The 144,179-nt window shown below is 43.2% G+C and overlaps 3 protein-coding genes across 4 annotated transcripts; 1 reads left to right on the top strand and 2 right to left on the bottom strand.

Annotated features, from left to right (window-relative positions):
* Nucleotides 1–27,935: 27,935 nt before the first annotated feature.
* Nucleotides 27,936–30,427, bottom strand: OTUD1 (OTU deubiquitinase 1). The gene has a single exon (XM_061587397.1). The coding sequence runs from the start codon at nucleotides 30,067–30,069 to the stop codon at nucleotides 28,990–28,992; it is 1,080 nt and encodes a 359-aa protein (XP_061443381.1). The 5' UTR covers nucleotides 30,070–30,427; the 3' UTR covers nucleotides 27,936–28,989.
* A 19,395-nt stretch (nucleotides 30,428–49,822) lies between these two features.
* C10H10orf67 (chromosome 10 C10orf67 homolog) lies at nucleotides 49,823–119,284 on the top strand. Of its 2 annotated transcripts, XM_061586557.1 has the most exons (17): nucleotides 49,940–49,998; nucleotides 54,887–55,063; nucleotides 58,683–58,803; nucleotides 60,369–60,512; nucleotides 64,553–64,627; nucleotides 67,417–67,572; nucleotides 80,316–80,457; nucleotides 81,790–81,848; nucleotides 83,228–83,299; nucleotides 89,024–89,086; nucleotides 97,161–97,304; nucleotides 98,626–98,705; nucleotides 98,813–98,878; nucleotides 99,698–99,782; nucleotides 100,992–101,075; nucleotides 102,432–102,531; nucleotides 118,780–119,284. In XM_061586557.1, the coding sequence occupies exons 4-17, from the start codon at nucleotides 60,378–60,380 to the stop codon at nucleotides 118,845–118,847; spliced, it is 1,329 nt and encodes a 442-aa protein (XP_061442541.1). In that variant the 5' UTR covers nucleotides 49,940–49,998; nucleotides 54,887–55,063; nucleotides 58,683–58,803; nucleotides 60,369–60,377; the 3' UTR covers nucleotides 118,848–119,284. The 2 variants fall into 2 exon arrangements, with proteins under 2 accessions (XP_061442540.1, XP_061442541.1); XM_061586556.1 differs by lacking the exon at nucleotides 54,887–55,063 and having other exon boundaries at nucleotides 49,823–49,998.
* An 18,784-nt stretch (nucleotides 119,285–138,068) lies between these two features.
* PTF1A (pancreas associated transcription factor 1a) lies at nucleotides 138,069–140,459 on the bottom strand. Its single transcript, XM_061586697.1, has 2 exons — nucleotides 139,714–140,459; nucleotides 138,069–138,428 (listed from the first exon to the last, which is right to left on the bottom strand). The coding sequence occupies exons 1-2, from the start codon at nucleotides 140,381–140,383 to the stop codon at nucleotides 138,226–138,228; spliced, it is 873 nt and encodes a 290-aa protein (XP_061442681.1). The 5' UTR covers nucleotides 140,384–140,459; the 3' UTR covers nucleotides 138,069–138,225.
* Between the last annotated feature and the right edge of the window lie 3,720 nt (nucleotides 140,460–144,179).

Here is a 144,179-nt window from a genome sequence, read left to right as displayed (position 1 = left end):
CTAATAGGGTCCAGTAACAGTCCTCAGAAAAATGTACTGTAGTAAGGAAGCCAAGCCATAAATCACATGGTCTTCGATGTCTGTATACTGATGCACAGAGCATTGGAAACAAGCAGGACGAACTTGAACTCTTAACACAGGAGGGTAATTACGACTTGATAGGTATAACTGAAACTTGGTGGAATGACTCCCATGGCTGGAATACAGCAACTGAAGGATATAACTTGTTCAAAAAGAACAGAAGGAATAAAAAGGGAGGTGGAGTCGCGCTATATGTTAAAAATATATATTCCTGCACAGAAATACAGGAAGATGAGCTTGGTAGCTCCACCAAGAGTATCTGGATTAAAATTAATAGGGCAAATAATAAAGGGAATGTGGTGCTTAGAGTCTACTACCGACCACCCAATCAAAGAGAAGATGAGAATGTAACTTTTGAAAAGCAAATTGCCAATGTTTCGAGGAGGCATGATGTAGTAGTAATGGGGGATTTCAACTATCCCAATATCTGTTGGGAGACAAATTCTGTCAAACACGACCCCTCCAAGAAATTTCTGACTTGTGTTGCAGATAACTTTCTCATACAGAAAGTGGAAGAAGCAACCAGAGGATCAGCTATCCTGGATTTGATTCTAACCAATAGAGATTATTTGGTGGATGAAATGGCGGTTACAGGAACTCTGGGGGAAAGTGACCACACCATACTTGAATTCTTGATTTTAACAGAAGCAAAAGCTGAGAGTAGCCATATATGCATCCTGGACTTCAGAAAAGCTGATTTTAATAAACTCAGAATGATTGTAAGCAGTGGCGTACCAAGCATGAAGCGATGGGAGCGTTCCGACCCGGATGCAGGCAATAAGGGGGTGCATTAGTGAGTAAATCTGATGCAGGAAAGCCAGCCCATTCACATAACCCAAACGGCCAGGATGCAGAGAGGTAGATGTATTTAAGCATCTGGGTCTTCCACCAGCCAACTAGGCGGCACTTGAATGGACTCCGGTATGTGCACAGGTTCAACTTCTGGGACAGGAAGGGGCCTTCTTGGCTCGGCGTCCACCCTCCATTTAAGAGGGACAGTGCGAGAGAGCTCTGAGGCTAGCTTACTGGCTCAGTTACTAAAGCCAGCTGCATTATCTGGACGGGCATGCAGGGGTTGGAATTAATACCAAGCCAGCCGCCGCTTCTTAATCTTGCCAGTCGCTACTTCCAATTTCACAAAACTTATAACAGCCTCAAGAGAAGATTGATCGGGGCGCCAGGTGGAAACTGATTTCCCAATCCGCCGCTGTTTAAACGGGTGACTGGGTTTCTCTAGCACTCACTTTGCATGAGGCTTTAAATGTCACCTTTTGGTGGGACTTTGAGGCAGCAGCCAACGTATATCTTACAGGTCGGGCACGCTTAATCAAGGCACATGCTAGTTTGCAAGGCAAATTAGAGACGCAGAGGATCTGCTTTTTGCCTCCCAAGCCTTTCTAATGCTGAGTTTCCATTGCAGTGTGAGATGGAAAGAGCATGAAGGCTGAACTCTTTTCCACATTTACTGCAGGATAAGTCCCTTTGAACGCAGTAGGACTCACCTCTGAGTAGGCATGCATAGGATTTGCAGAGGGGCTTACTTCCAGGTACATCCGCATATGATTGCAACCCAAATGCTTTTGCCTGCTTCCCTTAGGCATCTGGTTGGCTACTGTTAGAACAGGATGCTGGACTAGATGGGTCACTGGCTATTAGGTTCTTATAAATGGAAAGCAGCATACACAGTCACACACTAATGCACTCCTGCATCTGGATGAGCATTGCAGCATAGTGGAATGTCTGTCTCTGCCACTTTTATGTTGATAAATGGATTTTAATAAAGTACTGCACACGTGGTGCAGTGGAAAGGAAGGTCTCCTGACAATCCCATTTTCCTGTTAATATGAGCACAAGACTTTAAGAAGAACTGCGATTTAGTTCCCCCATCTAAATGTCACAAAAGTCACCCTGCAAATTACAGATTAAGGCTGCAATCCACATAAATACCTACCTGTGTGAAAGCCCCCTTGAACTCTGCTTTTGAGCTAGCATGCATAGAACTGCTCTGTAAGGCACAGCTGACAAATTTCTTTCTTTTTTTCATGAATCTATACCCTGTTTTTACCAAAACAACAACAACAAACTGTCCCAAGCTTACAAAATCAATTAATAGTGCTTGCCCTGAGGATTAGTCTAAAAAGACAGGACACAAACGGAAAAAGGGATGAGGAGGGAAGAGGAAAACAAGCAAATTCCAGCAGCATATCTGGATCACATGGGACCCCAACTAAACCGGCATTGTTGTTTCCATAAGAATAGCCAGACAGATGCTTCCAGGACGCCTGTAACTAGAGCACCAAGAAAGAGCCTTCTCCTTTTGTTTGCCTCCAGGTCCTGTGATCCAGCAGGGCTCTTATTAAGTTGGTATTGTAACATTAAGACTTTTCCTAACTATTTGTATATCTGCTGCTTCATGTGAAAGAAACTTTTCAGAATTAAAATTAATAAAAAGTGTTCTTCAATCAACGATGAGCGAAGATAGATTGACAAATCTGGCTATACTGTCTATTGAACATGAATATGAAAAGAAGATCAGTTTTGACAAAGTCATTGACAAATTTGCAGAAGTTAAGGCTCAAAAACAGAAACTGATGTTATTATTCATTACTGCAACAGACCAATATGTAGGTATAAGTTTTCCCCCCTTTTTTTCAAAAAATACATTAATGTAATTAAAAAGTATTAATCCATTACTTTTCTCCTTTTTTGTACTGTAATATTTATTTTTATTTTGTAATTTTTTTACTGGCATGATTATATACTGTATACAAAGTTCAATAAAAGAACATTTTCACTGTCTGCATTTCTTTTCTGGCCATTATTATTATTTGTTTCATTTCGTGATTATTACTGAAAATATTTTTGTCGTATAGAGGGGGGGTATTAAAAAATGATCCACTCCGGGTGTCAAATACGCTAGGTACGCCTCTGATTGTAAGTACGGTTCCGTGGCAAGTGACCCTAATGAGAAAAGGAGTCCGAGATGGGTGGGAGTTTCTAAAAAAGGAAATTCTAAAAGTGCAATGGCAAGCAATTCCAACAAGGAAAAAGGGGGGTGGGAAACAGCAGAAGAAGCCAATGTGGCTTCACAAAAAGCTTAGAGATGATCTGAAAACAAAAAAGGACACATACAGGAAGTGGAAAGAAGGCCAGGCCACAAAAGAAGGGTACAGGCAGGTATCACAGAATTTCAGGGATGGTGTCAGGAAGGCTAAAGCTGAGAATGAGCTGAGGTTAGCGAGGGATGCTAAAAGCAACAAAAAAGCTTTCTTCAGGTACATCCATAGTAAAAGACAGAGAAAAGAAATGGTGGCACAGCTACTCAATGAGAATGGCAAAATGATTACAGATGACAAAGAAATGGCAGAAGTGCTCAGTTCCTACTTTGGCTCAGTCTTCTCCCAAAAAAGGGTCTATGAACCTCGCAGGAAACATGAAGTGGAAGAGGCAGGATTGGGGCTTGAGACTGATAGATAAACAGTCAAGGAATACCTAATCACCTTGAACGTGTTCAAATCAGCAGGGCCCGATAAACTGCATTCTAGGGTATTGAAGGAACTGGCTGAAGAACGCTCAGAACCGCTCTCTATTATCTTTGCGAAATCATGGACGACTGGTGAAGTGCCGGATGACTGGAGAAGAGCTAATGTTGTCCCTATCTTCAAAAAGGGCAAAAAGGAGGAAGGGGAACTACAGACCAGTCAGCCTAACATCAATCCCTGGAAAAACTCTGGAGCAGATTATAAAGCAGTTAATCTGTAAGCACCTTGAAAACAATGCAGTGATTACTAGGAGCCAACACGGATTTATGAAGAACAAATCCTGCTAACTAATCTTATCTCATTTTTTGATTGGGTAACCTCCCTTGACTGTGGGAATGCTACGGACATATCTCGACATCAGCAAAGCTTTTGACAAAGTGCCCCATGATATTCTGATTAGCAAGCTAGCTAAATGTGGGCTGGATCCACAGTTGGCTCCAGAATCGTACTCAAAGAGTGCTTATCAATGGTTCCTTCTCAAACTGGGAGGAAGTAATGAGTGGGGTACCACAGGGCTCGGTCCTGGGCCCAGTGCTCTTCAACATTTTTATTAACGACTTGGATGAGGAGGTACAGAGCATGCCTATCAAATTTGCAGATGATACAAAATTTGGGGGCACAGCTAATACCATGGAAGACAGAAACAAAATTCAAAGGGAGCTTGCTAGACTGGATCATTGGGCTGAAAACAACAGAATGAAATTCAACAGGGATAAATGCAAAGTTCTACACTTAGGAAAAAGAAACCAAATGCGGAGGTATAAGATGGGGGATACTAGGCTCAGCAATACGACATGTGAGAAGGATCTTGGAATTGTTGTTGATCACAAGCTGAATATGAGCCAACAGTATGATGTGGCTGCAAAAAAGGTAAATGCTATATTAGGCTGCATTAACAGTAGTATAGTTTCCAACTTGCATGAAGTATTAGTTCCCCTCTATTCAGCACTGGTTAGGCCTCATCTTCAGTACTGTATCCAGTTCTGGTCTCTGCACTTCAAGAAGAATGCAGACAAACTGGAACAGGTTCAGAAGAGGGCAACAAGGATGATCAGGAGACTGGAAACAAAGCCCTGTGAGGAGACTGAAAGAACTGGGCATGTTTAGCCTGGAGAAGAGAAGACTGAGGGGAGATATGATAGCACTCTTCAAGTACATAAAAGGTTGCCACACAGAGAAGGGCCAGGATCTCTTCTTGATCGCCCCAGAGTGCAGGACACGGAATAATGGGCTGAAGTTACAGGAAGACAGATTTTGACTGAACATCAGGAAAAACTTCCTGTTAGAGCCATATGACAATTACCTAGAGAGGTAATGGGCTGTCTGAGACTGGAGGCATTCAAGAGGCAGCTGGACAGCCATCTGTTTATTTATTTATTTATTTAAAATATTTCTATCCCGCCCTTCTACCCTATAATAGGGCACTCAGGGCGGCTTGGGAATGCTTTGATTTTGGATTCCTGCATTGAGCAGGGGGTTGGACTTGATGGCCTTATAGGCCCCTTCCAACTCTATGGATCTATATGGCCATGGAATCAGATGGAATGACAAGAATGTCAAACCAGCACACTTTACAATGCTGGGCCCTTAGCCTCCCTATTGCTAGTCAACCTAGGAAGTAATTTTTCATAAAGAGGAAGTTCATATAAGATTTGAAGGATTATTGGACTTATTAGAAATTAGAAAGGACTTATTAGAAATGCTAATAATTAGATGGTATATAAATGCCTTAAATAAAAAAAAATATTATTTATTTATTTATTTTATATGTTTGCTACCCTGGGCTCCTGCTGGGAGAAAGGGTAGGATATAAATCAAATAATAAATAAATAAATAAATAATAAGGAGAAGACCAAAAAAAATTCTAGATATGTTTGTGCTTCCACATACATCACATGTCTGAATGTAGAATGACATAATGAACACCTGTTCCAACATCTGTGTTCAGGGAAACAGGTGACGTGTATTGCAAAAAACAAGTCTGCTCAAACACATGCTTAGAACTGAAGTATCAGCAAGAGTTGTGGATACTTCAGAAGTAAATGCCAGATCGGTACATAATAAAACCTCCCTCGTCCATGATTTGATTGTGGATGAGGCGGCCGATCTGGCATGTATAACCAAGACCTGGGTGGGTGAGCAGGGAGGAGTTAGTCTTTCCCAGCTCTGCCCACCGGGGTACTTGGTTCAGCATCATGGTAGATCTGAGGGTCGGGGAGGTGGGGTCGCTGTGGTCTATAAGAGTTCCATCTCACTCATCAAGCACCATGTCCATGTAGTTACTGGCCTGGAGTGTTTGCACCTTGTGTTGGGTCAGAGGGACAGACTGGGAATCCTGTTGGTGTACCGCCCACCTTGCTGCCCAACGGCTTCCCTAACTGAGCTGACAGAAGTGGTCTCGGAGGTATTGCTGAGATCCCCCAGACTACTGGTACTGGGGGATGTCAACATCCATGCCGAGGCTACTTTATCCGGGGTGGCTCAGGACTTCATGGCGTCCATGACAACCATGGGGCTGTCCCAATATGTTAGTGGCCCAACACATGTGTCGGGGCATACTCTAGATCTTATTTTTGCTACTGGACATGGAAATGGTGATCTGGATGTGGAGAGTTTTACATCTCTCCCTTTGTCATGGATAGATCACCGCTTGCTGAAATTTAGACTTACAGCGGCTTTTCCCCTCTGCAAGGGTGGGGGACCTATTAAATTGGTCCGCCCCCAGAGACTAATGAATCCTGAAGGTTTTCAAAGGTCTCTGGGGGATTTTCCGGCTGATAAGACTGGCGCTCCTGTTGAAGCCCTGGTCGAACTGTGGAATGTGGAGATGACCCGGGCTGTTGACACGATCGCTCCTGCGCGCCCTCTCCTGTGTAGAGCTCATACAGCTCCATGGTATACTCCAGAGCTGAGAGCGATGAAACAAGATAGGAGGCGGCTCGAGCAGAGGTGGAGGCGAACTCCCGACGGATGCAATTATGCACTGGTAAGTGCCTCTACTAAGCTGTACTTAGGAGCGGCGAGGGTGGTGAAAAAACAATATTTTGCTGCCACTATTAAGTCATCTCTTTGCCGCCCAACGGAGCTTTTTAGTGTTGTCCGAGGTTTACTTCATTCTGGCCCTCAGGACATGGTAGGGTCATCGGTGGCCCGCTGCAATGAGTTTGCTGGACACTTCCAGAATAAGATCTTATGCATCAGCCGGGACTTAGACTCCCAGTTTATAGCAGTTGATCCTAATGAGGTGTCCGGAGCACAGTCTTGTCATGTTTTATTGGATGAGTTTCAGTTGGTTCAGCTCGAGGATGTGGACAAGGTGCTTGGACAGGTGCGTGCAACCACTTCGGTACTAGATCCTTGCCCCTCTTGGCTAATAAAAACCAGCAGGGATGGAACAGCTGGCTGGGCCAGGGAAGTGATAAACGCCTCTTTACGAGAGGGAGTGGTCCCTGGCTGTCTGAAAGAGGCGGCAGTGAGACCACTTCTGAAAAAACCTTCCTTGGACCCAGAAAATTTCAACAGCTACAGACCAGTAGCGAATGTTCCATTCCTGGGCAAGATCTTGGAACGAGTGGTTGTTGGCCAGCTCCAGGCACTATTGGATGAAACCGATTATCTAGATCCATTTCAATCGGGTTTTAGGCCCGGTTTCGGCACCGAGACAGCCTTGGTCGCCCTGTATGATGACCTATGTCAGGAGAGGGATGGAGGGAGTGTAACTCTGTTGATTCCTGGTGGAGCGCCTCTCCCAATATGAAACTACCCGTACACTGCGCTCAACATCTAAGGCCCTCCTCTGAGTTCCATCTCATCGAGAAGCTCGGAGGGTGGTGACTAGAAATAGGGCCTTTTCAGTTGTGGCTCCCGAACTATGGAATGGTCTCTCTGATGAGGTGCGCCTGGCTGCTATCTTTTCGGCGCCAGGTGAAACCTTTTTATACTCCCAGGCATTTTAAAGTGTATTTTACAGTATTTTAGCATTATTTTGTATTTTTGACGTTGTTTGGTTCTTGTATTGTTTGTCTGTTTTGGGTTTTTGATTCATTGTACTTATTGTATTTATATATTGTACTTGTTTTTATTTTATGTACACCGCCCAGAGAGCCTTCGGGCTTAGGGCGGTATATAAATAAAATAAAATAAAATAAAATTCTCCTTGATCTCTCAGCGGCTTTTGATACCATCGACCATGGTATCCTTCTGGAGAGGGTCGCGGAGTTGGGAGTTGGAGGTACTGCTTGGCAGTGGTTCCGCTCCTACTTGGCGGGTTGTCTCCAGAAGGTAGGGGAACATTGCTCGACACCGTGGGCTCTCCAATGTGGAGTCCCGCAGGGGTCAGTTCTGTCTCCCATGCTTTTTAACATCTACATGAAGCCGTTGGGTGCGGTCATCAGGAGATTTGGAGTGCGTTGCCATCAGTACGCTGATGACACGCAGCTCTACTTCTCCTTTTCATCTTCTTCAGGTGACGCTGTCAATGTGCTGAACCGTTGCCTGGCCGCGATAATGGACTGGATGAGAGCTAACAAACTGCGGCTCAATCCAGACAAGACTGAGATGCTGTTGGTGCGTGGTTTCTCTGATCAGATGGTGGATATACACCCTGTCCTGGACGGGGTTACACTCCCCCTAAAGGAACGGGTTCGTAGTCTGGGAGTCTTTCTAGATCCTTCCCTGTCACTTGAGGCTCAAGTAGCCTTGGTGGCACGGAATGCATTCTACCAACTTCGGTTGGTAGCCCAGTTACGTCCCTATCTGAGCAGGGAGGACCTCACATCAGTTGTACATGCTCTGGTAACCTCGCGATTGGATTACTGTAATGCGCTCTACGTAGGGCTGCCTTTGAAGACAGTTCGGAAGCTACAGCTCGTGCAAAACGCGGCGGCCAGATTGATAACGAGGACCAAGTGGTCTGAACACATAACACCTGTTCTGGCTCATTTGCACTGGCTACCAATACGCTTCCGGGCCAGATTCAAAGTGTTGGTTTTAACCTATAAAGCCTTATACGGCGCGGGACCACAATACCTGCTGGAACGCCTCTCCCGATATGAACCTGCCCGTACGCTGCGTTCTACATCGAAGGCCCTCCTCCGAGTTCCGACTCATAGAGAAGCTCGGAGGGTGGTAACAAGAACTAGGGCCTTCTCAGTGGTGGCTCCCGAACTGTGGAATAGTCTTCCCGATGAGGTGCACTTGGTGCCGACATTGCTATCTTTTCGGCGCCAAGTTAAAACCTTCCTCTTTTCTAAGGCATTTTAATCTAATTTAAGTTAGTTTTTAAAATTTGCTGTAATTGATTTTAGATTTTTCATTCTTTTATATTTGTTTTTGGTGTATTATATTATGGGATTTTATTGTATATATCTGTATTTTTTGTTGTACACCGCCCAGAGAGCTATGCTAGTGGGGCGGTATAAAAATTTAACAAATAAATAAATAAAATAAATAATAGTGACCAATGGTTGTGTTATATTACAGACTGCCATAAGAACATAAGAAGAGCTTGCTGGATCAGGCCAGTGGCCCATCTAGTCCAGCATCCTGTTCTCATAGTGGCCAACCAGATGACCATGGGAAGCCCACAAGCAGGATCTCGGTGCAAGAGCACTCTCCCTTCCTGCAGCTACCAACAACTGGTTTTCATACTGCCTTTGACCATGGTGGCAGAGCACAGCTATCATGGCTAGTAGCCGTTGATAGTCTTATCCTCCATTAATTTGTCTAATCCTCTTTTAAATCCACCCAAGTTGGTGGCCATCACTGCCTCCTGTGGGAGCAAATTCCATACTTTAACTATGCACTGCATGAACTCCACTAGTGTTCAAAGGGAGCAGTTGCTGGGGTGTGGGTGTGCAATTACGGAGTATGTACTCTGCAAGCTTGCGCATAGCAATGTCTACATAGTGTCTGATTGATTTTTTTCTTTTTAATTTTCTTTTGAATTATAACAGAAAAGAAAAGAGATAAAAACCATCACCAGCTGTCATTAACAATAAGGATATCCCATCAACCCTAACTTAAAAGTATAGATTAATATAAGCAGTCTATAGGTAAATAGTTATCAAAACAAGATGGATGATTATAAGCCATGCATTCAAATGTAAAAAAGGCAGTGAGACCTTCAGACCAGTGAGTAGCAGATGAGACTATTTGTCTTTCCAACCTTGCAATTTGCCTCTTTGCCACCATAAGGGTCACAAAATCCACTTTTGTTGTCCGTCTCTTAGTCGTCGTCCCCCCAACAGGATTTAATTAATAATTTAGGAGTGTGATTGGTATTTTTCCTACAGTATCAACTCTGCTTCAAGGAAAGAACAAGGTAAACCTGCATCAAGATACCTCTTTTAAACTTTCAAAACAGGTTCCGTTGCAGCAAAACAAGTTGTGTAAACAAACGTCGAAAACAAAAAGCAACTGATTAATGTAATAGGTTCACAACTTGAACAGTATGTTAAGGAAAAATGCATAGAAATATGCTTGTGCTAACTGGAGGTTTAGACTAACCAATTGAGGTCCTATGTGCTACTACTGTATTTCAACAGAGAGACCTGAAAACAACACATAAGGAAGCAAGACATTATTATGTTACAGCTAGTGATATATGCTGTTACTACGTGCATCATCACAAATGCATTGGGGTGATTTCAGATGACAGCGATGTGTTTGTTTGCTAGTATACTACAACTAAAAGTTTAATGACAGAGAAAGTAACAACGGAAGTGACAAGCCATGATTGAAGACAGGACAAAGTGTGGAAAAACACAAAGATACTGTGCAAAGTCTTTAAGCGGCCCATGATGTGTCTGGCTGTGGCATCATGGCACACTCTTCTGGTTTTGGGAAAGGAACTATGAATAAGAAGTTGAAAGAACAGTTCAAACTTTATTGTGTGGAAATGGATGGAGTAACTGCTAAGTTTAGTAGCTGCCATGGCCACATTCATGGTTGGTGAACCTTTTTCAGACTGAGGGCTGCATTCTCTTCTGCACAACCTTCCTAGGATCACGTGGCAATGGTGGGCAGAGCCAGAGGCAAAAGTGGGAGGAGCAACAAATGTAATTAACTTTATACAGTAGGCTAGTTTCTACACTAATTGGGTGTTAGAACAAATTAAACCAGAACTATCACTAGAAGCTAAAATGATGAAACTGAGGTTATCATACTTTGGACACAATGAGAAGACATGATTCACTAGAAAAGACCATAATGCTGGGAAAAACAGAAGGGAGTAGAAAAAGAGGAAGGCCAAACAAGAGATGGATTGATTCCATAAAGGAAGCCACAGACCTGAACTTACAAAATCTGAACAGGGTGGTTCGTGCCAGATGCTGTTGGAGGTCACTGATTCATAGGGTCGCCATAAGTCGCAGCTGACTTGGAGGCACATAACAACAACAACAAAGTTTCTACACACTTGCACATCTTTCTCTATCCTCCATCCAGGGAAGCAAGAAGCATTGAGTTCAAGCCAGCAAGACAAAAGCACTCAAGGAGGGGGCAAAGCGGGGCTGGTAAAGAGTGTGGCCTGGGAGAATCTCTGGGGTCCAATAGAGGACTGCATTTGTTCTCTGGGCCTCAGGTTTGTCACCCCTGGCCACATAAATGCAGACAAAACAGCAACAAGGGTTAAAATGCTGTCACTGAAAACTGCAGAGGCATATTCATGTGCATCGAAACTAGTTTCATTATCAGCAAAGACAAAATCATTCAGGGAAAACGTCAAACATGCCCACTTCCAAGCCATGATATGGTATTCAGCTGCAAACTGATCCACCATCAATCGATCCAACTCATTTTGGTTGGACATGTGATAGGAAAAAATGTTTAGTTCCAATTGGAATCCTACTAACTGTACATCTTGCTCCAAAAGAAAGAACTCATCAAGTGTAACTGCCATTCTGCTCAGCCTTAAGGTACCAACTGGTGTAGCTGTTCTGCAGCTAAAGTCTCCTGTACGTTTCTGTGCCACTGTTCAGGAAACCATGGGTTGAATCCATCTAAGTTCTAATCATATTAGACTTGTTGAAATAAATGGGCCTAAATTATAGGGCAGCCCTAACCATGTCTACTGAGGAGACCTATTGAGTGGGACTAAGATTGCAGCCTCAGTCATCTCCATTAATTTAAATAGGTTTACTCTGAATGTGACTAGTATAATCCCATGACATCTGATCTAATACACGTACACTTGTGTCACAGGTACATCTTGCCTGGTGAAGAGGAGGAAGATGACATGGTTTAGTTGCACTACTTTAATATGCACAAACTGAAATGATTTCCTTGATGTCCTACTTTTTACTGTGACGTCTTACCATTTATTGTTGACTGAACAGATTATAAAAAAATGCAACAACACTTGCAACATAAGCATTTTCAGCTTTCTCTGTTACCAAAACACCATGACCAAATATTTCAAATTGCCCAAAGGTTACAGAATGGCATAATCTGGTTTTGGCACCTGTATATAAAGGAAACATAAAAACATGCTTGGCCTGCTAAAATTCCAGGTTGAGCCCTTCAGCAGACAAACATGAATGGCGAGATACAAGTAAAAACAATGTGTGTGTTTTGTGCTCTAAACTCATTATCTGGAAAGGCCCGAAGGAATTTGCAGTTGGTGAGGTTCCCAAAACAAGCTGAAGCAGGTTTCTTGGAACTTTCAAAGCTTTTCACTGATGAGGAGGGATGGGAATTGAAAGGTTGCTTGTTCAGTTCTCCAAGTGAGCCAACAAGACGGCTTTGTTCATTACAAAATATGTTGCTGCTTTGACCTACTTCTAATCTAATTTATATCTGGCTCTGCAGTTGGGATTTCTCATTTATTTAAGATGGTGTTACAGTTCAATGCATAATGTGGCATTTGTCCTATGGAGAGACATTGCATTAATGTGTGGGTAAAAAAAAAAGCATTATAATTGCATTATCTCTTTCTTTCATATGAGAGTGATTTACACTAAAAGCCCCCTCTATAATTGTGGCTTACACAATTTTGGAGTCATCCCTCTGAACATGCACACACATCAACACCTGTTGTACTAGAAAAATGTCAGCTTGATGATCTGCATAGTGTTGCATGAAAACTGCAGTTATTGTACAGGATTCTCCATTCATTCCAAGGGTTGCAGGTGCCTAAGCAGATGAAGGAAGGTCTAGACAGTGGCTGCTTACCACAGTTGTGTCCTTCAATAACACATCCATCCCACTTTCAAGTAATGAAAGTGCTGGTGCAAAATATTTTGGTCCTGAGGTCAGGCCCTCCCTTAGCATGTGCGGGGCCCAGGGCAGAAGCATAGTTGGGGGCCCCCCACATTTGCTCTGCGTCACCATCTTGGTCTTGGCCGAGTCGCTGTAGGTGCGCAGGCACCAGTCCTGGAACTGCCGGCCCAGCTCGCTGTCCCCGGGGCGGCTACCGCTTGCTGACTGCAGCAGGAGCGGCGGTGGCAGCAGCAGCTTCGGCATGGCGGGCGGGCAGGCAGGCAGGTGAGCGAGCCCCCGTCCCGGGCAGAGAGAGAGAGCGAGAGAGAGCACTGCGCCCTGCCTGGCATGGTGAAGGCATGCAGGCAGGGAGGGAGGAGCCGGCTGGTGAGCAGATCGCCAAGTGCGGGGTGTGGTGCCCTTCCCTGGCTCTCCCTGTCAGGTTCCTACCTGCGCGTGGCTACTGCCTGTCACTAGGCACCACCAGGGACTCCACCAGTCCGGACTGTCCTTTTTTATTTCATCTCTCCCCGCTCTAGCACAGATCTCAACAGATCCCCCTGCTAGGCAACCACCAGTCACGTCCTAATACTAGTATTCCCAGAGACTCTGAATACTGGTATTGTTATTCTCTTCACCGCTGCCACCATTTGTTACAGTTCCCCTTCAGCCTTGGTCATTACCTTACCCTCCCTTCTGGTCTGTGAAACCCCAGCCAAGGATCAGGCCTTTGGTAAACCAAATTAAGTATTTATTAAAGATAACAAAGCTAACAAGATTAACAAGATTTCTTCTTAAGGCACATAAGCATATGGTTTTACTCAATACTAATCCAAACTCCACCCCCCTCCTTCTCCAATCTCTCCTGGCAAACAACTCTCTCAAACCCCACCAAGCAACCCACTCTTTCTCTTCTCCCCCCAGATTCCACTCTCACTCTTCCTTTTATACGTTCAGCCATTTTAAACACTCAGCCAATCATCTAGCATTCTACTGCCCATTCACTCCCCCTCCTCTTTCACTCCACTTACCATGTATCTTCTAAACAACCAACACTTACCATATATACATTAATATAGGAACATCACACGGGGGGCCCCCAAAGCACGGTGCCTGGTGCCTAGGAGCGGCTCTGCCTGAGGTAGTAAATTGAAGAAGTGCATCCTCCTGGTGGCAAAAATAGATTACGGCTACAATCCTAACACTTACTCAGGAGTAAGTCTCATTGAACTGGATGAGACCAACTTTGAATGAACTAGAATAGGACAAACCTGCATACAGACAAATCCCTGCTCTTTTAATGTTGCCCCCACGTTGTTGCCCAGGGCAGATGCCTCATTCTGCTTACTGATATGGCCAGCTGCAAGCATCAGTTTGTACAAAACAGCTTGTGTGTGGAAAAACTGGAAGCTGCTTCAGGAAAAAGCAATAGTTCATGTGAGTTTTCTGGTATCATAGATGTTGGTCTTTTCACACCAGGTTTCTACACAAACACCTCATCATTCAAAAGTGATCTGGTAAATCAGGACTGTTAAGACTTGCAAAATAGTGATAAATTATCCCAAAATGTATCCTTCAAAAGTTAGAAATGCTTATCTGTATTCTCTTTTACAGTGTTATTAGTATACTGTACTCCGAAAACAACCATTTTTGATGGGTGTGTAGTGGCTGCCAAGCTCTTAAAGCCACCTGTGAGAAAACAGCTTAGAACTTCAACCTTTCCTACAAGTGGTACAGCCATTTTTCCTTCTTATGCTAATGGTCTGGTTCATGTTACTTTAAATCATAGTTAAAGTCAACTGTGGTTCAAATACAGCATGCTGGTACATGGGGCAAAAATCATATACACTTTGCTTTTCTCCTGCTTCAAGCTAAGCCATGATTTGGCTTAGTGTTGTGCCTGGGTTTGTGGTCTCTCACTCTAAACAAGCCACAAACTGTAACCAAAGTCGTTCTTGGCTTATTGCTAATGGTTTGTTTGGAACAGCTGAAGTCCAGATGTTACTGCTAAGCCAAATGATGGTTTAGCTACCATCAGCATGGCAGGAGCAGGGGAAAAGTGGCCATGATTTTTGCCCTGTTTACCAACATGCTTTGCGTTTACTTTTAAACCATAGTTAAGCTTAACTGTAGCTTAAAGTGACATGCTAACGCTGCCATTGTATAAAGATTGCTTTGAACAAGGACTGTCATGCAATTAAAGAAATCTTTGGTGACTAACTGTATGATTTTTAATAAATTAAACTTGTATATAAATATTTCTGAAGAAAAAAGTATACATTGTTTTTAGATGTTGTACATATCATAAGCAGACAACCTCTTAGCAGACGTATTCCTTCTTTCATGAGAATGAAGAGACATAGGACAGTGGATGTACCTCTAAATCAAGTCAGGAACCTGCTGCTCTCTAAATGGTGTTAAACTACAACCCTCATTATCTCTGACCACTCGTCATGTTGGCTGAGACTGATGGAATCTAATAACATCCAGAGGGTCACAGGTTCTTTACTTCTGCTCCGATGATCAATTAAACATAGCATAGAACCAGAGCTTGGAAAAGTTACTTTTTTGAACTACAACTCCCATCAGCCCCAGCCAGCATGGCCACTGGATTGGGCTGATGGGAGTTGTAGTTCAAAAAAGTAACTTTTCCAAGCTCTGCATAGAACGCTTCAAACACTCTTTTCTTGCAGTTATATGTTGTCTTTCTTCCTATGCAAGCACTAAATAATATTATTGTGTGACAGTTATATTTCATTTTCACAAAATAATATTTTTTCTTAATTTATTATAGAAGAGGTTTTCAAAGAACATTGTCCTTGCCTTTTATGAACTGGAAGTCCACTTGATAGTCCTGTAGGGCCCAGGACCACCTCTGCAGCATAGTGTTATGGTTTTTCATAGTCTGCAACCATAACAAGGCCCGATGATCCGTAGTCACTGTGAATCTTTGTCCCCACACGTATGGGCGCAACTTGTTCAGTCCCCACACGACCGCTAGGCACTCCTTCTGGACCGACGAATAGTTTTTCTCCCTCGGCGTCAGCTTGCGACTCAGGTACGCCACTGGATGTCTGGTGCCTTCTCTCTCCTGTAGCAAGACGACTCCCAGCGCCAGGTCCGACGCATCTGTAGCCACGATGAATGGTTTCTCATAGTCTGGTGCTATTAATATGGGTCCTTGGCACAAGGCTTGCTTCAGTAGATCAAAAGCCTTCTGACATTCATCCGTCCATACCACACGCTCAGAACACTTCTTCTTTGTTAATTCATGCAAGGGGGTTGCTATTTCCCCAAAATTTCTCACAAACTTCCTATAAAATCCAGCCACACCCAGAAATGCCCTTACTTGTTTTTTGGTTAAGGGGATCGGCCACGCTTGTATTGCCTCCACCTTGCTCCATAAGGGGGTGATTTTCCCACTCCCCACCTTATGTCCTAAATAGATTACTTCCTTTAGTCCAAACTGGCATTTCTTAGCTTTTATTATGAGGCCTGCTTTTCTTAAGGCCTCCAATACTGTTGTCAGGTGTTGGACATGCTCAGGCACCGACTTGCTAAAAATGGCCACGTCATCGATATAGGCCACTGCAAAATCTGACATGCCTCGCAACACAGTATTGATTAGCCTCTGAAATGAACTTGGTGAGTTCCTTAGTCCCATGGGTAAGGTCACAAACTCATATAACCCATCTGGTGTACTGAAGGCAGTTTTGGCTCTGGATTGCTCGTCTAGTTCCATTTGCCAAAATGCTTTACAGAGATCTAGTGTAGAGATAATGGTTGCTGCCCCCAATAACTCTAACATTGCGTCTACCCTAGGCATAGAATACGCATCTGGGACAGTAATTTTATTGATTAGCCGATAATCAATGCAAAACCTGGTCGTTCCATCTTTTTTCGGAACCAGGACAATACTTGAGGCCCAGGGACTGATGGATTCCCTGATCACTCCTAATTCCAGCATATCTTCCACCTCCTTTTTGATCTCATTCAAAACTTTCCCATTCACACGGTACGGAACAGATCTGATTGGGGCATGATCTCCAGTATCAATGGAATGTATAACTATACTGGTTCGGCCAGGTTTGTTGCTAAAGAGATTCCTATAGGTTTTCAAAACTCTCAGAATCTCTTCTTTTACTTCCTCCTTCACCTCCTCTGACCATTCCACTTGATCTACCCCTCCTTTGTCTTTGCTTTCCTGTACCAAATCTGGAAGTTCAGGCCCACTTCCCTCAGGGAATAAGGTAACTTGCAACACCTGTGCATCCCTGGTATGGTAAGGCTTCAACATATTTACATGAACCACTTTGCTTTTGTTTAATTGATCTGTGGTGATTACATACGTCACTGTGTCAAGCCTTTCTCTGATGGTATATGGTCCTTCCTAGTTAGCCTGTAATTTGTCATGTTTCCTGGGTATGAACGCCATAACCATATCTCCCACATCATACACACGTTCCCTGGCTGTTCTGTCATACCAGTAACGTTGCTTCTCCTGTGCTTGACTCAAATTCTTTTCCACCACCTCCATCATTGATGTTAATTTATTGCGGAATTCCAATACAAAATCTACTACAGATGTTTTGTACTCTCCCAGGGTTCCTTCCCATGACTTTTTTAATAGTTCCAAAGGTCCCCTCACTTTTCTAGTGAACATGAGTTCAAAGGGTGAGAAGCCTGTTGACTCCTGAGGGACTTCTCTGTATGCAAATAAGAAGCATCCCAACCGTTCATCCCAGTCTTGTGGGTGATCTTGAACATAGCTTCTGATCATGCCCTTCAAGACGCCATTGAATCTCTCTGTTAACCCATTAGTGGCGAGATGGTAAGTAGTGGTCTTTAGATGTTTTAGACCACAACATTTCCACATACATTGCATCACTTCTCCCATGAATACACTGCCTTGATCCGTCAGCACTTCATGAGGGAAACCCAGCCTCATAAAGATTTTTAATAAAGCCTCTGCCACTACAGGGGCTTCTACAGATCTTAGTGCTTCTGCGTCTGGGTACCTGGTGGCAAAATCCACCACCACCAATAGATATTTCTTGCCATGCCTTGTGGGTTTGGAAAAAGGGCCCACCAAATCTATTCCCACTCTATAAAAGGGTTGTCCAATTATAGGAAGGGGCTTTAAGGGTGCCTTAGTCTTTACTCCACTTTTTCCCACCTTTTGGCATATTCCACAAGATAGACAATGTTGTTTTACATCTTTGGAGATGTTTGGCCAATAATAGTATGCCGCCAATCTCCTCTTGGTCTTTTTTATTCCCAGATGTCCTGCACATGGGACATCGTGGGCTACCTCTAGCAATCTGGTTCTGTATTTGCTAGGTACTATCAATTGCTTCACTGGTTCACATTCATCCTTTCTCTCAGCGGGCATCCACAGTCTATATAAAATCCCATTCTCACACACAACTTGATTCCTCAGTTTGTCAGTGAAAGGAATCTGTTGGGTCAGAGCTTGTTCCTTTATTTATTTATTTATTTATTATTTCAATTTATATACCGCTCTTAGCAGAATAGCTCTCAGGGCGGTGAACAAACAAGATAAAATACAATATATCATAATAAAAATCATAAAAACATATACAAACAAACAACAAAAACACTACAAAAACACAATACGACAAAAATTAAAAATACGGATTAAAAGATTAAAATGGTTAAGAAAATTAAAATGCCCGGGAGCATAAAAAGGTCTTTACCTGGCGCCGAAAAGATAAAAGTGTAGGCGCCAGGCGTACCTCTTCGGGGAGGCTGTTCCACAACTCAGGGGCCACCACAGAAAAGGCCCTAGATCTAGTAACCACCCTCTGGGCTTCCCGATGGGTTGGTACCCAGAGGAGGGCCTTAGATTCTGAACGAAGTGAACGGGTAGGTTCGTATCGAGAGAGGCGTTCCACAAGGTATTGAGGTCCCACGCCGTGTAAGGCTTTATAGGTAAGAACCAGCACCTTGAATCTCTCCCGGAAGCAAATAGGAAGCCAGTGCAGACGCGCCAAGACAGGTGTTATATGCGAAGACCGACTGGTCCTCGTCAGTAGTCTGGCAGCTGCGTTCTGCACCAGCTGAAGCTTCCGAATTGTCTTCAGGGGCAGCCCTACGTAGAGCGCATTACAGTAATCCAATCTTGAAGTTACCAGAGCGTGAACAACGGAGGCGAGGTCGTCCCTGTCCAGATAGGGGCGTAGTTGGGCTACCAGACGAAGATGGTAAAACGCATTCCGTGCCACCGAGGCCACTTGGGCCTCGAGAGACAGGGAAGAGTCGAGAAGAACCCCCAAACTACGTACCTGTTCCTTCAGGGGGAGTGTAACCCCATCCAGAACAGGGTTAACATCCACCATCTGAGCAGGGAAGGCATTCACCAACAATGTCTCGGTCTTGTCTGGATTGAGTCTCAGTTTATTAGCTCTCATCCAGTCCATTATCGCGGTCAGGCAACGGTTCAGCACATCAACAGACTCACCTGAAGAAGATGAAAAGGAGAAATAGAGCTGCGTGTCATCAGCATACTGATGGCAACGCACTCCAAAACTCCTGATGACTGCACCCAGCGGCTGCATGTAGATGTTGAAAAGCATGGGGGACAAAACCGACCCCTGAGGGACTCCGCAATGGAGAGTCCATGGTGTCGAGTGATGTTCCCCAACCACTACCTTCTGGTGACGATCCGCGAAGTAGGAGCGGAACCACTGCCAAGCAGTGCCCCCGACACCCAACTCCGCGAGTCTCCTCAGAAGGATACCATGGTCGATGGTATCAAACGCCGCTGAGAGATCAAGGAGAATCAACAGAGTCACACTCCCCCTGTCCCTCTCCCGACACAGGTCATCATACAGGGCGACCAAGGCTGTTTCGGTGCCAAAACCGGGCCTGAAACCGGATTGAAACGGATCTAGATAATCGGTTTCATCCAAGAGCGCCTGGAGTTGGCTGGCAACCACCCGCTCCAAAACCTTGCCCAGAAAAGGGACATTCGCCACCGGTCTATAGTTGTTTAAATTATCTGGGTCCAAGGAGGGTTTCTTTAAAAGAGGTCTCACTACTGCCTCCTTGAGGCTACCAGGGACCACTCCCTCCCTCAAGGAGGCATTAACCACCTCCTTGGCCCAACCGGTGGTTCCAGCCCTGCCAGCTTTCACTAGCCAAGATGGGCAAGGATCCAGAACAGACGTGGTCGCCCGAACCATTCCAAGCACCTTGTCCACTTCCTCGAGCTGCACCAACTGAAACTCATCCAATAAAGAAAGACAAGGCCGTGCTCCGGACACTTCAATGGATTCATCTGTCACAACATCAGAGTCAAGGTCCCTGCGGATACATGCAATCTTATCTTGAAAGTGTCCAGCAATTTCATTACAGCGGGTCTCAGATGTTTCCATAGTATTGTGGGGGCCAGAGTGTAAGAGCCCTCGCACGACTTTAAAAAGCTCCGCTGGGCGGCTTAAAGATGATCTAATAGAGGCAGCAAAATAGAGCTTCTTTGCTGGCCTTACCGCTTTTGTATACAACTTATTGGTGGCACTTACCAAAGCATGATTGTATCCACTGGGAGTTTTCCTCCATCTGCACTCCAGCCTCCTCCTCTCATGTTTCATCGCTCTCAGCTCCAGGGTATACCACGGAGCTGTATGAGCTCTACAGCGAAGGGGGCGCGCGGGAGCGATCGTGTCAATAGCCTGGGTCATTTCTGTATTCCACAGTGCGACCAGGGCCTCGACAGGAGCACCAGTCCTATCAGCCGGAAAATCTCCCAGAGCCCTCTGAAAACCTACAGGATCCATCCGGCTCCGGGAGCAGATCAGCTTAATAGATCCTCCACCTTTGCAGAGGGAAAGAGCCGCTGTAAGTCTAAATCTCAGCAAGCGGTGATCTGTCCATGACAATGGGGTAGATGAAAAACACCCCACCATCAGATCACCATCTCCATGTCCAGTGGCGAAGATCAAATCGAGAGTATGTCCCGACACATGTGTTGGGCCAGTAGAAAATTGAGACAGCCCCATTGTTGTCATGGAGGCAATGAAGCCCTGAGCTGCGCCAGATAAGACAGCCTCGGCATGGACGTTGAAATCCCCCAGTACCAAAAGTCTAGGGGACCTCAAAAGGACCTCCGAGACTATCTCTGTCAGCTCAGCTAAGGAAGCTGTTGGGCAGCAAGGTGGACGGTACACCAACAGTATTCCTAGTCTGTCTCCCTGGCCCAACACAAGGTGGAGACATTCCAAACCAGTCGCCGTCTGGACAGGGTGCTTGGTGAGAGGAAAAGAACTCCTATAGACCACAGCGACCCCCCCTCCCCGGCCCTCAGATCTACCACAGTGCTGAACCAAATACCCGGGTGGGCAAAGCTGGGAAAGAGCAACTCCTCCCTGATCAGCCACCCAGGTCTCGGTTATACATGCCAGGTCGGCACCCTCCTCCAGAATTAAATCATGGACAAGTAAGGTTTTATTATGTACCGACCTGGCATTCAAAAGCAGCACTTGGAGATCCGAGAGCTGGCTGATAGGACAACCAGCAATCCTGTGGATATGAGGAGAACCGGAACAAGGCACAGACACAATTTGTCTGGGACGAGTTCCCCTTACCTGGCCTGTTCTCCTCCTAACGCCATACCTCCCATTACCCGTCACTACGTTAATCGGGGCCCCCGAGAGCCCCCCCACAAAGGATGGAATCTTATCTCCCAGGCACATGTTAAAAATACACAAAACCACACAAACAAGCAAACATACCAATCATTCACCCCACATTAGCCCCCCCACACCCAAACAAACGTTAAAATGAGTTAATCCTCGTCAAGCAGCGATGGCAGTCTCAAGTCCCATCCAAAGGCAAGCCGCAGCAAGGACACCAGGACAGCAACACAGCCCCAAGCAGCAACAGAAGCGCCACACGCGAGCAAGAAAGCGGCGAGGTGGCAAAGATATACGCCGCAGTGATAGTGTCCTGAGCAACGGTACGGCCCTCAGCGATGATGAAGACACCCGCAACCAGCGGCGGCGATGGCAGCAACACAGTCCGCAACAACGAGGTCCACTGGCAGCAACGCGGCACCTTGGCGAAGATGACAACGCCCCGCGTGTAAGCAGGCAGGCAGCAGCAATGGCGGCAGCATGGACCACAGCAACGGAGTCTCCAGCAGCGATATCTCTTGAGGCCTGAATCTGTAATGGTTAGCCAGTATCAGCTGAAGCAGAAGAAGAGCAGGTTTTCCACAGAATCTCATTGATATAATCCAGCCAAGCAATGGCCGGAGTAAAGCAACGCAGCTGTCCTGTGTCGGTTCTCTTGTTGGGTGATATTAAGTTGGCTTCCTCTTCCACTCAAAGTTGCTGAGTCATAGATGATAAAATATAGGCTTACAGAAAAGTTTCTCACAAATATTTTCTCACAGATATTCACCGGCAATGTTTACTTCACAGGACAGGAATAGTCCAACAGTCTGCTTCAAACTTATATCTTTATGCAGCTCTTCCCTGAATTGCTCTGCTTCTTTCTTATCAGAGACCACTTGATACAGTTTGTCTCCTTCAGCAGGCCTGCTAGTGGTTGCTATGGTGACCTGAGGCTGGTTAACAGATTCCACCCTGTTTGTTTCAGCCCCCCTTAATATGGCTTCTTTTTCTCTGCCAATTTGCTGTCTGGTCACTACATAGATCTTTCCTTGGGCTCCCATTACATCTCTTCCCAGTATTACTGGTTCTTGTTGCTAGCATTAATGCCTAGTTTATATCGGCCCTCTCCGCCTCTCCAAGTCATTTCCACCAGGGCCACAGGCAAACTTTCTGGTTGACCCCTCACTCCTTGGATAGTCACAGTTTCCTGAGGTAATATTACCTCAGATTTTATTAAATCTGGCCTCAGTAATGTCTGAGCGGCACCAGTGTCAAGCAATGCCCAATAATTTGCCCCTTCTACACTCACTTCCTCTCTCAGACTTGAATCAAGGTCTGTTACTTCTGTCCAGTTTATCTGGCAGAACTGAACCTTTTTCGCTGTTTCTAAAGCCTTGGGCTCTGTTTTCACTGCCCTTGTCTGAGCAGAATTACTAATGGGGTTGGCAACCTCACATTGAAAACGTAGGTGCCCCGCTCTACCACATTTGTAGCATAATTTCTCCTCACTTTTAGGGTACACAGATCCACTCTGGGGTGTCCTGTGCCCTTCAGATTTTACTGGAGGACTCACTCTCTGTGGTACCACATCCCTTCTGCCAGCGTTATATGGTCTGGGTTTAAAATCTCTTGATGTTTCCCCCCCCCAGCCAGTTCTATTGGAGGCGAAGTGATCCGCCATCTCTGCGGCCTCCTGCACCGATGTAGGGGAACGGTCTTTGACCAGGAGCCTTATTTCTGGTGGTAACTGATGGTATAATTGATCCAATATCATGAGGTTTTTCACCTCCTCCACAGACTGAGCTTTTGCACTTGTCAGCCATTTCCCAAATATGTCCATCAGTTTTGCCCCCAGCAAAGACCGCCCTGTCTGTATCTGGCAGTTTCTGAAAAGCTTTCTAAAATAATCAGGCCCCAGTCTGAATCTTTTAAACACTGCTTCTTTGAATTCAGCATAGGTGACGGGCCTGTCTGAGGGGAAATATTGGTATACCTCAGCCAATTCCCCTTTAATCAGGTTTGATAAATACTGCATGTATTTATCTTCAGGTAGCCCCCACAACTGAGCTGCTTTTTCAAAGGTGCTGAGGTAAATTTGAGGATCTTGACCAGGCTCATAGACAGCAAAGTCCTTTGGAGTAATTTTTATTTTTGCTCCATCTCTGTCTTTCCTTGTCTCCTCAGAATGAAACTTCTCTCTTTCAAATTTTAACTTTTCTACTTGTAATTCAGCATCCAATGCTCGTTGCTTCTCCCTCTCCTCAAACCCCAATCTCATTCTCTCAATTTCCAACTCCCTCTGTTTTTCCTTCTCTGCATCTTCCATCCTCAATCTCCCAGCTTCCAACTCCCTCTGCTTGTCTTTCCCATCAGCTCCCATCCTCAATCTCTCAGCTTCCAACTCCCTCTGCTTGTCTTTTTCCTCAGCCTCCCATCTTAACTTCTCTCTCAAGTACTCTATATAAGCGGGATTGCTTAAATATCCTTCTGGGGTCTCTTCTCTGACAGGTTGTTTTTGCTGGGCAGTAGCAAATCCTATAAGTGCTACCCTCAATTCATCTACCCCTTTACTGTCGTGAGGTAAATTGAATGTTATGCACTTCTCCACCAGCTCCTCCCTTTTCATTTTTATGTATTCAGCCATGGTGTTTGAGTTCACTCACTCTTTGCCACACACTCTTTGCCAGTCACTCTCACAAGAAATCTTGTTTTGTTATTTCTGTTTGCCACACCACTGTTCTGGATTCTCTAGTATTCGTATCTGGATTCTCTGTTGTTCGTATCCCACCGCTACTGCCACCACGTGTGACGCCCTTCCCTGGCTCTCCCTGTCAGGTTCCTACCTGCGCGTGGCTACTGCCTGTCACTAGGCACCACCAGGGACTCCACCAGTCCGGACTGTCCTTTTTTATTTCATCTCTCCCCGCTCTAGCACAGATCTCAACAGATCCCCCTGCTAGGCAACCACCAGTCACGTCCTAATACTAGTATTCCCAGAGACTCTGAATACTGGTATTGTTATTCTCTTCACCGCTGCCACCATTTGTTACAGTTCCCCTTCAGCCTTGGTCATTACCTTACCCTCCCTTCTGGTCTGTGAAACCCCAGCCAAGGATCAGGCCTTTGGTAAACCAAATTAAGTATTTATTAAAGATAACAAAGCTAACAAGATTAACAAGATTTCTTCTTAAGGCACATAAGCATATGGTTTTACTCAATACTAATCCAAACTCCACCCCCCTCCTTCTCCAATCTCTCCTGGCAAACAACTCTCTCAAACCCCACCAAGCAACCCACTCTTTCTCTTCTCCCCCCAGATTCCACTCTCACTCTTCCTTTTATACGTTCAGCCATTTTAAACACTCAGCCAATCATCTAGCATTCTACTGCCCATTCACTCCCCCTCCTCTTTCACTCCACTTACCATGTATCTTCTAAACAACCAACACTTACCATATATACATTAATATAGGAACATCACACGGGGGGCCCCCAAAGCACGGTGCCTGGTGCCTAGGAGCGGCTCTGCCTGAGGTAGTAAATTGAAGAAGTGCATCCTCCTGGTGGCAAAAATAGATTACGGCTACAATCCTAACACTTACTCAGGAGTAAGTCTCATTGAACTGGATGAGACCAACTTTGAATGAACTAGAATAGGACAAACCTGCATACAGACAAATCCCTGCTCTTTTAATGTTGCCCCCACGTTGTTGCCCAGGGCAGATGCCTCATTCTGCTTACTGATATGGCCAGCTGCAAGCATCAGTTTGTACAAAACAGCTTGTGTGTGGAAAAACTGGAAGCTGCTTCAGGAAAAAGCAATAGTTCATGTGAGTTTTCTGGTATCATAGATGTTGGTCTTTTCACACCAGGTTTCTACACAAACACCTCATCATTCAAAAGTGATCTGGTAAATCAGGACTGTTAAGACTTGCAAAATAGTGATAAATTATCCCAAAATGTATCCTTCAAAAGTTAGAAATGCTTATCTGTATTCTCTTTTACAGTGTTATTAGTATACTGTACTCCGAAAACAACCATTTTTGATGGGTGTGTAGTGGCTGCCAAGCTCTTAAAGCCACCTGTGAGAAAACAGCTTAGAACTTCAACCTTTCCTACAAGTGGTACAGCCATTTTTCCTTCTTATGCTAATGGTCTGGTTCATGTTACTTTAAATCATAGTTAAAGTCAACTGTGGTTCAAATACAGCATGCTGGTACATGGGGCAAAAATCATATACACTTTGCTTTTCTCCTGCTTCAAGCTAAGCCATGATTTGGCTTAGTGTTGTGCCTGGGTTTGTGGTCTCTCACTCTAAACAAGCCACAAACTGTAACCAAAGTCGTTCTTGGCTTATTGCTAATGGTTTGTTTGGGACAGCTGAAGTCCAGATGTTACTGCTAAGCCAAATGATGGTTTAGCTACCATCAGCATGGCAGGAGCAGGGGAAAAGTGGCCATGATTTTTGCCCTGTTTACCAACATGCTTTGCGTTTACTTTTAAACCATAGTTAAGCTTAACTGTAGCTTAAAGTGACATGCTAACGCTGCCATTGTATAAAGATTGCTTTGAACAAGGACTGTCATGCAATTAAAGAAATCTTTGGTGACTAACTGTATGATTTTTAATAAATTAAACTTGTATATAAATATTTCTGAAGAAAAAAGTATACATTGTTTTTAGATGTTGTACATATCATAAGCAGACAACCTCTTAGCAGACGTATTCCTTCTTTCATGAGAATGAAGAGACATAGGACAGTGGATGTACCTCTAAATCAAGTCAGGAACCTGCTGCTCTCTAAATGGTGTTAAACTACAACCCTCATTATCTCTGACCACTCGTCATGTTGGCTGAGACTGATGGAATCTAATAACATCCAGAGGGTCACAGGTTCTTTACTTCTGCTCCGATGATCAATTAAACATAGCATAGAACCAGAGCTTGGAAAAGTTACTTTTTTGAACTACAACTCCCATCAGCCCCAGCCAGCATGGCCACTGGATTGGGCTGATGGGAGTTGTAGTTCAAAAAAGTAACTTTTCCAAGCTCTGCATAGAACGCTTCAAACACTCTTTTCTTGCAGTTATATGTTGTCTTTCTTCCTATGCAAGCACTAAATAATATTATTGTGTGACAGTTATATTTCATTTTCACAAAATAATATTTTTTCTTAATTTATTATAGAAGAGGTTTTCAAAGAATCTGGAAGTTTTAAGGAAGTAACATGATTAATATCTCCAATGAGCATCTGAAATTATTCAGGATAGCCAGAGTACTTATTCATACAACTTGCTAACTGATGGAATTCATTCCAAGATGTAATGGCAATGCCCTCTAGCAAGGGATAGTGTTACAGAAGGGTTACACAAATGCATGGAGGTTATAAATCAGCCTTGTAAATAAGCCCACAAAACTACTGGCTTGCTGAAAGGCTAGTTTTCCATGCTGCAAATAGAGGAGGGAGAAGCCACCTTCTTCTTGGTTAGCATGGAAACACAGGTTAGTCTCTTAATACTGTTCTATTCCTCCTCTGCACCCAGCATAAACATAGCAGGCAGCTGCAGCCAGGATAGAACTCTCTGTTACTGTGCCCCCCCCAAAGAATAGTAATTTTTTTTAAGGCTATTAACTTTTGTGGTCTTATATACAAGACTGATATATGATCAAGTATTACATGTCAATTAATACGCGAAAATGGGCTCCAGATCCAGATTTTTTAAACTGTAAAAATCATTATAATTGTTTATATGTAGTGCAAATGCAAAGGACGCAGTACAAGAATAGACAAACCTGAAATACAGCAAGGGATAACAGTGCAGACAGAGCCTCAATTAGCAACGCACAGAAATTTAGGAGCTAGCTCAGAGGCACCAGGAAATGGAAGCCTGAGAAGAAACTTCTCTTGGTGGCACATCCTGATTAGGGCTGCACTTAAGCAAAAGTTCACAAAAGGTCAGCCCACGATCCATATTCACTAGCCCTAGAATTTGTAAAGGCAGGAGTGTTTCTGAATTATAAAATCACTGCCACCTCCCAAGTTTTCTTATGTAGACATTATGTCTTCCAAGAAGGCTTGAGGCTGAGTTCACCATACAAATTAACCACTGATTCTGCCCCCTCTGTTTCTCTATCTGTCTCTCTCTCCCCACACACCCCTTTTTATCAAAGAAGCTAGTGGGAATTTAGAGCAGGATGGGGCTGCCCCACAAAAAAGAAGAAACCCAACTTGCTCATTCTTCACCCCTTCCTTCCCCCATCAGCTCCTTCCCCTAAGTAAGCCATGAGCTCACTTCTCAACCTGCCCGGAAGCAAGCTTAGTGGCAAGGGAGATATCATTTTTCACTAAGAGGAAAGGCCTTTCTTCTCCTCTTGTACTGCCCAGCCATCAAGCCCAATTTTAAAGGGTCACACATTTTCACTCCCCACCCAGTTATCAATTGTTGCTCACTCACATAAATCCAAGTGTAAGTCCAAGGAAAACTATATATTTATTCCAGAACAGCTAAGAATATTCCTATTATACAAATACAGTATAAATTCAAAAGTCACAAAATAAAAAAGTACAAACTCCATTACTTAATAAATATATCTAGCCTTTTCATTTTAATTGGAAATTAAAGAGGGTAGCAGTAACCTTGAAAACCTTGAAAGTCTGACCCAGGAAACCATACACACAAACTTGGTATAAATACATTTTTACATAATACCAGAGTAAGCCCATTATTAGCGATTAGAAAACATCTAAAGAATAGAATGTGATAAAATAAACCTGCTGGTGCAGTGCCAAAAGGCATGTATGTCCATAAAATGAACAAGACTATAAATCAAGGCCATTCTTAAGGAACAATTTTGCGTCTTAACATTCTAAACCAGATACTACTAAAATTAAAAAAGATGGCACCAGCCAGGCAATAAAATGAAAAGCCAGCTTACTCTAGTCAACAACTGAAAACAGAAAAGTCACAATTGCTCTCTGTACCATTCTTGAAAAAGCCATGTTCCAATTGTCTGAAGAAATCCTGTTCTGCAGAGTGGTCAATTCATCTTAGCAGCTGTCACTTCAAAGTTAACTGCATATTTTAGTTTCTTTTTAAAAGTGGCTGAAAGTTTTTTCCTTTCATCTAATAAAGAAGGGGGTGACAATCAGTGGATTTAAAACACTTCCATTCAACAGAACGAATGTATGTTTCAAATCACAGCATAAAACAAATGTTAGGCCATAAACCATATTAGCACCCCCGCCCCATAAACCTCTTACTAACTTATTTTTGGTGGTAAGAGACAGAGGTAACCCACAAAAAAAATATTGTGCCAAAAAGAAAGCCCTTATAGAAAAGAGTGTACTGGAAACAGAACATATACAAAGAATAGAATGGAAAATAACCAGAATCTGAAGGTATATACATGCACTCAATACAAATCTCAGTCTAGATTTGCTCCTCCTCAAGTTCTTGCTCAGTCCAGAGTGCAAGTGCTGGATGGAGAACAGTAAGGCACCATGACAGTGGGCAACCAATGCTGTACCCATCTCAGGAGCATGCATTCTGCTCAATGTACATTTTTGACAACGATGCCGCCATAGATCTGGCCAGTTCCTCATCTCTCTTGCGCTGCACCTGAGTCTGCCTACACCACTCTTCGTACTCCGGATTGGGGCACTGGCGATCCAGCACAGTGTCATAATGCCCGTTGCTAAGCCAGCTCAGCCAGATGCTGTGCCGACTAGGGTCCTCAGGCCCCAGGTAGTGGGTCATGGTGGAGACAGTGGGGCTCTCGGGCTTGCCACCAGTGGTGAGATGAATGTTGACGTCCAACATTTGTCCCATGGCCAGCAGCTCCGGATAGCCTGCCCAGGCACCGTCCTGGGCAGCGTTGATGAGGAACTCGCCCACGTCGCCCTCGATGATGGGGCTGAAATGGTCCAGGTGATCAGCAATGTAGTACACCGTCTGCTCGCGGAGCTCACCGTGCAGCCGCTGGTCTCCGCTGAAGGCCTTGCAGATGGCCCGGTACAAACAGTTGCCATCAGGAATGATATGGAAGCGAAAGCGGCCCTTGTGCCGCAGGTACTTGTCCTGCTTTTCCACCTCGGCCAGGTGCAGCGCCAGCTTCTCGCTGCGCTCTGTCGGCCGGGCCTGGCAGGGGCTTTCCTCCTCAGCAACTTCCAGCTCGGCCTCTGGGCGGCAACTGCCATGGTCTAAGGAGCCAGCGGCGGGGGCCTGGCAGGCAGACCGAGGCTCAACGGTGAGGCCTGGGTAAGTGCTGGCTGCAGCCGTCGCCGCCGCCTGCATGGCCTGGCAGTGCTCACTGAAGCGGAGGCCGTGGTTGCTGGGCTCCTGCTGAAAGCCAGGCTGGGCAGTCGCAACAGCGGCGCCTCCGCCGCTCTCTAGCAGCAGCCACTGATGGGCGTGCGGCGCCAAAGCTGGGCGCAGCTCCCCCACCATGCCGATCGAGCGTGGGACTAGCCGGATGGGCACGACTCTCTGCAATGGCATCCTGTGGATCATCTGCACGCCTGAGCCGTAGCATTGCGGCGGCGGGTGCTCCTGCTGCTTCCTTTGGGCAGGCCCTGTCGGGGGCAGCAGCTCCAGGCAAGAGAAGGCGGGCATGGCAGCGGCGGCTCTCGCTCCTACTACTGCACTCAAAGTCCCTCCTCCTGCACCACCACAATCTGCTGTGTTGCTCTTGACTCCCACCGGACTTTGTCCCGTGGGCTCGGGGAAGAGGAGACTTTGAAGACGGCGCCCGGCCCGCTTGCTGACGCTGTCGCGGCTGACACTGAGTAATGAGTGACGATGGTGAATCCTCGGCCCTTTATAGGCGTAGGTGGCGGTAACAGGAGCCGGAGGAAGGCAGCAGGGCCCGGCCAAGGAGCGACCACAGGGCACCGCCCCTCCTCACAGGCAGCCAGAAAGGGTTAGGCTTCTGAGTAAAAATAAACACGGGCATCACCCGGTTCCATCTTCACAGTCGTCCGCTCCAGCCGTCCCCTCCTCTGCAGTGTTGCCAACAATAATTTTTTTTGCCACTAGACCCAGACCCTGACCCCAAATCCACCAAAATCTGACACCGTGTTTGACAACATTCTTGCGTTATTGTGAAACACTGTTAGGAGGAATTGCTTAACAAAGTGGATAATGGAATTTCAAACCACTAGCAACCGTCAGTGAGGGGGGGAGGGGGGAAACTACTGCGGAGAAGGCAGCTCTCAACTTTAGATCTGAGAGAGGTTTGGAGGTTTTGCATTCCTTTTTTTTAGGTTTAAAAATGCTCTGTGTGTGTGTTTGGTTGGCTACTGTGAGAACTGCATGCTGGTCTAGATGAGCTTTTGGCCTGATCCAGCAGGCTCTTCCTGTGATGATTATAAGATGTACTGTTTATATAAAGGATACCTGTTGTGGAATCGCCTTATTAAATACAAACAGAGGTTCCTCATTGGTGAGGCAGGTGCACTCTGTACATGCTCATGCCATTTATTTCTGAGGCTTAGGGTTGCTAATCATCATGTCTCCTCTGTTCAAATCTGTGGGAGTCAGCTGTAGTTTGTGAGGAGGAGTTAGAGGTGTTTACCCTGCATCATATTTTGACTGGGTAGAATATTGCCTTCACATTTTCCTTCTCAGCAAGCCACTTGGCAAGAACTTCCTTGTCTTTATACCTTTAAAAAACAAACACACCAGAGGATTTGGAGACTTAACTTAAAAATTATCCTCTGTCACTGGCTCATTGTGTGGTGTTGGGTACATTACTCTAGTATCCTTTTAATCAAAGGGGTAGCCAACTAGCCATGGCTTACAGCAGAAATGAAGCAACAGTCAGGTATCCCTTTAAAAACTGCACATTAGAACATAAATGCAAACAATGAAAATACAAGACAATGTCTGAAAGTAGAACCCTTTTTTTTTTTTAAAGGCCAGATTTTGGCGAGGCAGTTTAATGAAATACAACATAGAGGGGAAAAAATGAAATTGAAGTATTTTTAAAAACCGCCAGATTCTAATCACAAAATGTCTGACATCGACTAGATGTGAAAACCTAACTGTTAGAGCGATAAGACAAGGGAACCAATGACCTAGGGAGGTGGTGGGCTGTCCAACACTGGAGGCATTCAAGAGGCAGCTAGACAGCAACATGCTGAGTATGCTTTTAAGCTGGATTTCTGCATTGAGCAAGTGGTTGGACTTGATGGCCTTATAGGCATAATTCCATGATTCTAGGCAGGAAAATTCACCACCAGACAAGCACCTAAAATCACTACATTTAGTGAGAAAATCACTAAATTGGCAACAGTGCCCCCTGTTCCTCACAGCAGCCCCCACTTCTCTTTTCCTTCCTCCCCTTTCTGTCAGGCCATGCCGGGGAGGGAATTCCTGCTGCACCATAGCTCTGGGTGGTTCCCTCCTCTCCTAGGCCCAGAGCCTCCTGGAAGGTACTGGACCGGGGGGGGGGGGGAGGCGGGCCTTGTTTATTTTCCTCCATTTACCACATTGGTGGGAAATGCACTGCCTTCGATTCCTGCGAACAGTATTTTCATGGTAAGTTGTATTCAGAGGTGGTTTACGATTGCCTTTCTCTGAGGCTGAGAGGCCATGACTGGCCCAAGGTCACCCAGTGAGCTTCATGGCTGTGTGGAGATTTGAACTCTGGTCTCCCAGGTCGTAGTCCAACATACTAACCACTACGCCACACTGGCCCCCTCACCACATTGGTAGACACACATTATTTAGGTGGAGAGGGAGGAGGTGTGGCTTGGTGCTGCATTCAATGGCTGTGCCATTGCCACCTGTCCCCTCTACCTCCCTGAGAGATGACTAAAAAAGGGGGGGTCTTACGCAAGCTGGCCTCTTTCACTCTCTGCTTGAGTCAGTAAGTCAATGACCTTACCCAGCAGTTGCGTGTGTACACATACTCAAATAAACATGGGGGGTGGCAGGGGAATCCAAATGCCACAAAAGCATAGAGACCCTTGGCAGGACTGACTGAAATTAATGGTGCTGTCAGGGCAGGTCTCTGGGGCAGAAGTCAGGGTTCCACTGGCTCCACAGAATATGCAGGAGGACCCTGCACCGAAAAATGCACAGTGACGTCACGTCTGCTTTCTGCAGAGATTGGCTGCACAACCGAGTGTCTTGTGGGGACCTCAAATGCATCTGATCCAGCTGTGTCTCCATGTGCCCCACACCTGACATCACATATGACATTGCGTATGGGGCAGATGGGAGTGTTTTGGGGGAAATGGCCTTGCAGGCCAAACTGGGACTGTGCCTGGCCAAATTTGGTCTGTGAGCCAGAGGTTCCCCACCCCTGATTTAGGGTTTTAAAGGCATGGTAAAAACATTTTAAATAAATGTTGAAACAATGCTGACTATATAAAGGTATTTAAAAAGCTGCCTAATATTATACTGTTGTTCAGTTTAACTCATATGGAGCAGCCAACATGGTGTCCTCCAGATGTTGTTGGACTACAGCTCCTGTTAGCTCCAGGGAGCATGGCGAATGTTCAAGGATGATGGGAGTTGTCGTCCAGAAACATTGGGAAGGCACCATGGGTTGACGAGCAATCTCTCTCTCTTAGGTAACCATGGGCAACATTTACTATTTATTTGTTATTTATTTAAATATTAATAACCCACACTTTTATTTAAAATATCACAAGGCGGTATGCAGATGAAAAGCACAGTATTGCAATAAAAACGCTAAAAACATCCAACACATGGTTGACAGAGAATCTCAGGTTTGAAAGGCCTGTCTGAATACTATAGTTTTTAAAGAAGACATCTAAAAATGAGCAGGGATGGTTCCTGCTGAACCTCTATTGGCAAGGAGTTCCACAGGGCAGGACCTGCCACTCTAAAGGCTCGGTCTCTCGTAAGGCCAGCTGAAGGATCACCAACAGTGCCCCGACAGAAGACCTCAGCAACTGAGGCAGAGCATAAGGAATCAAAGTACCTTAAGTACTTTGGGGACCCTGTTCCGGGCTTTGTGATTTAACACAAGAACCTTGAACCTGGACTGATTGCAAACTGGTAACCAGTGCAGTTCTCTCAGGAGCAGAGTGGCGTGTTGTCAGTAGCCTACTCCTGTGGGCAGCCTGGCCATTACATTCTGCACTTGCTGCATCTTCCGGAATAGATACAAGGGCAGCTCGATATATAGCGTGTTACTCAAAGCCCTTGGCTTAATTTCATGTGGGTGGTTGGGGAGCTCCAAAGGAGAGAAAGGAAACAAGAAGGGAGAAAATAAAGGGGGGAGCTGAGTGAAGTGATGGCAGGGGGATAGGGAGAAGCCCTCTGTAAGCAATCAGTTGTGATCTCTGGCAACAGTGAACTTTCAGCAGCACACTGACTAAGCAGCGAGAAAGAACGAGAGAGTCAGAGCAGGGGGAGTTAGAAAGAGGGGGTGGCTTTGGTTTCACCCACTTCTGCCTGAGGGAATGTGGCTCTCAACAGAAAAAAGTGTTCCCCACCCCTACTGTAAGGTGTTAGGCCTCAGACAAACGTTCCCCCCAACCCTGCCAGTAAAAGAAATATATAGAAAAGGGCACGTAGATACCTAACTCAGTCTGTACAGACATGAATTAATAGCCAGTGGTTCTTAAAACGTAAAAGATGGTACCCAGCATTATAATACTTAAACACAATAAACTGACAAAGCTTGCAACAGTCTGCATCTGTGTTAGAAATGTTTTTAAGCTTTTTAAAAGGATGTTTTAAAGATTTATTTTTAAAGATTTTATTTTTAAAGATTTGTTTAAGATGTTTTTAAAGATTTTTTTTGTAAGATGTTTTAAAGATGTTTTTAGTGTTTGCCACCCTGGGCTCCTTCTGGGAGGAAGGGCGGGATATAAATTTAATTTATAATAATGACCACAGGATGTGCTGGCAGACTGGCCACCAAACCATAGTTTTATCTGCCAGCTGTTCTTGATGAAGAACCACTACTTCACTGTCAACACTGGAATGATACTGATGTGACTATTTAAGTTTCCCTCTCTAATGATTCACAGTTGGTAACTGCATCTGTAGTGTTCATGCATCAAGTTACACACTGATATATTAATAGACATTTACCTAAAGCTCTCACAATTAGAAACAGGTGCTGTACAGAATGCAACGTGAAACTGTTGTGACATAAACTAGCTGACCAATTATTTTTTTATTCACAGAAAGATCTATTGTTGACACAACTATATTAATCCTGTTAACTGCTGAATTAAAACCAGATACTGACGTAAATTAATCTTTTTCAAGAGACAACTTTTTTTTTAATCAAGGGAGAGACTGAAGGTTTAAAAAGTATATATATTTAATAACACATATAATGTAAAATACATATAATACAATTATATATATTCAAACAGAAGGTTTTAAGATTACATGTACATTTTATTCTTTACAATTGTTTACCCCATGCCATGTCATCTTACATTGTCCCACAGGACAGATCAATCAGAACAATATATCAGAATTCTGAAATACAAACTCTGCTTTCCTCATCCATTTTTTACAGAACAATCCTATGCGTATTTATTCAGAAGCAAGTCCCACTGTGTTCAGTGGGTCTCCCGAGTAAGCATGCACAAGGTTGAACCATAAATCCCTGAATTATATGACAAGGTCTCCAATCATTGTACACCCACTGGAAAGTCAAATGTATGTGTCTATTAAGTCACTGGATTTAGAATTATAGATATGGGAGGTAATTCTATAACTATTTACAACAATTCCTGAAGTTGCTTTCATTCAAAAAGAAGTAGTTGAGTCTCCTATCATTATAAAGATTGTAAGACTGGATGTTCAGGTTGTTGCTGTTCTAGAACAAAGGAAAGCAGAAGGTAGATCCAGATACAAAGAAAAGCAGAAGGTAGATCTTTGGAGATTCGCAGTAAATCAGAAAGGATTTCTGACTTCCAGTAATTTTCCAATAGCAAGGAAAATTGAATGAAGAAAAAAAAACTCTGCCATGGTTAGCCTTGTGTTAATGGCTTAGCAGGACTACCCAATATGGCGTCTTCCAGGACTATAAATCCTATTATCCCTAGTCATTGGCCATTCTGGTTGGGGTTGATGGGAGTTGTAGTGCAACATCTGAAGGGCACCACATTGGCTACCCCTGTAGCCTTAGTGTTCCTCACTTGTAAAATCTGAGTTTTAATAGGTTGCCTTTGAACAGCTCTTTATGCAGCTCTTCCCAACATCACTGAGAGTTTTGTGTTAGAATCCCTGATCTCTAGTAACTCAGATGAAAGTTTGTATTTGTATATACAGTGTATTACGGCTCTAGGGGCACAGTAGGTAATTGATACTACTCTGCTCTTTGCCCACTATTTTGCACCTGGCTTTGAATTTTGGACCTCGATGGTTCTAACAACAACAAAAATATAGAGATTTTGCAAGTTTTCCCACCTCTGCCCTAGAGGAACCAAAGTTGCTCTCTAAACATTTGTTGCCATCTCAAACACTTTGCTTTGGCAAGGAGGTGGCAGCTTACAGTGTACAGCAGGAACGCGGCTTGCTCCCTCTTCCTGGTTTCACTCTCCCTGGTTACCTTCCTCTCAGACACCTCGGCCTTACAGCAGCCTGAGGAGAGAAAGAGAGAGAGGATGGTGCTGGAAAATGGGGAGGGAGTGTAGCTCAGTGGCAGGCAGAAAGTCCTAGCTTCAATCCTGGATTCTCCAGCATCTTCAGGGAGAGACTCTTGGCTGAAATCCTGGACAGCCAGTGCCACTCAGTGTAGAGAGTGCTGAGCAAGATGGACCAGGGTCTGATTCAGTATAAAGCAGCTTCCTATGCTGAAAGCAGGGGACTGAAGGGAGTGTCAGAGGCCTGTGGGCATTAACAGACCCGCATTCCCTGCTACTTGGTAGGTACAGCAGCCCTCCATATCCATCACACACCAGATGTAACAGGACAGAAATAGAAACACTGGAGCATGATAGAATGGAGAGCTGAATATAAATTATTACCTCATGGGGACACTGCTGAATGACGTTGCTGTAATTCACTCCACTGGAAGGTGTTATATAACTGGTTAATAGCAAATATTTTGTATGTCTCATATTTTTCCCCTTAAGTTACATCTTTAAGTACAAATTAAACGTACTTAACATCTTTCTTTATAGTTCAGATTCTTCTCATGTACTCATAAACATAAATAAAATATAAATATATAATTTACAATGTATTGAATAAATATTTTACACCTTTTGAATAATGTACTCTAGAATGTCCAAAATAAAAGTTTTCCAATGCTGTACACAATTACTTCTGTACAAAATTCTGTCTGCCTTCTTATATAATTTGGAAGCTTTGTCATAATGTCACCTGTTCATACAACTTTGATTCCCATTTATTTCTTACATTCTGTCAGCAAAAGAAAAAATAAAAGGGGGAAAGTTGAGCAAGCCAAACATAAACCAAGTCTCTCATGAGAGTATATGTCGATCTCTGTCTCTGCAGACCTTGGCTACAGCTTGTGGTTAGTGAAACCAAACCTTGACTTAGCTCAGAGCACTAGAGTAAAAAATACCTGAAAGAAACAAAATAGCTGTGACCTCCTCTCTGGGAGCCCAAATATTTGGGCAGGTCCCGTAAACTGTAGTTTGGATTACGATGACCACATTCACACCATACATTTATTCCACTATCATTCCACTTTAAGCAGTCATGGTTCCCCCCAAAGAATCCTGGGAAGTGTAATTTGTGACGGGTGCTGAGAGTTGTTAGGAGACTCCTCTTCACCTGACAGAGCTCCAGTGGCCAGAGTAGTTTAACTATCAGCCCCTCTTCCCAGAGAAGTCAGGTGATTATAGCTCTGTGAGGGAAATCGGACATCTCCTAACAACTCTCAGCACCCTTCACAAACTACCCTTTTGCTTTTTGTAGGGATTTTGGAAAGGCCTTTTTTAAAAAATGCTGCTAATTTGTGCACATTTACACTAGCTTCCTTTTCATTCTCCACCCCCTTAGTTGCCTATTCCAGTGGTAGCCAACATGGTGCCCTCCAGATGTTGCTGGACTGCGGCTCATGGGAGTTGAAGTCCAACAACATCTGGAGGGATCATAGTTGGCTACCCCTCCATGTAATAAATATTGCTGAATATGTTTGCACTTCAGCTATTCTATAAATAAGCACAACCAGAACCACCATGATATTAATTATTCTATGAAACATTTAAAAACATTTCTGTTTCAGTTTCAAAACAAAACAAATGAGGCTATCATGATCAGTTTACTCATACACCAGAATCCAATCCTATTGACAGACTTTTATCGAGTAAATTAATATGGCTCACAACAGATCAAGAAGAGCTTTCAGCAATGTGTAATAGTGGAGGCAGGTGAGTTGTGTGTGACATTGAGGTAATGATATCTGATGTGAGAATGGGGGTGTTGTAAATTCAGAAGAGTATGCCTATTTTCACTTGCGAAATACTGGAACGTACATCCTTGTAAGGTAGGTTGGGGTAAAGTCTAGAGGAGAGTTGAAACTGTTACTTGGTTGCTTCCTCCACTCAGGTAAAACTGTATAAAGGTAACAATTATAGAGTTGGACATGACATTGAAGGTAATCTAGTTAACCCCTCCTTGCTCAATGTGGGATCTGCAATGCAAAATGCAACTACCACATCCCTGACAGATGTCCATCTAATCTCTGCTTGAATAATTCCAGCAAAGCAGAGCCCACCACTTCCCAAGGTAGTCTGTTCCACTGTCAAATAACTCTCACCATTACAAAGGTACTCCTAATGTTTAGCTGAAAGTTGCTTCCTTGCAATTTGTAACCATTCATTCAAGTCTTGCTCTCTGCAGCAACAGAGAACAGGTCTGCTCCATCATCTGTGTGACAGCCCCTCCTCCCTTCAAATAACATAAGAGTCTTGTGAAACCTTTTAAATTAAAAGACCAACAGATTTGCTGCTGGATAAGTGCATAATGAAGTAGGCTCTAGTCCAAGAAATCCTTGCTACAAAAAATCTTTTAGCCTTTAGGACAGGGATGGTGAACACCTGGCCCTCCAGATGTAACTGTTGTAGTCCAGAAGGAATAGTTTTTTTCTCATCTACTAGAATAGTGTTCCCAAACCTTTTTTTCCCCATGGACCACTTGAAAATTGCTGAGGGTCTTGGTGGATCACTTAATTATTTTCCTTCCTGTTGTAGCAATTTAATTTCATAGAATTCAAATCAATACAATAAAATACAATCTAAGTAGTTAAAGAAGCAATAAAACACAATTAAAAATCAATGTAAATATTCAGTGTGATGAATGTGCCATCTCCCATCTTCAACCAAAAATCTACCACTATGCCACAAACCACATGACTGAAGCTCATGGAGAACTGGTGATCCACGGAGCAGTTTGGGAACCTCTGCCCTAGAATTAGATATTCTAGGGTGAATAATTTGGGTAATGTGATTTTGTTTCCTTGTGACACAATATTAATAGATTGATTAGAGAGAATTACAGTGTGTTAACAAAATATATGAATATTTCCCATGTAAAAAAATCTAAATTGTTTCCTTTCCTAGCATTATAGATGTTAACTTTGAGAAGGATAATTTCATTTAGTCATATACACTGCAACTAAGGGCATACTAGTTGTAATACATCAATAGGAATTTCAAAAGAAGATGAACTTTGGAGCTAAGGTCTTTGGTTGCTAAATTTATTTGAGCAAAGGTGGCTGGTACATCAAAGAAGATTATGTAATTTGTAATTCTTTTAAAAATAGCTAGTATTTGTAGCAAGAGGTGGGGGTGGAAAGTCACCAGTTTCTGTACAATCTTTTAAATTTGGGAAACATTAACACATTTGTCACATTTAAGGAATTCAAAGTAGTACTTGATATGACTTCACTGAAAACATATGGTGACACCATGTTCCCTCATGGATATCTAGTTGAATGATTCAGTGTAAAAGTAATCCTCAGCATTCTTCCATCTCCTAGCAACTGTCCTGAGTGAGCTGACTGACTTGGCATCTTTAGGAAAGGGATACTTTCAGAATGAGTGTCAATGACACCACAGTACACCAGAGGAACTGGAGGCAACATTGCCTTTCTTTTAAAGTGGCAGGCTTCATGGGCTTTTCTTATGCTCTAAATACTAATAGCATAACAAAACTGGAAGCGTACAAGAGTAATTTTTTTGGGGGGGTTGCACATCTTTGCACATTTTTTAAAAGTCCATGCATGGCCTCCCCAGGGGACAACATACATGCCTAAACTCACAAACGTACCTTGAATATGTCAGGAGTTGCAACTTACCTGTGCATCTTGATTCAGGGCTTCTGAAAGCAAACACTCCCTATGTTTCTGTCCCCATCTCTAATTGTTAGACAGTATAAGGGTTTATCTAATTAACAGCTTCCTTTGTAAAGGATGGGAGTACAAGAGCTGGTTCGGGTGGCCAGATGCAGAAGTGGGGTTTCAGCAGGTGTAGCTTGCCATGCAAGGTGCTGAACAATGCTGACCTAGATGTAGGCTCTGTTGACTTCCCTCACACACTCAAACTGAGTGTGGGGAAGGACAAAAGGTGAGTGACTGTAAAATGGAATTATCTGTTTTTGTAGAAACACAGTGCAATCATTACTGGGTAGATTGCAAAGCCTATCAAGCCTGTTCTTACAACTGTCTCTTGTGTGGAATCTGTGGATGCAAAATGGAAAGTCGGGGACTAATGTGAGTGGTGTATGTAGACTGTCAAGTGGACGAAATGCATCTGCACATCTTCAAAGCCACCATCTGGACATGTCAATTCAACATCTGAATGAATCTGCTGGATCAAACTGTTGCCAACTGATAGATGAATATTCTACAAAAGTTGCTTTTACAAAGCAACTTAAGGAAAAATGTGAAGCCACATTCTTTAAAAAGTATGATTCTGGAATTTGTTGAATTGTACATTTATTTATCCTTACAGTTTTACAGTTGTGATGACCTATAGTATGGACAAATAAAATGACTAACTCACAAAGGACCCTACTGGTGCTCATTGCAAAGGAGCAGTCATGAAGGGATGCAATGACTGCAAACAATGCAACTGAAATGCCACAATGATGGCTCATCAGACATTCTTTGAGATGCTACAGTTATGCTATGCATATATTTAGAATCAGAATTCTAATATGTGATGTAAGTGCATATTCAAAGGAGATTTGTATGTATGTCAGTAATGTGAAATACAGACTTTTACAAGAAGGCGAACCTTGGCTACATACACACCATACATTTAAAACACATTATTTCCCCCAAAGAATCATGAGAACTGTAGTTTACCCCTCACAATTCTACAGCTGACACCCTTAACAAACTACAGTTCCCAGAATTCTTTGGAGAAAATAATGTGATTCCAATGTATGGTGTGTACGCAGCCAATGATTTCTGAAGCACAAGAAAGTTAGGCTGCACTTTCAGTAACATTTAAGAGTAATAAAGAGAGGACAGGGATAGAAATGAGTTTAATTAATTATTTTTTAAAAAATCTTACCTTTCCTCAGTATGCCCATGGTAGCTAACAAAACAGGTAAAAAAGAGTCATAATTTTAAAACAATGTTATATCAGCAATAATAAATAAATAAAATAGCTTGCTTCCTCACTTCCTACCAGGAAGAACACACAGCTGCTATTACCAGTTACCCAGGGGATTGCAGAAACAAGGGGAGAGGACACTCTGGCCCCTTCCATCGACCAAAGGAACCAGAGCCAGCATTTGCTATTTAAGCGAGAACGGCAGCAAGGGGAGATCTACCTGGCCCCACCTGGATTCAAATGCCCACTTAGAGCTCACTGTTTTGGGTTGGCCTAAGATCTGGTCTCCCCCTTTTCTCTCAGTGCCTATGTCCCTTCCCCTTGTGTCGTTTTAGTTTGTGTAAGCCTGATGACAGGGCCTCTCTCTCTTGTTTTACTGATCTGCCCCACTTTGGGAGACAATGATTGTCTGAAAAGCGAGATAAAAATACAATAAATAAATTGATACCATAAATCAGCCATAAAATGCTAACAGCAGAGAGACAAAGATACGGCAGCAGCCATCAAAGGGCTCCTCCAGGCGACCTGTTCATTCAGCATTCATTCCGATTTGCTTGCAGAAAGCTTACATGGTGGTTAGACTATATCCAGTGTTTACTGAGCACTCGTTCTGATTTGTTTGTGGGCAGGTTACACAACAATGAGTATTTAACCTGCATTTATCCTAATTTGCTTGCACAAAGCTTACACGGTGGTAACAGCCACAGGATAGAGACACACTCGTGGTTGTGCTGGCTTAATTGCACCTTCAGCTCTGTTTTCTGAAGCCACAGACACACAATGCTAGTCAAATTCCACCCTTTTTATTCCATAATCCGGGGAAATGCAGCTCCAGTGCATTTCTCTGTGAAATCAGCTTCACACAAAAATCAAAACTGGTTGGTAGATCAACTCCACTCAGTTGTGTGTCTAATGAAAATGCTTTGCTGTAGGCTGGGCAGAGACAGCGATTGGCCCAACACCTTGCTGTGGCCAGTCCTAAAAAGTGTAAGATCCCTAGTGGGGAAGGGAGATGTTTCCAGCCGTGGGCAAATGCATTTTAAACATATTTTAAACAAAAGCCAGAGAAAATGGTCTAGCTGCTTTTGAAGCAGCTAGTGTGTCTGCAGCCTTTGTCTGGTCTTTATTGAGCATTTGTTTACACGGCAAATATATGACAATGAGCATTCATCTTACATTGTTTGATTTGCTTGCAAGGTGTTTACATGTCTTCCCATTAATCATTCATATATCGCACATTTTTCAATGCATTCACCCATCACTTTCCAAACTGCAAAAAGTCTTCTTTTTTAAAGTATATTTATTGCACTAGGGCAACAGAACGGTTTAATCCACTTTAATTGTGTAAACCTCAAGTTCTGGTATGCACTTGAATCCATCCTGCAAAATATAGTATGGAGGCAACTTAACCATGACAATTCAAAATGCTTCAAAAAGGGAGCAACAGTTCTATGTTTGTCATAAACAAACATAGTTACAGAAGGGCCACTACAAAGAGAATTGAATTATGTAAAAAAGCAGCTTCTCTCATGTACGTCAGGTTCCTCTCCACCCCGCCCCTATAATTCATGAAAAAAAAAATACTTTTCTGCTGCAGTCAGGGAAAGAAAGTATATTATGTGTGTAGGCACAAGCTTATGGTTCTGCTAATAAAGAAAAATGTCTCCCACCCTACAAAGTTTCCAGTGGCATAGTAATCACTGATTACTGGGCACATTCCAGCGAGCATTCAGATTGTACAGATGGCAAACCACAACTGAACAAACAACTCTGGCAAAACATTGGTATCCAATGACGTCAGTCACGATGGTGCCCTAAGAGCTACTTTACTAGACACATGTCTGGCACTGACTGCTAATGGAACATTTGTACATAAAGCTTCACTCTGCCTGCTCCCATAATAAATTTTGATTTATGCCCACCCTCGCTACTCCCTTGGCAGTTTTCTTATTCTCTCTTCAGCCTACATAATTCATAATGTAAATAAACACTGTGGACAGAGAATGCCTCATTTGTGTTCTGTAAATACCTTGCACAGTGTTGGCATTACGTGAATATTGAGCAGCAGTCAAGAGCAGCAGCAGCAGCAGCAAGAAATGTTACATATAGTTTTGTGATCCTCAGAATGCATGCACAAGGTCCCGGGTTCAATCCCCGGCATCTCCAGGTAGGGCTGGAAGACAGTCCTGCTTGAAACCCTGGAGAGCCACTGCTAGTTAGTGTAGGCAGTTCTGAGCTAGATGGACCAATGGTCTGACTCTGCATAAGGCAGCTTCCCATGTTTCCATGTTCTTCACTTCCCCAAGGGGTTGCAAGTTCCAAAGGCAGCTATATATTGCAACAGTTTTCTTGAGTTTTAGTAATATCAACTTATTCACAAATCTAAGCATAGGGAAGCAGGAACTCAGGCAGGTGTGGAGTTACTCTTTAAAGTTAAAACAACACCAAATCAACCCCAAAAGCAAGACTCGCCTCCTACCCAAGGCTCATTTTTGCAAGACAGATATCAGTCTCCTTTACTGGCCAAACTACCAAACTGCTTCTTTCCAGTCCTGACCTGAGCAGTGTATGTGTCCAGCATTGGTGGCTGGTGGTTCCATGTCAGTGTAGTTGTTGTTATGTGCCTTCAAGTCGATTACGACTTATGGTGATCCTATGAATCAGCGGCCTCCAATAGCATCTGTTACCAACCACCCTGTTCAGATCTTGTAAGTTCAGGTCTGTGACTTCCTTTATGGAATCAATCCATCTCTTGTTTGACCTTCCTCCAGCTGCCACTTTGGTATTTTGGTACCCATCAGCTATCAATGCTCACTACAAAGGTAAGCATCTTTTTGAACTATGAAATGGGTGATACTATATGATTCTGGACCAATGTATCTGAGAAACTGCCTCCCCGTCCCCCCCATCCCACCCTGTTCACTTAGATCTATGGATGAAGATCTGTTAATGGTGCTGCACTCCCCTGTGGTAAAGCATGCTGTGACTTGAACATGTGCTTTTAGCATTATGCCATCAGTTCCCTGGAATTCTCTTCCCCTTGAAGCAGGGATGAGGCAGGAATTTGATTCAGTTCACATTTTAAGACAAAACACCCTAATTCACACTTTCCATAACAATATGAGAACCAAAACAGCCACCTTTCAAAATCTGCACTTTTCCCAATTTTGCAGTTTTGCTTGTCCAACCAAGTAATGCATATAAAAATGCAGATACTGTGGTAAAGTATACATAAAAATGCATATATTAGTGAAAACAACAAACAACATGCAAAAATATGTATATTAAGCAAAATTGCATGGATGGAAACATGTGACTGTTAGAAGAAATTTGCACTAAAATGCTGATGAATTTTCATGAGAACTTTTAAAAGAAAAATTTGCAAACTGGTGTAGTAATGCGGAGAACTGAAGACTGGAAACTGAGAAACTGAGAGAAACCAAAATTGACATATTCAGCCATCCCTGCCTAGAAGTGAACCAAGCCACGATGCTGTTGTTTTCAGTGTTTGCTGAAAACTTTTATTTTCTCCCCCATTTTATTTCTGCAGCTTTCAGTTCTTGTTGGTTTCCTGTTTTTAATATTGTGTCGTGATTTGTACTCTCTTTTATATTCTGTTTTTGTACACCGCTCGAGTATTTATTGAATGCAGAGAGGTTTATAAATTCAGGGCAGGGGACAAATAAGTAAATGGAAAGGAAAGAATGGGATGTGCATTACAAATGGGACCTGGAACGAAATGTTGCAATGTAAATGCAAGTGCTCTTGATCAGGAACCCAACCATGCTTTTTTCCTGGATACTCCATTCTATCCCCTCTACATCTGGTCTATTTTCCTGCTCTCTGCCAGCCAGCCAACAGGTGCTCACTGAGCATTCTAGTCCTCATTGGTCCTTATTTTGGGTTCTCCTCCACTTCACTGCGAGTTTTTCTTTTCTCTAAAGTTTTTGTATTTTTTTCCTCTTCTTCAAACCTTGGGACTTCCCAAGTCTGCTGATACTTCCTTTTTGTATATGGGTGGTGCTGTTTTGACTACACAGATACTGGCACTCAGAGAACTGGGTTTGCTATTAGTATATATGGTGATATATATGTAAATGGCAGTTTAAGGGTGCCTCTTGTTTCCTAAGTAACATGAACAACAGTCAAATATATGATCAACCATAAGTAAATTATGACTTCATTAGTGGGAAACAATTTTAAGCTATCATTAATTATATAACCTTACAAACATGCTCCCTCATGTCATCCATGTTACTGCTTATATATTACACCATTTATCACGCATCCTTCTGAAATTTAATCAGAATAGCATTTAGGCTGCCATGTCCAAATATAAAGCTTGATCCTGCCAAGGTTAAAACACTTTTTGAAAGTTCCACTGATTTTAGCAGAAAAGCTCAACACCTGTTTAAGACACCCCCATTAAAATCAGTAGAACTCTGAAGAAAGTAAGTTTGGCTAATTGTGTCCATAATTTTTAAATAGTTAAGTAACAGTGCAATCCTATACATGGTTAGTCAGAACATACTCCCCTCCCCATTGCATTCAGTAGGACTAACTCACCTGGTAGTAAAGGATTCTATTTAATCAGGAGTGAGTCCCATTGATCTCTGAAGAGGCACATACAGAATTGCAGGCTGTGAGCACACTAGCAAAGCGTTTCCATTGGCCACATCTGGAGGGGCAATGGGTTGATCTGCTGATCGGTTGCAAAATCTCTTTGAAGTGAATTTAAAACAACACACTCATAGCTGAACCCACCAGGTTTTACAGTAGAAAGGGGCAGGTTTGACTAGAGTCCCGTGCCCCCATTTTCAGAAAAGAGGTGGAGACGCACTGGAACCTGCAGAACAGTGAGTGTGTCTCTACCCACAGTGTTACACTATGTAACACTGTGTTACTGTGTAACAGTTACTATGTAACTTACACAACTTTTTGGAGAGGGTGTTATTCTGAGGCAAGCACATGCTTTGCATGCCAAAAGCCCCTGGTTCAATTTCTAGTATCAGCTAGCAGACTGTGAAAGCTCTCTGCATGTGATGTGAGCACTGTTGCCAATCAGATTAGACAGCACTGACCTAGATAGATCAATGATCTGACTCATTATAAAGCAGTTTAATAACAGTATTCATAAACACTGACCCATTAATGGGTGGGAAAAAATCTCTTGCACCCTTCTTAGAAACTATGAATTACTCTGGTGCTAGAAATATGTCCTAGGGATTTCAAAAATAATTAAGTTATGACAAATTAAAAGTGTTCTCTAATTTCCAGTTATCTTTGGCTGTTCCTGAGTTAAAGTTGCACTTTGAAGTCCAATTCATTTTCATTAGCAGAGTCTTAAACATAATATGTACTGTAAGTGGAGACAAGGATCGTCAGATGCAAATGGGAAGATGGGTGAAAGAGGGAATTTCAGTTGGTACAGCTTTTCACACCACACTGCAACAAGGAAGAAAAACTGTGCTGAAGGAAATTTTCTCTTCTATGCAGCTACTTCCATAAAAACAATTTTATTGTGCCATACATTAAAAACTTACACATCTCCTGTGGCATGATGCACTTTTGTAGTCAAAAGCCTACTTCATCAGGTGCTTTTGCACTAGAAGATATGTGCACACCCCAGCTTACTCATAAATAGGTCTCATTATGTTTAATGGGCCTTACTTCCTAGTACAGGGTGGCCAACATGATGCCCTCCATATGTTGTTGGGCTCTGACTCTCATGTCACCCCCAGGCAGCACAACCGCCGGTCAGGAATTGATTGGAATTGGCATCCAACAATATCTGGAGGACACCACATTGGCTTCCCCTGCCCTAGTAATTGTATTTACCTGAGAGTAAATGGGACTTACATCTGTGTTGGCATATATTGGATTGCACAGTTAGACTGCAATCCTAAACACATGTATTTGGCGGTAAGTCCCACTGAACACAGTGGGACTTAACTTTTGAGTAAACATGTATAGCTTATTCTATCTTCTTTAGGGACAACATTCCTCATGTTTGATTTATCAACCAAGGACATTCGACCAGCAGAGTGAGGCCTCTAGGAGGAACATGCTCTCATAACTGCTAGAAAAACATCCCTGTAATAAGAATAATAATACTTTGAGTACACTCCACTCAACCAAAGATGAAAGGGTACACCCTCTATTTTCCTAGCCAGCAAATAGTTTTGAGGGAGGGTTGCTGTAATCATATAGCACTTTAATTGCTAAGTGATGTGCATAGGTTAAAAACCAAGACAAACACATTTATATTCTTGCATGGCATTTTAATGTAACTATATTTATATTTGTCTATCCGGCTAACTATCTATCTATCCAGCTAAATAAACTTACTGTCCAACATGAAAAAGGAAAGTCAGTAGCTGCTGGAAAATGGCTGATTTCTGGTGTGAAATATCCTTCCTAAATTTCATTCCAATCATTAATAGTTAGCATAATATTTCTCTATGACTTGATTGCTATAATTAATAGCTAGCACAATGCATGTATTGGATTAGCTAATACTGTTCAACAGTCGTATTCATCCATGCCTTCATACATAAATTATTATGAAAGTATCACGCATAGCCTATGATCAACTGAATCCTCTCATTGCATCTTATTTTGTGTGTTACAGCGGGAGAACAATGACATTAGAACTTGTCCATTCTACAAGAATTTGTGGAATTGCAAAGGGCAGGGTGGAAGGAAAGGATTATTGCAGGCACAGAGTATAGTAACTTCACACATGCCTTCCTTTATATTGTCATAAACTCTTGCACAACCTGCTGGCTATAATTCTTGACCTGCCCTCTCTCTGCTCATAACCCTACGCTAATGTGCAACACAAATCATGGGTTACCCAGGTGCTTCAAGGCATGTCACAGGAGAGAAGTGAACACGCAAGTCCATCATATGGGTTAAATACAGCCATAGCACCACTGGTTACAGACACATAAAAATTTGGTGCAGCATAGGGCAAGGATCCATCTCTTGAGCAGCCTGTCCTCTGGCTGATGCCAGGACCAGCCCACCTGCTGGATCAAGGAGGTGTTGCTGGACTCTGGGCTCCACTATGGTGTGGCTGTAGGTTGTGGCCCCCACTGGCAACCTGGGTGTGTGGCAGCCTGCCTCAGCCCCCTGAGCTAGGGGAAGATGACTGCGGCAATGCCTGTGCTGTGGACCGGGCTGGCTTAAGTAGCAAGTCTTCCCTCTGGGTCCATGATCAAGCCCCACCCACCAGGCACAGCATAGGAGAGGCTTCCAGGTTTGAGGGTGTGACTGTGACACCTCAGTTTGCAGGAGACTGAAAGCCCATGCAACCCAGGCGCTACTTGAAGTGAGGGACCTCAAAACCACCAGTACTATTAATCAATCAATCATATTTGTTAGAAGCTTTTCTCACCAAAGTGACTCAAAGTCACTCTGGGGAAAAACAGATAAAAACACACATAGTCAATAAAATCTAAAGTTCATCAGTACATTAATAGTCAAACAAAGGCATACACAATAATCAATAAAGACTTACTGAATTTACTAAAATATTGAAAAAATGGAAATGGACAGCCTTCATGTCAATTCCAGCTTATGGCAACCCTACAAATAGGGTTTTCATGGTAAGTGGTATTCAGAGGTGGTATTACCATTGCCTTCCTCTGAGGCTAAGAGGCAGTGACTGGCCCAAGGTCACCCAGTGAGCTTCATGACTATGTGGGGATTCGAACCCTGGTCTCCCAGGTCGTAGTCCAACACGCTAACTACTACACCACACTGGCTCTCTACTAAAATCTTAAAACCCATCAAATACTGAAAATAATTGAGGTGTCACACATCAAGGGCCAAAGGCCTGGGTGAAGAGTAAGAACTTTGCCTGGTGCCTAAAGATGGATAAAGACAGTGCCAGGCATGCTTCCCTGGGGAAAGCATTCCATAGCTGGGGGGCCACCACTGAAAAGGCACATTGTCATGTTGCTCAGCCTTCCGTGGAGGGGACACACAAAGAAGGGCCTCTGATAATGAATGCAAGGTCCAGGTTGGTTCATGCAAAGATAGGCAGTCCTTGAGATATTGGGATCCTTAGCAGCATAAGGTCTAAACAAGCACATTGAATTAAGCCCAGAAACTAATCGGTAGCCAGTGCAGCCATGCCAGAATTGGTGTTATATGTGCAGACTGACTTGCCCTGGTCAGCAATCTGGCCACTGAATTCTGCAACAGCTGCAGCTTCCGAACCATCTTCAAAGACAGCTCCACATATAACACATTGAAGTAGTCTAACCTAGAGGTTCCCAAAAGTTCTGTAGACAACAGAAGTTAGGCTATCCCTGTTCAGATAGGGGCACAGCTGGGCCACCAGTTGAAGCTGATGGATGGCACTCTGCGCCACTGAGACCACTTGAGCCTCAAGCAGCAGTAATGCACCCAGGAGTACACCCAAGCTACCTACCTGCTCTTTCAGAGGGAGCATAGCTCCATCCAGAGTAAGGCCATGTCAGGTCTAGAGAACCACTCACTAACAGTGCCTCAGTCTTGTCTGGATTTTACCCATTTTATCTTTGCGGGGGTGGTGGTGATGCGCAATGTATGCATCCAAGAAGACGTGCAAAGATGCCCATGGAAGATACCTTAACCCCATTAATGACTCCTGTTGGGGCAGAAGGAAAGCAATGAATGAGCGAAGGGGATGGAAGGGAACAGAGAACTCTGGAGGAAATGATGTCACTTTCCCCTCCTACAATGAAAAGCAGCCCCCCCCCGTGGGGTCTGCTGGTTGCCATGGTGTCCCAGGACTAGCTCCTCGCCCACGTTCTTTTCCGAGGCTTTAGAGAAGAGGAAAGATGGCCCGAGCACTGTCGCTCCCCGCCTCTCTCTTCTCCCCCCATGACCAAGACGACATGGGCGCGACCGAGCGGGCTCGGGCCTTGGTCTCCACGCGGAAGCTAAGCATGTCCCCGAACATCTTGGAGCTCTTGACGCTGCCTTGCTGCTTCGAGGACTTGGAGACTGATTACCGGTAACGCGCTCAAGCCGCCTGCAGGGGGCGACGGGGAGGACTCGCTAATAAGGAGTGAAAGCGAAATTGAGGGCCTTTTCAGGGGAGGGCGGCAACGGCAAGGGATCGTCTTTGTGTGCGCGCCGGGCCCGCGCACACGTACTCTTGCTGTATGGCTGCTGCCGCCGCTGATTGCCTTTTTCTCGTGCCGTTCCTCCAAATCGCGGTCAAGGTTGTCTACACGATCTGCTTTAATTTAATTTCCTTTCTTGATTAAAACATCAATTTTCTGCTCCCGCCGCCCAATATTCTCAAAGCTGCTTACAGTAACCAGGCTCCGCTAGCTTTCTTCTCTTTGATCTCTCCTCATCCGCTTGTTTGTTCAACATCTAGCCCAGTGCTTCCAAACCTTTTTCACTAGGGACCACTTGAAAATTGCTGAGGATCTTGGTGGACCACTTAATAATTTTGCCGCCTGTTGTAACAGTTGTAATGAGCTGTGCTAGATTCTGCATTATTTCAATTGTGTTTTATTGCTTCTTTACAGGGGTGTGGTCTTCCAGGATCTGTGGGGTCTTAGACCCCTTACTTTTTTGGGAGCAGGGTCCCAGCAGGGTCGCTATGTCTCCAACATACTATGAGCCAATCAGTGTGAAAGAGGAGTGTGTTAGCCACTGAGAAGAGTCGTCTAACATGCTTCCTTGTCCTTTTTTGGTCATTGGAGCCAATCGGAGTAAAAGAGTTGAGTCAGCCACTAGTGGTTAACACTCTCCACTTTCATGCTTATTGGCTTCTAGGGATGTCTGTTGTTATGGGAGAAGGTATTAATAAGGGATTTAATTCTCAACCCAGCAGCAAAAAAAAGGGAGGAGATGTGGCTGTGACTATCAGGAAGGGACCCTGCACTTCTGAATTTGCCACTACACTACTGGTTATATATTGTAATTATTTTGTATTACAATTTGCATTCCATAGAATTCAAATTGTAATACAATAAAATACAATACAAGAAACAAAAGAAGCCATGAAATACAATTAACAAATCAATGTGAATATTTAATGTGGACTTGCTGCAGACCACCTGAATGAAGCAATCAGATCACTGATGGCTGGTCCATGGACCACAGTTTGGGAACCTCTGATCTACCCCAATGAAGCTTTATGGAGAATTTAAAAGCCTGTGCGCTATTGTGTGACAATTTTAGTTGGCCAAACAAAGGCAATTGCCCTACTATGAATTTTGGAATGTTTCTCATGGGCTACCTTTGCTTTTTGAGTAATCGTCATATAAATCACAACATTCAACACCAACACCAGTCGAAGTTAAAACGTCAAAAGCACAAAACAATTCAGCAGCCACGGAAGAAAAATGAACAGCAAAAGTCAAGTGGGGAAAAGGAGGGAAAGAAAGATTCAGCCAAAGTACAAGAGCATTGGGTGGATGGCGGGGAGGTCCTTGCCTCTCCTTTGGACAAGGTCCTTTCATCTTAGGTTGTTTTTATTTGAGATGTATAATTTGGCCAGTTTTCTTAGCCTTCATAAATATTATTATGAAACCTCCAGGCGATGTATCTGGAAAGGGTGTTCCACAGTGCCACAACCAAAAAATTATTATTAGTATTTCATTATTTATTACATTTCTCCATCACTTTATAAAAAACTCTCAAAGCAATTTGATGAAAATAAAATGCACCACATAAAAACAATTTGAAGCCAGAAACATTTAAAAATGAACAATCCAAAATACACAAAATGCCCATCCAGCAGCATATTAATAAAGGCAAGCCCTACCCACCCCACTAAAAGATGAGCACCACCATAGGAATCTTAATTACTAAATGCCTAAGAGAAGAACATCTTAGCCTGGTTCCTGAAGAGCAGCAAGGCTGGTGCTAGGTGCGTCTCTGGGGAGAGTGTTCAACAGATGGGGGGGAATCACTGAAAAGGCCTGTTCTTACGTGGCCGCCCTCCACCCCTTTCTCAGGTGAGGCACATGGAGAAAGGCCTCTGATGAAGACCACAGGATAGGAAAGTCTATGGCTGGTCACCATTCACCTCACCTCTGAAAGGGCCATGAGACAGAGCTAGGTGGCTGCCTCAGGAAGCTGATTTGGGGGGTTGGGCTGGAAGGGCAGCAAATGGTTTGGGGATGAATTTATTATCATTGGGGTGTGTCCAGTTAAGTGTTAATCAGTGTAGACCCATTGAAATTAATAGGCCTAAGTTAGTCCTGCTATTAATTTCAATGGGTCTACTCTGAGTAGGGCTAACATTGGATACAACCCATTGCATTTTACTACCACAGAGGATGAGAGGCACTTGTGGGATTTTCTACGTCTTAACGTGATAAATGGGCCCTCTGCACTTTAATTGAGGGGGAGGCAGCTTCACCACGGGAGCCAAATGGCTGCCCTTCAGAAGGCTGTCCTTCAGATGCCTGGACCCTCTCTCACTAGGACACTCTTCCCTAACCTGGTGCTCTCCAGATGTTTTGAACTACACTTCCCACTATCCTTAGCCAGCATGCTGGGGCTGATGGGAATTGTAATCCAAATAACCTGGAGAACTCCAGATTGGGAGAGGCTGCTCTAGGTTAAAATTAGCACTTATATTACACTCAGAAACAGATCTGGAACCAGTGCAGTTCTTGTAATACAGCTACATTGTGCTCAAGTTTATTTATTATTTATTATTTGATTTATATCCCACCCTTCCTGCCAGCAGGAGTCCAGGGTGGCAAACAAAAGCACTAAAAACACTTTAAAACATCATAAAAACAGACTTTAAAATACATTGAAACAAAACAACTGTAAAAACATTTTTTTTAAAAGCTTTGAAGACATCTTTAAAAAAAGGTTAAAAAACATATTGTTTTTAAAAAATGTTCAAAAACATATTAAAAAGCAATTCCAACACAGAAGCAGACTGGGACAAGGTCTAAACTTAAAAGGCTTGTTGAAAAAGGAAGGTCTTCAATAGGCACCGAAAAGATAACAGAGATGGTGCCTATCTAATATTTAAGGGTAGGGAGTTCCACAGGGTAGGTGCCGCCACACTAAAGGTTCGTTTCCTATGTTGTGTGGAACAGACCTCCTGATAAGATGGTATCTGCAGGAGGCCCTCACCTTCAGAGCGCAGTGATCAGCTGGGTATATAAGGGATAACACGGTCTTTCAGGTATCCTGATCCCAAGCTGTATAGGGCTTTATGCACCAAAACTAGAACCTTGAACTTGGCTTGGTAGGAAATGGGCAGCCAGTGCAATCCTTTCAGCAGCGGGGGATATGTTGGCGATACCCTGCCCCAGTTAGCAGTCTCACCACTGCATTTTGCACCAGCAGCAGCTTCCGAACCAACCTCAAGGGCAGCCCCACATAGAACGCATTACAGTAATCCAGCCTGGAGGTTACCAGTGCGTGGACAACAGTGGTCAGGCTATCCCAGTCCAGAAACTACCACAGCTGTCTTACCAGCTAAAACTGGTAAAAGGCACTCCTAGCCACAGAGGTCACCTGGGCCTCTAGCTACAAAGATGGATCTAGGAGCACCCCCAGACTATGCACTTGCTCTTTCAGAGGGAGTACAACCCCATCCAAAGCAGGCAACTGACCAATTATATGAACTCGAGAACCACCAACCCATGGTGCCTCTGTCTTGCTAGGATTCAGACTCAGTTTATTGGCCCTTATCCAGCCCACCACTGAGTCCAGAGAGCAGTCCAGGGCTTGCATGGCCTCTCCCGATTCAGATTATAAAGAAATAGAGCTGGGTATCATCAGCGTAGTGCTGACACCTTGCCCCAAATCTCCTGATGACTGCTCCCAAGGGCTTCATATAGATGTTAAACAGCATTGGGGACAAGATGGTACTCTGTGCACCCCACAGCACAATTGCCAGGGGGCCGAAAGACAATCATTCAATGCTATTCTCTGAAAACGACCCTGGAGATAGGATTGAAACCATTGTAAAACAGTGCCTCCGATACCCATCTCACCAAACCAGCTCAGAAGGATACCATGGTCAATGGTATCAAAAGCCGCTGAGAAATTAAGTAAGAGTAATAGTGTCGCACTCCGCCTGTCCTTCTCCCAATAAAGGTCATCCATCAGGGCGACCAAGGCCAATTCAGTCCCATAACCAGGCCTAACCAAGTTATCCTCAGAAAAACAACTACATGTAGACCTTACCTCATCTCTATTTTTTTGGTGAATTCCATTCACATACATTCAGCTGTCAGTAATCAAGTGAAGTAGATCAAACCTCAGACACTTGCTAGTCCTGCTGAAGGCATGCACATTTATTGGCAGAAGAAATCATGGTTATGTATCAGCTCTCAGCGTAGCAAACGAACAAAGAAGAGGGTCCCCAAAAATGAGTAACAAAAAGACTTAAGAGACAGGAACCTAAATGAAAATTAATATAAAAAATAATTATAAGAACGTGAAGAACTACATATGAACATTTGTAGATATGTGTATATTGAATGCAAGATTACAAAATGCAAATGCAAATTCTCAAAGCCATAGGCACTATTTACAAAAAAGAAGTACTCCAAACAGTACAAATGATGAACTGATAAGATCTCCAGGATTGCATCTCAATCTTGTAGTGGTTAAGGTGTTGGACTACGAGCTGGGAGACCAGGGTTCAAATCCTCACATAGCCATGAAGCTCACTGGGTGACCTTGGGCCAGTCACTGCCTCTCAGCCTCAGAGGAAGGCAGTGGTAAACCCCCTCTGAATACCGCTTACCATGAAAACCCTATTCATAGGGTTGCCATAAATTGGGATCGACTTGAAGGCAGTCCATTTCCATCTTCATATTTCTTCAGAATCTGAATGGAGAATCATTAATAGACAACAGCCATAATCCCATTTAGTACCTCAAATTTTTCTTTTTTACTTTCAGAACAATATTATTCCTGTTAATCTACTTTGATTCTTCTCTGAGCACTTAATCTTATGAGTTCAACCGGAAGGTTGTGACTTGAAAATACTGTAATCCAGAAATGAAGAAATTTTGAGTCCTGGGCAAGGAGTGAGTATATGCTACTGCTCATTTGAAGAGAATTTGTATTTACATTTTGTAAGTTTGCATTCTATATACACATGTTTGTATGTACAGTTGTTCATGTTCTTACAGTTATGATTTTTTGATACTTGTTTTCATTTGGGTTCCTGTGACATTGTGTTTGTTACTCATCTCTCTGGGTAAACATTTTTAAAATAAGCATGCCTACAGCTATTCATATGTTACTAACATGTAATTGAGGCAGATAGATGTTGTCTTGCACAAAGCAACCAGATAGACTGTTCCCAATTCTGTTGGCTTTCACAAGATGAAAAATGAATGCATTATGTGTGCAACAATAAATACAATGCCAACTTGAAGAGAGAGAAAAAATCTCGAGATCAGGTTTGTTAAAACTGCATCATGTTGTGAGCAAAGCACAGAGGGGAGATGGCAGAGTATATGCTTTGCATGCTGGACATCCCAGGTTGCCTGAAGAGGCCATGCTAGTTGGAGGAAGCAATACTGGGCTAGATGACTATACTCTATAAAGCCCTAAACGACTTGGCACCAGGTCCGTGAGGAACCACATTCCCCAATACCTCCTGACTTAAGCCCTACAGTCAGCTGGAGAAGCCTTGCTTAGGGTCCCATTGGCCAATGTTGCTGCCAGAGCACAACAGGGCATTTTGGGTGGCAGCACCCTGTTTTTGGAACACCCTCCCATAGGGTATTTGGTTGTCCTCTGCATTAGCTGATAGTCAGGTGCAAGTTAAAAACATATCTATTCGGGTCGTAAGTTGATGTTGACTCTGGAGCAGATGACGCCAGTTATTTATTACTGCTCATTTGTGTTTTAATTTTTTTTTAAAAAAAATAGGGGTTTTTATTTATTTATTTAAATATATACTGCTTAATATAATAAAAATCTCTGTGGTTTACAAAAGAATCAGTAAAAATAACCCTTTTTTAAAAAAGTTTTTAAAATGTTTTTAACGCTGTTTTGTCTTAATGTATTTTAGGATTTGTTTTTATGATGTTTTAAAGGGATTTTAGTGCCTTGTTTGCCGCCCTGGGCTCCTGCTGGGAGGAAGGGTGGGATACAAATTAAATAAATAAATAAATAAATAACAAAAATACACCAGTAACGATCAATAAAATTTCCTTAAAACTAAATAAAACAAGGTAAAAACAAAAGTATATGTCACAAATAAAACTTGGCAGTGTACGAAAGAGAGAATTTAAAAAGTCAGAGTCTAGGAAAGTTTGCATAAACGTAAACTTTTTAAAGAGACTTTTAAAAGGTCATTACTGTCTCTTCCTTGTAAATTACCTGAGGGAGTGTAATATTCTATATTGTACTTTCTATATTGTTGTAAGCTGTCCTGTGTTCCTGTCTGGGAACCATAGAATGAATAAATAAATGGATAAATATTTTAACCTGCTATAAGGCAGCTTCCTATGTATGTCTTCAGTTGTTTTCCATGGCATCTTGGAACCAGAGGTAAAATCTTCCCACCACCTATCCCTCATTTAAGAATTAAATAGCATGATGTATTGCAATTCTTACACTGAACAACTACATGGACACTCCAGGTTTAATTGGCAGCTCCTCTGGGGGGGGTACTTATAATGCACCATTATTTTGCACACTTCCCCTCAAAGTAAGAAAGCTTCCTTGTACAATTCTTGTGCCCACATCAAGAATTGTGGCATCAGGCCATTAGCACTTCCCATTAATGCTGGAAATGAGTGTAGAGATGCACCAGCGTTTGTTCCTTGATGTCTCCAGTTCATTGTATACTGTGCAGGGTGATTTAAAATGGAATTGCATCTCTGAACCACTTTGGGAATCAGGAAATGCCACTTATCTTCCTTGCTCTAAAATATAGATGTTAAACTTTCTCATGTTGCTATTTAAAGAGTTTACAAATATGACAAGACTAACATCCAGGGAATGCCTGAGTGTTGCAGAAATGCAATCAGGGGAGTGGTTCTGAGAGATGTTGATGCAGAAGGCTATTTTAAAAATCGTCCTGGCATTTGTTCCAGTCTTCCCATAGTTTTGCACTAAGAGTTCCCCCATGCAAATGAGCTAAGTTTAGCTTGGGTGGCGTACATGTTGACTCAGTCTTACTCTGCATCCCAAGGACTAAGCAGCTGCCATGCACACCTGTTCTCTGGAGCTGGAAAAGCCAGTCATGTTTAGAACAGCAGCCACCTCCAGGAGGTTTGCATGTTGTGAGTTCATCCACAGAAGATTCTTCTTAATCTGGGCTTCCAAAATAATGTCGCAGTACAAGTCCAGGAAAGTAGGGGGGTAACCCCCCTGCAGTACAGCTGAAAGATGTTTTAGGTTAACATAAGAAGATCCTGCTGGATCAGGCCAGTGGCCCATCTAGTCCAACATCCTGTTCTCACAGTGGCCACCCACATGCCTTGCAAGCGCGACCTTAGCATGACAGCACTCTCCCTTCTGCAGTTTCTACTAACTGGTAAGCAGAAGCATACTGCCCCTGACCATGGAGGCAGAGTGTAGCCTTGATGGAGGCAGAACATAGGTTGCTCCAGATGGCAGATGTAAGCACATGGCGAGCCATTTGTGCTCCCCAGAGAACAGCTTTGCATCATATGACAACGTTACATTGTTGAAATCTAAGCAGGCCTTTGCCTGGTCAGTGCCTGGATGGGAGGCTGCCTAGCATCCGTATGCAAGCTGCTTTGAAAGCAAGAGTGAGATATAAGTGAACTATATAATTGCATGAGCAATGGGATTTCCAGATAAATGTATTCAGTACTGAACCCTCTTTAGGCTTCCTACTTGCAACATACAAGTAGGGAGAGTAAGTTGAGCACATTAAACTCTGCTCCCCTATCGCTATTCTTGTTGCCAGTTGGAGATCAAACTTTGCAGCAGGGAGCTTCCTGTACTTGTGGAGGATCCCTGCACAATTTAGAACCCTGATTTATTGTTGTTGTTGTTTACAATTATCAGTCACTTTATAAAATAAAAGGTCTCAAAAGCAACTTGACGGAAATAAAATGCAACACATAAAAGCAATTTTAAATCAGAAAAATTTAAAGCAATGACAACAGAAAATACATAAAATGCTCATCTAGCAACATATTAATGATGTTGTACCCACCCCATTAAAAAGTGAGCACCACACCATAGGAGGCAACATTAATTAATCAAAGGCCTTGGTAAACAAAAACATCCTAGTCTGGCATCTAAAGACTGACAATGGAGGCATCAGACACATCTCCCTAGGGAGAGCATTCCACATACAGGGGAGCCACCACTGAAAAGGCCTGTTCTCATGTGGCCGCCCTCCACACCACCTTTGGGCCTCTGATGAAGACCACAGGGCTGGGCTGATTCATATGGGAAGAGGCAGTCCTTGAGGTATCCATTTAGATATAGATTTTAAATGGTGCAGGCAGCTTCCACGAGTGCAGGAGGCTTCCTGCTTGACAAGTTCACCCACCAGCTCATGGAAAGTAACAGCATTGGAACTTGATGTTTGTCCCCACTCTCATGTTGCTTTTTTACATGAGCAGAACACCTGAACGGGGCTATAATTTAAAGGGCAATGGATAGTTTTACAGATTAGTGCTTCTGGAAGCTTAATGTTTGTTCAGTGTAATATCTCTGCTGTTGAGACTAACTATATTTTAACAAAAAATTCTGTAGGCCTACAATTTCAGAAGACCTAAAAATAGGTTTTGGGATCTCAGATCATGCTACTCAAACTGATACAAGTGAAATAGGAGATATAAAAGAGTTTATAGCAACAACAAGAACTTTATTACAGGTAAGCTGTTTTTTCTGCCGATCATTCAAGCAGAGCTGTGTTGACATACATATGAGACACTGCAATCATTTACATAAGTAGCTAGTTTTTATTGTGTGTAAACAATATCTATATTTTAACCATCATAATTTAACATCTGTGTTCATTTTTTCTTCAGAAATTATGGGTAATTTTTTCATTCACTTTCATTGTCAATGTTCCTGTTGTCACTATTATCAACTGCAGATAGCATATGCAAGTGAAAAGTGGAATCAAAATGGTTAAGACTGTGTGACATATGGGCCCAGTTTGAATGTAACACCAAACCATGTTTATCATTATGAGAATAAGCCAAGCCTCTTCATAGGCTCATGCACTTCTGGGGCAGCCATGAAGAGATCAGAAACTTCCACTTCCATTTTAGATTAATTGCAGTTTAGTGTGTTGTCTGAACTCTAAACTGTGATTAATCTTAACTATGGTTAGTGGAAACAAGCCAAATTCATAAACTAGGGTCTCAAATTGGCTTGTTTCTACTAACCATATTAAGATTAACCACAATTTGCCCAAGTTCAGAAAGCGTCCATAATAGAAATATTTAAAGGGCGGTTTAGATCATTTTTATTTGTTCAGGCTTTTAGATCATGAAACAAATTGGCTTTTAGTGGAGTGGTACAATGGATATGGTCACTGCTGATCTATGTTAAGATTAGAATATGTGATTTTAATTTTTTTTTTACTGTACTGCTTTGTTTTATTATTTAAGTTGTTAGCTGTCCTGTTCTCCCATTTGGAGGGAAGGTGGAATATAAAAACTGTGAATTAATTAAGTAAATAAACTTCAGGTAATAAAAAATGCGAGAGCCAGTGTGGTGTAGTGGTTAAGGTGTTGGACTACGACCTAGGAGACCAGGGTTTGAATACCCACACAGCCATGAAGCTCACTGGGTGACCTTGGGCCAGTCACTGCCCCTCAGCCTCAGAGGAAGGCAATGGTAAACCCCCTCTGAATACCACTTACCATGAAAACCTTATTCATAGGGTCGCCATAAGTCGGAATCGACTTGAAGGCAGTCCATTTCCTTTTCCTTTCAATAAAAAATGCAAGTGAAAGATTCTGAACTGCTCCTCATAACTGAATCGGAAGAGGAGGAGGGAGTGCACAAGCCTAGGGGAAACTAGGTTTGTTCTTGTAATGCTAAACTATAGTTTAGCACAGAGATGCAGATCCTGTGAAGTTGTTGGACTACAACTCCCATTATCAATTATCACTGCAAATGCTGGCTGGGGCTGATGGAAGTTGGAATCCAGCAACATCTCAAGGGCCACAAGATCCTCATCCTTGGTTTTGCAGTATATCCAAACCAGCCCATTGAAACAGGTACATAATTATGACAGGTGACTGAATATGTGGCTATGTTGAGGTAATTTGGCCCCTCCCATGCCAACCTATGGACTGACACAGCGTGTGTGTTCAGCTTGGTGAACTAATGTGTTTGGCAGCTCTTTTCTGTTCAGCTGAAACAGCTACAGAATAAATAATTTTGAACACATGACATTAACCTTTTTTTTTTTTGCATTTTCAGCTCACAGACATGCTCTATGACGATTTTGCTATGTATAAAAATGTCCTTAAAGCACAGTATGAGGAAAAAATACAGGAACAAGCAACAAAGCTCTGGCTAGAAATAAACGACAGGTTGAAATACATTGAGGACTTTTATAAGCAGGTACAGGGTAACTTTCCTCATCCCTCTTTAGCATCAATGTGCTGAAGCAGGGCTGGCACCAGGCATGCCGGGGCCCTTGGGCACCAGCCTACCCCAGGCCCCCACACCCGCATGCACGCACACCCCACCTACCTCTCTCTGAAGGGCCCCTCCTTAGGGTGGGTGGGTAGCACTCCCTTTGTTGATCCGCAGTGCGGATCGCGGAAAGGGAGCTCCCAGGCACCCTTCTAATGCCATGCAGGCCCGCGACCCCCCCACATGCTCCACCTACCTCTTCCTTGATGTAAATATTAGTTGTGCTGTGGGCGCAAGCCTGCCATCAACCAAGATGGTGTCCAAGGCTTCCCTAGGGGACTGATGTCTTCACTGCCATCTTGGTTGAGGGCATGCATGCGTGCAACGTGCACTCATCCCTGCCATCAACCAAGATGGCGGCAGGGGCATCAGCGCCTGAGGGAAACCTCAGCCACCATCTTGATTGATGGCAGGCTTGCGCCCGCAGTGCAACTAACATTTGCATCAAGCAAGAGGTAGGTGGACCATGCATGGGGGGTTGCAGGCCTGTGAGGTGACCCACACACCCTAAGGAGGGGCCCTTGAGGACCCCCCGGCCAGGGCCTGACCTGGCCGCCCTCTGGCGCCAGCCCTGTGCTGAAGTGTAAAGCATCTATGTATAATCATTTTAAATATTTAGTGTTTGTTTATATTTATAGCAATGTGTGTTCAAATGTTATATGCTTACAGCTAGCAAGACAGGACAGAGAGCATATCCAGGCTATAGATCTAAAGTGATTTACACTCCTGAAACCTTCACCTGTTGTGCTGTTAAGCACTATTGAGCTCAGCCTAACAACCAGCCCCAAATTGGGGAACTTTTTTGTTATGGGGATGCCTGGGAGAGTTTAAAGACTTTCTTTTTCCTTTTCTCCCTCTTAAAACCTCCTAGTATAATATGGCAAGTGTTGGTTTATAACATTATAATGTGCATCTGCTGATTGTTTCCTCCAGGATACAATAAGCCAGGCTTCCCCAACCTGGAACCCTGCAGATGTTTTGGACTACACCTTCCATCATCCTTGACCATTGGCCATGCTAGCTGGGGCTGATGGGAGTTGTATTCTCTGATCAAGTTGGGACCAGGTTAGCTCAAAGACCTCCTGCCCCTGTATAGACTTGTAAGATCACTTAGATCATCTGGGAAGATTCTAATTGTGGCGCCATACGCTGTAGAATATCATGGAGTGGTAATCCCAAAATGGGCATTTTCTGCTGTTGACCCTGCTCTGTGGAATGCCCTTGCCTCTGCTGTATGCGAAGCAGCAACCGTCAGTTCCTTCAGACGTCTTGTGAAAACGTAACTTTTTGTCTGGACTTTTCCTGACCCATAAGATTAGACCCTGAGTCTTCCAATTTTATGTTTAATTAACTTTGTAATGCTTGTATATATTTTTATATTGCTGTTTTATTGGTATTACTTTGTGTATTTGTTATAACATTTTAATGATACAGGGTTGTATTCAACTACATCTTACCCAGCGTAGACCCATTTAAATGCAGGAACCTAAGTTAGTCATGTCTGTTAATGTCTGTGGATCTACTCTGAGTCGGCCTAGCATTGAATACCACTCATATTATTTGGTTTTTAGTACAATGCTTAGAGTTTTTTGAAATATTAAGTGGTATATAAACAAACAAACATTCTGAAGGTCCCAGGTTCAGTACCTGGCATCCCCAGATAGGGCTAGGAAAGACCCCTACCTGAAATCCTGGAGAGCTGCTGCCAATGAGTGTGGATGATACTGAGCTAGGTGGACCATTGGTCTGATGACAATGATGGTGATGATAATGATCCTCAAACTCATGTCCAACCTTGTGACTCAATAAGGTACTATTGGATTCCTGAAGTCTTAAGTTTGCAATCCTTTGTATACTTACCTGTGAGTCAGTTCCATGGAAATCAGTGGGACTTACTCATGAGTACAAATGCTTGGGGTAATGCTGTCATTCCCCTTCCAACCAAGCTGCTTTTAACTAGGGTATTGCTGAATTTAAATCCCGGTACTGTGGCTTAACTAGTTTGTTGTAGCCATTGGCTCAGCAAAATTAAGGCAGAGGAAACCCCTGCAAGGGCCCCCAACAAGAAGTCGCATCATCATATTCATGTAATATGTGTGCGGAATTCTCCACAGCATCACAATGGACTGTCCTGTGTAATGAGTGTACCTATGAAGCTGACTTGACATGGCACCCAAACTCAAATAGCTATGGAGAAATTCCTCGTTACCACCTTGGGCTAATGGTGATATCAGATGGATGGACCATGCCAAGATAAGATTTCTGCTACACAGTTGGTAATAAGATGTATATCCTTGAATAGTGCCCAGTATTCCAGTGCATTGAGGGCATTCTGACAACTGGCTGAGAGCACTTGGTCAGATGAGCCATTCTGCAAGATTGGTTGGCAACAGTACTATGTGTGATACTTCTCATATTGTTAACTTGACTATTATTCTTTGATGGGCAGTACATTATTGTTATTATTATTATTATTATCATCATCATCATTATCATCATCATTATTATTCACATTTTTGCACTCAAGTACCTGAAAGCAACTTACACAATAAAATGGCTAATTATATTCATCCTGTGAGTAGCCAGACAGTGGTTCTAAAAGTATTTAATGTTTTGTGAACATTCATTAATGTCAAGATTCATTAATAGTATTCTGCTCTCAGTGTTTATTTGCAATTTTTGAGATTTATGTTATTTTATGTGAAAGCAACACAAAAGAATATTTACTTCGGTGTAGACTGTCATTAGCTGATCTTTTCAAGAAATGCTTGAATTTCCACTGTAATATGCATGAGTGGAATGTGAATTTATAATCAATTATTTAAATGTTATGGTTTTTTGAATGATTTTTGTAGACAAAGAGCTCTCATATTTGTCTGTTTTTTTAAGAAAAATATGTCACATTTTCATTTGAGAAGATGTTGCAGCCTTTCAATCTGGCCATGCATTATAGCAATTGACAGCACAATCCCCTGTGCACTGATTAATCTAAAGTAAACATGAGTTAATAGGACTTATTTCTAGGTTAGCGTGTGTAAGTTGGCAGCCTGAAGTACTCTTATGACAGTGCTCTGCACCATTACTCTGTAATGTTATTCTGAGCTGCATTCAGAATAATTAGTAGCATAAACTATGGATATGAACTAAGGATTGGTTGTGTTTGTACAAACCCCACCAGAGGCAACACAGGCAACTGATGCCTGGCAAACCCCAGGCACAACCTGATATCTGGAGTGGTAGAGGCTGGTACATTAGGGCGAATGGGGCATTCCCCCACCAACCTCAGTCTGCCCACCTGCCTGCCTTCTTACTTACACAGTCCAGGAGGTGATTCTGCCTGCCATTGGTTATGGCTCCACCTTCTGTTGCTCTCCTTGCCTTCTGCCCCTCCAGTCCCAATGGGCACCAGCCACCACTGATCTGGAGAGTCCATGGCCCAGAATCCGCACAGCCAGCATTGACACAGCATACGAGTGGTTGACCGTTCAACCTGGTCCCTGACCAGAGAACAGGATAGCATGGACTTGTGGCTCCACCTAAAGGCAAGCTGTTGTAATTGCTTCTACCTGTTGCAGCAGTGTCTTTGGCTGTTGCACAGCTTTTGGGGGATATGAGATCTCCAGACCTGGTATGCGGCATGCCTGGGGATTGCAAAGACTTAGGGTGCTGGCAGATGCAGCTCAGCACAAACACCCTTTTGGATTTTTAAGAGCAAAGAGAATAAAGATGATATTGCTTTCCTGATGAAAATAATAAAATTATTTTGATGGGCCAGCTTTTCATATCCTAATATGTCTTTATTGTTTTGAAAACCACAGTTGGGAAATACCTTTATTAGGACCAACCAAAATGCCCTAATAGCGGTATTGCCCTATTGTGGAGTTTGGACCTTTTTTTTTCTTACTGACCTTGCCTTTTACTGTTTCAGGTTTCATAAAAATGTTAATTCCCCCCTTTATTTATAGAAAGAAGTCAAAATGCGATATAGCTACCAGCAACAATTATGCGATGCACTTGCAGTTCTCAGAACAAACTATGCAGTGAGTTTTAAAATCTCTCTATTGTGTATGTTTTGTGTATCCGATATAGGGTGGGATGCAGCTCACCCTGGTTTGCTTTATCAAGCTTAGTGCTTGCAGCATGTACTTGGAGTTGAAATGTCCTGGCTAAAAACCTGACCCTGTGAGCCAGAGCCCAAGTAAAGCAGTTAGGATCAGATACAAAAGAGGTACAAGCACATGTGGTATCCTTGCCCTGGGATTCAACCTTGCTACTGGAGCAAAAGCAATTCATATATAACAATACGGGTGGGTGAGAAGCAGCCACTGGAACAGGAATGCAGGTGTTCCCCCCCATCCCATCTATCCCTCCTCCACGACACCCCTAACTATTGAAATACAACAAAAAGAGACATGTTTTTTTTAAAAAAAGTGACTGTCATACATTGTGTACCCCGGTAGACTGTGGTGCAGCTTGATTTTAGAGCCTGGGCCCTCTGTGAGACAGCTACAATTCTCAGAGTGGTTTTACAGTCAATCCCTCTTCCCAGGGAATTCTGGGAACTGTAGCTCTGTAAGGGCGTAGAGTCTCCTAAGAACTCTCAGCCCCTTAACAAACTGCAGTTCCCAGGTTTCTTTGCGGGAAGCCATGATTGTTTAAAGTGGTATGGTATTGCTTTAAATGTACGGTGTAGATGGGGCTAGGGTTGCAATAAGGAAAATATAAACATGTAAGTTGAGGGGGAAAGGGCATACTAGTTCTGCCCCTTGCCAGAGTTCTAAAACATATAGCAAGCACCCATGGATACAAAATAGTGCTGTGCAAAAGTTTCCCTCGTGTGTCTGTGTGGTTTTTTTCCCAACCATTCTCCATCAATTAATGAGGGAAGCATTGTATATATTTTTGCTGTTGTTGTTTTGTTGTTGTTCAAATTTCTTACCTGCCCTTCACCATAAGGTGCCAGGGTGGGTTACACAGAGCTTGGAAAAGTTACTTTTTTTAAACTACAACTCCCATCAGCCCAGCCAGCATGGCCACTGGATTGGGCTGATGGGAGATGTAGTTCAAAAAAGTAACTTTTCCAAGCTCTGGTTACACAATGTAAAACTGCAATATTAAAGTCAGAACTCTGCACATTCAAAAGAATAAGGTGGGTCTGTCAAAGGGGAGAGAAACTGTTGCTGAAATTCCCATGAGTTGTGGGGTGCAGGGGTTTTGTCATGCTTACTTACTATATCTTTGAGGCAGCCAAGGGGTGTTTGTGAACATCTGTTCTTCAATTCTACAAACAATGTTTTATAATGCTCTACACCACCCTGATATTTTATGAGAGAACAGTACATAAGCACTTTTCTAAATCAGCCAATTAGTCCTCGTCAGTGGTCTGCACTCTGCAGCCTTCCCAGGTGCCCATGCTTCAGTTAAAGCCCAAGGGAAGACATCATGAGGTAACTCCTCCTTCAAGGCTTTTTTTCAGATGTGGAAGTCTAGGCAGCCAGGGAGGCTGCACAGCACTGGAGAAATATTTACAGGCGGGCACTGCTTATACAGCAGGTTCCGTTCCGGACTGCCGCCGTAAAGCAGAAATCGCTGTAAAGCGAAACCCATTGAAAATAATGGGGCGCATTGCGCGAAAATGATACGAAAACGTCGCAAAATGTCGCAAAAGCACAAAAACGGCCTTAAAATGGGGAATTTCCCCTCATTGAAAGACACCGCATCAGTGGAACGCCGGAAAACGGAATACCGGTAAGCGGAGCCCTACTGTACTGGAAAAGAAACACACACACACACCACCCTCAGCCTCCTTGCAACTGAGAATGAGGCAGAAAAATGAAAAGCTTATTTTTCACGGGAAGAAAGCCTTTTGATAAGGCTCCATGCTGCAGAAGCTCACTTTCCATGAGTTAGGAGGCCATAAGAATGGCAACGGGGACCAGAGCTAGCATGCCTGTCCCCTCTGCCTTCCCCTCATGTATTCACTGAGCATAGCTCACTGGTAGAGCATCTATTTTGTATGAAGAAGGTCCCTAGTTGGGAAAGACCCCTGTCTGAAGTCCTGGAGAGCCACTGCCAGTCAGTGTAGACAATACTGAGCTAGATGGACCAATGGTCTGACTCACTATAAGGCACATTCCTATCTTCATATGTTCCTCTTATTGTAACACCTGAGGAGAGTTTATGTCATACCCACTAGTATGGGTAGAACATAGTGGAACATACACACACAAAAGTTGCAATTCCACATAGAGCTTGCAGCATAGAACAGCCTTTGTCTATCTGGTGCCCTCCAGATGTTTTGAACTACAATTCTCATCACTCCCAGCCAGATTGTGCTGTAATCTAAAACATCTGGAGGGTACCAGGTTAGCGAAGGCTGGCATAGAACATTGATTAGATAGTGGTAGGAGCCAGCAGTCTAGAACAGCCTTTCCCAACCGGTGTGCCTCCAGATGTTGTTGGACCACAACTCCCATCAACCTCAGCCATTGGCAATGCTGGCTCAGGCTGATGGGAGTTGTGGTCCAACAACATCTGGAGGCACACTGGTTGGGAAAGGCTGGTCTAGAGGCACCCATACTGACTGTCCAAAACTTTAAACCCAGGTCTCTTCCATCTCAGTCCAATAACTTATCCTCTCTAACACACTGTTCATTGTTCCGCCTCAGCAGCAGAGCTGGTTATCTTTAGGCAACTGCTAAAAGTCAGAAGCGATTTAGGGTTGCAAAAAAAGTCCCATGGTTGTGAGGCCACTGGCTGTTGCTGCTGTGCCTTCTGGCGGTGATCAAGTGCAGTGGGTCTCTTATCAATAATCCTCTTTCTTTGACAGAAATATTTCTTAATTGGAGAAGAAACTCCTGGAGATGGTGAAGAGCCGATAGCTGCAAAGATACAGAGGTTGAGGAACAAGCTTGAGGAGCAGGCTGCTACAATTGAAAGTTTAGAAGCAGCACTACAGGAATATAAACAAAGAGATGCTGACAAGGTATGAGGTTATCCAAAGCCTTTAGGACAGGGGTGGGGCACCTGTGACTCTCCAGAGGTTGTTGGACTCCAACTCCTATCAATCCCAGCCAGCATGGCCAACAGTCAGGGATGATGGGAGTTGTAGTCCAACAACATGAGGGAGGCATAGGATCCCCATCCCTGTTTAGGATATATATGTATCAAAGTGCTGCGACAGAAATAGTCAGGAGAACCTATTTAGGTATGACTGAAATTTAGGGCACACTCTGATTGAGCAGAGCAGGTATATCACATCATCCTGGGGTGGCTAGCCTGCAAGCTGTATACAACCCCCGCAAGAGGTTTTTGTGCCCCCCAGACCCTCCAAACTTTGTCATTTAAAAATATATATGTTAAAAACTGTTTTTGACTGCTCCCATGAGTTCTCAGCTATTATGCCACGGTGCCAAGAAAGGTTTTGTGGGGTCCCTTCAGGGCCCCTCATTTTTTAAAAAGTAAATATCATCATCATCATCATCATCATCATCATCATTATTATTATTTACTGCTCCCATAGCCCCACACTGATACTGTGATGCCAACAAGCTTTTTGTGGCTCCCTAAGCCATCCCCCATTTGTCTATTACTTTCTTTGAAGTTGTTTTTTAAAAAAATTTTTTTACAATGCCAAAAGCAAGGCGGAGGAGTTTGACTGATAGTGAAGCCACAGAGTTCTGCATCTGGTCACAGTCTTAAGATGGAATGTGGGAGGAGGAAGCAGACATTCAGATGAGGCTCTGGTGCTGGGTAGAAGAAACATACAATGATTGGTACCCCCATGTTCGAAAATATAAAGTTTTCTTGATAGTTTGACAGTAACAGAACAGAATAAAGGGGTGTGAGGGTGTTTTAATTAAGTGAAATAGGTATATTTCTCATTGCAAACTTTTTAAGGGGTTCCTTTAATAAACGCAGCTTGTACGACTGCCCCCTCTTGTGGATTTTGATCATGCAGACACACTCATATTTCAAGGGCTGATTCCAGTGCACTGTTTTTCTTCCATAAAGGAGGAAAGAAAACCTTATGTAGAATTGCAAAAGCCAAATGGATTTTACAGAAAACAGCAGGCAGAAGTTGTGCGAAACTCCTGTTCCTGGTGTCCTGCTTGTGCATGCCCATAGATCTTTCCTGCAAAATCCACTTGGTTTCTGCATTCAAACAATATCTTCCAAGGAAACCTGTTTGAATTAGCAGTGCAGAACTTAAAAGCAGGGATGTGGCCCTCCAGATGTGGGACTACAGCTCCCATTATCCTTGAGCATTGACCATGCTAGCTGGGGCCAATGGGAGTGGTTGTCCAACAAAATCTGAAGGACCAAAGGCTCTCCATCCCTGACTTAGAAGGTGTGATGGGGGGGGGAGGGAGGGAGGGATTCATTGTCTAAGGGCTGGTATCTAATACATGAATCATCCAAACTATCTTCAGGCATACATGTGCATGGAAAAATCTGTGATATTTTGGAGCATGTATACAGTCAGAATTGATTCATGCAATTTGGCAGCTAGGAAAAGTGCTCCTGTGACTCTTGTGACTACAGAAGATATACTGCCAGTTCATGCATTATATTACATCATATGAGTATACTCATGCAGTTCAGGAGTGCTGAAGTATAGCAGCAGGAAAGTATTGTGAGAAGTGGCTTCAGAATAATGGATTTCACAATAAACTAGAATAAGCTAGAATGTTTGCTAAACTATTTGCAAAACTACTGAGGCAACCCCCCCCAAAAAAATACTGTTTTCATTTTAGATTATACTTGAATTTATTTATTTAACAAGCCATTATAGTTTGTCCTTCCCACAGACTAAGCAATTTAGATTTCTATCTTACGTATAAAGCCCCCATTGGAGGATTTGTAGAGCTGCATCACAATCGTGGATTTGCATGATGTCAGGGCAGGATAGGGGAGCAAAAGGGAAGGCAAGTTGCACAACAATAGAGGCCGTGGCACGGGAGCGAAAAGGGAGGGATACTGACAGGGGAAAAGTCGTGGGTTAAAAACAGAGAGGTCTGAATAGATTGGCAAGGGAGGAACATTGTGGGTTTTTGGTTTTTTTTTAAGTTTTAACAAGGAGAAATAGAGATGGGTACAGCACAGAAGCTAACACAAACAGAGCCTTTCCCAGCTCCCTACTCACTGTACTCAAACCCCTGCTCACTCTATTCCAACCTCTGCTATTCTTTAAAACTGCCGTTTTTCTCTCAGTGTCTCTCAATCCCCGCTTCACTCAAACCTCTGCTGTTGTTTAAAATCACCACTTTTCCCCTTTTAGTGTGCCTTCTTTCTCACTGTATTCAAATACCTCCCTCTTCTATTCCTTAGCTGCCTCAGAGAGATGAAGGATGTGGAGCCCCCAAATATTTCACAGTAATGTATCGCTATGTATTTTACTCCTGGTACTATGTGCTGTCTTCAGCATGAAGTTCCAGTTTGGATGTAATGATTTAGAACAGGCATTTTACTAGCAAGCAAATGCCCATATATGTACAACATGCGTCAGCTGAACTTAACCTTCTCTAACAGAACAAGCTAACTGACAGGCTTGCTCTTAAGAGTGTATTCAAATTAAAGATTACAGTAACATATATTATCATGGGTACGTGTGCGCAAAGGGAGCTGCAGAATAGGAGAGAGGGGAGGAGGCATGAAAATGGGAGTGATCTGTGTGCAGGGGGAGTTGAGAAAATGGAGGAGGAGGAAGGGAGGAAAAAGGGGGTGAAGGTGAAAATGGGGATGTAGATTACAAAAGGAGTTACAAAAAGGAGGGAGTAGCATACATGGGGTGAAGATGAAAGCAGAGATACAAAATAGGAAGGTGACAAGGGTGCTTAGTAGTTGTAATATGTGGGAGAAGGAAGATGCAGGAAGTTAGGGTTAGGTTCTGGGTTAGGGTTAGGGTTCCTGTTAGGGTTAGGTTTCAGGTTAGGGTAAGGTTCCAGGTTAGGGTTTAGGGTTGGGGCCTGGGTTAGCATTAGATTCCAAGTTAGAGTTAGGTTCTAGGTTAGGGTTCTGGTTAGGGTTTGGGTTTGGGTTAGAGGAAGGGGAAGGGTTCCAGATTAAGGTTAGGGTTCTGGTTAGGGTTTGTTTTTGGATTAGGGTTAGGGTCTGGGTTAGAGTCTGGGTTACAGTCTGGATTAGGGCTAGGGTTTGGTTTGGGGTTAGGGTCCAGGTTAGAGTCCTGTTTAGGGATAGGTTAAGGTTAGGTTCTGGGTTAGGGTTAGTGAGAGAAGGGTATGTGGGGTGGGGGTAGAGATGCTCCTGGGTAGAGAGAGAAAGGAAGAGAAAGATATGTGGAAAGAGATGGGTAGCAGGAGAAGGACTGAGGAAAGAGGTGCTCTTGGGTAGAGAGAGAAAAGGAGAGAAGGAGATGTGGGTTATGTGTGAAAAATATATTATCTTGGGTAGAGAAAAAGAGAGAGAAGGATGTGGGGGACAAGAGGTGCATTTGGGTAGAGAGAGCAAGAAAGTATGTGGGAGGGATGCTCTTGTGTGTAGAGAGAGAGTAATATATGGGGTGTTGGGCTAAGAGATGCTGTTGCACAGAGAGAGAAAAGGAGAGGAGGATGGGGAAGGGGAGTGAAAGGAAAAGAGTATGTGGGGTGTGTGGCGAAAAGATGCTCTTGGGTGAAAAGGACAGTGGGGGTGCAAATGAGAACTGGGATGATCACAAAAACTTGAAAGGATCAGCTCGGGGAGGCTTTGTAAGTCTTGTTCCTCCTTTCAACCTCTGATGTTGGGATTTTGACAGGTGGGTGGGGCAGCCTACCTGTCAATCATGTGACATCACAAATATTGACAAGCGACATGAGCAGATGTACACATATACACTGGAGCCCTGCACATAAATTCCTATAGTTGAAGTAAAACTGCAGGCATTTAGAAAATGATATTTATTAAAACTGCAGCTAGTGTGGTATAGTGGTTAGAATGCTGTGACCGGGAACAGAGAGACACAGACTCAAAGTTCTGCTCAGTTATTAAGCACACTGGCGTGACTTTGGGCCAGTCACCACCTCTCAGCCTGAACTCCCTCACAGGAAGATTGTGGCGATAAAAAGTGGGGGAATGACCATGTACACACATGTACGGGTTGAGCTCATTGTAGAAAAGTCTGGAGAGGAATGTCATAATAAATAAATAAATAAATAGCCTGCAGTGGTTCTCCAGGTTTTCAGGCAAATGTTTCTCCCAACCCTACATGGAGATGCCAGGGATTGAATTTGGGGGCTTCTGGACACAAGGCAGATGCTCTGCTATTGAGCTACAGCTCTTCCCCAATTTTAATTTTAATTCAAATAGACATTAGAATGAGTGGGGTAGTTTATAAGATTTTGTTTTTAAGACAGCATTTCAATGCACACTGATTTGAATCCAGAGGCAATGACTTCTAAGTGTGCATAGAATATTCACCGGAAAGTTGCCATTTGTCTAGTGGGGAAAAATATTTGTTTGTTTGTTTCATTTCAGCATCACTTCCCATGAAGCATCCCAAAGAGAATTAACAATGATAAAAACATCAACACTAAAACACATATACAAATACGATTTGTGGCCAATGCAGATAAAGGTTGGGATAAAATTTCCAGTTAAAATGCTTGTTGGAAGACAAAGTAGGTGCCAAAAAGACAATAAAGACAGCGCCTGTCTGATATATAATGGGAGGGAGTCCTAAAGTGTGGGTGCTGCCACACCAAAGGCCAAATTCCTACATCATATGTAATGGGTCTCCTGATGGGGTGGTATCTGCAGGAGGCCCTCTCCTGCAGAGCACAGTGATTGGTTGGGTATATAATAGGGACACTATCTTTTAGGTGTAAGGCTTTGTACACCAACACTAGCACCTTGAAACTATCACAGTAGCTTATAGTGTTCTGCTTATCACCTGAATCCACAACATTTGCATTGACATATTTACTTGTATGTCAACACCATCTAACAATGCAGCTGCTAACCCAACATTAACATTTTGATCTAGCAAGGGAGATCTGCATGTGGAAGTCGCTTTCTCTGGGTGTAGCTGTTGCAGATAAGCATCTGGATGGGTGGCCTTATCTGCATCATGATGCTCATCGAGGTCTGGTTGGATATAGCTTTTACTACACATAGGCATGTGCATTCCCATCAAGGGCGATGAGTCATTACACGTGATGTTGTACACAACTAGAACTGGACTGGGCCCAATTGGGGGGGCGGGGTTACATTGTCATAGCTATTGCTATGCTCCATCATGGAAAAGTTAATGACTTACGTTTTTGATTGCCACCCACTTTTGTAGTTGGTAGCTAATTAGGTGTCCTGGCATAAGCAAGCCCAAAGCTTGGACAGATGGTAGAGACAGTGCCACTCCAAAGCCTGCCACTCAGACTGTAACAAATAACTCTCCCTTTGTTCCTTTTGATAACCGAGTGCCCTCATTGCAACAGGAGACCAAGCAGCTTACTATTTTATTTGCAGTTTTTGTTTATAACAGATGGTGGAGCTAGAGCTAAAGATTTGCCGTGCAAAATCCACAGCGTATATAGGTTGATCAGCTGATGCTACAACACAACTGCCTTTTAGAGAACTGCTGCTTTCAAACAATCAGATTACATTTGATTTTGAAACATTTTATTTCAATTTATAAAATTACTTCATTTCTAGTTGTTGTTACTGTTGATTATCAGGGATAAGAAGAATCTGTTCTGCCATTTTATATATATATAAAAAGCTAAGGCTTCCACAGGTGTGTGTGGGATTCACTTTGAATTGCCTGTTATTAGCACATGTGGTTTTGGAGGGTCATATCCTAATTTTAACTTCAATAATTACTGCTGTTTTCTAAAGAATTGCTGCATATAATTATTTCTAAAGAACAGCTGCAAATTAATATAATGGATGACTTCTCACATCTCTGCATTTTAGCCACTGATTCCCATAGACCTGAATGGGTGTCATGTGCTAAAATAATCACCTACTCTTTTCTTACATAATCATCAGCACTTAGTCATTTTTTGTTCTAAGGGTTTTTATCCTAAATTGTATGTTGTGTTTTAGCGTCTTTGTAAACTGCCCAGAGAACTTGGCTAGATGGACAGTATACAAATGATGATGATATATCTTTGAAGCAGTCCCTTGGATTTCAGTAGAATTAACTCTGTGGCAAAACTCTGTGCACAACAAAACACGCATGTCCCGTTTTCATAGGGTTCGAATCCCCACACAGCCATGAAGCTCACTGGGTGACCTTGGGCCAGTCACTGCCTCTCAGCCTCAGAGGGAGGCAATGGTAAACCACCTCTGAATACTGCTTACCATGAAAACCCTATTCATATGGTCACCATAAGTCAGAATCGACTTGAAGGCAGTCCATTTCCATTTATTTCAAGTCCCATTGAGTTCAATAGCACTTCCTACCAAGCAAGTGTGTTTTGTATCACAGCATAGATTACTCAGATTGTTCTACAGATGATTCAGCTTGCTCAGGTCTGGTTTGCAGTCAATTGCACCAAAACAGCCACTTCACACATGGGTGGGAATCTAAAGGTGAGCATAGAGATGTCACTCATGTAGGCTCTTACATTCTAATTTGACAGTGGCAGCTGTGTTGTACCTGTCTCATTGCACTTGTGGAGTCCCCCTTCTCTGAAAAGTTGAAATGAATGGGAAGGCTACCTATATAGAGCTCTGTAGAATTTTGTTTTGGGGTGGCATTTCAATATGATGAGTTGTTATTTAACACTGGCCATTTCAAAATCCTTTGCAAACCAACGCACCCACTTATGTCATCAGAGTCAATGCGGCTTGCACACGCTCACTGAGAAGCAGGACTGCAAAAGAGAAGTTAGTTCCATAACCTAGCTACATCAAAGTAGTTGAGACTTATGGGCCTGTTCACATGGGATTTGTGGGCCTATTCAGACCATGGTTTCAGCCCAGGCTACCTTCCAGGCACCCTTCCTTGTTCTGAGCTGATCGTACTGAAAACCATATAATAGACATAGCATGAACCAGCTTTTGGCACCTAGTTGTAAACCGATTTCAGCGTGTTGCATTATGATGCATCTGGCTTTGTTTATGGCAGTACTGACAGAAAGAACATTGTGGCTGCCACAGCTGAGACATTCATGTGAGCCACCTTGAGAAATGGTTTGAAGGGAGGAATAGGAATCCCCATTATGCTTTCAGTCGTTTTTAACTGTTTTTAGAAGGCTGTTTTTTTACTGTTTTTAGAAATTTTAACTGTATGGTTTTCATAGTGATATGCTTGCCTCTTATGTGGATGATCTCTTTCATACAATTATATGCATACCTTGGTTGTGCAATGGGTCGCTTCTCACATGTGCTGTATGCATGGCCAGTGGCAGGAAGAGGGAGAGGAGGCTTGGCTGCCAGATGCGGCTCCACTCTTCCTTTGACACATCGGGGATGTTCTTGTGAGCACTTCTGGTCGCACAGGGCTTCAAATTGCATGGAGGAGTCCTCATGAGTACAGTTGGTGCAGAGCTTGGAAAAGTTACTTTTTAAAAGTACAGCTCCCATCAGCCCCAGCCAGCATGGCCACTGGATTGGGCTGATGGGAATTGTAGTTCAAAAAAGTAACTTTTCCAAGCTCTGAGCTGGTGACCCATTCAGACCTTCACTCGATGCACAGAATCCAGAGGATGGATCCAGGAAGATGGGTATGATGTTAAGGTGGAGCCAGTGACACCATTGCATTTCCCTTTACTCAGATGGAACCCTTTCATGTAATTAACACATGAATGGGGATAGAGAGAGAGGCCAAATATCCAGTGACTACGCACATCCCAGCCTTTCCTTCATGCACACACATATCTCGCCTTCCACAGCTGACAGTGGAAGCCAATTGCATGCACATTTCACTGGATGGAGTGTTTGGCAGTGAAACAAGCAAACAGAGATTGGGATGGTTCTGCTCCACCAGCTTAGGACCAGCTACTATGACCTGTGGTTACAACATTAAACTTATTTATTTACTTTAGCTTCAGTGGTACAAAATTCTTCACCACAACAACTGGAGCTCCCTGCTAAGATCAAGCTGCTAGAATCATAGTCCTGGAAACAAAAAACGGTCAGCGTGCAAAAGGACCACAAAGAAAGAGAAAAAAATCCCAAAATGCTAACAGAAATTTTATTTCTTAGGAAAGTCTAACGTGTTTCGCCTGTAGTATATTGGGCCTTCGTCAGGGGATAAAATTGTCTGTAGAGATCTCTAATAGCAAAAATGCTTAAGTTTTTAATGGCAAATACCAACTACTTCCCTCCCCAAATCCTCAAGTACACCCTGTCTAACTAACTAACATAAACACCACGCAGGCACAAAGGTGGACAAATAAACAAAGGAATTGGGATTTTTTTATAGGGGGCAGAAAGAGTAACTGAAGGGCCTCTATGGATGATCTGTATATAATAGTGCAATGAGCATGCAGCTGTTGTACATTTGTGGCAGGGGATCCAGGGATCTTTTAAAAAAAAAAGTACCTTGAGGTGGCAGAAGAGACCAAGGGCAGAACAAAAATACCAAGAAAACAAGCACAAAAAAATCTCTTCTGGGAACAGAGCTGTTACTGCAGGTTGATCATATTTTCCTAGCATTAAAACTGTCAATATTTTGTTGCTGAAAAATGCAGCTCTCCCACCATTTAAGTGTACCTATTGCAACAGTTTGCACAGATGACTTGTGAGAGTGTGTTACAGGTACTTGTCCTCTAGCTGGACCTCTTCTGTTTATGGTGCAGATAATGGTGTCACAGTTGTTGCTCCTGTTGTTGTTATATACTCAAGTTGTTAGTCCTCTTATACAGAGCAATTTCTAAGTGACTTACAACCAAGTTTTAAAAATGCAAACAATTAAACATCATCGCAATATAAAAAAAGCACCATTCCCTCCCAAAAATCTCAAAAGCATCACCAACCACTCAAAAACATCCCTACTAAATGAGCCAAGTAAACAGAAGTACCAGCTCATCGTATGCCATCAAATGCCCTGGGGAAAAAGGAATGTCTTAATCAGGTGTCAAAATAATATTAATGTCAGCATTAGGCAGACCTCACTGGGGAGAACATTCCCTGGATGAGGAGCCACAACCAAAATGATCCTTTCCTTTGTTGCTACTTTTTGAACTTTTCATGTAGGGGGCACCTGAAGAAGAAGCTCAGATGCTGACCTTAAGGTCCTGGTAGGTTAATGTCAGGAGAGGCATTTCACTGCGTTCCCATGCTACATAAGAGCCATATAAAACTTTATGGGTTAAAAGCAGCACTTTGAATTATGCCAGGACTGGTGTTATGTGTCAGACTGCCAGAAGCAGTCTGACCACTGCATTCTGCCCCAGTTGCAGTTTCTGAACTATCTTCAACGGCAGCCCAACATATAATGCATTGCTGTGTAGAGGTTACCAGAGCATAGAACACTGAAGCCAAGTTGTCCCTTTCCAGATAGGGGCGTAGCTGGGCCACCAGCTAAAGCTAGAAGTAGGCACTCTTTGCCACCAAAGCCACCTGTTCCTCAAATGACTGTAATGGGTCCAGGAAAACCTCCAAGCTGTGGATCTGCTTCTTCACAGAGAGTGCAGCCCTGTATAGAACATGCTGAACACCACTCATCTTGTCAGGGGAACCATCTGCTCACAGCATCTCAGTCTTATCTGGATTGAGCTTTAGTTGGCTCTCATCTAGTCCATTACCACAGCGAAGTACAACATCAGCTGCAGAAGACGAACAGGAGAAATAGAGTGTACTGATGACAGTGCTTTTGAAAATTCCAAATGACCCCACTCAGAGGCTGAATAGCATGGGGGATTAGACCAACCTTGGGTGTGGGACCCCATATTGGAGAACCCATGGGTCCGAGCAATATCCCCCAAGTACCACCTTCTGGAATCAGCCATCTAATTAGGAGTGCCTAGCTAGTGCCTCCACCCCAGCTTGGACAGGGATACCTAGATTAATGGTGTCCAAAGCCACTGAGAGATCACAGCACATCAGCAGGGTCACACTTCCTATCACTTTGCTGTCACAAGTACAAGGCAACCAAGGCAGTTTCTGTGTGAAACTCAGATCTGAATCCCCATTGAAATGGATCCAGAAAATCTGTTTCATTCTAGAATCCCTCAGATCTGGTCAGCAACCACCTGCTTGAGAACCTTGCCCAGGAAGGGGACATTTGCAACTGATCCAAAATTATTAAGATCTTTCAGGTCCAGGGTAGGTTTCTTCAGGAGTGATCTTACCACTGCCTCTCTTAGGTGACCTGGAACCTTCCCCTCTCATGAGGCTTCCCCCTCCCTCCCAGTTTTTATAAGCCAAGTGGGGGAAGAATCCAGTGTACAAATGGTTGCACAAATCTGGCCAAGCACCTTACCTGTGTCCTCAAGCTGCATCAAACTCATCCAACCATACTGGACAAGACAGCTGTCCAGATGCTCCGCCAGGTTCATCCTCTGTAATGTTCACCCTCTGCAGTCTCTGGACCACCAGCTTCATTTTCTGTGGGCTCCAAATCATCAGCCCTGGAGTCTGAAAGCTCCAAACCACCAGCACCAGGAGCCTGGTCCAGTTCCCCAGCTGCTGGTACCCTAATCCCAGACTTGGCTAGCTCCTCCTCCAAGTCTCAGCTTGAAGCCGAGGCCAAGATATTCAGCAGAAGTCATCCTTTCAGTCACTTGCTACCTGGCCCTTTAATCATGGGAGATGCCAGGGAATGAACTTGGAATCCTCTGCGTGCAAAACACGTGCTCAGTCACTGAGTATGGCCCCTCCCTGGGACTTGCAAGATTATCCAACAAAAGCTAAAAACACAGCTGGTGGAACACAGTGAGTAATCTATGGTCATCTAGGTAAGTGCTCAAAGGGGCAAAGAAAACCAATTCTCTCCTATCCGCTCCTATTTTTCTTTCTTGCTGTGAAAGGTAGAACTACCACAAGGCAAGGGAAGGAAGCTGCCTCAGGCCACAAAATGTAGAGGCCATCAAGGCAGCAGAGTACAAGGCAGGCATGAGCCATAGTGTGCATCTACCAAGATGTGCTTCTAGGAAAGGTCCATTGAAATGAATAGGAGCTGCACAAGAACACACTAGGGTTCCATTTTTGTAGTAGTTGTTTTAGGTTGAGAGCCCAAATATCTTGCTCTGCCAATTTCCTGCAACATTCAGGTGAACTTAACTAGTACAGACCCAGAATTTCTCAGAAAATACTTTTCTGACATTTTTTGGAGATTTTTCTTGTTCAAGGTTCTCTTGACCTGTTGGATAATCTCAGTCCTCACCTGCAGAATAGTCAGTGAAATTGCCTCCCAAATGTTGCTATTCACACATTGTTGGTTTCTTTGGATGCAGCTATGGATCCAACTATTGAATATTAACATTATTTTAGTATTGTTGAAGGAACAAATGGCTTGGCCCCTGGTGCTTCCAGCTCTCCTCTCTCAGCCCATGGCTTTCTTGATCTGCCATTAGGAACTGAGTTTTGTTCAACACTGAGATGCAGTTTTTTCAAAAGAGAAAGTGCTAGTTTCTTTATCTTTAGATGCTCTGGAAGGAGAAACCTGCTTTCAAATCTAATAAAACTACACATTTCCTTTAAATAATCAGGAGAATTGTCAACTATAATTTTATTAGGGATTTGTTTTTTGTTTTTAAGGATTTCAGAAATCCGTAAGATGTTTAGGTGTTCATTACCAACTTGCATTTCAACTTTCTTCTGAGAGCTCTTCCATCTCGTGAAAAGAAATATGCGGCAGTAAAAATCTCGACAGCCATTTGACAATCTATGCAAATGTGTTAAATAGCTCTGAAGCAGACAAGAAGAAAGAGTGGCTCTCCCAATAAGCTTGGATGCATACGAAGTCTTTTCTATAATGAACGTGGCAAGATTTTAACAAAGGGCATGCATAATAAAAATGTAAATGAGTTTGCTTTACTAAAAGTATAACTTTAAAGTCCTTTGTTGCATGCGGTCCTGGAACTTTCCTACAAGGTTATCACTGTTTGCATGGAGATTTAAGCCAGAGTCTTCAAAGGCATTAAAAAAAAAAAATCCTGAACGGCCTATATGTGACATGCATGCAAAGTTATCTTAATGTTCAGAATATGAATTGCCTCTGGGTGGCTTCAACACTAAGCAGGAAAACCAACTGTGTTGGTATCAGGTTGCCTGATGGACTCCGTGTGGCTCCCAGCCTGGAAATTTCACCGATTTGATGTGTGATGTGCTCCTCATGGCAATGGCAGTGCTGTCACTGAGAAATGGTACAAAAGCGACAAGGCCCCCCCCTTCTCCTTAGCCGCACACTTTGCAGCCCCCTGGAGTTGCCTGCCCATGGTTTCTCTTGACTGCCTAGTTACAAACAGCACTTCGTCAGCACAGAGAGAAGCGTGGGTGGATAGGCGGCCCCAGCTGCCTTCTTGGATGTAGGCTCCACAATAAATTGGCCTGAATGATGAGGGCAAACAAACAGTATGATATGCATTATTCCTGTCAATAACCCGTCCCCATGTGTTACAGTCTTTGTACATAGGGTTCCGCAGCCTTTCTTCCGGCAAGTTCTATTTAGTCTCTTAGCCTCCTCTCCCATTCATATTATAACTAATATGACAAGACTCGGAAAATGATATGATAGCTGCATTGTATAATTATTGTGTGCCCTAATGGCGTATTTACATTGTTGTTGTTTTTCCTTTTATGCCTCACGCTTTAGAAATAGGCGGCTTCTTAATCTTTCAGGTTCCACATGATCTAGAAATTGAAAGAGAGTTGCTTCAGCAAGCAAACTGGGAGTTGAAAGGAGAAATGGCTAGCCTGCTTGACAAGTTTACACGCCTTCAAGAAACTGTGAAACGCAGAGAGAGAGAACGTACTGGATTAGGTAAACTTTCCTTACAGAACAAGAAATTGTTCTTTAAAAAAAAAGATCGGGGGAAATTATTCAAAACCTAAATTGGGCCAAAAAGCATGGCATGGCAATTCTTGAATTTTTCTATTTTCCTCTGTAATTTGAGATGGTTCTAAACTCTTTTAGATTTAGTGGAAAGTAGCCTTGTTTCAGGGTGTGTTTATTTTCCTTGTATTTTTTTAGCCACACAAATGCTGAGATTCCTTATATTCCAAGGGATGATACTGAACAGTACTCTTTAAAAAAATACCCAAAATCTACATTTTAACAAATATCTATTCTTCTAATAAAGTGATAGCTGATATCAGTTCCTGTGTAGTATCCATCAGATGATGAAATACCTGTTAATAAGGTACAGTCACTAAAATGCAGCTGCCCTAGGATGAAATGCTATTTTTGCTAGTTCTTTCTAGATAGATCGGATATTCCAGAGCCTTAATTCGTTCTATGATTTATTGATTCTTCTAAAATAAAAAAACTTGAATTTATGACATCTTAAAATATATGTGTGCATAACGACACAGATATTGTTATGTGTGCATGTCTGATAATGCAAATGCCAACATGCGTAGAAAAGTACAGATTATCTTCTATTGTTGCAGAGTTAACCATGAAAAGCTAGAAACATGTATGAATTCAGAAGACTGCTATCTCTAAACATTTATTTTTACATTTTCTAAAAAAAAGTTGCATTTTAATCCTCTTGGGGCTTCCAGGGCAGCTAGCAAGTTTTCTAGCAGCACTGAAGTGCTTATTTTTTTAAAAAGCCATCAGAAAATCTGCCCTAACAATAATGAATGAAGTTGTTAGGTCAGCGTAATGGATTAAGGAGGATAAAAACAGCTATATTATTGGACAAGAATATGCATTTAACATAAAGCCAGAATTATATTAAAGCAGTTTCATTACCTCATGCAATGATGTCCCCCTCCGTCCCCACCCAATAATCAAAAACTTGATTTGAGCAATAATGAGCCACCTGCTAAAGCACTTTGTATTAGCTGTGACTAACAGCAAGGATGGGCAAGGCTAATATTAATGAAAAGCTGTGGGTGCTCGGACACACTTGGCTCTTGAACTTATTTCTCCTCTCTCTCTCTGGCCAGCCAGCTGAACAGCAGGGGAAAGGGCTGCGAATGTCAAGGGCAGTTGGGAAGGTCACCGGTCTGCCACCACCTTCATCCACCCTGCATTCCTGTGGGCTTACAGGCTGACCTGGAGTGCACAATATGAATCTCTTTAAATAGCCATGTAATTTCATGGTCTGCTTTATTCCACCACCACCCCTTTTCCTGCTTCTTTCAGAGACTGAAATAAAACATATGCAGGACAAAAGAGAAAAAGATATGAAGACAATTGAAAAGGTACTGTATTCTTTATTTATTTATTGACAGTGATGGATTAACTCATACAAAGATGCAAGAGCCTGGGAGTCAATCCCACCCCTCCCCATATTTCAAATGGATGTTCAAAAGCTGGCCATCCTCCTGTCCCAGCCTTTGACTTAAGTTTTATATAACCCACTTACTGTTCATAGATCAAATAAGCAAAGAACCCCAGCTTTTAAAAGAGACGGTTACTGAGAAGCTTGAACTGGAAACCTCAGAGTCCTGAGACTGGGACTTAGCTGGGTCAGGTGAACAAGGGAGCATTTGCATGAAACATGAATCTCTGCAATTAGCAGGCAGTATGAATATTTTGGATTGGACAGGTCTGGTGTCACTCTTTTTAACAGCAAACTCAAGTCACTGAGTGCCTGTCTTTTTGAAAGCGAAATAGGTCCACCCCAAAATAAGAGGGTGGCTTCTACACACTTGGGGGACTTTGCAGGGATGCAGTTTGTAAATAAAAAGAAAAATGTTTTTAAGCCCCCTCAAAAGGCCCAGCAAGCACCTGTGTGGTCTTACTACTTACAAAATGTTGATACTGGCTGGGACTATAGACAGGAGACACAGCAGTTAAGCAGGGGCAAGGAAGCGTTTTGAGCCTGAAAGCCATATTCCCTTATAGGGAACCTTCTGAGGGCCATATGCCAGTGGTGGGTGGGTGATGGCCAAAAAGAGGGTGGAGCCATAGATGTGACTCTTACCTTTGTGCAGCAGGTTGCAGTACCGCCACACAAAGGTGAGAATTGTCTACACCTCACACTTACATCTCTCCATCCAGACAAGCAAGAAATATTATTACAGTTCAAGGACATGTTCTAGCCAGGCATAAGCACTTGAATCAGGTGTAGGCCAGGGCCACTGAGGTGTGTGGCCTGGGGGGGGGTACCAGGAGCATTCTGAGGGCCAAATAGAGATGCCTGGAGGGCCACATGTGGTGCCTGGGCTGAGGTTCCCCATCAATGGAATAAAATAACCAAAAATCAGAAAGGTGTGAGTTACCTACATGGTTGAGAGCAGTTAAGACATAAAATGATAGGGTGTCACTTGAGTCAAGGAAGGAAGCAGACAGAGGCAAGGGTTTGAGGAAATTGGCCTTCTCAAGCCCTTACCAGCTTATAGTGAGTATCCTGGAGAAGGACTATTCAGGGATGTTTCAGGAGGAAAAGAAAGAAAATGAACTGCTTATCCCTTTCTCACTCTTCATGGACTTCCGATCCCTGTTGTACCAGTTACTCTGGCTGCCTGATTGTTTCTGATCTGATTGTCTTCTGAAATCATGTACTCCACTTTGATTTTAGGGGGTGTACATAAGCATTAAGTCTGGATCCAACTGACAGTCATCTCTTACATTTTAGCTAATGAAAACTCAAGAAATACTAAAACTGGAACTTGACAGGGAAAAGCAGAGAGTCCTAGCTAAAGCTCTGGTAAGATCCTAAGGAAAATTATTAAACCATTAAGCATAATGTTTGATAGGTCCTGCTCTAATACATTACAGTGTGTTGCATTTTTCCCACCTCCTTCTGTCCCCCAGAGTTGAGCTGACTTGAAATGGAGAATTGTATTCATTTACCTATACACCAAGTTTCATTATGACCTCTCCATGCTCATGGAAGATATTATATGACAATGTATTTTACAGCTTGAAAATAGGAGCAGAGGACTGAAGTGGTGTGTGAACTCAAACTATAAAATTCTGTTCTGAATAGGCACACCAGTATCATGCTCTTCAAGACAGATTGCAGTTTTGTAACAATTTATTTTGCATCTTTCTTCACCTGTTTGAAAACAAGTACAAGGATCATGCTGGGGTTTGAACTTGAACCTTAGAATTCCATTCTGAAAGCACACATCAAATTTAATTACAGATATTATATTATATTATATTATATTATATTATATTATATTATATTATATTATATTATATTATATTATATTATATTATATTATAATTGAGAACCAGTGTGGCATAGTGGTTAGAGTGTTGGACTACGACCTGGGAGACCAGGGTTCGAATTCCCACATAGCCATGAAGCTCACTGGGTGACCTTGGGCCAGTCACTGTCTCTCAGCCTCAGAGGAAGGCAATGGTAAACCGCCTCTGAATACCGCTTACCATGAAAACCCTATTCGTAGGGTCTCCATAAGTCGGGATCGACTTGAAGGCAGTCCATTTCCATACTATTATTACCTGCCCTTCTCCAGAAGGTCCCTGGGCAGGTCACAACAATATAAAATACAACATTAAAAACAGTTTAAAACAAATTACATTCACAACTAGAGAGCGAATGTAGGAATAAACATTCCTAAAATATATCTCTTTCCGTTGTCAAAGGTCAGGGTGAAGAGGTGCATCTTCAGTATACAACAAAAACTGTATAATGAAGGTGCCAAACACACCTCTGAGGAATTTCACAACTTAAGGGCTGCCAGTGAATGCCTTCTTCTGGATCACCACCACCCCATCAAACTTCTGAGGGCAGTGAAACTATAAAGTGTAGTCTTCAAGTTAGAAAATCACATTTGTGACATATTCTGCATGTTGGCATCTTCCCCTTGAAAACAGGAGTGATGGGCTCAAGCTGGTATTCAAATGTGAAATAGAGAATTACATCCATTATTAATGTATAGATCGAGTCTTATTGCAATATCTCAGTGCCCAAGGGTGTTCTGTCCCAGGCAGTCATCCCAGCCAAGGAACCAGGTTCTAGTCCAAGTGGGGGCATATGCTAGGCACAGAGTCCAGGGACACCACTTCACATATAAGTAGTATCAGTTTAGGATCCAGGAAGCAAAATCAAGTCAAGCTAAGGTCAGGTTCCAGCAAAGAAGGCCAGACAAAGCTGAAGTTACATGCGGGTAAATAAGGCTAAGCAATACAGAGGTCAAGATCCAAAAGGCAAACAATGAAGATGAATAGCACCATGGATAGCTCCAAGAGCCACCTAGGCTGGCCATTAGACAAGGCAGGCTTGAATGTTGCTCTAACAACCTAGGGCTTATTCACACAGGATCATTACTGCCTACTAAAAAAAGCTGTTTTTACCTTTGTTTTCTGTTGGCACCGTCCACAGTAAGGGCACAATGCCAGCTGCAAACATGGTGTTTATTATTCACACTGAGGGGAAGGATCAATCACACAGTTTCCTAATGACCACACCCTCTAATTTAACCTTTTCACTCCCTCTGGTTGTTTGGCAACTGACTATGCTGCAGTGGGTTCCTTTAAAAAAAAAAAAGCCGAAAGTACAAGTATCTTTGTTTTCCCTGGTAGTCTACAGCTGAAATACAAATTTTTGTTTGAGCAGTGTTATGCTTTTGTGCACAAGTTAGGGGAAAAAGAAAATAAAGGCACTGTTTGCAGCAACTTAAAAAAGGCCTGCAGAACAGAGGAGAGTAGCCGGAAGTTGCTTGTCAACCTACAGGAAATGAAATGAATGAAGGGAGGAGGAGGGAGTGGGAGGAGGAGGGAATGGGAATGGGAGGGAGAGGGGAACGATTGACACATCCACCTAAAAGCATTAGAGCAAAGCATCTGCAAGCACTAAAGAAAGAGTTATTTTTTTTCTTCCCTTTTTATATTATCAATGGATTGGGTTAGTACGCAGGGGGGAAACTGCATGACAGCTTCTGTTTGCCGGTAACCTCATGTGAACCATGCAAATTAAAAGATGTGAGTAGCTCCAAACACACAGTAAACTACTGCGTAGATGAACCCCCTACACCGAGCCTTAAATAGGACTGCAGCTTCTTCTGAGCACTGACTCCTCAAAAGACCCAGTTTGTTTTAGAAGCCATTAACTCCAGTGGCATGGGGAAGGCCAGGGTTCTACTGTGGGCTCTCAGTTGAAGTCCCCAGAGCCTGAGGAATGCAATGTGATCTTTTCTGGCCAGAGAGACACTGGCACCACAGACTCCTCTGGTGCTGGGGCTCCTGAGGTGACAGGGCATCAAAGGCTGGTTCTGAGGGAAAATCCTCCTCCATGTCTGAGATGTCTTCTGAATCCATGGCCTCTTCTCTTAAAGATGTGGAGTCACTGCCCTGGGACATGGCAAAAGGAGATTTTGCATTCCTATGTGTTTTGTAACTTTCCTGGGGCCCTTGAAAATAGTGGTGCCACCAGGGCAGGACTTGGGGGCAGAAATCTGGGGCTCCACTCAGTAGAATGAGTAGGAGAACCTCCAGATGCAGCAGGGATGGCTTACTACATTACCACATTTTGACGTAAGTAAAGTAATACACATTATCATCTAAACAGCCCTCTCCCATAATACTGTTGGATCCAGAGCCTAAGATTACCTAAGCATACCACTGCTTTGAAAATTGGTGTGAATATGGACCCATTAAGCTGGGGTTCAAACTTGAAATGTAGAATACTGTCCTGAACATGCATTTTGGGGGGAAAGCAAGAGAAGTTCTTCAATACGTGTTAATCGCTTACATACAGAGTTCTGTTACATAGATTAAAAAGCCAGTTTTCATCACTGTGAGCTTTTCTTTATTCGGATTTGCTGCTGCTCACAAGAGATTCATAAAGGGACTCTAGAAGAAACATTTGAGCATTTGACACTGGTCTAACGAACACTATAGGCCCAATCCATAATCACTTTAAAGGGGCTCCTGTAGGACATTCCCAGAGCCCCAATGATGCTTTATATCCCCTTTTAAAGGATTCCAGAACTTTCCAGATTACTGGTCTTTTATTATATCATTTCTCTCTCTCTCTCTCTCTCTCTCACACACACACACACACACACACACACACACACACACATTTTGGCAACTTAGATTCACATTGGCCACTACCAGTCTGTTTTTCTTTCAGTAAATAGACTGGGATTTATTACATAAAAATAAAACAGAACACAGCTTGGCTTGCTTTCTTTAAATGTACTGGAGAGGAATGATGCTGTACACAAGAGAAAAGGTGGGGAATACCAAATTACCACCACTTCAACTATTTATATGTTTCCTTTTCTCCCCAGCTTATCACACTTGAAGCCAAGTTGTAGCTGTTCTGCTTTTTCTGTTGGTTAGTCTCAGCACCATGTCTCATAGCTTCTCACACAGATCAAATCCTTGAGGTCAGAGACAGTGATAAAATCAGAACTGGGTCTTCAGAAGCTGCTGCAAAATAAGAAGAGCGGTTGAAAAATTTCTCAGCCCATTTTAATGTTTATTCAGCACCTTTTTTAAAAAAATGCCAAACCAGTGTCTTTTTGAGTAGCTTCAGGATTATCACAACAGCCAGTACTGTAGGGCCCCACTCATATGGCGGGTTACGTTCCGGACCCCCGCTGAAAAGCGAAAACCACTGAAAAGCGGAACTCATTTTAATAGAATGGCACGCGATGCCCAAAAACTGCCATAAAAGCGGAACAAGCACCGTATGAATGGGGCTTTAGTCTAATTGCATCTAATAGAGACCGCTGCATTAGCGAAGCGCCATAAAGTGAAGCGCTGTAAAGCAGGGCCCTACTGTATTGCACACAACCAGATGAAGGAGGGGGCCTTGTGATTGTCATAAGAGCCAGCCAATCAGCACTCTGCACAGTGAGCTTCTGGAATAGAAAAGAATTGGTTGCTTCTCCTGGAAATGAGAAGAAACAGTTGCTGCTTAGTTCAGTCTGGAAACTATATGTTTATCCAAAAAGTGTGGAGGGAAGATCCACAGTGAACTTCTGCTGCAGCTACGGTTATGTACACACCATACATTTAAAGCACCTGACTTCCCTCAAAGAATCCTGGGAACTGTAGTTTACCCCTCACAGAGTTACAATCCCCAGCACCCTTACCAAAGTACAGTTCCCAGGATCCTTTGAGCGAAGTCATGTCATTTAAATGTCCTTTAAATGTATGGTATATATGCAGCCTATGTAAACTGGAGGACCTTTTTAGCGCAGCGCGAGAAAAAAGAAAACCTTCAATGGAGGCATAGTGAATAAGAGTATGGGATATAGCTTATATGACTAAACTAATAAATATAAGACAGGTTAGAGATGGAGGACAACAAGATACATTCATGGAGAAATGGAGTTTACTTATTCTTTATTGGAACTACAAAGTTCAAGATACAATCAATCAATTTACTTTTCTGGATGAAACGCAGTTCAAACTCTTAACTTTTGAATATATAGAACTATGATATCTCTTCTGTGCAAAGTCCAAGATTACATCATCAGCTGGGATGATGCTAATCTGATATATAATCTGATATACATATATGTGTAGCATAATAAAGATGCATTTTTTCTATACAGTTTTTGTTGTTATTTTGACACCTTTGCAGGAATCCTAAAAACTATAGGAGCTAATCACTGTATAATTTCTGAGAAAGAGAAGTGCCAGCCTACCTGAACACCATACCCTCCGACTTGGAAACTTTGGTCCTTAATCCTAGATATGTTCCAGGAAAGAAACTGTTCATACTCAGAGGAACTCTTGACCTTATGATGATTTCACATGTTTCAAGACTTAAACTGGTTCTGAGTCCAAATCCTGATTAGCCCTACCGTTAACATATTTGAGGTTTCATTCTGAAGCACACTTACTTGGGAGCAAGTCCCACTGACTGCAGTGAAACTTACTTCCAAGTAGATATTCATAGGATTGTGCATTAAATTCATAAAAGTTAGTGACCTGGTTCACATATAACACTAAGCCAAACTGTGGCTTAGCATGAACAAACAAATGTGCAGATTCCCAGAGCAAAGATTGCAGTCACTGTGCTCCTGCCCCAGATCCGCTGCTGCTCTGGTACCCAAGGCTAATCTATGGTTTGGCTTAGCATTACATCTGAACCTGCGCTCATGGTTTATCTCACTCCAGGCAAACCATAAACTGTAACCAAGGTTTGTTCTTGGCTTACTGCTCAATGGTTTCTTTGAGGGAGCCAAACCACAAAACCAGGTTTAAATGTAATGTTAAATGAAGTCATTGCTTAGCCTTGGATAGTGCAGCAGCTGCAGGACCTGGGAAGCAGAAGCCATTATCTTCACTCGCAAGAACCTGCATATTTGCTCATTCATGCTAAACCATGGTTTAGCTTAGCCTTAAGTGTGGACTGGACTAATCTCTCCCTCCCAGTGCTGCAACTTTTATGAATCATTTATTCCTGTGATCATGTTGAATTTTCTTTTGTCTTTTTAAGGAAGTAAAAGAAGCACAAGAAGCTGCAAAATTAGCAGAAGCCAAAGCTGCAGCTGTACCAAAGGTGATTTAGTCTCTTTGTTGTCTATGTCATTTTTATAACTCAGTGATATGGGATGCAGCTTACATAACTTGTGTGAAATGCTGACTGACCTTTGAGATGGGGAAATGGAAAATAGGGGGAGGAAGTAGAGAGGATTGGCATGAATATTCTCAAAAAGGGTATTGCTGGCTGGCTAGAACCCTGAACAGGAACACTTCACACTGCAACTTCTTGTTGCAGATTGCACTTGTTATTGTTGTTGTTATGTGCCTTCAAGTCGATTATGACTTATGGCGACCCTATGAATCAGTGACCTCCAATAGCATCTGTCATGAACCACCCTGTTCAGATCTTGTAAGTTCAGGTCTGTGACTTCCTTTATGGAATCAATTCATGTCTTGTTTGGTCTTCCTCTTTTTCTGCTCCCTTTTGTTTTTCCCAGTATTACTGTCTTTTCTAGTGAATCGTGTCTTCTCTATGTGTCCAAAGTATGATAACCTCAGTTTCATCATTTTAGCTTCTAGTGATAGTTCTGGTTTAATTTGTTCTAACAGCCAATTATTTGTCTTTTTCGCAGTCCATGGTATGCGCAAAGCTCTCCTCCAACACCACATTTCAAATGAGTCGATTTTTCTCTTATCCGCTTTTTTCACTGTCCAACTTTCACATCCATATAGAGATTGGGAATACCATGATCTGAATGATCCTGACTTTAGTGTTTAGTGATACATCTTTGCATTTGAGGAACTTTTCCAGTTCTCTTATAGCTGCCCTCCCCAGTCCTAGCCTTCTTCTGATTTCTTGACTATTGTCTCCATTTTGGTTAATGACTGTGCCAAGGTATTGACCTTGACAAGTTCAATGTCCTCATTGTCAACTTTAAAGTTACATAACTCTTCTGTTGTCATTACCTTAGTCTTCTTGACATTCAGCTGTATTCCTGCTTTTGTCCTTTCCTCTTTAACTTTCATCAGCATTTGTTTCAAATCATTACTGGTTTCTGCTAGTAGTATGGTATCGTCTGCATATCTTAAATTTCTCCCTCCAGTTTTCACACCTCCTTCATCTTGGTCTAATCCTGCTTTCCGTATGATGTGTTCTGCATGTAGATGAAACAAATAGGGTGATAACATGCACCCCTGTCTCACACCCTTTCCAATTGGGAACGAATCCATTTCTCCATATTCTGTCCTTATAGTAGCCTCTTGTCCAGAGTATAGGTTGTGCATCAGGACAATCAGATGCTGTGGCACCCCCATTTCTTTTAAAGCATTCCATAGTTTTTCATGATCTACACAGTCAAAGGCTTTGCTGTAATCTATAAAGCACAGGGTGAATAAACCCTATCCACAGTCAATTTACATTTACTGTAAGCAGTACTCTCAGTGAATATACCATTTCAGAATGTAGGTGGAGGACTGAATAATTACATACTCTGTATGTTTAAATTTCATTTTCATTCACTTGTATTTTCTCTCTCTCTGTGTTTGCTAATTTCTTATGTTACTAAATTATGTTCAAATTAATAAAAAGAAATATTTTTAAAAACCAGATGTGCCAATTATCCTGCCGTTCTGGTGCTTGGGGCTTGCATGGGAAGTGGTAAATGAATATCAGAGATTCTTCCATGTCAAGGTCAGGACCAGGACCCTGGGCAGCTCCCAGTAGGCCCTGTTAGATGAGTGACATGTTGTCTCAACAAAGGCTTAGAGTCATCTGAAGCCTTACAAACGATGGCAAGGCTTTACCTTCCAGTGTGTCGGCCCCAGTGGGAAAGCTGCTTGTAATATTTCAAGGGCCTGTAGCCCATTCTGCAGTCACATATTCTTGCAAGGTTGAGGAGCAGGAAAGCCTTCAGGTGAATAATTCTCAGTCTCCATGGATCTTGGAAAAGCCTCAAGCTGGGGCAAGGTATGAGGACTCCCCTCAAGTAGGATGACTGGTACGTCATCTGAATCAGAGACCTCCGCAGAACAACACTGAGACCCTGAAGCAAGAGACTTTATTATTAATTAGTTTTATGCCATCCTTCCTCCCTAAGAAACTCAGTGCAGTAAGCAAAAGCACTAAACACATCTTTAAAACGTCTTACATCTTTAAAAACATCTTTAAAAATAAATCTTTAAAACATATTTTAAAAAACAATTCCAACTCAGAGGCAGACTGAGATAAGATCTCTACTTAAAAGGCTTGTTGAAAGAGGAAGGTCTTTAGTAGGTTCTGAAAAGACAATAGAGATAGCGCCTATCTAATACTTAAGGGGCGGGAATTCCAAAGGGTAGGTGCCACTACACAAAAGGTCTGCTTCCTATGTTGTGCAGAACAGACTTCCTGATGAGATTGTACGTGTACGAAGCCCTTACCTGAAGAGCACAGTGATCGACTGGGTATATAAGGAGTTAGACAGTTTTTCAGGTATCCTGATCCCAGGCTGTATACATGACAACAGTAGAAAAATTGTGTATATTATGGGAAGCAAAGCCTCTCTCAGACCATTTTCAGAAACTCTTGTCAGTCTCCAGCTTCACTTTTAGCTGTTTAAAGTTAGAGGTTCAGCTTAGATGGTTCCGCTTCCCAAACTCTAGTGCAGCTTCCAAAAATAGCTGTGTACACAAGACTTTTTTTTTCCAATTGGCCTAATATAAAACAAATATCCCCAGGAGATCAGGACACTCAAAATCTTATCTATTGTGGTCTCTGTTCCTTGGTTGTTTTCCATGGTGCCTTACTCAACACGTGAATGAGGTGAGTGCCTTCTAAATAACAAAGGATCACTTTTGTATTTAGAGCTGATAAACACTGTTTGACTAAAGGTTTGTTTATTAATTATTAAAGTATTTATAACCCACACTTTTCATAGAATTACATCAAGGTGGCTTACAACATACAGAGACACAATAAAATTTAAAAACCAATAAGAACCTTATTAAAAACAACAATAAAAGCTGGTTGTTACCCTACATCTTCCTCAAACTTCAAACAATAGCACACAGCAAAGCCCTCCAAAGTTAATGTCTAAATTCACTTACAACTCTCCTGGGTCTTTGAAGCTATATTGCCTACATCAGGTATTTAACTTCCTTTATTAATCAAACCTGTATTTGGAAAAGTGTGACATTCAGTGGGAAAGCCACACATGCTGAGATTAGCTGGATCTAAAAACTGTTCCAGAAGAAAGGAGAGAAGTGTGACCAGTTAATTATAATGTGTAAATAGTTTTGAAATATCTGTAGTTTGTACTGAGATATAAAACACTGTGTGTTATCAAGATTTCTGTGTTTGCTGTGTTTAAGGGGGCAGTCTAGTAACCCCATGTATCAGTGTCATTATTCCCTTAAAAACTGTTCCCTAATAAATTATCCTGCAGAATCAACAGCCTCAGGATAGTTAAAGCCCCAATCCAGTGAAAGCTGGTTAAATTTAAGCCCCACTGAAATCAACCTAAGGTGAACTATGACTGACTTCTTGTGTGGATTTCAATGGGACTTCAGCATGTCTAACTTTCCCTGGATTGGAGCAAAAGAGTTTATACTGATTTTTTAAAAATCTATCCTATTAATACTTTTTATTTGTCCCCAAACATTTTGGTTCCCATGGACCACTTAAAGGTTGCTGAGGATCTTGGCAGACTACTTAATGATTTTTTCTGCCTGTTGTAGCAAATGTATGATTTTAATTGGATTTTGTTGCTTCTTTTGTTTCTTAAATATTGTATTTTATTGTATTCCATGTAATTCAAATTGTAATATAGTAAAGTACAATATAAGAAATAAGAGAACCAATAAAAGTACAGTTAAAAATCAGTATGCGTACTTTATGCAGACGTGAATGAAGCTCTTACACCACTGGTGCTCCACAGAACACAGTTTGGGAACCTGTTTTAGACCAGCTTACAGAGCAAACAGATGAGAGATGAGAGCTAGAAAATTGATGGGTGACTTATCTGTAACACACTGATTTAAAATTGAAAATGTGTTAACGCTGAAGTGAATGCTGTCTCTCTGCCTTTTTAATATCTGAAGTATCTACCCTTCCTCTCCCTTTCCTTTCCCCAAATGCGCGTTTTAAGTCATAAATGTCCTAATTTTTTCAGTTATTTTATTACGGTTATTGGGCAACTGAATCCTGTTGTCTGCTTGCAAATATGTCCAGTGTGGCTGATTCCCAAGTAAATGTGCACAGGACTGCAGTCTTATACTGGCACAAATACAAGAAAAGTGAAAGAAAACAAGGCAGCATGGACTGATGCTGAGAGAATGATGGTTTGCTCAAACCTACAATTGTGGTAGAACGAGGAACTTGAACCAGAAACTCCATTAACCACTGTGTGTTAAAGCAGCTTTCCTATCTCGTAGGGGTGGTGTAAGAATGAATAATAAAATGTTTTTCAAATGCTTTGAATGCATAAAATATGCTTTATGAATGCTAAGTATCATGTACTAGCAGCCTCATATCTGGAGTTGCATAGGAATTCCAAGAAACCAAAAAATAAGATGAAATTAATTGGTTAAAGTCAGTGCAGTTTTAAAGGTTCAGTCTGCCATCCTCATTCAAAATGGTGGTCCAATTGTGTCTAAATATAGATGAAAACCTGTTCCTTGATCTCAAGAACCATCATGCAAAATTTGGCTAAAATCTGTGCTGTTTGAAAGTTCAGTCTCCCATCTTGATTCAAAATGGTGTCCAGTTGTATCCAAACATAAATGAAAACCTGTTCCTTTATGTCAGAAACAATCATGTAAAGTTTGTTACAGCATCCTAAGAGGTGTCCAAATGCATAGTGAACAGACAGATAACAACATTCCAAAATAAATAGCAGATTAGAAACGCTGGTTGTTGAGGGCTGGTTGCTTTGGCAGCATGGCTTTTCATATGGCAGTTCATATAGATGCAGTAAAGCAGGAATACTCAACCTGGTGCCCTCCAGATGTTATTGGACTGCAACACCCATCATCCCCAACCAACATGGACAATAGTCAGGGATAATGGGAGTTGTAGTCCAACAACATCTGAGGGGCAACATGTTGACCACCCTTTCAATAGAGTTCAAAAACTGGAACATCACAGCCAAGATCCGAAGGTCAATTCAAATAGTTCAGTAAGTCCAAGACGGCCTTGGACTTACCTTTCTCAAACAGCACCTCATCCTGTCCATGCTGAATGGCAAAATTCATATTTATCAGAAGTGTTAATGTATGTTATGTCAGCTGCTAGCGGTTTTGATTAAGCAGTATATAAATCTTGTTACATAAATAAAATATACATATTAAGCTATTTTTAAATATATATATATTATGTGGGAAAGAAGCTGTTGTTCAGAGTGGGGGAGGGGTATCAAAATACCTACTAGGCATGGCCAAACCCTTGGGTATACCTACAGTCATTTTTAGTGCCTGGCTATCCCATGGCAATTTGATATTTATTTATGTATTAATTAATTCATTTATACTCCACCTTTTATATCCTCCAAGGAGCTCAAGGTGGCATACACAATCTTCCAACTCCCCATTTTATCCTCACAACAACCCTGTGAGGTAGGTTAGCCTGAGAGACAGTGATTGGCATATGGTCCCCCAGTGAGCTTCATGGCTGAGTGAGGATTTGAACCTTGGTCTCCCAAGTCATAGGCCTGCTCAGTGTGAGCTGGCTACGGCTACAAGCATGGTGACTATGTCCTGAGTGGAGTTGCCTGTCAAGGATAGGTAGGCTGGATGTTTCTGGGTGGACAGTGAAAGCTGCAAGGAAATATGGAGCAGAGGGACATCTTGGAGGCTGTGAAGTAAAAGTGCATGGAAAGTGATAACTTTTGAGTATCAATGGTAAGAGCAATGCCACCTGAAGAGCTCCAAAATAAGGCGTACACTGTGAGACCATAAGAAAATTATGTATTGTGTGTCCGAACATTACTTTATTAGAATATACCATAATGTATTAAATTATTTAATAATTTGATAATACCACATTCATAATACAAACACGACGTTTTAATAAGAAACCGTTCCTAGTGGCAAGCATCACCTAGAAATAATTGGCACTACCATTCCTACAGTTGTGCAATCATTGGACTAGCAATGATTGGCCTAGAAACTGCCATAATATAGATTCTTAGATTAGTGAATTGATTCCCATCTGTCTAGAACAGCCTTCGCCAGCCTGATGCCCTCCAGATGTTTTGGCTGATGGGAGTTGTAGTCCACAACATCACCAGGTTGGCAAAGGCTGATCTAGAAGCATCTTAATGATGAGCAGATTAGTACCCCTTTAATTACATACTAGAACCCATTTCATGCACAAACCTTGCAGCATCGCCAACATTTCCCCATGGTTTTGTCCCACATCACTACGGAGTGTGTGAATATCTTAACCATGCAGGCAAGGCTGCATGTGCAGATCTTCGGTTATGTGGAAAAGATCTGCACAAGTGAGCCCCACACAAGCAGTTTCCAATATTTGTGCTTCTCAGCAATGTGAGATTGCACTACTTTTGCACTGTTGTGTGTGTATGTGAAGGGGGTCAAGCTTTCACCCAAAAGAAAAAACGTATTAGTGACAAGCAATAGGATAAAGTATGGATTGTACAAGCTCCTCTCACTGCCCTATAATACCAAAAAGTACTGGTGCAGCCCTGCCAATCAGAGTCTCAGAGACCCTCAGCTGCTCCTCCACCCTACTCAGCCGGCACCCATCCTTAACTTGCTGAGTATCTCCAATTCAACTTTGCCCTTTATGTGAATAAGTCAGTAAACAGAACTATCTATCTGGGTGCTTTGGGCTGGTATTCAGAGGCGTACTGGAAGGCATCCAATGAGGTTCATAAAGCACCAAGAGAAAAAATAGAACACAATTACTGTTAAACACATATGCACCTTGTTCAATATTTATCTTCTAACACAGATTTGGAGAAGTCGCTTGAATTGTAGATAGATACTGTGGTGGGCACCTGCAGCCATTTCAAAAGGTTTGCAAAGCCTTATATTTGTATATATCTGAATTGTATTTGCACAAGGAAATTTGTTCTTTTTTACATGAAGATAAAAAAAATAGGATTCCTCTGTTTTGCAGAAAGTTAGGTCAACTCTGATGAAAATTTGGTTTTGCATTGACATCTGAAAACCGATTATTTATCTAAATATATATTAATGAAAAAGAAACACGTTTGAAATGGAATACAATATATCATTCATCTAAGGCAGGGGTTCCCAAATTGTGGTCTGTGAACCTTTGTTAGTCCACAAGCTTCATTCAGGTGGTCCACAGCATGTCTACAAAAATACAATTAAAAACCACACGTTATCTAATCTAGCACAGAGCAGTACAATTGCTAGAACAGGAAAATCATTAAATGGGCTCAGCACTTTACAAGCACTTTACAAGTGATCCATGGGAGGGGGGGATTTTGGAAATCACTGATCTAAGGACTATTTCCTAAGCCTACCTGACAGTGTTTCACATAGCTACAAACTGCACAGTTTTATGTAACTCCAAACACAGCCCACTATCTAGAAACATACTACAGTGTATCAACAAATAGCTCATCTACCTCATGGAGTTCAAGCCCATATTTTCTTGACAATTTCAAGCTGCAGTATCCATACATTTCTAAAAATGGATGTGTGTTTTAAAAATTTCAATCAATGTCAATGCTAGATTTATTATTTTATTGATATATTGATATATTTCTGTATTTTTGTATGTATTTAAAATGTTTTTATGTACATGATTTAGAGCTTCGGTATATTAAGCATCATACACAAATTTTACAGTGCAAAAGAATATAAACAAACAGATGTGTTTTGTATTCTCCAGTGGCTTTCAGCACAATCCTATATATGTCCACTCAGAACAGTAAGTCCTACAGAGGCTAGGTAGACTTCCTTTGGGAAGGCATTCCTGATTCTGGGCATCACCATGGAAAAGGCCCTGTTGCTCATGTCTATCTGCCATGCATACCCCTGTTGGCAGCAGGATTCAGAGCAGGACCAAATTGGATCTCGGTGCTCAGAGGGATCCATAAGGGATGAAGTGTTTCTTGAAAAACTTGAACTGTGATGTCCATCATAAGTCAGGTTCATTGACTGATTGTTTGTTTGTACAGGTGCCATCAGCCCAAGAACCAAAGGCAGAAAAGAAGGGAGCAAAAGGACCAAAAGCAGCAAAAGCCGCCGCCGCCAAAGAGGCAGCTGCAAAAGAAGCTGCCGCCAAGGAATCTGCAGCAATAGAAGCTGCAACTTTGAAACAAGTAGGTCTTGATGATAAGGTATTGCATTATTATTTTGAGTGAACAGAATCTGGGTGAATAAATACCAGGTCATATAAAGGTGAGCTTTGTGGGCATTTTATAACATTCACTACAGAAGGACACTCTAAAGCTGTATCCTCATCTGATATTTTTCATTGGATATGTCTCCAAAACAGCTGATATAGTCTACATACCTCATCCTACTAACAACCCTAATAAGAGTACCACATCTAGGTGCTTCTTCGAAAAAGTGAGCAATTTGGCTCGCAAGGCCATTCCCCGCAAATCACACCCCTGTCCCACAGATGCAGCTCCACAGGAACAAATGGAAGCTTAAAGTGGGGTTCCCTGTCAGCACTGAACCTTTGCAAGTGAGGGGGATGGAAAAAGTCATCTGGATTCAAAGTGCTTCCTTCAAATGGAACATTTTTCTCTCTGAAGGAAGAGCTGAATATGCAGGTTTTTAACGGCGTGGAAAAGGCCTGCACAAATGAGCCTCACATGCTGTGACAGCATCATCAGCAGACACACTGACCTGTGCCTCTTGTCAACTTTTAAGTGGCCTTTCTAGTTATGGTCACTTCGGCTCAGAGGGTGTTGTGAGCGAGCTCTGGACTCTTTGTTACAGCGCTCCATACATGGCCCTGCATTGGGGCAAGGAGGTGTTGAAATCTAATGTTTCGTTTCTTCCCAAGCTTGTCTCTTCCAGCATCTGCCGCCATGGCCACAGTCATTAATGCTGTAGTCACTTCCAGGTTGGATTGCTGCAGTGTGTAGAGTTGCCCTTGAAGACAGTCTGGAAACTTCAGTTGGTCCAGAAATCAGCTGTCAGAGGCAGGATGGAGCATATCATGTTAATTCTGTACCTCCTTCATTGGCTGAGTTTGTTTCTTGACTTAATTCAAGGTCTTGGCTTTTAAAGCCATAAATGACCTAGACTAGGGTATGTCGGGAATTATCTCTTCTATACAAACTGGCCAAAGTGCTTTGTTTTTCTTTTGAGGTCTTTTCTCTGTCCCCATCCCACTGATGGGTACTGGTGGCACACTGATGGCACAACACATGGGTATCAAGAAATAGGGCCTTTTGGGCTGCAGTGGCAAAAATCCTCTGAAGATAGATATGTCTGGCCCCCTCACTGCAGGTATTATTTTTAGATAGGATCTCTTTTAGAATCTCTTTTATATGAGACTTAAATCATTGATTGGTTGATTTAATATTTACAGCACTTCCCAACTGTTACAGTTATTTGTGTGTTGGTGCATGTTTAGTATATTTTGATAATTAATGCAAGGTTCTCTTTTGTAATACACTCAAAAAGGCAGAAGAGAAAAAAGCATTACATGAAGAAATAAAGAGGCTTAAAAAAGCTGAACGAGAAGCAAAGCTGCATGCACAGAGGTATATGCATAATAATTTGCTGTATTCACATGAATTTGTTGCATATATAAGACATGTGCATTGCACACTCACAAAATATGCCTATGCTCTCCCCCCCCCTCCTTTAGACTTGAACAGGAATTGCAACAATCAGGTCGGTCTTGGCAAATGAAGTTTGAAATTCTAAAGAAAAGGTATTGTACCACAAACATCTGTGGGCACTATCTGGCCACAGTTTAACATCTAACCCACTGCAGCTAATACTTACTGTACAGGCCCTAAAGAGAAAAGGTCCTGTTTGGGGGCTTCCATAGGCATCTGGTTGGCCAGTGTGAGAATAGGATGCTTGGCTAGATGGTCCATTGGCCTGATCCAACAGCTCCCTTCTTATATTATGAGGCCAATCTTTGTGTGCTCTCTCTGAGGGAGGTGCAGAGAGTGGTGGCATGAGAACGGGCCTTTTTAGTGGTTGCTCACCATTTGTGTAATGGTCTTCCCAAGGAAGCACACTTGATGCCATCACTGTCTATTTTTAGGCAACAGGCAAAATTTTTCTTATTTACCCAGGCTTATGGTTTTTAATTGGGAGCTAAGTTAGATATGTCAGTGGCCTTTGTTGTGGTCATCCTTTATGTGGAGTGGGTGGGACTTGTTCCTTTTAAACATATTCTCAGATGGGTATTTTAATTTTTTTTGTTTATTGCCTTTTTTATCTGAATTTGTTGTTTTAATTTTACTGTAGAAGTCACTTTGAGGCACTTGAGTGCAAAAATGTGACTAACTAATAACAACAACATGTTTTTAACTGAGGGGAGTTCCAAAAGTGGTGTGTGATATGGCATTGAGGAGGAGTCTACTGGTTAAATAAAATAAATAAATAAAAAACTCCCATTGGGCATGTAGAGGTCTTTTGATAGACCTAAGTAGCTCTTTGGATCTCAGCTTTATACCTTTTTAAATATAAACCTTTAAAAAAAAACTTGTTCATTTACAACATTGAATTTCTTTTCCAGCCTGCATGCCATTAAGGATGAGATGTTTCTTAGACAATCACTGCGTCACTCAGCAAAATTTAGAATCCCGTCACTAGCTGATCGGGTACGTTCAGAATAAGTGGCCATTTGATGGGTACTTTAAGTAAGGGCAGGGACTTTACTAGATACTAAAAGGACTTGGGGCACAGGCCCATGACACAAATTTTACATAGCATTTGAGAGCCTGCATGATGTAGTGGTTAAGAGTGTTGGACTGGACCTGGGAGACCAGAGTGCGTGACCTTGGCCCAGTTACTGTCTCTTAGCCTAAGCTACCTGCTACCTCACAGGGTTGTTGTGAGGATAAAATTGGGAGGGGGCCATGTATGCCACCTTGAGCTCCTTGGAAGAAAGGTGGGTTATAAATGTAATAATAAATAAAAATATATAAATAATATTTATACATGCTAATTTATGTGTACAGATGCCTCTGGGAAATTGAGATGGTAAGTGGCTGGGCCTCATCCATACTGCACTTTGCTGTATGCCCAGCTGCCCTATAAAGAAAGTTTGAAAAGGGTTTGTAAGGGGAAAGAGATGTTTGAACTGTTATCTCAAGTGTACTTGGCTTCCTATTATAACTATATTAGATATACTGCATTGCTGCATTAAGGTCTAGTGCAGACAGAATGCTGGCTCTCTACAAACTGTGGGTTGTGAATTGCAGCCTGCCTCAAGCACACATGACCCTTTTCCCCCTTCTGCCCTCTTCCTTTCTCATTCCCTTCCTGGAGTGAATTTCCTCATTCCATCATCTCTTGATGGCATTCGTCATAGTCTAGAGCAGGAGTGAGGAATATTTTTTTCTCTTACTACATTTACTTGGAGGTAATCTGTTAGGCAGGGGGGCTCAGATGCCAGCAGTGGTGGGGCTAGACTCCAAAGTAGGTGAGTTTGCAGGATTGCATAATAGGTCTCTCTCTCTCTCTCTCTCTCTCTCTCTCTCTCTCTCTCACACACACACACACACACACACACACACACACACACACACCATGGAATAGGAAGTGAGGGGTGGTCCATAATGCAAAAGTGGTTCACGGCATCCAGAAGGCTGCAAGTGCAAGTGGCCCACTTCTGGTCTAGAGTAACATGCATACTGACGTTTACCATGGTTCCATCATAAACCAGCTTTTGAAACCATGATTTTTTTTAGCTGGGTTGGCCAACTTTGTTTTTGAAAATACTACGATTAGCTCTTACCATGGTTTATCGCAGCATGAGACTTTGTAAATAATAGAAATGCTGACCTTGAATTCTGTGCTCCTTCCAGACAGCTCCTCCTCTGCATATCCAGAGCTCTGCACACAAAAATGCTTCATTTACGAGCAGCTTGTATATGCAATATGCACCATTGGTATGTAGTTTAATGTATGGCTAATATATATGTTGCTTGGATTCAGTGTCCTGCTCCCCATGCATACTCACGCATTCCAAACAGGCAATGGACCCTCTCAAAGGTGACAGTGCTTTGGCAGCATTAGATACACAATCCCCCTTTTGCCCATAGAATTCCTGATCCAGAAGAGGATTCTGAATTGAGGCAAATACCTTAAAAGATTCCCAAGTGTTGCTGAAGCTTATATGTATAGACTCTGAAATGTACCTAATTCTCTCTTTATAGAAGGTTAATGTGTACATTCTCCATGAGACCAGGTGTTATGGCCGGTTATTATGCACATTAACTGATCAACTTACATTCCCCTTAACATATATAAAGAAAGTGGACAAAACTTATTGTTCCTTTAGGCAGTTCATGTGTATCATGACCACTGATAGATAGACAGACACACACATGAACATACTCTATCCCTTTTTTGCATGCAGGACAATCTGAGACCAAAATATATTGTTCCTGAATCAGGGCATTGATCAACTTAGCACAACATACTGCAAGGTCTCAGACAGAATTTTTTTTTCCAGCCCAGCTGCCTAAACACTGATGCTTAAATTAAAGGAGAGCCCTTACCTTTTGTAATGCCCCCTTAGTTACTGTCTTTAGAAGGACATGGTTTGGTGGGAGTGGGTCCTGTAGATTTCATTGCCACCCCCATCCCTGCTGCTTTTCCCTCCATCGTTCCAGCACCACTAAGGTCTTTTAAAGTGGAGATGCCAGGAATTGAAGCGAGGATCTTCCACATGTAAAGCATGGCCTCTACCACCACGCTATGGGCTAGATTAGGTCATAGGAGGCTGCCTTATGCCAAGTTACCCTAGTATTGTCTACTCTGACTGGCAGCAGCTCTCAGGCAGAAGAGGTGTCTTGGATCACCTGCTCCTTGCTCCTTTTAAGTTGAGATGCCAAGGATTGAACCTGGGACTTTTTGTATGCGAAGCACGTCTGCTATCACTGAGTCATGACCCTTCAGATAGTGAAACTGTGTTTACAGTAATTTATAAAACTAATTGATATCAAACTTAGTTCAGATGCCTTAAATGTAAGGGGAGTCTTTCTAGTGGAAGCTAAGTCAGAGTCTTTCTAGTGTGAGATCTCTCAAAAGGTTCCAGTATGGAAGGAATGTATTTTGATGTAAAGATTGTTTTTGCTATTCATAATTGCCATATTTTATGATCTCTGGGATGTTTTGATTGATATTAATGTTACCATCTTGATCAACCACAAGTAGACATAGATGCAGTTGAATTAAGTCTCCTGTAATTTAACTGTGCAGTGACCTTGTGTGGCTTTAAAAATAAAATATTTCACATTCAGCCCAAAATAGGTTCTCAGACAGATTTAGACTCAAATGAAGAAGAACTTGATATGGATAAAATTCCGGTTACGATTGAAATTCCCAGCGCTTATGAGGGTGGTAAGTAATGGCAAAAATAATTATATGTGACATTATAGTTGCTTTATTTGAGAAAAAATATGTGTCCAAAATTATGTTGATAATGTTGGAACCTGTTAAGCTTTATTTATTTAAAATTTTTATACTGCCGCTTCACAAATAGTACACAAGGCTGTGTAGAAAGGATAGCATTATAGACATTCCACAACATATCAAAAAACAGTAACAGTTAAGGCCACAATCCTGCCCACACTTTCAAGGGAGTAAACTCCTTTGGGATCTGTGCAGCTTATGTCCGAGGGGAGATGTGTGATAGGAAATAGTGTTGCATAAGATCACATTGCAAAAGGTAAGGAAGACAAGATCAGAAAGTAAGAGTCAGACAATAAGTAGGCATCAAAGACCAAGTCAGAGCAGTTCTCTGTTCAATGAGCCAGACTGATTGTCCCTAACCTGGTACCCTCCATATGTTGCTGAACTACACCTCCCATTATCCCTGAACATCGACCACGCTGGCTGGGATTTGTTCAGAACATCTGAAGGGTGCCAAGCTGGAGAAAGCTGAGTTAGGCAGAAACACAATTCTGTAAAACAATTTGTCACCCAGCAAGCCAGACACAGCCTACCAGCCGTGTATCATGGGCATGGCCTACCAAGGGTTTGATAAGCCTCATGTTTTTGCTGTATAACTGGGATGATAAAATAAAAGGATTATTGAGCACCTGGCAGGTTACATTCCATAGACTATGTTCCCCTTGGTGGGTTCCCATCTAAGAGACAGATTCTATGAGTGATCACTTACATTGGAAACCATCTTCTGTCAAACTGTATTATTTATCCACCTAGCCCAATATTGTCTACTGTGACTGGCAGTGGCTCTCTAGGGTCCACAGGCAGGAGGTCTTTCCCTATTAACCTACTACCAGATGCTTTTAACTGGAGATGTCAAAAACAACCAGGACCTTCTGCATGTGCTCTGTCACTGAGTTATGGCCTGGGTAGCCTGAAGTTGGAAAGTTATTTTTAAAAGAAACTAGTTCTAGTTCAAGTTCAACATATCCAAAAAGAACTAATTCCAGTTCACCTTCTAAAATGAACTTGTTTGGTTCATATTCAGTTTATAGTTCACGTTCATCCAAATGTTCCTCAGCAAATTACTTCAACATTCACAGTGTTACAAGCTGCTCTTGTTCTGATGCACAAAACATACTTAAGACCAGGGCCACATTCACACCATACATTTATTCCACTTTAAAGAGTCATGGCTTCCTCCCAGAATCCTGGGAAGTGTAGTTTGTGAAGGGTGGTGAGAGTTGTTAGGAGACCCCTATTCTTCTCACAGAGCTACAGTTCTCAGAATGGTTTAACAGTCAGTTCCACTTTCCAGAGAATTCTTGTAGTTGCATCCTCTATGAGGGGAATAGGGGTCTCCTAAAAACTCTCAGCACTCTTCACAAACTACACTTCCCAAGATTCTTTGGGGGAAGCCATTACTCTTTAAATTGGAATAATAGCGGAATGAATGTATGGTGTGAATGTGGTCTAAGAAAACATTAAAACACATCCACGGTGGAATGTGAATTGTTCAGTTTATTTTTTCAAACAATTATCTTTATTATTCCAAGCACTGGGGGTAGCCAATGTGGCATCCTCCAAATGTTGTTGGACTACCACTCTCATGGGCCCTAACTAGCATGGCCAGTGGTAAGGGATGATGAGACATGTAGTCCAACATCATCTGAAGGGCACCACATTGGCTACCCCTGGCCAATGCACACTTATCTGGAAATAAGCCATTGTGTTCAGTGTGCTCACTCCCAGATAAATGCACACAATATTGCAGACTCAGCTACTCAGGCTGGTTCAGTTGCGTTGATAATCTTTTTTCTCCCTTTCTTCCTTCTTGGACTTCTATTATCTGTTGTTGAGCAGTGATAAAATGGAATAGTTGAGAGCATCTGAGCTCTTCATTGGGTGATAGAAACCCCAGTTTTGTTTTATGTACTCAGGAAGACTTTTCTCACAGTCTGGTAGCAAGACACTATTTGCTCTGTAATCTTTAGAGACAGTCTTAATGAGCAAGAAAGACACGAACCCCTAAGATAAAACTGCTGAGGAACAGTGACTTTTTCCATGGCTTGTCAGTAGGAGAGAGCTCAAACAGAAATATCTGATGCACAGAAGCAACTCCAGTTATTCCAACAGATTACACTGTTTGTTTCTATTTCAAATTACTTTGTCAGTGCAAGAAGAAAGGGTTAAGAGGAAGGTCAGCTTTAACAGACAGTTGAAGTAAAGGCCATGACAAGGAGTTTTTAATAAATTTGAAATCCATATCTCGCTCATTATTGTAACCCCTTTGAAGTATGAAGCTTAGACATCTTTACATGGTTTTCCAATTGATCCTCTCAACAGAATGTTTTCAGTGTGTTTCAGTGAGGGTGGGGGAGCTGCAACTGCAAAACTTAGGAGAAAAAAATTAATACATGATTATTCCAAAGTTAGGCAAGTTAAATTCTTAATGATAGCTATAAAAAAGGTTATGTATTTCTTTTTATCTATTTAGAAAAATGTATGAACTGCTTGCTAAAAAAGAAAACCCTGTCTAAGTGGTGTACATAAAACACTATAAAATATAATCAATAAAACAGAAAAAAACAACATATTAAAAATGAGTATGCATAACTAAATTATGTGTCTGGATAGGCTTGCTGAAATAAGTAAGTATTTAGCAGGCATTCTAAACAGTGCAGTGAAGGTGCACTGCTTAATATTAATAGGCAGGGTGTTTCAAACCATAGGTGCTGCCACACTGAGTGAACAAATTTGGAACAAGCGTTATATGGCACTTATCAAAGGGCCAGTTCCACCAATTGAAGCTGTCCAGTAGGCAGTTAAATTCATCTTAACTCTTTCCCACTGAAATCATTGGGACTTCAGAATGTTTGACTTTGGCTGGATCTGGACACAGGATGATCTCAATGGCTTTAAAAGGGGATTGGACAAATTCATGGAGGTTAAAGCCATCAGTGGCTACTACGCATGATAGATAGATGCTCCTCCAGGATCAAACACAGCATGCCTTTGAATACCTGTTCCAACACCAAGAGAAGACTACTGCCTTCACATGCAGCTTGTCCTGTAGGCATCTGCTGTGTCCATGCAGCAGTGTACTGTGGACTCAGTGCTGCTCAGGATTGCAAGTTTTGTTCAGTGTCCACGCAACATCATCCTCATAATAATGCCGTCCCATATTTTTGTTTCACTCATTTAATATGGTTTTACTATTTCTGCGTTCTTATTTTTATATGAAAACATTACTTTTACTTATTCCACAGAAATGGTAAATATGGATCAAATGGGAAAATAATATGAGATGGTTTTTTTCATGAGGATTATGTCATGCGGATGCTGCCCAAAATTTGCATGCACAAGCAGCACTGAGTCCACAATAAGATGCAGTGTGGAAGTGCCCTTGGTGGAACAGAAGACTGGTCTAGATTGTCCTTTGGTCTGATCCAGCAGTATATTCTGTTGTGTTTGCTTAGAGTTTCACTAGGTTGATAGACTCTTGTGAACCAGTTGTCCTCCTACAACTCTTGTTGAATCATATATATATATGGGTGGGGGGTGTATATCTTCAGGGTTGGACCAGGCACATGAGTTCTGATTCCAAAGTCTATGATTTTTAAAACATTATTTTAATGGGAAGGGATGTGCATCAAGGTGGAATGGAAACTGAGAGGAAGGAGTAAGTGATGTCCTATTTGGAAGGGATCCACAGTAGATGCAGGAAAATCATAACTTAAGTGCAGGACACGGAATAATGGGCTCAAGTTACAGGACGCGAGATTTCAGCTGAACCTCAGGAAAAACTTCCTAACTATTAGAGCAGTATGACAATGGAACCTGTTACCTAGGGAGGTGCTGGACTGTCCAACGCTGGAGGCATTCAAGAGGCAGCTAGATAGCCACCTGTTGGAAATGCTTCAAGTTGGATTCCTGCATTGAGCAGGGGGTTGGACTCAATGGCCTATAGGTCCCTTCCAACTCTACTATTCTATGATTCTATGAACCTATGTTAATCATGTTCATTTGTTTCAATGCTCTACTATGACTAGCATTGGATCCAGCCCCCAGGCAGCAAGTCATAGCCATGCATTCCCCCGCTACTGCCCAGTTGCCCCAGAATAAGCTAGTGCTTGTGGACATAAGATGCATTTCTAATATAGGATACTGGAAATAGTATTTGACCAGAGAGAAGTTGTTGTAAGCTGCTCTGGCCAACACTGCATCAAACAGAAGTAAGTTTGCAGTGTTTATGTTCCATAGAATTGAATGAAATCCCTAAAAAACAACCAGCTGCTATCTGCATAGGTCCTACTCTGGGCTCTGTTTCTTGATCACACTAGAGTGTGATGGAAAGATGGAGTGAAACTGAATGCTCTAAAATGGTTTGTCTCATATCTACTGTATATCTGCACATGCTCACACATTGTCTAATAGTGAACTCAATTCTCCAAGTGCCATCTTTATGCAGCCAAAATGACAACCCATCCATGCATGTGTGGGAGATATCAGCAGGCTTAGGAGAACCCTAAGCTTTGCAGAAACAAAACTCGCAGGGGGAAAAACCCCGCTAAGATGTGAGGGGACAGGACCCTCCAAAACAGCCACATTAGGTCAGAGCACACTCAGTGGGCATAGAATGCTAACTGACTATTGGTGGAGGAACAGAAAGCTGCATGGGGAGGAGGAATGGAATGGTGTATTCTGGAAAAGAGCATGAGTTGAACCCTTGACAGGAGCACTCCATAGTGCAACATTTTGTTGCTATTCCCACTTGTTCCCTGACTATTGCTTATAGGAACAACACTATTCATATGACTTAATGTTTAACATCCTTTGAGCCTCTATTTTCAGTCATTAGTTTGCATTAAGAAAACTAACCCACATATTCATATAAACTGAAAGAGTGTGTGCGGGAAGGGGGTGGGATAAGAATTGGACAGACACCCTAACAGCTCTGCTTGTGGAAACACAGGTGTAGATACAGAAAGGATAGGTAATATGCATTAGGCTCTGAATTTGTACTCCTCAATAGCTTATATTAAAAAATAGCTAATCTGCATTAAGCTCTGAATGGGTACTCTTACATAGCTTAGTGAAAGTTCCTCCATGAATGTGTTGCCTGAATGCCCCCTCCCTAGCAGTCCCTTCCCCTAATACATTTCTCCATGACTTTTGTTCTCCAAAGGTGGCCATCAAGCCCCCTGCGACAAGTCAGCATATGCTATGAGAACAGTTGCACCAGAAAATGGGAAGACACAGGGGGGGTCTATATTTAATCCATGGTTTTTTTTTAAAAAGCCCTTAAATATTTGCCAACGTTTTCTGAATACGTAAGAACTACAATTAAACATTACAATTGCAGGGAAACTTTTTTATTATTATTTCATCTCCAGGTCATCTCCAAGGCAGCCATGTTGTGTCTTTGTGTCTATGGCTTCAAACAAAGCAACAACTCCAATAAGTGTCCATATACAATTTCATATTGCCACCATAGCTGTTTTTAAACATTTAAACATTATTTCATCCAATACTGTAAGCCATTGGCTAGTAAAAAAAAAAGTCAAAACATTTAAAGGCTCATCAAAAACGACCTGTCATTCATGACATGGCAGTACCATCGAGACGGAAAGATTTATAAAGCTTTGGCTTCTGGCTGTTGTTTCTGAAAAGAGCTTATTTATTAAATAAACGGATTTCTATCTTCCAGCAAAAGACATAGGAATGTCAGATCTCGGAGCTGCAGTGACAGTATCTTTTTGAAACATTATAGTGATAACTTTATCAGCAGTGTGTGACACAGGGTGACACCAGGCCACAACATGTGCCTTTGTTGTAGGTGTCTACAAACATTTCAGATAAATTGTTTGCTTGTTCTGAAAGAAAGCCTATGTCCTCTTGGCTCTCTCATCTGCTTCTTTCTTGGTTTTAACTTTGTAAATTAAATATATTTTCCCAGTGGCTTGAATTTGCTGGCAGCTAAAAACCAGGCTGAATGACAAAAACTCACACGTAACATTACTAGTGACTCTTTAAATGGAATTTTTCATTCAGACTTTGACATTAAACTAGAAAAGCCTTTTGGCTGTGACCATACAAGCATAATAAATTGTGTATGTTTGCGATACTGAATGAATCTTGCCCATATGCTGCGCTGCAAGGCTACATGAATGAAGCATTTACCAAATCAGGCCCACCACATTAAACAGAAAAACAATCTTTATTCATGGTAACTTATCAGTTTCAATTAATCAACCTTAACAATGGAAATTCTGATGTGTTCAAGCAACTTGAAAGCAATAGGTCATCTCCAGGGCAGCCATGTTGTGTCTTTGTGCCTATGGCTTCAAACAAAGCAACATCTCCAATAAATGTCCATATACAATTCCATATTGCCAGCATATCTGAGTTTAAACATCTACATACACCTCGATCTCTTAATGTACCCACTCTGCAGATATGTACAGACTTTGCTTGGGGGTTTGCTGTTCCCAAATGTAATTGTTTTCTAGCATTTTTTTGGAGCTCTGTTAAGTTCAAACAAAGGAAAAGACATTTCCATTGGATGACCATCCTTTCAGTTCCTCTGCTGCTATGTGAATAAGCATTGTGCAAACCATTCCAATGGTATTGAAAGGGGGTAACCATTGGTTTGATTTGGTTACACGGTTTCGTAAAGAGCTCCCTCCCACTGCCTTAGGGTCTGTGAAAGGTCCGTGACCTGTTTAGAACTGCCAAGTGAAATGTCATGTCGCCCCTCCCAAATGGGAGTATCTGCATTCATTTGATCAGTATAAAAAATGATTGGGGATGGGGAGATCAGTGCTTTTGAATTGCAATTTATAGCAGTTTACAAAAATGCACATTGTTGGAAAAGAAAACATGGAAGTGTTTCTTTCTAAATTGCATTACCTGTGAAATGTCATTAGTCTTTTTAGGATATTTGCATCCAATTTTTACTATGAAACTCAGGAGAGGCTTGAAGTGAAGAAACTGACTTTTCCCCTGCATTATGTTAACTCTTACTCCCCTTATTCTCTGTTTAATTTTGGCATCCAGATATCTGAAAACTGAAGTTTCATGCTTCATTTGCAAATTTCCAGTTTTATTAGTGCCTTCTTTATGATAATACAATGTGGTAGTAAGTTCTCCAGAATGACATGATGATCATACTTTCCTTATGCAAAATCATTGTTTAAATGCATTTTCCTTTGAGTGTATATTTTAATTTGTTACAAATGCAACTAGACTGATATTTTCTCTTTCCTTAATCCCCATTCTCTTCCCTTTCCCCACCCAACCCCAAAAATGTTTTGCAAAAAGCTTTCAAGATTTTCAGGCAATTCGTAAAAATTATCTGTTGTATTAGGAGCCTCTGTTTGCTCTGAACAATATTACATTTGTAAATGGCGACACAGCAGTTAAAATGGTTGGAATCCTATTTTAGGTTGTGTGTGTTAATATTCCTGCATTTTCTCCCCATTTGGAAAATATAGATTATCCCTATTACATATATTATGTAATTGCATATATATTATATGGTTTGTGCTATTTTCCTGAACCAGGGTGGAGGACTAGTATTACAGATGTGCGGGAACTAGCAAGTTGCAAATGGGTTAGCAAGGGTCTTTCAAGAGGAGGTTGTGGTTAGCTTCTATCCCTTCCCTCCCATAGAATGAGAGGCGCGCTTGTCTCACCTCCCAATGGAGACTGAGGCTGGTTATTTATAGGGATTCCCTCGGAGACGCCATGGGCACCTGCTTCCCAAACTCTGGAAGGTTCAAAGTAGAACAGCAGTATTTCATTAACTGCTGCATTGGTGACCTCACCTGATTAACTGCTATGCCTCAAGACGTCACATTCCACACAAACAGCAACATGTGGATGAACAATAAGGGGGTTGCACAGCAGCTGGGATAGAAACTAACATGTAAATTCATATGGCACGTGAACGGAGAACATCAGCCCCTTTTTCTATGGCATCCTCTTCTGCCTGAAAATTTTCAACTGGATCTACAGTAGAGTTGCCACCTTTATTTTTCCAGACAGAACTTTGTATGCTTCAAACAGCTGTATCTGGCAGAAGTTCAACAAGTATGACTTTTTCCACCATGAAGATGTAGTGACAGGGAAAGGCTTTACCCACTGAATTTCTGCCTTTCGTGCAAATCTTAGTAAGACGAGATTCTGCCAGGAAAAAAAACCCACCCTAATTTCACTGTATTGTATATCAGGCTGTGTCTCTAGAAACTCCTCTCTGTCTGTCCCTACTTTAAAGGCTACTTTCCAGAATTCCTGCACGGAAGCACCTTCTGTGTATGAACAGGTGAAACAGCCGTGACTTTCACTCCCATGCCAATTAAATTACTTATATGCAAGTCTCATTGATTTAAACAGAGTGAGCTTTCCACTGACTTCATTGGGACTTATAGGTAAGTGTGTATAGGATTGCAGCTTTAGTATGTGTGTGTTTCTGTGTCTGCCTGCCTGCCTGTCTACAAGTATGTATAGGATTGCAGCCTTTGTGTGTGTGTATTTACAGTATTATTTATTTATTTGTTTGTTTGTTTTGTATCCCACCCTTCCTCCCAGCAGGAGCCCAAGGCAGCAAACAAAGCACTAAAACACTTTAAAACATTATAAAAACAGATCTTAAAATACATTAAAACAAAACAGCATGAAAAAACATTTTTTTAAAAAAAAAACTTTAAAAAGGGTTCAAAACATTATTAAAAAACATATTAAACAATTCTGACACAGATGCAGTCTGGGATAGGTCTCAACTTAAAAGGCTTGTTGAAAGAGGAAAGCCCTACACTGCTTCTCTATATTACATAGGAACACAGGAAGCTGCCTTATACTGAGTCAGACCATTGGTCCATCTAGCTCAGTGTTGTTTACACTGGCTGGCAGCGGCTCTCCAAGGTTTCAGACAGGAGTCTCCCAGCCCTACCTGGAGATGCCAGAGTTTGAACCTGGGACCTCTTACATGCAAAACAGATGCTCCATTTTTGGATGCCCACTAGGAGTAATTCTTAACATTTAAATAGCTCTTTCAAGTGTTTGAAGTATTCAACCTGCATTATCTGACTACAACCTATACAACAGGGCGGGGAACCTGTGGCCCTCCAGATGTCCTTGGATTTCAGCTCCCATCAGCCCCAGCCAGCATGGCCAGTGGTCAGGCATGATAGGAATTGTAGTACAGCAACATCTGGAGGGAATAAGGTTAGCCACCGCTGTTTTTACAACAACTGTATAAGATAAGTCAGTATTATGGTATATGGGGATAGACACTGAGCTGAGAGAGAATTGCTTGCCTACTTCTTCTGCTGAATTCATGGCAGAGGTGAAATTTTAATCAAGGACTGACTAGCCAAGCTGTGGTCTCTTAGCCACTATGCTACATCAGCTGTGTATGAGCTTTACTCCCAAGTAAGAAGTGTGATGTAGTGGATGCAAATGCAGAGAACATAAGAAGAGCCTGCTGGATCAGGCCAATGGCCCCGCTAGTCCTGCATCCTGTTCTTACAGTGGCAAGCCGGATGCCCATGGGAAGCCTGCAAGCAGGACCTGAGCACACAGCACTCTTGCCCTTGTGGTTCCCAGCAACTGGTATTCAGAAGGATACGGCTTCCAACCATGGAGCCAGAGCACTGCCATCATGGCTAGTAGCCACTGACAGTCTTATTCTCTATGCATTCTCTACTCCCCTTTTAAAGCCAACCAGGTTGGTAGCCATCACTGCCTCTTGTGGGGGCACACACTCAATCACAAATTTCAATGGGTGACCTTGGGCCAGATCTCTGTCTCAAAATAACATACCTCACAGAGCTCTTGTCAGAGTAAAAACAGTAATCCCCACATACTTGAGCTCATTGGATAAAGAGTGGGGGTTGAAAAGTGTGTGTTGGGCTGTAGGCAATTGTTTAAAGTCAGTAAAAGGGGGACATATCTAAATTATATCAGGGGAATCCCAGCTTTTACAAACTGGTTTTTACAAATGAAAGAGAACATAATTCTCCCCAGAATGAAATGGGGCAAAGTGTGTTTTAAAATAGAAAACATGTAGTCTAAAATAGACATTAAAACCTTCCACACTATCAGCTCATAAAACAATATGTACTTACTCAAATTATTAATAAGACTAAATAGTAAACAATTTTTTTAGAAAGTGTTTACTAATGATCTTGCTAACAGGGTAAAAACAGCAACAACACCAATAACACATTTAAGTAAGACAAGAGACAAATTAAGAGAAAATAAGTTACATAGGAGCCTGTCTTGTACCAAGTCATGTTTTATGTATTTATTAAATTATTTTATGTTCTATCTTCATTGTGGGAGGCAGTAAGCCTCTGAATATCAGTTGCTGGAAATCATAAGAGTGCTGTTGTGCTCACATCCTGTTTTCTGGCTTCCCACAAGCATCTGGTTGGGCACCATCACAGCAGGACCCTGGACTAGCTGGGCCATTGGCCTGATCCAGCAGGCTCTTACGTTCTTAGATCACTGGTCCAGCTGACTCAATAATGTCTACACCAGAGATAGCTAACCTTTTTTTCTTTTTTCTTTTTGGCCTGAGGGTTACATTCAACCTTTTCCAGCCCTATGGCGCCACATCCTAGCAGAGTTTGGACAAATTACTTTTTTTGAACTACAACTCCCATCAGCCCCAGCCAGCATGGCCACTGGATTGGGCTGATGGGAGTTGTAGTTCAAAAAAAGTAACTTTTCCGAGCTCTGCATCCTAGCAGTGTCTGTGCTCACCCCACACTCTCACAGGCACACTATTGCATTTACTCACATTCACAGGCACACAGCCCTCCCCCATTCAGCTCATCTGTGAGATCAGCTGAAGAGGGAGTGATCATCCTCTCCCGACTTACCGAATGATCAATCTGATAATTAAGGAAGGGGCGATTTGCATCCCCATTAGGGATCATTTTAAATCTGTCCATCCATCCTGGAATTGTATCTACTTTTTTTCCCCTTTATGCCACCATCACCAATATTGCTGTGGTCTGGAGGGCCAGAAAAAATGGTTTGAGGAACTTGGTGCAGCCCATAGGCTAGTGGTCACTCCTGGTCTACATTGGCAGCCAGCAGCTCCCCAGGGTTTCAGACAGGAGTCTTTCCCAGCCCTCCTTGAAGATGCCAGGAACTTAACCAGGGACCTCCTGCATGAAACATTTCTGAGGGACCACAGCTCAGTGGTATGCTTTTTGTTGCGCTGTGTGTAATTTGTGTGCTTAATTTAGTTTAAAGCAACACCACAGCAGCAGTGTAACAGCAGATGTTGAAATGCGAGTGTGCCAGCGTGTGTGTGCGTTTGCCTAAGAAAGCAGGCTTTTACCCTTCATCAGCATCACTGAGACTTGAGACTTAGTAAAATAAGAAAAGCTACTTTATTTATAGAAATACCTAGTTTTAACTAACTTAAGTTGGTGGCATAATGCCCAGGTGCAGGAGTCAGCCTTATGGCTTGGAGAGAGCAGAGACAAAGGGATGTCTCCTCTCTCCCGGACAGTTGGAGAACAAAGGAGTGGAAAGGGTGGAAGGAGGATGGGCAGGTAAGCTTCCCTAAAGATGTAACAGTCTAGCGCCAGAAGGAAGTCAGTCAGAGCATCACAGGTAAAGGTAAACAAGCCTATCCATCTGGAGGACCCTAGCTCTATCTCCCTTCTGGATCACAAACAAAAGAACAAAACAGGAGTTGCTCTTGCCCCACTTCCAACACCCCTTCTCAACAAGTGTTTGGTTCAGTCCACGAGATTTGTCTTGTCTCGCAGCTTGCAATTTCTGACTTTGCCCAATGCCTTCGTGAGAGTGTCTGCAGTCATGTTTTCTGTTGGACAATACTCCATCTTGAGCAGTCCTCTGTGGTAGGTGGGTGCTTCACATCTATGTACTTGCTGCGTGAACTCACCCCTTCTGACTCCAAGAGTCTGTTGCATCCTTGCTTGCTTCCCAGTCCTTTTTGGTTGGCAAGCTGGTTTTTCAGCACAGGTATCCCACTGCTACCAACACATCTGGCTTGGTAACAGGCTTTTCTTTAGCATGTGGCTTTTTCTTGAATTTCCTCTTGTAGTCTGCAGCTTTCCTTCCTTGAGGAAGCTTGGTCAGTGTCCAAGTTTTACTTTGGTGTAGAGATTCTAGCCCTTCCTTGGCTGCCTGCCTCCACCTCTCAGCTTCGGCTTTGGGTAAGGCATCAATCTCTTTCCAGGTCTCTGGTTCTGGAAGTTCATCTCTTACAAGGTAAGCGAGTCTCTCTGGTGGTACACCTCTGTTGGTGTGTTCAGAGCATCTGGGTGCTGGCGCTGCAGCTGCCCCTTCTGGCTGTGATGCCTCGTCTGGCTCTGTTGCCTCTTCTGGCTCAGACTCCTCACCTTCCTCTGCAGATATATTGTTATACCTTCTGTGGTGGAAGAATAACTCAGCTTCTTCTTCCATTTTGCTGTCATCTGTTTGGTGTGGCGCCCCTTCTGGTTGGTGTGCGCACTTTCTTTCATCAAAATGGACAGCTCTGCATACTTCAACTTTGCCAGTTTTGGGATCTATTACTCTGTATCCCTTTTGCGTTGGAGAATATCCAATGAATATTACTTCCCTGGCAGTGTTGTCAAGTTTGGATCTCTTTTGTTTTGGGATGTGCACAAAAGCCTTGCACCCAAATACACAAAGGTGAGACATACTTGGTGTCCTACTATGCCACAGTTCAGATTGGTGTTTTGTTGGTTGCAGATGCAGGAAGTCGGTTCTGCAGGTAAGTGGCAGTAACCGCAGCTTCTCCCCAGTACTATTTTGGCAACTGCGCATCTTCCAACAAGGAATTAATCATTTGTCCAAGGGTCCTGTTCATTCTCTCCGAGACCTCATTCTGCTCTGGGTTGTAGACAACTGTAGTCTGGTGCTCTATGCCTTCTTCACAGAGGAAGTCTTGCATAGCCCTAGACACATTCCCCCCCATTATCAGATCTTATGATCTGTGGCTTTCTGCCAAATTTGTTGGACACAATCCTAACATAGTCCTTCAGTTTTTGAAGTACTTGACTTTTCTCCTTTATTAAATACATTGTAGTATATCTGGAGTAGTCATCTATAAAAGTCAGCATGTATAAATGTCCACCTTGGGAGGGCATTCTCATTGGCCCACATAGATCTGTGTGGATTAACTCTAGAGGCCTTTTGGTTTTCCTCTCACTTTTCTTAGGAAATTTTGGCTTCACACTTTTAGTTTTAATACAGCACTCGCAAGTCTGTGTACAATTGCACTGTCTCACTTTAAAGCCTCTTGCTAAATTCTCTTTTTCAAGAGCAGTAACTCTGGCAAAGCTAGCATGTCCCATTCTTCTATGCCAGGTATGCAAGCATTCAAAATCACTGGTTTCCTTGACCACATTTGCAGGCATGGTTTCTAAGCATTCAAGAATAAAAAGTCCATTTTTCACTTTTGCAGTGCAACTTATTACTCCTTTATCTAGAACATGGCAAAGTTCTCCACTCACATGGAATTCGCCTGCAAATTGCATTATTCTGGTAACACTGATTAAATTGTCTTTAAAATCTGGAACATATAGACAGCTTTTCAGTTCTATCTTTCTTTCCTCATGTGCCACTTTGCATAATAATTCAACTGTCCCTATTCCTTCAGATAATATTTCTTGTCCAGACGCTGTAAGTATCTTTTGCTTGTGATTTTCAAAACTTTTAAACAGGTTCCTATCGATTATAATATGTGAGGTGGATCCTGAGTCAATTAAAAATCTGTTTTTACAGTCACTGTTGCCTGGATAAGACACATAGCTAAAAGTCTCTGTTTCCAGCTTTCTCTGCCTTTGTTTAAACTTAAAGTCAGTTTGCTTGGGAGCTTCTCTGACTTCAGCCGGCCTCTGATTATAGTCAGCCTTTGCTCTCGTCTGCCCTCTATCGCAATTCCTTTGAAAATGATTTGGAGAGCCACATTTGAAACACAGATCCCGTCTGTCTTCCCTCTTTTGTGGATTGGGTTGATGACTCATACGGCTACCTTTTGTTTGTTTGTTTCTCCCCATAGTAAAGTTTGCTTGATCAGGGACAGCCTTTCCTGCCTTTCCTGAAAGTCTTGGTCTTTTAAATACGATACAAGCTGACTTAAACTTTGATCAGAACTTTCCAGTACACAGGAAATTAATTTATGATCCTGATTAAGAGTGCTTAAAAGCAATCCTTTCTTTAATTCTTCATCTAATATTCTGCCACATCTCTCAAGTTTAGCAAGTTCTGAAAAATGCTCTATATATTTATCCAGACTGCCTCTTTCATTAGTTTCTTTCAGAGAAAATAACTTTTTGTAAAGATATAAGATGTGGCTTTTTGTCTTTTTGTCATAGACTTCTTGCAATTTTCCATACACTGTTGCAGCCTCTACAGATATTTAATGCTTCATCTGATAGAGCAGAAATAAGCAGAGACTTTACTTTTGCATGCTTACATCTCCATGAAGCCGTTGCGTTCGCATCCTCAGCCGAGGGTTCTCTCTCAGTCAGGATTCCTTCCAACTCTTCTCCTTCCAGGAGGGCTTTAAATCTTAAATCCCATAGTTCGGAGTTATCTTTTTCAAGCCTTGGAATGCGTCTCTCCAGCGAAGATACTTCAGCCATCCTTTTCTATCCTTGTTCTGCTTTTCCTTTGAACTTAAAGTCTCCCTTGTAAATTACACACAAGCACTTTCAGCTTCAACTACAACTTGCATTCAACTTAGTTTGCTGGGCCCATAACCCTTGTTGTGCTGTGTGTAATTTGTGTGCTTAATTTAGTTTAAAGCAACACCACAGCAGCAGAGTAACAGCAGATGTTGAAATGCAAGTGTGCCAGCATGTGCGTGCGTTTGCCTAAGAAAGCAGGCTTTTACCCTGCATCAGCATCACTGAGACTTGAGACTTAGTAAAATAAGAAAAGCTACTTTATTTATAGAAATACATAGTAGATAGAAAGGCATACCTAGTTCTAACTAACTAGCTAAGTTGGTGGCGTAACACCCAGGTGCGGGAGTCAGCCTCATGGCTTGGAGAGAGCAGAGACAAAGGGATGTCTCCTCTCTCCTGGACAGTCGGAGAACAAAGTAGTGGAAAGGGTGGAAGGAGGAGGGACAGGTAAGCTTCCCTAAAGATGTAACAGTCTAGCGCCAGAAGGAAGTCAGTCAGAGCATCACAGGTAAAGGTAAACAAGCCTATCCATCTGGAGGACCCTAGCTCTATCTCCCTTCTGGATCACAAACAAAAGAACAAAACAGGAGTTGCTCTTGCCCCACTTCCAACACTTTTCAAGCAGAAGATCCCTAGTTACATTCACCATTGTTAAGCAATTCTTTAAAAGGTGACCAAATGTTAGCAAATCAGTGGTGAATATTGATACGGAATTGCCTGGTTTTGGCTGGGCATGTTTGCCTTTAATTGTTAAATGACAGTAATTCAACAGACACAACTTTCTTAGAATAGAACTGAGATGAGGAGGAAATCTCTACTGTTGAATTTCTGCCTGTTCTGCAGTGGTTGAAAGCATAGAGCCTCTATTAGGAAAGAGGTGTTAACAAGATAGTTGCTTTTGCTTCTCTTCCAGTAGATTGGAAAATACAGGGATGAGTGGTCATATCCACTTATTTCAGCCCGTTTTGTATTTTTTAGAAAACAAGAGTGAAACACCATGGTCCTAACTTAAAAATGGCAGTGTGTTAGATGGAGTATAGAGTTCTGTGGTGAGGGATGTTTAACTACCCATGAGATGTTCCTGGTCTTACCTCATGAGTGGTATCCTGTTCTTGAATTAGATGTGGACTCTGGTCCACAATAGCTTATTGTGGACTCTGGACCACAGAAAAATACATGCAGTGCAATTCAGAAACAAGCCCCATTTCTCAATGGAGCTTACCTCCAGGTAAGGGATGCATAGGTTTGCAAGCCTTAGCCTTTCAGGTGCTACAACTCTTTGTTGTTTTTGCTGCAGCAGATTGATATGGCTTTTGAAGACAATGTGTTCCATCATCAATCCTAGAGACAAGACAAGGGGATGGCAATATCCCAAATGCTGTATTTATCATGCTCCTCAGCAGCTGGCAATAGCTGTTTGTACCCCTCCAAACTGACCTGTGGGGAATGTTGCATCAAACCCTATGCAATTTCAACCTATTCATGAGCTCCTTCTTCTTTTTCTCTGCTTCAGATTCTATGGATGAGGAAGACTTTGAGCAATTGCCTCCTCTGCCTTCATCCCGTTCATCTGTACCCTGATAGTTGGGGCAGGGGCCACCTGTGGGGAGAAAGAGTGAGCGAGCAAATATCTACAGCAAACACCTGGTCTCATGCAGAGGGTGTCCCTGCATGGCTCTCCTGTCCAGGGAAGATAAATGCTTTCAGTTTTCCTACCAACTTCTAGGGGTGCTCTGTGCAAAACAGGCTGTATAGGAAGCCATCCTTCCTGAGTAAGCTTCCCAATGACGGAGCGGCCCCCACATTGCTTGTAAGTTTGTCTATTCCCACCAGAGCTTAGGGTTCCTTTTTTTCTGTCTTAAACAACAGCCTTCAATAAAGAGTTAACTTCAGCCACATCTCTTTGAGTCATTACATGACACTGTCATACGGAAAACGGGATTAGACCAAGATGAAGGTGTGAAAATTGGAGAGAAAAATATCAATAATTTAAGATATGCAGATGATACCATACTACTAGCAGAAACCAGTAATGATTTGAAATGAATGCTGATGAAAGTTAAAGAGGAAAGCACAAAAGCAGGACTACAGGTGAACATCAAGAAGACTAAAGTAATGACAACAGAAGATTTATGTAACTTTAAAATTGACAACGAAGACACTGAACGTCAAGCATTATCACTACCTTAGCACGGTCATTAACCAAAATGGAGACAACAGTCAAGAAATCAGAAGAAGGCTAGGACTGGGGAGGGCAGCTGTGAGAGAACTGGAAAAGGTCCTCAAATGTAAAGATGTATCACTGAACACTAAAGTCAGGATCATTCAGACCATGGTATTCCCGAGCTCTATGTATGCATGTGAATGTTGGACAGTAAAAAAAGCGGATAAGAGAAAAATCAACTCATTTGAAATGTGTTGGAAGAGAGCTTTGCACATACCATGGACCGCATAAAAGACAAATAATTGGGTGTTAGAACAAATTAAACCAGAACTATCACTAGAAGCTAAAATGATGAAACTGAGGTTATCATACTTTGGACACATCATGAGAAGACATGATTCACTAGAAAAGACAATAATGCTGGGAAAAACATGTCACAGAGTGGCAAAATTGGGAATGGAGAGACTGTGAGCCTTTATGTGTTTGAATCTTTGCTAAAGATTACACCTTCCCTGCAAATTAGTCAGCTTTAATTAATTAATTAAGCTTTAAAATAAGAAACAAGTACTTTATTCTGGAAGTACATACTTGATAGGAAAGAGTTCTACATCTAGCTAACTAGCTAAGTTGGAGATGCAAACACTAAACTTAGTGTTTGCCCTCATGCTTGGAGGAGAGGGAGAGACAAAGAGAATATGTCTGCTCTCCCTCTCTAGAGAAAGAAGAAGGAAGGAGGAAGGAGATGTGGCCAACATCCTATGCATATCAGTCTAGCAGGAAGGGAGAGACAGCAGGAGATCAAAGGATAGGTATTAGCCTAGCAATCAGGTCTCCTCTCTAGCTACCCTTTTTAACCCCATGTAGCCTCAACCCACACGTTGGAGTTGAACCACATATTCCAACAAAACAGAAGGAAGTAGAAAAAGAGGAAGGCCAAAGAAGAGATGAATTGATTCCATAAAGGAAGCGACAGACCTGAACTTACAAGATCTGAACAGGGTGGTTTATGACAGACGCTGTTGGAGGTCACTGATTCATAGGGACGCCATAAGTCGTAATCGACTTGAAGGCACATAACAACAACAAACATTACACTGCAGCTGCTTATGGTTAAAACTTGACCAGAAGTTGGTCCTTACATTGAGCCTGAAGCCTGCAAATCCAGTTTTTGCAAGAAGTAAAAGCAAATCCCAACCCACCATTCTGCAGTCAGATTAGAATATGTTTTCTTTAATAAACTAGCATGGTGTGTTACTGTTTTTTTACAAAAATTAAATTCTTTCTCCTACATCGACTGTTTAAGTATTATACACTTCTGCAGTTAATAAGTATAAGCCTAAGGTTGCTCATTCATACATATGTTTTGCCACACAAATTCCTTCTACAACAACTAGAAACAAAATATGTGAACTAACTCGAGCAGATTCTCACTGCGGTGTTATTTGATGGCGTATTCACACATTGAAGAGCCATCATGCACTGGATGAATAACATGATTGTGTGAACCAGGCCTCATCTTCATCCCCTTTCACATGTGCATGTACTATCATATTTGTTAGGATTAGATTACTCACAACATATTGTTAACCTGTTGAGAACTGAAGGTCTGTTTGATTATTATGAACCCAGGAAGCTACAGTATATAAACTCTGAGTCAGATTATTAGTCTTTCTGACTCATTATTATCTACATACTGACTGGTAGCAGCCTCCAGGGACTCAAGCAGAAGTCTTTTCAACTTGACCTGGGGATCCCTGGACGTGGGACCTTGTCCATGCAAAGCATGTGCCCAGTTGGGGCATGGCCATCTTTTTTCCTTATGACTCGCTACTGCTACTTCCTTACTTTTTAGCCTTGTACATTGCTCTAGCAAACCCTGAAAAAGGTGGCTGCGTTGTAACTTTTTAATTTATTTTAAAGTAATAATACATAGATTTTTTTCCCCACCCACCCAAGGCTTACGTTGGGTCAGGGCTCATTTAGCCAGATATCTTCTTTCTCAATGCAAATACTTTTTCCTTGAACCTGTGAGGTTCAAGTAGGTAAAGGGGAAGCCTCTGAGCCTTGACTTCCCCTCAAGCACTGTTGGAATATATGGGGTTCAACTCCAACTTGGGTTGAGGCTGCATGTGGTTAAAAAGGGTAGCTAGAGAGGAGACCTCTTGGTTGCTAAGCTATACCTATCCCTTTGATCTCCTGCTGTCTCTTCCTTCCTGCTAGACTGATATGCAATGGATGTTGATCCCAGTTCCTTCCCTCCTTCCCAATCTTCTTCTTTCTCTCGAGAGGGGAGCAGACATCTTTCCTTTGTCTCTCATATAAGAACATAAGAACATAAGAAGAGCCTGCTGGATCAGGCCAGTGGCCCATCTAGTCCAGCATCCTCTTCTCACAGTGGCCAACCAGGTGCCTGGGGGAAGCCCGCAAGCAGAACCCGAGTGCAAGAACACTCTCCCCTCCTGAGGCTTCCGGCAACTGGTTTTCAGAAGCATGTTGCCTCTGACTAGGGTGGCAGAGCACAGCCATCATGGCTAGTAGCCATTGATAGCCCTGTCCTCCATGAATTTGTCTAATCTTCTTTTTTTTTTTTTTTCAATAATTTTTATTCAGATTTTCATAAAACATACAAGACAAAATCATAAAACATTCAAAGACAAAAAACAAAATCAAAAATAGTTAAACAAAAAGAAAAAAAAGAAAAGAAGAAAAAAAAAAAAACAAAAATAAAAAATAAAGAGTAAAATATTGACTTCCCATTTGTCAAAGATCAAATCAGTTATAAGTCTATAATATATAGCAATCCTGTCTCTTAAGTCATATTATAAAATCACTTTCCTCCAGTAGTTATCTTACTTAATCATCAAATCTCATAAACATTACTTTATTCTTTCCACAAAAAGTCAAAGAGAGGTTTCAATTCTTTAAGAAATATATCTATCAATTTTTTTTTCCAGATAAGCATATCGATTAATCCATCTCATTACTAATTATGATAATCTTATTGTCATAACCATAGTCAAAATAAACATTTCAATTAATCCATCACATCAGAATCTGTTAGGTTCAGTAATTTCAGTAGCCATTGTTCTATTATCTCTATTAGTTCCATTTTCCATCTTCCATCTTCAGTAGTCTTGTTAAGTCCAGTAATTTCAATATCCAATCTTCCATTATCAGTATTCCATAATAATCTTGCTGTCAAAGCCATAGTCATATAATAAGAATCTGATGGGAATTACCTCTATCCCAAATATTTTCTTGCCATCCATTCTGAATAAGTTGCTGAAATACTGCTGTAAAATCATATCTCTGTTCTTTTTTTCAAAATACACTGGGTCATCTCTTAAAAGTTTTTCCATTGTCACATGGCTGCAGTTAATTCCATAGATTTTCTCTATATTGGGCTCCATCACATCATTCCAGTCCAGAAGATAATCCATGCCATTGATAACTTTATCTCTAGAATCTTCATTAATTTCTTCAGAGATAACATTGAGTTCCAAACAATAGATTTTATTTCTAAAGTCCATAGACTCCAGATCTTGTTCCTGTTCCACGTTTGTTCCAATCTCCGGGATCTCCTCTCTCACAGGGACCCCTATTCCAGTCTCCAGGGTCTCCTCTCTCACAGGGACCCCTATTCCAATCTCCGGGGTCTCCTCTCTCACAGGGACCCCTTCCAGGGTCACCTCTCTCACAGGGACCCTTATATCTTTAATCTCCTGCTTCATTTTACTCAATTCAATTTTCGTTGTCTCAATCTCATTCATTATTCTCTGAAACATAGTTATTTCCAGATTCTCAGCCACTTTCTTAATTGCCATTTTAAAAGAAAAATATAAGAAAACCACTTCTTATTTCAGCAACAATTGGGTTAATACTCCAAACTTGGTGACATCACAGTATAAACAGAGCAGACAGCCTTATCTCTCCAATAGTTAAGTAAACAAAATGCAGTTCCCAGGATCGAAGCAATTAATGGCAATCGTCAAGAAACAGATTCGTCAAAATAAAATAGACCAAAAAGAGAGTAGTCTCAAAACAGTATAATATTTTTCAAAATAAAAATCTGGAATAGAAATCCCTCTTCTGTGTGTATCTTTAGAATGCAAATCCAGGACAGCTTTTTGCAACAAAAACAGAGATAAGCTATTAATTAGTGCGTAGCAGAGAGAAGTTACGGCTCCCCAGTGAGATGTCAAAAACCGATCAATCTGGCAAATCTCTTTTAAACAGCAACAATTTAAGTCAAGTAAAAGAAAAATATAGAAAGAAGGGTGCTTGCCTGTTAGTGCGTTCTCTCTTAGAAGATAAGATGAACGTTCGCTTTAACAGATAGAGCTTGCTGTTGAAAATCCGTCCCACCTTCGTCGGCTGGACCTCGTCCCATAAATTAATGAGATCTGGTCGTCCCAACAAAAATAGGCTTTGAGGTTAATCTCTTCGTTTCTCCCTACCCGGGAGAAGTTTAATCAGTCAAAAAAAAAAGAAAAAACTGACTGATATATCTGAATAAGCTTCTTTTGAGGCAGGAGCCCGTCTCAAAAGCAGGCACAGGCTAAGTCACCCTTCCCGGAAGTCCGAATTTGTCTAATCTTCTTTTAAAGCCATCCAAGCTGGTGGCCATTACTGCATCTTGTGGGAGCAAATTCCATAGTTTAACTATGCGCTGAGTAAAGAAGTACTTCCTTTTGTCTGTCCTGAATCTTCCAACATTCAGCTTCTTTGAATGTCCACGAGTTCTAGTATTATGAGAGAGGGAGAAGAACTTTTCTCTATCCACTTTCTCAATGCCATGCATAATTTTATACACTTCTATCATGTCTCCTCTGACCCGCCTTTTCTCTAAACTAAAAAGCCCCAAATGCTGCAACCTTTCCTCGTAAGGGAGTCGCTCCATCCCCTTGATCATTCTGGTTGCCCTCTTCTGAACCTTTTCCAACTCTAGAATATCCTTTTTGAGATGAGGCGACCAGAACTGTACACAGTATTCCAAATGCGGCCGCACCATAGATTTATACAACGGCATTATGATATCGGCTGTTTTATTTTCAATACCTTTCCTAATTATCGCTAGCATGGAATTTGCCTTTTTCACAGCTGCCGCACACTGGGTTGACATTTTCATCGTGCTGTCCACTACAACCCCGAGGTCTCTCTCCTGGTCGGTCACCGCCAGTTCAGACCCCATGAGCGTATATGTGAAATTAAGATTTTTTGCTCCAATATGCATAATTTTACACTTGTTTATATTGAATTGCATTTGCCATTTTTCCACCCATTCACTCAGTTTGGAGAGGTCTTTTTGGAGCTCTTCGCAATCCCTTTTTGTTTTAACAACCCTGAACAATTTAGTGTCATCAGCAAACTTGGCCACTTCACTGCTCACTCCTAATTCTAGGTCATTAATGAACAAGTTGAAAAGTACAGGTCCCAATACGGATCCTTGAGGGACTCCACTTTCTACAGCCCTCCATTGGGAGAACTGTCCGTTTATTCCTACTCTCTGCTTTCTGCTTCTTAACCAATTCCTTATCCACAAGAGGACCTCTCCTCTTATTCCATGACTGCTAAGCTTCCTCAGAAGCCTTTGGTGAGGTACCTTGTCAAACGCTTTTTGAAAGTCTAAGTACACTATGTCCACTGGATCACCTCTATCTATATGCTTGTTGACACTCTCAAAGAATTCTAATAGGTTACTGAGACAGGACTTTCCCTTGCAGAAGCCATGCTGGCTCTGCTTCAGCATGAGGGCGAGCACTGGGCTCAGTGCTTGCTGCTCCAACTTAGCTAGTTAGCTAGATATAGGACTCTTTCCTATCAAACATGTACTTCCAGAATAAAGTAATTTCTATTTTAATGCTTAAAGCCTCTGTCTGACTAATTTGCAGGGAAGGTAGAATCTTAGCAAAGATTCACACACACATAAGCTCGCTCAATACTCTCCGTTCTGCAGCACAACTCTGCAGGGTCCTACAGGACATTGGGCCCAGCATCCTATAAGCACAGCCAACCATCCTTCCAGCACAAATGGGAATACTGATAAGAGACACCAGATGAAAACTGGGACACCAAGCTCATCCGAGAAGTGACTTACTCTGTCCCTTAAGCTGGGGTGAGGAATCTTTCTGAGGGCTGCATTCCCTCATGGCCAACTTTCTGGGGGTTGAATGCCAGTAGTGGGTGCAGCCAGAGGAAAAAGTAGGTGAAACAATAGCTGGGACTTCTTCCTTTTTACAGTAGACTATGTTTCAGTCAGCCACATAAAGGTCAGAAGCATTATTAGCACAATTTAACGAAACGTTCCAGCAGGGTATAGTCATCTGTGGGGTGTCTTAGACCCCTTACTTTTTTGGGAGCAGGGTCCCTATGTCTACAGCATTCTATGAACCCAGTCAGCATGAAAAGGGAGTGTGTTAGCCACTGAGAAGAGTCTTCTAACATGCTTCCTTGTCCTTTCTTGCTAATTGGAGTGGATCAGAGTGAAAGGAGGTGAGCCAGCCTCTGAGAAGACTTCAGCAACTAACACTGTCCCCTTTCATGCTGATTGGCTCCTAGGGATGTCTGTTGTTGTGGGAGAAGGTGGAAACAAGGATCTCATTCTCAACCCAGCAGCAAAAAGGGGGCGGGGCTGTGCCTATCATGAAGAGACCCTGCCCTTCCGAATTTGCTGCCACGCTACTGCATTCCAGCCAGGCAAAAGCACTCCCAACAGGGTCAGCGAAGGGCAGGGTCTAGAGATCCGGGCGTGGCCTGAAGAGAATCCAAGGGCCCAGATATGAGAGACCTGGAGGGCGAATTTGTCGTCCCCCCCTCGCCGCCGCCTGCGATTCCCCATCCATGCCCTGAGCCCCCTACTTGACATCCAGTTCTCTTTACTGTCCAGTTGCACGGTGTTACGTTCACCCTTCTAAATGGTAGGGACTGGAAGCACCAAATGGTTCAGTGAGGGCCCCATAATCACGAAGCTGGTAGCCCTCGGCCCGGACGGTGGGAAACTGCTCAGAGGATCCCTTGGAGTGGGGCGGGGACGGGAAGCGCTTCCCCTACGCCCGACCCGCACAATGCCCCCTCTGCAGCCCTCGCCATTCTTCAGGCATCGGCTCCTTTTGCTGTGTGTGCCACTGGCGCTTCCAAAGGATTGTTGCCCTAGAAACTTGGTTTCGCCCTCCAGCTATATATCAACAAGCTCGTTTTAGCAGTCCCCTGGCTGAATTACAGTGACACAGTTTGGCGCTGCTTTCAAATTTCCTCCCATCACTTGGGCCAAAGAAAGGCATTTTTTTTTCGCCTTTAGAAATGAATTGGCTTAATTAGTAAGTAGATTAATGGCAATGGCTGGTGAGTTGGTTTCCAGCAGAGTTTCACCAGAGAGGGTTAATCGGAGTCAGGGCTGGAATCTTTCCCACAACTGGCTGCCAGCCATTTTCCACCAACCAATCAACCCCAGAAACAAACGCCCTCCTCGCAATCCCGACCGGAGAAATGGAGCTGATGGGGTTTTCTTTTGAGAGGCGCCAGCGGCAAAAGCTGCCCGAGGAGCGGTTGGATCCGCTGCAGGACCTCAGTCCAGGGGCGCCTGCACTCTTGACTTTGCCTGAGAGTAACTCACGGGGTCTCTGCCCCCCACCCTAGACTCCCAGACTAAAAGGAGAAATGGCTAGCTAGAGTGTTGGACATGGACCTGAATGCAAGCTTCAGCATACCCGTAGCGGGGGGGTCCCCTAAAATCCCCCTATTTTTTTTTACAAAAAATAATTACAGGAAAAAATCTCCACACACACACTTTTTTGTCTCCCCCCGCCCCCAAAATTTTAGACTTCCTACGGGCCTGAGCCTTTGCTACTTGGCCTGGGGTACGTTCTCCCTCATTTGTAAAATGTGGATATGAACTGCATATTATTGTGCCTGTTCTGAGGACTGATGGCATCAAAGGTACAATGACTTGAATAGTATTTAGGACGTGTGAATGGGCATCCAAAGATGGTAACACCGTCAATTTATCCGCCTCCTTTGATTTGCTAAGATAAAAGTCCCATTGGCTTTAATCAAGCTTAGGGCTGATTCACACATGCATGCACACCCCCGGAGGTCTCCCTCACCGCTGTATTAATCCATGTGGGCGTTTGCATGAATTCCCTCTTTAAAAAGGTGTTGCGTTTGAAGTGATGTCAGCTGATATCACAGAGCCCTCTTGGGTGTTTGGTTTTTGCGATGGCTGTTCCACACGTACAAGTTCATCCTTTGGCGTTAAAACTTTACACGCCTGAACTTGGCCTTGCTTCCAGGCACTCCTGCTTAACCCATTTCCTCTAGGGGAGGTTTGAAAACTGCATCCAAAGTATGAGATTCCAGAATCTAAATGGGCAACAAACAAACAACTTTGCTATAGGCTTCAGTAAGACTTTCATAGGGGCTTGGTTGGAATGGACTGCCTTCAAGTCGATCCCAACTTATGAACAGGGTTTTCTTAATAAGCGGTATTCAGTGGTGGTTTACCATGGCTTTCCTCTGAGGCTGAGAGGCAGTGACTGGCCCAAGGTCACCAGTGAGCTTCATGGCTGTGTGGGGATTCGAACCCTGGTCTCCCAGGTCGTAGTCCAACATTCTAAAACCACTACACCACACTGGCTCTCAGGGGCTTGGTTAGATAAGTCAATATATATTTATCCCGGTAAGGCTAGCCTGCACTAAAATCAGACTACTCTGATTTCTGAGGAATGAACTGTAAGATAAAGCAGGATTTTTAAAAGATCTGGATTGTTAAACTAGATCACATATTTCTATTTACCCTCAAAATAAAACAACAAAACTCCTTTGAAACAGGAGAGTATACAATAAGAATACTCAACACTCGTTCTTATTTTTCCCATAGTGATAAAAATGCATTCATAATTTAACTGGCAGCTGCAAAAAAATGTCTTGCAAAAAATCCCTGCTGAGAAATGCATATAATAGGAAAAACAGATCGCCTGGACAGCAGTGTAATTAATGCCATAAAAGGCCAAGCCGGTTTCATAGTTTGTCTTTTGAGGATATCAAGACGAGACCCAGTGAAAAATGACGCATCTTTAGCATTTCAGAAAGCTGGCAACTGGCAGAGCTCCTCTCTCACCCCCTCCCTTTTTTCCTCTTTAACTTTCTGCCTCTGAACAAAGGGGTCGACAGAACTAGCTAGGTTGTAATGAGTTCTGTGTCCCTAGCCCATTAAGGGCATCATGGAAACATATTGTATCGAAATAGTTTGCAGGAGAATACTGGGGATGAAAGAGAATGGGTGCTTTGATCAGCTCCCTGGGGTCCTGAGTGCGCACAGACCGGCTTGCAAGGTCTTATTCAGCTCCAGCGAGACACACTTACAAGACCATTCAATGTGATTTGCATATCTGTAATTTATCACATTGGGTCCCCCGAACATTTTTTTTTGCAAGGTAAATAAAAGTTGAGTTGAATAACAAATATCAATCATCTAAGAGAGAGAGAGAGGAGAAGCTGTCGGTGCAACCCTGACTAACGCTGAGGAAGTCTGCAAAGAGGCGACAGAAAACGTTTAGCCCAGCTAAGGGAAGTTCAAAGAGTCCGTTTAGACAACAGGTTCAAGGCTAGTAAAAAGGAAGCCTTTGGCAACAGTTGCCTTCCAGTTGCGGTCCTGCCACAGACAAAGCTTTTGGGAAGCCAACTCGTAAAAAGAAATCGCCCCAAGGCACGTGGGAGGGAAGGCGCTGTGCTTGCATCGCAAAGTGAAAGATATAAAACAGTGGGCATCTTGCGTTAGGAGAAAGTACGCCCCGGCCTTCAGACGCTCGGGGAACGCTTCTCGCCTCTTTCCATCTTCCCTAATTTCAGGCGTTCCTGTTAATTAGTTGTCAACTCTTACTGGAGAGCGACAAGGGAGCAAACAGGCCGCTTTCCCCTTCCCCTCCCCTAAAGAGACATCAATAAGAAAAGGCCTTTGGGGCGCGGGCGGGCGAGGGGGGGAAGGAGAGATTCCTCTCCAAAACAAGAGGGAAGCGAACAGGCTGGCATTGTTCGGCGCTTTAACAAACTTCAGTTAAACAGCAAATAAGAATCTTCAACTTGACCTTGGAAAAAGGCTCCGCGCCTCCGGCTAATCTATCAAGCCACCCCCAGTGACAATGATGTATTTCCAAGTATTGTCAGATCATGAAAAGATTGATAAATTCGCCGCTGCACACCCAGACGGAGCGCTCCTCTGTGGACCAAGGCACGCTGGAAAAAGCGCGCCTCCGCATGTCCAGGTCTTGGGGAGGGAACGGGGGGAGGGCGGCGGCGAAGAGAAACGAGCTCCCTTTAAATCAGACTGGTCATATTTCTTGGAGGAGCACGAGAAAGCTGGAGACAACCCTTCTCATATTAAACGCAATATTTCTTGGCTTTGGCGAGGAACAAAAGTCATAGCAAGACGTCTTTGTGACTAATTCAGTCAAAGGGCCGGCTCTGGTTTCCCCCTGCAGAAAGGTCACTGTCGTTGTGTATGGTCCACCAAGGGGGGGTTTTCACAGGGAAAACGGAGCCAGCTGTCCCTGTCACACTCTCCGCGCTGGGGGAGCACACACTGTGCATGGTTGTTAACTTCATTCTACACACCTGCAAAATCTACCCATTTCCAAGACTTTTCAAGGGGCTTTTTTTGTTGAACCCCCTTTTTTTTTGCCTTCTCCACTTTGACAACTATTCAAGTTTTTCTTGAAAGCGCTGGGAAGGAAGGAAGGAGGGGCGCTTTCTAAGCTTCTGGTGGGTGCCCATTGAGCGCCTAGCCAAAGGAGTTGCCTTCCACAATGCAAAGTTTGACAAAGTCCCAAATAACTTTGCACCAACGTGGAAACGGCCTGTTGCTAACGGAAGTGCCCTTTAGCCAAAGCTGGATCGGCAAATAAGGAAGGCTGGCTGGGCAAGCTTTCTCCTGCATCTCTTCGCCTATGGCTCCCTGATTTCAGTCTGGTTTATTTGCATTTCACCTCTTAGCAAGCGCCACAAACTGCATTCATTTTCACTTAGTCCTCCCTTCCTTCCCAGTCTTTATCCCTCAAAAACACTCTGCAATCCAGTCAAAGGCTGAGAAAGGCTTAAGCTGCCCAGAAGCGATCGTTTTAATTGGGAAGGAATTTCATGACCTGCAAATGGGGCCACTCTCTTTCCCAAATTGACTCCAGGGACGTGCTTAGTTCCTAAGCAAAATTAGGAGTCTGGCGAGGGAAGAAGGCTTGTCGGAGTTGCGGCGGGGTTGCGGCGGAGAATTAGGTTTTGGCTCCTTCCCCGCCCAACCTCTTGACCTCTGTAGACCTCCAGGTTCTTCCCAGGGCCCAGCCGTTTCCTTTTCTTGTCCCCATTTACCCTCCCCGAAAAAAAGTGCTTTGGCCAGAGCAGCTGAGGCCCGCCACGGTGCCAGTGTACCAAAGGAGCAAGAGTAACTCGTCTGCCTTAAGGGGAGGGGGAAGCGGCTCCCCAAAAGCCCATTCCCCAGAAAATGTGATTGGATGTGCGACTTTGGCTGAGGGTGGCAAGCGCTGCCTGTCTCAGGGAGGCTCTGAGCGGGAAAGCAACTGCTTGGCAACGGGACAGCCTCTCGGCGCAACAAGTTCCCTCAGAGCAGGTGCGCGGGAAGGCGAGGGGAAAGGGACTGCTGGCGTGACGAGCGAATGAGCCAGGAAGTTCGGAGAACCCTCCGCCGGACTCCTGGGTCTGGGCTGAGCTCCACGACGAGCCACCCTCTTTCTGGGGGGCTCTGGCCAGCGAGCTGAGCGACCTTGGGGCAGGACCGGGCGCGCAGCTGGCGGCGAGCGCCGGCGACACAGTTTCTGTCAAGGGGACCCGGTTCTTCTCCCTCTGACAGCCGCCTGGGGGGCTGGTCCTCGTGCAAGGACGATGCTAGCCCCTCTGCCTTCCCCTCAGGGTGTCCACAACCACCGAGCCACCTATCCCCCGCGAGGCCACGCCTCAGGCCAGCTTGCCTTGCTGGGGTCCCTCTTGGAGACCTTCATGCGCAACGAGGCCAGGGCAGGCGGAGACCCTTTCTTGGAGGTCTCTTTCCAGTCCCTCAGGCCCTCGAAGGCAGAAGGGGGGGCTTGGTCTGTAGTACGGGGTCCTCCCCTTTCTGGGGTCTCGCGAACTGGCTTCCTGCCGGCTCCCCTGAGCCACAGGCATTGAGGGGAGAAGGTGGGCGCATGCGCGTCTCCAGCCGGGCTCCCTCCCCAGGCGCTCGCTCCGGAGTTTGGGGATAGTTTGGACGAGTTTCTCAGAAAGGCGCCTAGCACTGGAGAGCCGAACTTAAAGCGCCACAGAGCCTGCCTGAGGCCTCTGCAGGCTCCACAGGTCATGCTGGGGGTGAACTTAGGCCGGGGGGGCGGCTTGGGGGGTGAGGAGCGAGCCTTTAAGGAGGCCCAAGAAGGCCCCTGCGCACCGGTCTGGCGGCGCGCTCGGCTGAGGAGGCTGCTCTCTTGTGCAGCCGCGCGCGCCTCATTCGCCGCGCCAGCCACTCATCCTCCCCTCCCCCTCCGCCCCTTTGTTCGCCTTAAAAGTAATGCTGCGAATTAAAAGAAATGACAATGTTTTCCCCTGCTCGCAAGTCCCAGAGAAGGGCCCTTGAGCTTGGCAAAAATCAGGCGAATCATTCAGCGTGCCACCCCGCACCTGTGATCTTGGCATTGAAAACCCCGCAGACCTATTCCCTATTAAACTTAATTATTCCCCCCAGGCACACAATGGTTGAAATGGAGCAGGTTGGAGTCTGTTTATTGGTCGTAAATGTTTTTCTGAAGATCTTCTGAATCTCATTGTTAGCTCGTTGTTTGAGGCTGCCCTCTTTCTTTCAGCCTAGAGTAGCCTTGGACTTTTCCATTTTCAATCGTAACATCTGCTTAATCGTACGGATCAAAATATGGAGACACAAAACATATGTAATGGTGGATTTGTTAAATCCTGGTAATGAGTTATTAACAAGGGAAAACAATAGGCCAGGATGGTGAGAGCCTTATGGTAACAGAGTCACTTTATGCAACGCCTGACGTTCCCCTTCTTGATAAATGGAACGAAGGTCTGAACGCCAGGTGATAGCAAGAAAATCAATGTCTTTAGAAGCCAGCACGGAGACTTTTTCTTTCTGTGTGAAAAATTAGGAGACATCAAATGTAATTGGCTGATCAAGGAGGGGGGAAAGTAGTGGTCTTAAGTTTAATTGCCGGTTGAAGGCTGAGCAAAAGGAGACAAAAAAACAAGTCTTGGGCCTGTTTGTTTGCTTGCATCCCAGCTCCCACTGCAAGTGCATCCTTGAAAATGTGTTTTATTATAACACATGTCATGCTTTACAGTTCCCATATTGTGTCAAGACAATGCTTAATGGTACATTAAAGACAAGCAAACCATGCCAACACGTCTTGGAGACATTGTAAGGGCCTCTCTCTCCCTTTGCTTGCTTTAGGCAGCTGCAGCCCAGCACCCAGAAACACAAAAAGAACAAGTTTGAAATTCCAGGTGCATCCGAGGGAAACCCGACAGGGATTGATATGTTATAGCCCAGGACATGAACCTAGCAATAAAGATATCATTTCGATTGTCTGCGGCTTCCACGCCATGTAAAAAGCAAGAGGCGCCCGGGCGGCCTGTGCTGCCGGCAGCAAAGCTTCGCTCCCCTCCCCAGCCTTCCCTATCTCCCTCGGCCAAATCCGAACACCTGTTGGCCAGACCTCACAACCCGTCGTGGGAATCGTTGCCTCCCAATGCTTCCAGATCTCGAAAATGCAATTTGTTGTGGAATGAGCGCGGGCCCATTCCCACAGGCCTTGGGGAGAGGGGGAGAAAGGGGGGTAAAAAAAAAAAGGAGAGATTTACCAGGGACACTCAACTGGTGTTTGTTCATCCTGGCAGCTGGTCTTCGATGCCACTGCAAAAGAGACCTTAATGGAAATGGGATGAGTTTATGCCTAGCCGAGGTTTCACACCCCATATATTATAGGGGCCTTAATCCTAATATTGGCAGATTAGAAGGCCTGGGAATCCCAAGGGAGCAGGTTCTCAGTCTCCCCCGAGGGTTTCCTTGCGCCCTGCCTTTGCTTGCAGGAGAAGCACTCCTTTTCCCATACCTTTCCCTGCGCTTCGGGCCCAAAAGAGATTGATGCTTTTGAGGTTTTAATGGTCTCTCTGGGTCTGTTTTGTGTACAACGAAATGGTCTTTTCAATGGGATGTAAGGAGCATCACAAATGCTGTTGGTCTCAAGGGCGAGGACTCAGAGGAGCAGGAAAAGTTTAGGAGGTCCTTTCTAAAGTTGGCAGCAGCCTTCTGGATATTGCTTTGCTCTTTAAAAAAAAATAGAATGAATAAATAAGTTAGTGTTGCGCCTTCCCACACTGGGAAGGGCATCCCGCGGCGAACCCTGTAGCAGGCAGCGTTGATCTGGTGCTGCCTAGGCAGCTCCCAAAGTGATCAAGCGACATAATGACATTTCCAGAATTAAATGTTGGATCCTTCAATCCCCCCCCCCTTTTTTAACTGACATACTACTTTGAAAGGACTTTCGGAATATTGCGGATCTGGCGTTTGGGTCAATCAGTTCACAATACTCAAAGTTTTCATCTGCTTCATTGTTTTAAAAGTTGGTTGGGTTCTTACCCCCCCCCGTCAAAAACAATAAATAAATGGGGCTTATTTCCGATAAATCAGCTGAGGGGTGTGTGAGTAGGTGTGAATGCATAATTTATTTGAATACAAACCCACCAACCCAAGGGAATGGGGCAAATCTATGAATATTGTTATTGTTGGGGTGGGGCGCGAAGAGGGAAGACTGATTTCAAAGGCTTGAATAGCTGTCAATCATGCAAGCCCACACGCTGGTTCCTTCCAGTGCCAAGCAATATTTCTGCCCCCGCCCCCACCCCGGCTCTTCCATGTCTTGGTAGTTTTCTCCTGCAACTTCCGAACGTGGCTCGGGGGTTCTTTGGGAACGGTCGGGCCTGAAATGAAAGTTCTGCTTTAATTTTATAAATAAATTAATGGATTTGTTTTAAAGAAAAAAAAAAGGAAAAATGGGCAAAATCGCTACAACTCCACCGAATGGATTTATGAGTGAAGCCAAAGAACCTGTCAGCCTCTTTGAAGATTGCCTTTTAAAGGGACTTGCCAAGTCAAGACAGGAGAGTGACAAGATAGAGACCCGGGTGTTTTCCCCGCGCAGCCCGGCTCTTCCGCTTGATCTGCACCATACTAAAGGATGGTGATGAGGCATTGAATGACAAAACACACACACACAAGTGGCACGGCCGAAGAAAAGATGCTCCTTAACAATGCGTGTAGTGTTTGAATTGTGCAGTGCCATAGTAGCAAGTCCAATCGAGGCGGAGGGCTCTCCAGACACACACACACACACCGAGCAAACGGGACCGGCCCTTCTATAACTTAGATCCACGACGCTCCAGTTCGAAGACCATTTGACTTTCTAATGAGTGTAATGAGATTACATGCCTCATGGAAGCGTTTGTGCCAAGGCGACTTTCTGTGTTTAATGAGGACCTAATACAGGACAAAATCGAATTATAGTTGCGTTTCTTCCCTCTTTTTCTCGCCTGCTTTCTCTCCTCTGCCCCCCAACGACCCTTGCTGTGGATTTATCTGGCTCTGTGTGTATATATATATATACATATCGCGTAGGAGGGGGCTTTTCTTCTCGGATCCCATCTGAAATCTTCAAGTGGGAGGGCGAGGGACTCGGAGCCTTGGTGGGGTAATTGCAATGGGAAGGGATCCTGGATGCCAGTCGGCCTGGGCTAGCTAGGTTAATGCAATTAGCCCAGAGCCGGAGCAGGCAAGGCGACCATATCGCTCCCCGAAAGTTACCGCAGAGAGGGGGTAATGATGTACCTTGGGCTTCAAGGCCAGAGCGCGGTCTCATCCACTCGGCTGAGCAGCCCAGGTCGGGGCAGCTGCAGAGTGCGCGCCGGATCGAGCTTCAGGCCTGGGCTGGGCATCTGGGAGTCCTCCCGGGGGACTCGCCCGGCCCCCCGTGCCTCACAAGCGGCGGCTACCACGGGAAAAACAGCACCTGCGGCCTTGGGCCAGCCGCGGGAGCGGAAGAGGCTGAAGCAGCCCCAGGGCAGCCAGAAGGCTTCACCGCTGGCGGGATCCCGCCCGGGGAGCGGGAGTGTGCTCGTGGGGATGTGTGGAAGGCTCGAGCTGCACACATTCCCCATCTCATCACCAGGCACACAGTCACCCCTCCAGCTCCAGAACCTCCCTCCTACAGGTGCAGTGGGATGCTGGCATGGTCTAACACCTTTTGGGCTCTGATCCTCTTATGAATGAATGAATGAATGAATGAATGAATGAATGGATGGATGTTAAGGTGTTCGTGGGCTGTCGCTCAGTAGAGGGTTTATTGTCCCGCATGGCGAGTGTCCATTTCCTCCTGGCAAGGGCGACTAGGTCATGTTCCGTTTTCCCCAATATTAGGTCTGAGAGCGTTTAAGTCCTTTACATTTCATCTCTAGATTACAGGCGAGGTGCTCTCATATAATCTTCTCCTCTACCCCCACCCCACCCCCTACAGACACTACAGCACCGCTTGGGGACGAGGCGGGGGGGGGAAGGTAGGATGCAAATTTAGGGTTGTCAATTATCTGTATTTTGTTTATAGATTTCTAGCCCACCTTTCCTCCAAGGAACTCAAGGTAACCTGCATGGTTTTCCCTCTCCTCATTTGATCTTTACAACAGCCCTGTGAGGCAGGTTAGGCCAAGAGCCAGTGATTGGCGCAAGGTCACCCAGTGTGCTTCATGGCTGAGTAGAGATTTGAACCCTAGTCTCTCAGGTCCTATCCAACACTCTAACTACTATACCATACCACTTCGGAATGTTAGGATGCACTCTAATCTTGTCATCCTCATAGGATCCTCTGAGTTAAATCACCTTTATACCTATTTTATAAATAGAAAACTGAGGCCCAAAGTGACAACTACTACAGGTGAATGGTGGTAGTGCAACTACCACTGCTGCTGCAAATAACTGTGATGGGCTTTCAATCCATTACATTTTTAAAAATATGCTGAATCGGACTTTTAATTGGTTAATCCAATATTTGCATAATGCAAAATATTAACAAAGGTACTCGTTAATTAACACACCCTTTTAAAGCATACTTGTAAAAGATTTAGAAGGAAATTACACCTCTATAATGGGAATAATCTCTATTGCAATAACAACTTTTTAAAAAAATATACAAATTCAATACCGATCAGTATTGTAGAAGATTTAGATGAATGAATCCTTCCCATTACAGCTGAACAGGCGGAAAGGAGCTTGGTGTAGTTGGACAGCCCCTCCTACTGTTCAAGAGGTCTGCACCTTTGGTCTCAGCCTCAGAGATGCAGTGGGGGAAAGGAGAAGGGATTTACATGTGTAACAAACTATGAATTATATACCCATTCAAACTTCTGCCATTATTAATTATTATTAACTGATCGTTTCCTAGAGCTATTTGTCCAAAACAGTGTCCAATATATAGATAAAGTTGAAAGGGGTCTTGTGGGCTATCTAGGCCAACCCCTTGCTCATGTAGGAAATCCAGAGCTGGAACATTCCCAACAGATGGCTGAAGACCTCCAGTGAGGGACAGTCTATCACCCTTCCATTGGTTTAATTGAAAAAAACATCATGCTAACATTAAGAGGATTGTTTTGAAGTTCATATATACATCTATACCGGTCACATGAGATATTGACCATCTCAGGTGGCCAAGAGAGTTTATGAATCCATTTGAAATTAATGGTTCAGCAAAATCTGTCTGTGTGTGCGTACTAGCACTTTCAATTGTCATAAGGAAACAAGCCTATATGAAAAGATATGATGGTCAAGAATAAAAATGTAAGCCTGAAACACTCAAGTAAACATCACCCATCCTTCCCATGATTTGAACATTTTTCCAAGTTCATTCTGAAGTTCTGAGAATGAACTTCTCAGTTCATTAGCTGAGGAGGGCTTTGTGCAGCCCACACAGGCCTTATTCTACTTGCTAATATTATTTTCCAGGCCCTGATACTGTGCCTTTAACATCAGCCAGACTCACAGAAATTTAGCAGGTGAAGCTTTTTCCAGGAAAAAGCTCTACGGCTCTATAGTGTAGTCCCATTCAGATGAATGACCCCACTTTAGAATAAACTGGAATCAGGATTTTGCAGCAGAGAAGTGGTCAAAAACTACTGTATGTAAATGCAGGATAACTTTGCTGTTGTTACAATACATTAAGTGCAGCTTAATCCCCATCCAAATCCTATCTCAGATAAACTTCTCTCAGAATCTGGGGAAGCCTGAAGTATTTTACACCTAGTTTTGTCTAATTTACAGTTTTATTTGAATATTGATTACTTCAGAAACAGCATCCCACTCATGCAGACCCTCCTCCAAATAAAATAACCCTGAGATTTAATCAAAGTTTATTATTAATATAATATGATTGGCATATTCAACAAATGGCAATAAATTATGTTCACATTTTCTGGGATGTGTTTTCTTTCTCCAACAAAGAATTGTGCCCAAAAGGTGCTGGTGGAGGAATCTCAAATTATTGCATATTTTTAAATTAGGATAAATTATATAAATTATACATTCAAAACAACAGTTCTATTTCCATAACTCTACTAAATAATAAATAGATAAATAAAAAGTTGATTGCCATTAGAATACTTTTTTGCTTGTTTGTAAAGTACCTTTGAAAAATATACATCTCTAAGTACAAATGTACAGACTGTATAAAGATTATCAATATTTACAACCCAGTTAACATTCACATTTCATGCTCCGAAGTCAAAGGGAGGTTCATTTTCTATGTTGTTTAGGGAAGGCTTGCTGTTCAGTTTTCTAGGGTCTTCCGGGGTCCACACTTTAGCAGTCCTAATAATGTTTTGTTCCTTGAGCTGTTTCTCATCTGTCCAGGAGAGTGAATGCCCAGCCAAAGGAGGAAGTCCATAATCTGGGTCGCTTGGAGAAGGTGATCCTGGGGGGGGAAAAGGAGAGACAAAATTAGGGGCGGTGAAGAAAGACACACACTCAATATTCTCACCAAATACAGAAAGGAATCAGCACAGGGACCACATTTCCTCTCTCGCTCTTGTAGTGCAGGACAGCAGCAGGTGCTCAGCTAACCTTGGCATTCAGTGCCTGTTGCATGTGGCGGCAACTCTACATCCATACTGCACTGTGATCTATCTTTTTGATAGACCTATCTATCAAACCTAGGGTGGGATCTAATATTTTGATCCAAAAAGATGTTTTGTTCCACCAGGACTGCCTCTGGGTGCTTTGAGGAAAGTAGCATCTAGCTATGGGCAAAGGAAGTGCTTTCCTTTAGAGTATGAAAAGGGATAGCAAAAACTTTTAGCATAGCATGTAGGACTGTCTCTTGAATTGGTATCACTCTAGACTCCTAGTTCTTTCTCTGTTCAGGCTGGGACACTTTGCATTCCTGCAGAAAGGCGCTTTGTGTGTGTGTGTTTCTGTGTAGTGGGGGTGATTCCATTCCAATCCCAATAATTATCTAGCCTGGAAGAGGCTACAGAAGCGGATGAGAGGAGCGCATTTTGGAATTTGCACACACCTTTGGTGCGTGGTTAAGGCGCTGGACTACAACCTGGGAGACCAGGGTTCGAATCCCCACACAGCCATGAAGCTCACTGGGTGGCCATGGGCCAGTCACTGCCTCTCAGCCTCAGAGGAAGGCAATGGTAAACCACCTCTGAATACCGCTTACCATGAAAACCCTATTCACAGGGTTGCCATAAGTCGGGATCGACTTGAAGGCAGTCCATCTCCATTTCCATGGTCACCTCAAATGTGTGTCTCCTCTTGCTCTCTCTTTCTGTGACTGTTTGCATTTGCGCCTATGCACAAATGCATAACTGTACATGTGAATATGCAGGTGAGAATTTCTGCATGCGCCTCTGGGTCTCCCTCCATTGTGAAAATGCCTATGAGAAAGTCTGAGTCTGAGTTGTTGGGTACATATGCATGCCTGGGTTTGTTCATGCCCCCCTGAGAATGAGGGGAACGTGTGACAACGTATAAGAGAGTTTAAAGTTGAGATCTCAGAGGTAGGTGATGCCAGCTTGCACGTGTCCCACTTGAATTCAAGTGCAGAAGCTTAACTAAACAGGGGACGCCACCTGCGCTTGGATGTGCGCGCCTGAAAGGCTTTCCAAGAGAGCCCACCGCGTAGTCAAGGGGCTTTCCTCTCACGCAACGTGCTTCTCAGGTGAGGGATGGAGGGCGCCCCCTGCACTTACTTGTGCCCCGGTGGCAGATGATGACCTTTTTGGGCTGGCAGGGGCTTTGGTTGCCGGCGCTGCGCAGCGGCAGGTCGGACTGGACCAGCTCGCTGAGGAAGTTGATGTAGCCGATGGCCAGGCGCAGCGTGTCCACCTTGGAGAGGCGCTTCTCGTAGGGCAGCGTGGGAATGTGCGAGCGCAGTCCCTCGAAGGCGTCGTTGATGGACTGCATCCGCCGCCGCTCGCGCACGTTGGCCGCCTGCCTCAGCTGCTGCAGCTCTGCCTCGGAGCGCACCCGACGCCGACGCCGCGCCGCCGACGCCGCGCTCAACGCCTTCAGGCTGCCCCCGGGCGACGCCGCTAGCCCACAGCATTCGTGGGCGAAGCCGGTCGACGAGGGCGACGACGGCGGCGAGAAGGACGACGAGAAGCTGCCCGTGGCTGCCTCACAGCAGAAGGCACCCTCAGGCTGACCCCCGGGCCCCGCGCCAACGCCAGCCCCGCCGTCGCTGCGGTAACAGTCGTGGAACTGCGGGGCCAGGAAGTCTACGTCGCCCTCCAAGAGCTCGTCGCCTTCCAGGGGGTCGCGGGAGGACTGGTCGGTGAAGAACTCCTCGTCGTCGAAGTAGGGCGCTGAGGAGAAAGAGTCCAGCCCTGCGGGGAAATGCTCCAACAGTACCGCTTCCATGCTGGCTTCTCCCCCCCCCCCGGTGCGGTTCGAGAAAGGGACGGGACGGGACGGGACGGGACGAGGACCGGCTCAAGACAGCCTCCTCTTCCTCAGCTTCCCCCCCTCCCCCGGCTCCTGCGGCGCCTCGATTTGCCGCTGCTCCTGCCTCAGTGCTTTCGCGCGCGCTCGCTCTCTCCCCAGAGGGAGGCTGGGGACTTACATGAGCTGAGGGCTGGCACGCGAGGATTCTTATAACTACAACCACAGACGCGTGCCATTAACCAACAGCGTCAGCCAATCACAGCTCAGGGATTGGAGGGGGAGGGAAGGGTAGTGGAGGGACCCCGCGGTAAGGGGGGAAGAGGGGGGTAACACACACCTAGACGGCTCCTGGAGAGGAGGCGGGACCAGAGCCATGGGAGGAGCTGGAGGCGCGCGCTCTCCTCCCGGTCTCCAGCCGGCGCTGCCCGACCGCGTTCTACCCGCCACAGCCTATTTTGTGGACAATCCAAGGAGGCGCTCGTTGCATGAGCTACCGGCGCAAGTCCATTGCGCAGCGGGGAAGGCAATGGGATTTGCATCCAGCACAGCGCCATTGTGCCTCGCGTGAGTGTCACGAGGAAAGACTCAGCAAAGAGCAGACACGGTTGTTGGCTAGCCCACCTTCACGGTCAACAAGCCCGACAACGCCTCCCTCCCCGTTTAAGGCAGGGTCCTGCATGTGTCTGTATTAACCCATATAATTCAGACGACAATGCGCCACAAGCTCATAACAAGACACTTGTATTTGCAATCAGGAAACCTTTAGGAATGGCATTGACATGGGTGCAATTCTCCAGCCTCTTTAAGCCTAAGCTTTGTGACCCCCACAGTATTATTTTAGGGGAAAATCCTAGACATTATTGTTTTTTTAAAGGTTACTTAACTTGAATTAGTTACTACCTAATACTCTTCAATCATCCTCACACTCACAATAAAAGGCGGGGGGGGGTAAGCGGCAGGCTTCCCCCTTCACTTATTTTGTGGAATTGGAGATTCCCACCCACTTCATAGATTGTGACTATGGAGCCACAAATGGTGGTTACGGAGGTTCAGTAATCCGGGCTAAAAGAGAGAGAGAGAGAGAGAGAGAGAGAGAGAGAGAGAGAGAGTGCCCGCGTTGTATTTAGATGGAATGTAAGACCCTGTGATATTAGTACGGCATATTTCCAGAGGTGTATATGCTATGCTATACGTGTCTCAATAAATAAGTCCCGTTAGGATCAGAGAGAGGGACTTACTCCCCAGTAAGCAATGATTTTCAGCCTAAAAAATAGTAAATAGGAACTGGGGGATTAACCCGATGACAGAGAGTGACAGGAGAGGAAGAGAGATTAAGTCACCCCAAGAAAGATGCTTCAGGATCTCTTATGGGTGCAGTTAAGAACGGGGCATTTAATCAAGAATAGGACCATAGCCCTAACTTCCTCTGCCTCGATATTTCCATGCAGAAGGAATTTATTCTGATACATTATTTTTGCATCGGACTGTAATTTTGGAAAACATCAAATTATTCAGATAAAAACCAAAGATTATGCACACATCTTTAACTCTTCAAAAAGGTTTTATTTCTGTTGTTTCACAGAATGTATAGCTTTTCACCCCACACACCTAATCAGAACTCTGTACTGATTGATTGATTGATTGATTACCTTTCTATCCCACCCTTCCTCTCAAAGGAGCTCAGGGCGGCAAACACCAAATGATAAGCAATACTATTAAAATGGAATAAAAATATATTTAAAACAATTAAAAACCTCTACAAAATTTGAAAGCATTAAGAACTTTTAAAAACATGTAAAACAGTCACATATATTAACAGTTAATTTCAGGGTTGCCAGGAACATGATCTTTCTGCCACCCAATGCCTGGGTGAACAGGAATGCTTTTAACTTATTAGTTGACCTCTAGCAAAGGGATGGGCAACCTGTGGCCCTCTAGATGTTTTGGACTCCCGACTGTCATCACTGACATTGGCCATGCTCATTGGAACTGCTGGGAGTTGCAGCCCCCTGTTGGAAGTGGGGAAAGAGCAACTCCTGTTTTGTTCTTTTGTTTGTGCTCCAGAGGGTAGAGCTAGGATCCTTCAGATGGATAGGCTTGTTTACCTTTACCTGTGATGCTCTGACTGACTTCCTTCTGGCGCTAGACTGTGACGTCTTTAGGGAAGCTTACCTGCCCCTCCTCCTCCTGCCCTTTCCATTCCTTTGTCCTCCGACTGTCCAGGAGAGAGGAGACATCCCTTTGTTTCTGCTCTCTCTCCGAGCTTGAGGCTGACTCCCGCACCTGGGCATTACGCCTCCAACTTAGCTAGTTAGTTAGAAGTAGGTATGCTTTTCTATCTACTATGTATTTCTATAAATAAAGTAGCTTTTTCTTATTTTACTAAGTCTCAGTGATGCTGATGCAGGGTAAAAGCCTGCTTTCTTAGGCAAACACACGCACATGCTGGCACACTCGCATTTCAACATCTGCTGTTACTCTGTTGCTGTTGTGTTGCTTTAAATGAAATTAAGCACACAATTACACACAGCACAACATCCCCAAACACCTGGAAGGCTACAGGTTCTCCATCCCTGCTTTAAGGCAACCCGCATCAGCTGGTTTTGCCCCTGCCATCAAGGCCTTGCACTCAGGAGATTCACTGCTGGGTAACAGGAGATATTGTCATTTAGGGTTGCTGGGCCAGGCCCTTTCTTTCTTCATGTCCCTGGGGGCCTTGGGCTGCTCACTTGTGGTTTATGTATTATTTTATTTCTATCCCGCCCTTCCTCCCAGCAGGAGCCCAGCGGTTGGCAAAGGTTTGAAACCGGATTTGAGTGGGCTCCAATTCTGACTGCATCAGGGGTGGGGGAGGATATATCCATGGGTGTAGTCATCCATGGTCATGGGGGATGGGGTCATAGACCCCTCACTTTTTTGGGAACAGGGTCCCAGCCAGGTCGGTATGTATGAGCCAATCAGCATGAAAGAGAAGTGTGTTGGCCACAGAGAAGAGTCCTTGTCCTTTTGTGCTGATTGGAGCCAATTAGAGTGAAAGGATGTGAGTCAGCATCTGAGAAGACTCTTCTCAGTAGCTAACACAGCCTCCTCTTTCATGCAGATTGGCTCCTAGGGAGCCTGTTATAGTAGAACATGGACTGGGAGAGGATAGGAGAGCAAGGGAGATGAGAGGAAATGGAAAATGGGATTGGGTGTGACTTTCATGAAGGGACCTTGCACTTCTAAATTTGTCATGACTCTACTGGGCATATCTTGACAATGAGTAGGCGAGTGAGTTGAGGGGCAACTAATCCATGTTAGATGGTCTTAAGCAAGCACCTGTGCACCTACTGCACACAGATATATAGATGTAGATATAGGTATAGGTCTAGATATAATCAACCTTACTTTGGAGAGGCCAGTAAAGGTGAACCACAATCTCGACTGTTCTTTAAGAAGAACAAAGAGCTGATTGATCCTCTTGCATTGTGAGTGTTTTCATGACATCCAAAGTTAAGGACATCTTTTATCTGATACATCAAACCAGATTACATCAGTTTCCTGTGATTGGGTGTTTATTGATTTTTTGAACATATCGGATTTTACTCTTCCAACCCTTGTCATCTGCCTTCTACTCCTCTTAAATTCCAAACCTAAATTGCAGCGATAGTCTCCTAGCCTTTTTTCTAACTGATGAAAGAATAGGGATTCTGAACTGAGACAAAATGTGTTGCCAATCATCTTTCTGCTAGAAAGCCCTGAAATATTTCCCACTGTAACACTGAACACAGTT

Source organism: Rhineura floridana, chromosome 10 (assembly GCF_030035675.1).
Source record: "Rhineura floridana isolate rRhiFlo1 chromosome 10, rRhiFlo1.hap2, whole genome shotgun sequence".
Taxonomy (NCBI): Eukaryota; Metazoa; Chordata; class Lepidosauria; order Squamata; family Rhineuridae; genus Rhineura; species Rhineura floridana.
Note: the sequence above shows the minus strand (reverse complement) of the source record. Positions and strands in the feature narration are given on the sequence as shown.

Coding starts and splice junctions, on each gene's coding strand:
- C10H10orf67 (XM_061586556.1), top strand. CDS start 49,823: ATGGCCCGAGCACTGTCGCTCCCCGCCTCTCTCTTCTCCCCCCATGAC. Junction 98,706..98,812: donor GCAAAGCTGCATGCACAGAG/GTATATGCATAA, acceptor CCCCTCCTTTAG/ACTTGAACAGGAATTGCAAC. Junction 102,532..118,779: donor TCCCAGCGCTTATGAGGGTG/GTAAGTAATGGC, acceptor TCTCTGCTTCAG/ATTCTATGGATGAGGAAGAC.
- PTF1A (XM_061586697.1), bottom strand. CDS start 140,383: ATGGAAGCGGTACTGTTGGAGCATTTCCCCGCAGGGCTGGACTCTTTC. Junction 138,429..139,713: donor CATCTGCCACCGGGGCACAA/GTAAGTGCAGGG, acceptor TTCCCCCCCCAG/GATCACCTTCTCCAAGCGAC.
- OTUD1 (XM_061587397.1), bottom strand. CDS start 30,069: ATGCCCGCCTTCTCTTGCCTGGAGCTGCTGCCCCCGACAGGGCCTGCC.